This window comes from Rattus rattus, chromosome 5, assembly GCF_011064425.1.
Source record: "Rattus rattus isolate New Zealand chromosome 5, Rrattus_CSIRO_v1, whole genome shotgun sequence".
Lineage (NCBI taxonomy): Eukaryota > Metazoa > Chordata > Mammalia > Rodentia > Muridae > Rattus > Rattus rattus.
This window is the reverse complement of record NC_046158.1, coordinates 50,222,888-50,344,783: the sequence shown is the minus strand read 5'-3', so window position 1 is coordinate 50,344,783 and position 121,896 is coordinate 50,222,888. Positions and strand designations below refer to the sequence as shown.

General features: G+C 41.1%; 2 protein-coding genes and 1 pseudogene across 3 annotated transcripts; 2 read left to right on the top strand and 1 right to left on the bottom strand.

Moving 5' to 3' along the window:
- The first annotated feature begins 17,809 nt into the window (after nucleotides 1–17,809).
- On the top strand, nucleotides 17,810–61,544 carry Sp3 (Sp3 transcription factor). Of its 2 annotated transcripts, XM_032903489.1 has the most exons (7): nucleotides 17,810–17,984; nucleotides 18,572–18,720; nucleotides 19,157–19,282; nucleotides 26,485–27,844; nucleotides 52,015–52,207; nucleotides 57,468–57,664; nucleotides 59,802–61,544. In XM_032903489.1, the coding sequence occupies exons 1-7, from the start codon at nucleotides 17,978–17,980 to the stop codon at nucleotides 60,116–60,118; spliced, it is 2,349 nt and encodes a 782-aa protein (XP_032759380.1). In that variant the 5' UTR covers nucleotides 17,810–17,977; the 3' UTR covers nucleotides 60,119–61,544. The 2 variants fall into 2 exon arrangements, with proteins under 2 accessions (XP_032759380.1, XP_032759379.1); XM_032903488.1 differs by lacking the exon at nucleotides 19,157–19,282.
- A 21,324-nt stretch (nucleotides 61,545–82,868) lies between these two features.
- On the top strand, nucleotides 82,869–102,163 carry LOC116900836 (annotated as a pseudogene).
- A 9,696-nt stretch (nucleotides 102,164–111,859) lies between these two features.
- On the bottom strand, nucleotides 111,860–112,407 carry LOC116900198 (jupiter microtubule associated homolog 1-like). The gene has a single exon (XM_032901958.1). It carries the CDS (start codon nucleotides 112,313–112,315, stop codon nucleotides 111,860–111,862), a length of 456 nt encoding a protein of 151 aa, XP_032757849.1. The 5' UTR covers nucleotides 112,316–112,407.
- Nucleotides 112,408–121,896: the final 9,489 nt, after the last annotated feature.

The window sequence follows — 121,896 nt, the reverse complement described above, 5'->3', positions numbered from 1 at the left end:
TATACTTTATTTTTCTTTATAACCTTTATCAGTAATAAGAGAAAAATAATAATTTCAGTTCGGTAGAGTGAGTTCCAGGGGCAGCCAGGGCTATACCAAAAAGACCTGGCTTAAAAAAAACAAAACAAAACAAAACCAACCAACCAACCTAAAAAAAAACCACTCCTCAAAACAAACAGTTTTATTTACATGATTATAGCTACGGGAATTCGTTTTGTTTCCTGGAACTTTACAATATTGATGTTAGTGGGGCTGCAGAACTAGTGGGGCTGGAGAGATACCTTAGTAGTTAAGAGCACTTGCTAATTTGCAGAGGACCTGGGTGTAGAGAGAATCTCTTATGCGCATCACCTGTTAATAAAAAAAGCCAATGGCCAATGAGCTGAGGCAAGAAATAGGAGATGAACACTGGCAGGAAGAGAGGATTCTGGGAAATAGCTCAGTAATAAAGAAATGCAGAGAGAAAAGAGAGACGGACCAAGGAGATGAACATAAACCAGCAGGTAGATGAACTCAGGGAGACACTGAGAGAAACTGGTAAGGACTGAAGAGAGGTAACTAACCTCATGGTAGACATAAACAAGTCTGAATGGGTTAAATAAGTTAGGAGCTCGTCAGGGAATGAACCAAAGCCATATTATGGCTGAGACATTTTATAATAAATAATTAGTCTCAGAGTGGTCATTCTGGGAGCAGGACAGAGAAGAAAAAAAAGGAAATTTAATACTTTTTAACAGATGGCACCCAACGTGGGGCACCACCTGTGGGCTTAGATTTCTCAAAATCTATTTTAATAAGGGTTCTTAAATGCTTCGGAAAAAAAAAATGCTTTGACCTCCCTTCAACCCCACCAACCAAAGGTAGAGGGGTAGAAAGGTTAAAGAAAACGGTGGATTTGTTTAGAAATAGCTCTTTTTTTTTTTTTTTTTTCGGAGCTGGGGACCGAACCCAAGGCCTTGCGCTTGCTAGGTAAGCGCTCTACCACTGAGCTAAATCCCCAACCCCTAGAAATAGCTCTTTGGAGCAGTTCCAAACCCAAATCAGTAGTGGCAACCCAGTCCGATTGGCAAACAAGTCAGTAGCCGTAGCTTGATCGGGAAGGAGCGGAGAGGCTCTTGCATTGGTTCACCTTGGAATGCTCTGCTGGTCTTTGCTGATCTTCGCCTATTGTGACTCCATAGAACATCGCCAAGAGTCTTCTCATGGTATTCCGGCTGTTGCTTTCCCGTCCACAGACTTTCGCCGATTTGGCAGAGCCTCACGGTTTCTTCTGGATCGACCTGCCATCGCTGATTTATAAACGGTGTCTCGGAGTCCTGCCATGGCTGATTCATGAATGGTGTTTGCGAGTGAATGGAGCTGTCGATACTGACTCACGTGACCTAAACTACTGATATCCTGACAATGAAGATCAGATTTGCTCCAGAGAACTATTTCTAAACAGGTCCACATCCTCCTTTGCTCTGTTAACCTTTCCTTTCCACTGCTTCTGATGGACGAAAGGTTAGAAGGGAGGTTAAAACATTTAAGGACCCTTATTAAAAAAATACACTAAAAAAATCCAAGCCTACACCACTGTCACAAGACGGGACCTTTTTAAAGGTGGTTCATCTTAGTCTACTGAGGCAAAAAATTAAAAATTAAAGGTGGATTTATTTTATGGAGCACTGTTTTTAATTCTAAGGTGCAGGTTTGGCCAGTAACTACTGAAGGTTTCATAGGACCCCACACCAGGACACGTCTTGCTTTAGTCTCCTTGGAGATGATAGGAAAGATGAGCTCAATACAGAGCCCTAGGTAAATAGATGTTTGCTCCTTCCCTTGTCAATGTCAAGCAGCAACTGTTTCTGCTCTGCCCCAAGGCACCTTTGGCTCTTTTGGCCAGTTACAGCCCACACAGTGTGTCACGTGTCTGTTTGAGGGTTTAGTATTATAGAAACACAGTAGACTGAGAAGAAGTCATCAAAGGATACTTCTAGGCCTCTTGTGTGACACTGGCTAGCCCTTGGCATTGCTTGGCTGTTTCCTCAGCTGAGACTTAAGTGGCTTTAAACTAGACCCGCACAGACAACTTTCCTTGTCTCTTAAAGACTTTCCCAATGGCAGCAAGCAGTTGTGGCATACGCCTTTAATCCCGGCACTCAGGGGCAGAGGCAGGGGGCTCTCTGAGCTTGAGGCCGTCCTGGTGTACACAGAGAGTTGCAGGACACAGAATTAAACTGAAAACAAAACAGTAACAACAACAAAAACCCCAAACCAGGGGTTGGGGATTTAGCTCAGTGGTAGAGCGCTTGTCTAGGAAGCGCAAGGCCCTGGGTTCGGTCCCCAGCTCCGGGGGGGGGGAAAAAAAAAAAGAACAAAAAACCCCAAACCAACCAAACAACCAAACAAAACCAATACAATACCTGGAGAAAAGGAGGAGAAAGGTGCCAAGTCTCTCTGGGAGCCTCTGGGAACCAGGAGGGCACCCGCATCTGCTTGTGTTGGATTTTGAACACTGTTTACCTAAATCAGTCTCACTAATGTGAGTTTATACATAGAATGATTACAGTCAGAAATTTCCTACACAAATCTGGAATAGACCAAGTAGGTAGGTAGACTTAAGACAAAACCTTAAACCTCCAGCTGACACCTCTTGCTTATCTAGCCCACAGGCAGCCAATTCCGAAGCTCCCACACTGCTGCCAAGCCACGCCCATCTCTGAGGCTGGGCCGCCTTCAAGTTTGCGCTCTCCTCCAGACAGGTTCAGGCTTCTCTCCCTTTCGGAGTAGAGCTTCGTAATCTGATGCGTTGACTGTCTTGCTTAGTCGCTGTATTAATAGCTGTATTTTAGTCTCTCCCATCTGTCCCAGTCTCTGTCCCATGTAGGTCTGTGCTTTATGAAACACTTCCCTGAGGTGTGTCCATGCCGTGAGACCAGGACACGGCACGGTTGGATCTATGGATCCCTCACAAAAGGAACAGCGGTTTATATCGTTTGGACCCCAACCAAGGGGTTCACAACCAAGTAAAAAGAAGAGAGGGAAATAGTGGCTGGTATTTGCCTAGTATTTACTAACTTGTTAAATTAATAGAGCAGGACACTATCAGTTGTGAGGGATGTATTTTAAGTGCATCACGGTGGTCAGTTGTATTTACAGAGTATGAAAGCCTAGCAGGTCTAAATGATTTATGACTTATCAGTTCCCTTACCTGATAATGAAGAAAATGTATTTATATTGGAAATTGTGAGGTAGGAAGAAGATAGACAAGACAGACTTCCTACTCTCAGAGGCTATAATTAGGAGAGGTGACACGCACATTCCTATCTAAAGCACTAGGTAAAGGTTAGGTGTTACAAGGATCGCTGTGACTTCAGAGACACTGGGTTTTGGCCAGCGAGGAGGCAGAAGAAGCATTTGAACCATGTAACGGGGAGGAGGGACTCATATTTTTCATATAACTAATGTCTTGGCAGGGTAAGGTAAAAGCAAGTCATATTCATGGGAAGTGTTAATCTGGCTAACCTGGCATAGAAATATTTTCATGATCTTACAAAAGTCTATCCACTAACGGTTTTTGGCAGCCCCCAGGGCAGTTGTTAATTGTCATGCTCTCCTTATAACCCAATGAGAGTCCCAGAAAAGGAGACACACACCCTCAGTAGGTCATGTGTTGTTCATAGATGCCTGGTCCTAGTCTTGAACTGCCCAGGGTCCTTGGTCACTATTGGGAAGTCCTAAAGGCAGGCAGTCCCTGAAGAACAAAAGTGTTCACGGAGCAGGCTCAATCCTAGAGCCCTGGAGCTTTTACCATGCCTGTGACGCCTGATGTGTACAAGCCCAAGGGCTGAGTCTGACACTGAAGTGGTATCATTTGCTACTGTGTACCTCTGGGTGGACCGGGATGACAGGGCAGAGAGTGAGAGAGCAAGAGAGTGAGGGCTTTCTAGAAGGAGGGACTTATTCCTGCAGGAAGCCATTGTTTTTCAAAGTTTCCCTGGTGACTCCCCACACCCACTGCCTCAGGAAGTTATTTTCTGTGAGCCTCCTCAATCCCTCCTGCAGAGAAGACTTCTGGCAAGCCCTTCAGGCACGCCCAGACACATTCTGTATCCTGGCCAGGAGCCCAGCTTTAGCCTAGGCCGAATCCCTCCTGTTCCCCTTGCATGCTGCATTAATATTGAAAGTGAATGGCAACCTAAGGTCGCCAGCAAGGGAATGCAGGCAGTTTACATGAGCTCAAGAAAATATGTCTATAACGCAGTTGCACTGAGCGGGATCTGGGCAGGGGCCTTCTGCGATCAGTGGTATGACCTGGGGTTTCTGGAGGAATAGTTGAATTGCTTCTAATTTGTTGGTTTAGAATTAGACCCACTTCTAGGACACTGTGCTAAGTGAAACAAGCCAGGCATAGAAAGATAACTACTATGTAATCTCACACTAAGTGAGGATGCTGGTCAAATAGAAAGGGTAGAATGCTGGTTACTAGGGGCTGAGGAAGGAAGAGGAGGGGTGACATTGGCTAAGATATGCAAAAGTTTGATTAGACGGGATAAGTTAAGGCTCACTGTACAGTATGGTGACTGTAATTAGTCACAACAACTGTATACTTGAAGATTGCCAAGACAGTAGATTTTTTATTACATGAAAAAACCCTATCTTGTGTGTGTGTGTGTGTGTGTGTGTGTGTGCATCCACTCTTCACTTTTTCCTCCATGTGGGCCCTTAGCTCACTAATCTTAGCAACAAGTGCCTTTCTCCACTAAGCCATCTTGCCAGTTCTAAGCCTTAAGATTTTAAGAGTTTTTAATTAATTTTTAAAAAGGATAAATATATAAGGTTACTTTGCTCATACATTAATTTGGTCAATTAATCATTCCATGATATATACATATTTCAAAACATGACAGTATACACCATTAATATATACATTTTCATCAATTTGAATTTCTTTTTAAGTTGTGTGTGTATGTGTGCGCGTGTGCGCTCAAGCACATGCATGCCCTTGCATAAGGAGGTCAGAGGCTGGGTGTTGCCTTCTATTGCTTTCCACACTTTTTTTTTTTTTTTTTTGGTGACAGGATTTCTCAGTGAATCTGGAGTTTGCTGCTTTGACTAAACTGGCTGGTTAGAAACTTCTGGAATTCAGTTGTTTCTGTCATGCTGGGGTTACACTCACACTACCACACTAGTTTTTGTATGAACTCAGGCCTTCATGCTTATAAATCAAGTGCTTAATCTAACCCACTGAGCCATCTCTCCAGGCCCCAGTTTTGATCAAATTATTTTTTAAAAAGCAAACTACATTTACTATCTCTGTTTGTTGTTGTTGTTGTTGGTGGTGGTTTTTCTGGAGGGTGATCAGGTTAACACAAGCTAGTGTTATCTTCCAGAAGGGCACTTCAACTGAGAAAATGCCTCCATAGGATTGGCCTGTGGGCTGGTCTGTTGGGGCATTTCTTGATTGACGTTGAAGGTGCCCGCTCACTGTGGGCAGTGCCATCTCTGGCCAGGTGGTCCTGGGTATGTAAGAAAGCAAAATGAGCAAGTCAATAAACACAGTTCCATTAACGGCTTCTGCTTCAGTTCCTGCTTCCAGGTTCCTGATTGGGCTCCTGCCCTAACTTCCCCTCACGATAGACTCTGAGCTGTGAGATGAATTAAGCTATTTCCTACCCACGTGACCTTTGGAAATGGTGTTTATCAGGCTAGGAGCTGACTAGAGCCGTCTCTAAAGCAGGCTTTCCTTTTGAATCCTTCTGTTGGCTTTCAGTCTTGGCATCTATCCTCAGGTTGTCATTATTATAAATGTCCCAAAAACCAGAAGAGAAACGTTCACTTCCCTGAGCTGGGCTTGAGACTCTGGAATCCATTCCTTGCTGGGAAAGCAGGCCTGGATGTGAGGGAAGGACAGAGCCAGTGGGTTAGGAATCCCTCTGACCATGGCACCAAGACCAAAGCTAGTACAAAGAAGATGGGCTTCCTTATTCAGTTAGTTGTTAGCTTTTTAGTTTTTCAAGGACAGGGTTTCTCTCTGTAGTCCTGGAACTTGCTCTGTAGACCAAGTTGGCCTCCAACTCAGAGATCTGCTTACCTCTGCCTCCGGAATAGCACCACCCAGCTAAAGACAAGCTTTTTAAGGCAGCGGCTGGTGGCTGCGGCGAAGAGTCAACACTGTTACTGTCTTGGTAATGTATTTCCTTGGAGGTAGGATGCAGCCTAGATTTGCCAGTTTCCAAACCAGTGTGCTTTTGAATTTGCCATTTCTCTTTTTCTCTGCTAAAGCTTGGCGCTCTGGTAACCAGGACACGGCCTGGCTTGGGAGGAAAGCACTATAGGTGAGTGAGGATGCAGTGTGTGTGTGTGTGTGTGTGTGTGTGTGGGTGGGGTGGGGTGTGTGTGTGTGTGGGGGGGTAGGATTCAGAACAGACCTCCACACTAAAACCGAAGCACAGGACTGTAGGGTTGGCTCAGTGGGGAATGGTGCTTGTAGCCAAGTACAATGACCAGAGTTTTATACCTGGTACTCACATGAAAGAAGGAAGTTACAAAGAAGACTCCATCAAGGTGTCCTTTGAGTCTGCATGCTCAACCCTCCTGCCATAAAATAAATGTTAAAAAAAAAAAACAAAAAACAAAAAAACAACCAACTTTAAAAAGCAGGATTGGGGTTGGGGATTTAGCTCAGTGGTAGAGCACTTGCCTAGCAAGCGCAAGGCCCTGGGTTGGTCCCCAGCTAAAAAAAAAGAAAAAAAAAAAAAAAAAAAAAAAAAAAAAAAAAAAAAAAAATCAGGATTACCTCCAAACCCAAACTATCAAACTCCCCAAAACTCCTTCCACAGAACAAAAATAAACGAGTCTAGCTCACACTTCCTAAAATTAAGATATCACTGGGAGAGAAAATTCAAGGTCACTTCAAGAAGCAAATGAAGGGGGCTCCACAGTTAAGAACACTGGCTGCCCCTCTGGAGGATCTGGATTCAATTCCTAGCACCCACATGGCAGCTCGCAATTGTCTTTAACTCCTGTTCCAGGAGAACTGGCACTGTCTTCTAACCTACCATCAATAGGCACACATGGAAAAAAAATAATATGTGTGTGTGTGTGTGTGTGTGTGTGTGTGTGTGTGTGTATGCAGCAAAATACTCATACCCATAAAATAGAAATTTTAAATTTAAAAATTTAAAAGTATATTACGTGGAAGGTTATAACATTAAAAAAAAAATGTTCCTTCCACCCAGTAGTCAAAGGAAGTCAACAAAGTGCTTGGCCCATTCAAAACACCCACTATTAGGAGGTGAGGCCTTGTTGGAGGAAGGTGTCACTGTGAGGGTGGGCTCTGAGGTCTCCTCTGCTTAAGCCACGCCCAGTGTGTCACCCAGTGTCCTTCTGCAGCCTGTGGATCAAGATGTAGACCTCTCAGCTCCAGCTCCATCCGTACCTGCACTCTGCCATGCTCCTGCCATAATGTCAATGGACTGAACCTCTGAAACCGTGAGCCAGGCCCAGTTCAGTGGTTTCCTTTATAAGAATTGCCACGGTCATAGTGTCTCCTCACAGCGTTAAAACTAAAACAGGGGGCTATAAATGATAATTAAAAATTAACAGCTAATTAAAATTAGCATGTGCCTACAATCCAGTTTTTACAAAAGAAAACGTATATGTATAGAAGGAAAACTAATGCCTTGCAGCTTCAAGAGGAACTTGGGCAATGAGTGTTGTCATTTTCTAAGTTTAAATAATTTTTTTTTAAACATGAAGTAATTTTGATGTTGCCCTTTTTGAGACAGTAATGTCAGAACTGTATCTCGAATCAGAAGATTCACTCTAATTATATGATCCTGCTCAACTGATTTAATTTAATCCCTTTTACTTAAATGGTGTTCTGTGGAGTTAAAGTCTGTAATGGTTAATGTAACCATGAAAATAAGTGCTGACATTTGCTGACTGTAAAAATAAGTCAGGGCCCAAAACTCATGACATAGTCTGAACATGATGAAAATATCAGATGACTCAAATTTAGGGACATTCTAAAAGGAAAAAAAAAATGCCTGCCTAGGGCTGGGAAGATGGTTTAGTGGTTAAGAGTACCTACTGCTCTTGCACAGGGCCTGAGTTCAGCTCTCTCGACCCATACCAGGCAGTTCACAACCGTCTATAACTCCAGCTCCAGGAGATTCAAAGTCCTCTTCTAGCCTCCGAAGGCACCTGTGCTCACATGCACTTGCACATGTAAACAAAATGCTAGCTGAGCCCTGTGGTACACACTGTTAATTCCAGCACTTAGGAGGCAGAGGCAGGTAGATCTCTTGAGTTCTAGGCCAGCCTGGTTACCACACAAAGAAATAAGTTCCAGCAGTCTAGAGAGATGATAGGTGTAGCAGTTGTTGTTCTTGTGAGAGCATTCGCTGCTCTTGTGAGAGGATCCGGGTTTGTTTCCAAGCATGTACATGGTGGTTTGAGACCATCTGTAACTCCAGTTCCACAGGATCCTATGGGCACCAGGCACTCATAACAAGAAAGAAAGAAATCGTAATAGAAAGAAGGGAAGGGAGGAATAAAAGAAAAGAGAAAGTTCAAACTAAAATCCTAAACAAGCCAGGAGCAGCTGATAGAATAACTGAGCTGAGGAGGTTAAATATCTACTTAATACATTCACTGTGGTCCTGCTGTGTGCAAGGTTTCCTGATTGCAGAAGGACACCAGCTGATGCCCACGATGGGGTACGTCTCCTCTTGCTTTGCTGTCATATTAAAGGAGATGCAAGTGTGTGTGTTTACAGGGAACTCTGTATGTTTAGTCCCTCGGCCTTCCGATGTGTTCACCTTCAATGTGTATTAAACAAGCGTCTTTCCATTCTGTTGTCCTATTTTAATGAGATGGCAGAGTGGCTAAAGGAGCCGCCAGGGCTGGCCACCTGAGTTTGATATCCGGGGCTCACATTTGTGGGACAAAAGGATGGATCAACCTGCGAGGCGTCTTCTGGCTCCCCAGGGGCATGCACTATAATAAATTAAAAAGTAAATGTACTTTTAGAAGTTTCCTGTAGTACAACCAATTTAAGCTCATCCCTGACTAGCTTACAAAAAAAATGAGATTCAGACTATGGTCATTTTATTTGGCTGTGATAATCACCGAGGGTCACCCTAATCTATTCTTGCTGCTGACCTGGATACCTCCCCAGCGCTGTACCCCAGACACTTGCTGTTTCTCCTGGCCACATGCACATGGTCTATTTCCCCTCATAGCAGCTTCCTCTCCTCTAGTTCTTCCTTCTTCCATGGTCTCTCCTCAGTCTCCCAGGTAACTCAAAAGTCACCTACTTCTCCATTAACTGTCTGTAGCCAATTTCATTTAACCAATAGTTCTAAAGCGAGGAAGAGGGTGCACAGCATAAGCTTGTAAATGTGAAGTATTAAGGAACAAGGTTTGCACAACACAGGCTTGTAAATGAGACAATTTGCTGGTAGGCCTAGACATTCTGCGTACGGAATTTAGCATTGTAATACATAGCAACAGGTCAAATCTCAACAGTTTCTACAACGAATAGCCAATGTTATACTCTCTAGGGATCTAGGTCACTCCTCTGCCTGTGTGTGTGTGTGTGTGTGTGTGTGTGTGTGTGTGTGTGTGTGTGTGTGTGTGTTAGTTACATCTCCAGGTCCCCCGGGACATTTTCATAGGGTCTCTTCCTTTCTCTACTCTACTAAACTTCTGTGATGGCTGGAACTTTATAGTTCATCCACTCCAAACTGCTTTGATATCAACATTAATGTTTAATTGACTTAAGTAGTTCCTTCCAACTTTTTTAGCGCTAGGGATGTGCCCAGGGCCTTCTATATGACAGGCAAATGGACGACCATGGAGCAGCCTCTCTAGCCCTTCAGCGGGGCTTTTTAGAGTGAGGGATTTATGAACGTATTTGTCTCATCATAGAAACTGAAGAGATGGCGGAAGGTAGGAGCACTGGCTACTCTTCTGGAGAGCCTTGGATCTGCGCGGCGACTCATATCATCAGTAACTCCAATTCCAATGCTTCACCTTTTACTTCCATGAGCAGCAGGCACACACGCAGACAAAACAGCCGTACACATCAAATTAAAATACATTTTAGAAATCAAAGCATAATTTACTTATAGTAGAACATCCTTTTCTGGGTTACAGCTCCCGAGTTTCACTATTGTAATTCAAATATTTTCTTGATTCTTAATAGATGTTCAGACTCTTCCATAAAGACAAAAGGGGACCTGAAATGTTTTATCTCGTGTCTTTGACAGTTACAATGTATAATGTATAATAGGCAAAACTCTCACTAAAATTCTCTAAATATCCCCCTTCCCCACACCGCGTACAAGGTTTAGAATTACTAAGATTAGTGTCTGTACAGAAGGTATCGGGTTTTTTGTAGGAAATCAACAATTGGAAGCATCAGAAAGTTATGACTTAATTTAAAGGGAGCTCACCTCATCTGCCTCATTGTTATGAAGTAATTGCTGAGTCTGACTGAGGAAGCCAAGAACCAATGACTTAGACTTTGGGTCACAGTACCGAGAAATGATACCGTACGACAACGGATCTCAGTGTCAGCTGAGTACGGCACAGGGATGAACTACTTAAGTCGATGAAACATTGATTTTGATATCAGAGTGTGGAACGGGTTGGATGGATGGACCACGAAGCTCCGGCGATCAATATCAGGACCAATTTTATTCATTATGCCAATGGTTTGGGAGAAGGAACATTTATACAGTAAGCTTTACACAAAACTAGAGGGAGGGTCGCTCAATACAAAGAGGGGACGGAATGCCTTGAGTCACCGAGGAACATAAGCAGATGAGTGGCTCATTCAGTTCAGGGCAGAGGAAATATGAAGTAGAAAGTTTATCTCACAGGAGTGTAAAGTCAGAACAATAAAGGGGAGTGGAGAAGGAAAAGCATAGCAGCAACTGGAATGGTGGAAGCGATAATTCAAGTGCTTTAAGGAAAAGAACTGACTACAGAAATTAAATAAATGTACTTTTTGATAGACTAGATTAAGAAAAACAACTCAATAGAAATATATAATTAAGGGTTGGGGATTTAGCTCAGTGGTAGAGCGCTTGCCTAAAAAGCGCAAGGCCCTGGGTTCGGTCCCCAGCTCAGGAAAAAAAAAAAATTACAATTAAGGTCACTTGTCATCCTGGATGACAGAACCCTTGGGTTCTAGATGGTCTAAAAGCGTAGATGAAATTAGATGACAGAGTCACTTAATTATTTATTATGTGTTAAATTTGTATATAGTACATATTTTAATACTAGATGATATATAAGTACTGCTTTGTAAATTATTTTAATCAGTTTGTTTTATTTGTTAATATGGTAGGATTACAATTTCTGTATATTGTGAAATATTTCTATACACTGAGATGGAGTTTTATAAATATGTATTTGTATATAATTTTATGTATCCTAAAATTTTTGTTTTATCAATGAAATTTGTTCTTTGACAATTTCATAAGTGTATTTAATTTATTCTAATTACTCTCATCCTGTACTCTCCCTTGTCTTCTCCTCAGGCTGGCTGACCCCCTCCTTCTTCCTCAAGGTCCCTCTCCCTTGTTCATGTCTTTTGTTTTGTGACCCACTGACTCACAAGGGCCATCTTTGTGCCCAAGGGTATGGAACTGTGCAGTGGAGCCCAGTGGCTCACTGAAGGGCACACCTCTGAAGGTCATGACTACTGTCTCTAAGAATATATCACGAGTCAGTATAGACACACAGCCCAGCCAGGCCTGGAACTCGCAGGCTGCCTTCTTTGTCCTCAAGGTCTCAGGCTGGATTACAGATAGGGCCTTTATCCAACTTCTTTACCATTTTGGATTGTTTTTCAACTGGTGAGTTCTGTTTAGTTTGTTATTATTATTATTTTTTTAGCTTTTTTGTCCAATCAATAGGTCATATCACTAAATAGTTTTCATTAAAATAAGAAGTTTGAACCATTGATACTAAAACAACAAGTTTGTAGCTTATTGAAATTTATGCCCTGTTCAAAAATGTCGGCATGTGCCTTTAATCCCAGCACTTGGGAGGCAGAGGAAGGCAGAGTTTGAGGCCATCTGGTCTACAGAGAGAGTTGAGGGTACACAGAGACACCTGATGTATTAGTCAGGGCTCACTAGAGTCACAGAACTTATGGAATATCTCTTTATATTAAGGGAATTTATTTCGATGACTTACAGTCTGCAGTCCAACTAAACCGACAATGGGCAGCTGTGGACGGGAAGTCCGAGAATCTAGTAGTTGCTTAGACCTAAGAGCTGGTTGTTTCAGCTGCTCTTCTGTAGAAGTAGATTCCAACAGATGTGCTGGCAAGTAAATGCCAGCAGGCGAAGAAGAGCAAACCTTCCTTCTTCCAATGTCCTTATGCAGGTCTCTAGCAGAAGGTGTGGCCCAGATGTGTATCACCACGCCTGATCTGGGACTTGCTTTGTCCCAGGCTGACCTTGAATTTAGAGATCTCCTCGCCTTAGTCTCCTGGGATTAAAAGAGTATACTACCTTGTCTGGGCCTAAGCTTTTCATGGCCATGGCCTCAAGATCTCCATGCCAAGATCCAGGTCAGAAACTTGTGTCTTGCAGCCTCAAGATCTGGATCGCAGGTGAGCCCTCCAATTCTGGGTTGTAGTTCATTCCAGATAGAGTCAAGGTGACACCCAGGAAGAGCCATCATGCCTGGTATTGAAAAGAACCTCCCCACCAACTCCCTAAACCAAAAACAAATAAAAAACCCAGAGAAGGTAAAATCTGCATTCCAGCAAAATGCCTATGGTAACATTGTAGCTGACAAAGGTAAGTCATGGGTTACAAGAGCTGTTGGAACACTAGAAGTGTAAAGGAAAGCTAAAGACAGGAATTACTGATGACTGGAAGCAGGGCTTTATAGGAAGGCTTGCTTTGAGCTTAAATTCTTGTCTGGGTTGCCAGAAACACAGAGACCAGGAAGGGAAATCCCGATGGCAAGGCCCAAGATGGGTTAACTGTGGGACGGGAAGGGGACTATGAGGGATGTCCTTGCCTAGGATTCACAGAGGTGCTGGAGCTAGGAAAAGGAAGACAGAGCAATAGAGTGGCAGACAGAGCACAAGGGGCAGGAAAGCGTGTAGACCTGGTTGGTGCAAAGCATGCTTTGATCCCTTCCAGGAGTTGCTGCATCAGTCAATGGTTTGAGAGAAACGGGAGAGACCTTCTTTGGCAATACATTTGTTTGTTTTCTTTTGAATCTTTTGTTGTACAGGGAACTGAGTGCAGGACCCTGTGAACACTAGGTGAGTCCTCTGTCCACTGTGTATTAGACTTAGTTTTTTGTTTCTGTGATTTGGATTTGTGTACATTTATATTTTGGAGGGTAAGAGCCTTACTGTGTTTTGCAGAACAGGGGTCAATAAATTTTGTGGTTTTAACAAGCAAGTCATTAAGAGAGATTGTGCAGGAAACCTTGCTAGTACCACATGGCTTCTGCTACTGGGAAGGCTGGGGAGAGGTGTCAAACCTGACTCCTGCCTGGACTTCTGAGAAAATGGTGGCATCGTTGCTGGAGACAGTGTCCAAAGGGAAGCAGAGTTGGGTCTGTGGACGAGGTGGAGTTCAATTCTTCGTATTTGCAGTGTGAGGCTAAGTGAAACATTCTGGAGGAATTTACAGTGTCTACCATTATGGAACAGCAACCCACGTGACGGCAGACTACTAAAGGTAAGGCATGGGCCTGAGCTTAGAGATGATGGCTGGGGTTGCAGGAAGGCTGAGCTTCCCCGGGGAAACCCAAGGAGCCAAGAACACTCTGGACTGGTATTTGCATGTAGTGGTTGGACGCAGGCAGATGCTCAAAGCAGTACTGTCCAATCAATACATTTGCCCTTGGCCATGTGCAGCCATTTATGTTTACATCGTTAAAGTAACTCAATTGCCCAGCCACCTGGATATGTTTCCAGCACTAATGGTTGCATGTGGTTAGTGGATGCTCTGAGGAACAAGCATTTTCACTGCCTAAGATTTAAAAAAAAAAAAGAAAAAATTCAAGTATAACAAAAATGGAGACTTTGAGAGAAAAATCAGAAAGCAGATGAGGTTTAGGGAGGAGAGTGTTCTCAGGAGGAAGTGTTTCAGTGTTGAATGTTGAAATGGTGTCAGGAAGACAAGTTCTGGAGACCTTGCATAAGAAACAGTTCAACCGCTGAGGTACCTGTATCATCCAGTGGAGGACTTACACTCTGGGTTACATGGAGAGTGAACACGGTGTCTCTGACACACTAGATAAGTACTTGACCACTGAGACAACCAGCTAGCCTCTCTACCTTTCATTTTGAGACAGTATCACTGTGTATGTAGCCCAGCATGCCTTGAGTTTGGAATTCTACCTCAACCTGCTAAGTCCTGGGATTACAATGTGCTACCAATGGGGAATTTTTTTAAAGCCAAGGGTCTTGTTCATGTCTAGAAGCAATGGACAGAGGTATGTGAGCATGGCAAAGGCTCCCAAGTCTGTGTACTGCCCCCTTCTTGTTTTAGCGAGACGTCCAAATCCTTCCACCCATGGGCCTGTGGGTGTCCTCTGGCACCCAGAGCCCGAATGCCTTAACTGTCTCCCAGTTGCTCCCAGTCTCATAGTCTTCCATTTCACTCCAGCTTTCCAGTGACTAAGGCTGGAGCACTTAGTCATATGGCGTCACGGACTCTTCCTGGTCAGTCAGGACATGCTTTTTCCATTGTCTCTATAGGTACTCATTTGTTTAAAAGGTTAAAAAGTGATTGCATAGTATTTCAGACAACACAGTATGAAGTATGGTGATACTCTCCACCTAACTTAACGAAAACTTGGACATGTAAGCACAGCACTTAGGAAACATTTAAATCTCATTTTCCTCTCACATTTATTTATTTATTGTTTGTACTTTATGCTATAGCACGTGTCATGGTAAGGTGACAACTTGAGGGACGGTCCCTCCATCATGTGGATTCCTGTGACTGAAGTGTTGTCAGGTTTGGCTACAAGCCCTCCCGATCTGCTAAGCCGACTGGCTGGTCCTCGATTTCCTCCTTACCCATTTAAAACTTAGCATCTTGAAGACTTACAGTGAGTTTCTGTATTAGTATCATTTCTGGTTGCTGTGATATAACACCCTGGGCAAAGAGCAACTTAGAGGAGAAATGTTTATTTCAGTCCTTTCTAGGAGGGAACCCAAGGAAACAGGAACTTCAGTTACATTGGACTTCAGATCACATCAAATCCATACACAAAGAGAATGAATGCTTGCATGTTGACAACTCAGCCTATTGTCTCTGTTCTTATATGGTCCAGGACCCAAATACATCCAGGAAATGGTGCCATCCACAGTGGGCTATGTCTTTCCATATCAGTTAACTTAATGAAGACAGTCCCTCATAGACACAGGTCAGCCTGATCCAGATAACCCCTAGAGAAGATGGTCTTCTCAGCTGATTCTAGATTGTGTTAAATTGACAATTAAGACAGACCCTAACAGTAATTATATCCATATATAGTCAAAACTTGCTATGTTTGAAAACATCCTTCTGTAACTAGTTTTTTTATTCTGTATTTTAAAAGTTCTACATATTCTGAACCAACTCAGCATAGATGAAGAAAATTCAGAGCTCAAATGCCCAACTGCCCAGACAGTACTGACATTTCCAGTTTGATATGGTAAGACTAATTGCTGACCATGATTCCATATAAAGTTTCTAGCTATTCAGTGAGGTACCTTACAGACCTAGCTTGATTTCCTCCTTTTCTTGGAGTTGTAGCTGATGTTATTACCAACTTTGTCCTAGTCTACTGGGGAATAGGGTGATCTGGTTTTGTTTCTTGGCCAGGAATAGCTTGTGAAATCTTGAGAGAAAACATGACAAGAAACTGGGCCAAGCATGGGGACAGGGGAAAACAGACCTTATTGTTTTGAGATTTATTCATGATGTTCCATACTTTTAAATTTTCATTTAATGACTGTTTTGAAACATGTTAATCCATTGTCAATTATACTGTATTAGTTACTATACGTGTGTATTTATCTAAATACAGGTATTATGTTTTGCATAGGAGTGCTTTGAGTGTATCTGCACTAGTTAAGAAAAAAGTATTCTTTCAAGAGACCATTTTGCTTTTGGTCATCTTAAGATAGGCTGTAACATTGACTCAACCCTGGTTGAAGTCTACTGAATCTTACCTTAGTGGTGAGTGATACTTTTGCTAATATGCATTCCTTAAGAGCTTTGCCTCGAAATAGTTTGAGTTATCTGGTTTTTGGCCCAAAAGCATTATTCTTGCTTGCATGCCACAAGAGAAAGAGAACATGTGTCATTGTCAGTATTAAAAAAATACCAGGAAATAGTTGGGGGAGAATTCCAGCACACAGGAGGCAGAGGCAGAGGCAGAGGCAGGTGGATTTCCTGTGGTTCCAGGCTAGCCTGGTCTACAAATCAAGTTTCAGGATAAACAAGGCTACACATGAAACCTTGTTTTTAAAAACAAACCAACCAACCACCCTCTCAAAAGTCCAAAAAGTCCTCTGAAACTGAGATGCATGCCCTCCCCACCCAGTGATTTTTTTTTAAAGGTAGCGCATATTAAGCTAGTTTAAATGCTTCAACTTGCACATATACAAAACATAATTACAATAATTGGGTCGTTTATTCTTGAGATAGATCTCTAATAAAAGTATTAAGGATAGTGTTTCCTCCTCTTAAATTCAACCTTTTTAAAGCAGAAGTATCTAGAGGTAATAGACAATGTTCTCTTGTTTGCAGAACATTTTTTTCTCCTGAATGACTGCAAGACATTAAGGATGTGAAAGGAAGGAGTGTTAACCTAAATCACTAAGTAAAGAAAATGTACCTAAGCACTCCCAGGGGAAGGATATTTGGGGTGAGATTTACCATTTTAATAAATGTTGGCATTGTTGACTTATTTTCTTAGGTTAAGAAGCAGGGAGTTTGTGTGTGCAGCAAACTAATTTTAAAGGGTGACTGTGCCTGACTGAATAAAATATAACTAAGCTTGCTTTGATATCACTGGCCAGAATTAAAACCTTTTTTCCTTATGAAGAGACTTGAGACTTTTTGCTGTCAGTGACTGCCTTCAGGGTCCACAGAAGTAGATGATTGGTAACCAAGGGTGGGGAGGATGAGGTGGGATGGGAAGGCGATGTATCCGACTATGCGACCAAGAGCTGAATGTGTGTGAAAAAGTCCTCCTCCAGCCTCGGAGGGGGTGTCTCCCCCAATACCAGCTCCCTCCCCCAGGGCTCATGGGGCGGGTCCGGTTTGCTCAGTAGCAGCGGCAGCCTTGGGGCTGAGCGGTGGTGGCCTCCTGGCAGCGCTGGCAAGAACCAGCTTCGAGAGCCCAGGCCCTGGGGAGATCCAGTCCAGGCGGCTGCCAGGATGGAGGAAACGTCGAGTGGAGCCGGAGCCACCGGGGACGGACTTCCTCCCCAGTTCAGCTCCCCGACAGCTTGGCGAGGCCTGCACGAAGAGCCAACGAGTGGAAGAGGCTTGCGCCTCGGGCCTGGCAGCCGTAGCCGAGGAACGAGGCTGGCACAGCGGGGTAACGCGCGAGCCGGGGCCGTTCTCAGGAACCTACGGCGCCACGGCCGCTCATTGTCTCTCCCCTTCAACCCGGGGGCAAACAGGAAGCCCGCCGCCTGGCCAAGCGACGGACAGGCGTCCGGACCAATGAACACAGCTGACGGAGAGCCCAGCGGCAAATGAGCGCCGGGAAGAGGGGCGGAACTTCCGGGCGGGCTGTCACCCTCTTCCCCCCTTTTGGGCTGGAGGCTCCACCTTTTGTGTTTCCCGCACAGTCAATCAAAATAGGAAAAAAAAAAATCCCCGGACCGCTCCGGCCGTGTCCGCCGCCGCTTCCCGCATCCTCTCCCGCCGCCGCCGCCTTCGCTTCTCACCATGTGTAAGGCGGCGGGGAGCCCCGCCTGAGGTGTCCTAAACACACTATGACCGGTACGTAAAGCCGAGAGAGAGCAACCCTTGCTGCCTCCGCCGCCGCCACTGCCGCCCACAGCCAGCCCGGGGCCGCCACCGCCGGCTCCCGGCCCCGAGTGCGCGACCGAGTGTCTGTGGAGGCAGAAACCCGCACTCCCCTCCGCCTCCCTTCCCTCCCCGCCAGCCAGCGTCCAGCCCTCCAGCGCCAGCGCCGAGTGCCCGCCGGGCTCGGGGCGGGCGGCCCAGTCCGCCGGGAGCGCATCCCCCTGTGTGCGGGCGCGGGCGGCGGGCGGGCGTGTGTGAGTGACTGACGGTGCGAGAGGAGCGAGCGCCGCGGAGGGAAAGGGGAGGAGAGGAGAGGAGAGAGGAGAGGGGGCAGGGGCAGCGCGGGGAGGAGGAGGAGGGAACGAGGAGGAGGAGGGTTACAGCCGCGGCGGGCGGGGGCAGCAGGAGGGGAGGAGGGAGCGCGCCGCCGCGGCCGCGGCCGGGGGGAGGGGAAGGGGCCGGGGCCGGCTGGCGCTAATGTGGCCGCGGCCCGCGGGCCCCCTCCCTCCCCGCACCCGCCTTCCTCCCCGCCCCACCCCCCCCCCGCGCTGTGCCTGCAGCTCCCGAAAAGCCCGTGAAACAAGAGGAAATGGCTGCCTTGGACGTGGACAGCGGCGGCGGCGGCGGCGGCCACGGCGAGTATCTGCAGCAACAGCAGCAGCAGCAGCAGCAGCACGGAAACGGCGCGGCGGCGGCGGCGGCGGCCCAGGTGAGGAGCGGCTGAGCGCGGCCCGGCTCCCCGCGCGCCGCTTTCTCCTCCCCTCGCCCTCCCTTCCTCTCTCCCTCCCTCCCTCCCGCGCGCGCCCGCCCCTCCCCCGCCCCGGGAGCTGCCCGCCCGAGGCGCCAACGCTCCGACCCCGCCCGCGCGCCCCCGCCCGCCGCCTTTTTTGTGCGTGTGTGAGTGTGCAAGTGTGCGCGCCCTCCCGGGTGGGATCCGGGCGGAGGAAGGCCCGGCGCGCAGCCGTCCGCCGCGGGCCGCCGAGGCGGGCCGAGCGCAGGGAGAGGCGCCGCCGACCCGGAGGAGGAGAGCGCGGGCCCGGCCGGCGAGGCCAGGCGCGGAGCGAGCCGTACTTCCTGTGCGAGCGGGCCCGGCCCTAACCGCCACCCCTCCCTGTCTCCCCTCTGAACCCGCCCATCGCGGGTAGGACACTCAGCCGTCACCGCTCGCTCTGCTGGCCGCTACCTGCAGCAAGATGGGGCCGCCATCGCCGGGCGACGACGACGAGGAGGCGGCCGCCGCCGCCGGGGTCCCCCCGCCGCCGCCGGAGGCGGTAAGTCCCGCGCGCGCGGCCCGCCCCCGCCGAGGCCCCGCGCCCGCCATCCCGGGCCTGCGGCGCGCCCGCCCGCCAACCCAGGCCTCCCGCCGCCGCGGGAGCCCCTCCACGCGCGGGCTGTCCGGCCCGCGCGCTTTCCTGCCAGCTCGCGTCCCGGGTGGGAGCCCAGGCCGGCCCGCGCTTTCCGGAGATTGTCACTGCGGCATCGCGCGCAAAATTCCTCACAAAATGAAGTCTGAGGCGGCGGTGGTGTGGTGTGGGGTGGGGGTGGGCATAGGACTCCAAAATGGATGTTTAAGTAATTTGTATCAGGACTTGAAAACTCATTCGCTCTGCACTACATTTGCAAGCACAGCCTATCGGCCATTGATAGTATCACCTACCGAGGCAGTGGCTGTAGTTTCTAGAGTTTCAGAATCTGGAGCAAGTTTCCAGATCTTGAGTAATTTAGGCAGAAGATCATTTAAGGAGCATGTTCTTTTATACGCAGGGTCGAACATTTTTATCACTGTGTCTTTTTCTAACCTGATCATTTATAATTGTTGACTTTTTGCAGACTACTCCAACTTTGCGCTAGTGTTTTTCTGAGGGTTAAGTGAGACAGTTGGCTATTGAAATTTAGGAGTGAGTAATAACTTCGGCCTTTGAAGGTTTCAGGACTATCAATCTTAAAAAGTAGATGGAAGTCATTTTGTTTACATGCATGTTAGTACACTCCATACTTAAAGTTGAGCTTAGTTGGCAACACTTCATTTTTATTATAACTAGTCTGATAAGGATGTGTTGGGATTCTTTTGTAAGTTTTAGAATGTCTAGGATGTGCAGAGGAGCTGGAAGTCTTATGTGAAGACTCAGTGTAAAATTAGGTGCTGTAGAAAAATGTGAATTTTACATCTGTGTGGACCTTTGCTGCGAAAAGGTGTGTTCACCTGTTAAGATAGTTAAAACACTTCTCAAGACTAAGTTTTTAAGAGTTGGTTTATAGCAGTCGATTTATGTAGTGGCAGTTCAGTTGTTATTGTTAGAAAAGTTAGCAGTTATATACTAGTCATTCAACGTTAATCGTTACACTATATTATTAGTAAATGGATAATTTTAGTCTGAAATTATAGTATGGGCAGTGGGAATGTTTAATGTCTTGTATTTTTTCAAGCAGATTAAAATATCAAAAGCCAAAGTCTGTTTGGGAAAACATATTTAAACAAACTTAGGCAGATTAGTAAACTTTAAAAATAAGTTATATTTCCCTAGTCCCAAAGAGCCAAAATAAGTTTATTGTTTACTTTAATAAACTACCTCAGAAGTAAAATTGAAAAATAAATTATACAGTAAAATTTCTCATGTGACTATCAAAGTTTAGGAGCGTGCTTACAGATGGGGAGGGAGAGTGGTGACAGAAAGCTTAGGGGGAGAACCTTGTGCTTAGACCCACTGGGGATCACCACATGGCTCCAGCGACCTGTGTGTGTCATGTCCTTAGGCTTCTTTAGGCTTCTCTCAACTTTCCTCAGTACTAAGAACATCCATTTCCTGCCTCATGAGCGCGGACAGTCTGATTTATTTGTAAAAGTAATAATATGAAAGTACAGTTTGCTAGAGAAGCCCCTAAACTTAGATTTTGTGCATGTTTATTGCCTGATAAATCTGAGTTCTTCCAAATTTCTCACTATGAGCAAAGTTGAAATAAACTGAGCTGAAAGTTGAATAAGGTGAAAAACATGAGAGCAGTCTTTGTGTGAACACTAATGGGAAAAAAATTAATTTCCAGCTTCAAAGTGATTTAAAGTTTTTCAGAATGTCTAAAAAATGAATTCAGATGAATTTATTAGGATATTTTCAACATTTAAGACTATATTTCAATATATTTTAAGTACTCACAAATTATTGGCAATTACTGTTATTGGAGTGTCTTGAAAGTTGTGGACTGTTTTTAGATGTACAGCGAGCAGGGAATCTAGTGTTAGTTACGTTACCTTTCACCTGGTTTCCCCAGTGCTGTCTATTGTGGCACAGTTTTCAAGTCTGTGCATCACTAACATTAGGAGCTACAGATTTTGAGTTTTGTCAGTTTTTCCATTAAGGTTTATTTTCTGATCTAGGCTCTAGTTCAAGATAGTTAAAGTGTTCTGTCAAGTGCAGAAGTTCAGCCTAATGGCAATTTAGCTTGGTATTTCAAGATGATAAGTACCTTGAGAGGCAGTGTTCACTAGAGAATTGTTTTACCATTCGAGTTTAGAACTTGTAATAGAGAGGATCCTAGCCAAGGGTGTCCAGGGCTAAAACTTAAGACAGTCCCAGTGGTTTCATCTATGATGACCTATAATATGGGCATCCAAAGATGATACAGCAAAGTTCCTTTGTATTTTATTATTAGGAGATGAGATCTCTGTGTATATTGTACAAATTACAGTCATGACCTTGTGGATACTTTATTTTATTTGTGCTTTTGGGCAATAAACTATACAAAAAATATTATAAGAATCACCCATTTAAGTTATAAATTCAATGTCCATTAGTTTTGCAGGTAAATGTTGGCACATTTAAAAAGTGAATACTTTCATTTCAAGAGAGGGAGCTTTACCATTAAGACCTTACAGGGCTAGGATGTAACAGTGACAGACAGTGCTTACCTAGCATTTCAAAGCCTTGGTTTCCATTCCACCCCTACATACTGATTGGGGGCAGGGAAGCCCTTACAGTGCCATTGCCGTCTGAGTTGTGATGAAATTTTATTATCTGCTCCAGAATGTGTGTGCCTCCACCTTAGTTTCACACTTGTTCTGGTTTTCAGTTACACCCTTCTGGCCACTAATAAAGCCACTAGTGGGGTCTAAGAAGTTAACCATTCTTTCAAAATGCAGTGAGAATATCTTTTTCCCTTCCCACTGGTACAGTCTAAGAAGACAGACAGACAGACCATGATCTTTTCTTCTCCTTCAGTCTCCACCCATCATTTTTATGCCTAGTTGCATTGGAGAATGCCCATGTCATGAATTGCTATAACAACACCACTGGGTGTGCCACAATCACCCAAGGCCTAGATTATGGTCCTTTTCACCTTGTTATGTGTATACACCAAGGAAGAATGAACAGTGCCTCCTTACAACTTTACAGCGTCAACTTTGATGTTAGATGATGTTTTTCTTGTTAATTTTCTAATAAGAATATTAGAATTACTGAGACTTAGTTTTATCTGGAAACTTACATAGAGGGTTATCAGGCACCTAAGCCAACCCAAGGTCTTACCAGTTACTGCCTTTGGTATTAGATGACTTTCTAATTTATCCCTTCTCTGTTTGGTATTTAGTGTACTTGATCTTTTCCATTGGTATGTTGGTGGAACTTCTTTTATGAAGGAAAGGGCTTCAAACTTCAGACTTTGTAATGTTTGGACTATCTGGAATTTGCTCATTGAGGAATTACATAAGTAGGTTTAAAATTGATGTTTATAGTTCCTTAGGTGCTCATATCTAAAAGTCAGTTTTACTGATGATTTCTTTCATTCTATATATATCTTTCTGTAATTTTGTTTGAAACTAATATATTTATTCATAACTATACATTGATTTTTGTTTCAGATATCTAATGGGTATTTTTAAAACCTGATGCAGTTTTAGTAATTAATGATAACTTGGACTTAAATGCTTTGCATATAGGTGTACATCTGTGAGCATATATATATATTTATGTGTATGTGGTTTGCTTTCCTTTTTCAGATAAGGACTTCACATATACATGCATTTATGTACATATTGCCTTAGGTTGGCCTCAAATGTGAGGTTCTGCCAAATGTTTGGAATTAGGTATAAATAACTGTACCTGGCCTTAAATATATATTTTTTTTATGCTTTTCACTTTAGGATTATTCACAAAAGTTTTAATATATTTTGCCTTGGATATGCAGATTTCTCCCTTCATTTAACTGCTTATTCTATGGAAGTTGTTGGCACTGTAGTTTATTTAGCTCTGAAGGGGTGACATGGGCAGTGTTTGTGCAGACTTGTACTTGAGTAGCTGTTTACAGTTAAGGAATTTATTAACTAGAAAGATGCTTACTAATGGCTAAATACCTAATTAATTATTACTCTTGTAAAAAATTGCCTATCTATATATCTTTAGGTGTCATACATTTGTCATTTTTAAAAAAAAATGGACAAAATACAGTTTTGTAAAATTAGCTTATGACAAAGTACTATATTCTCTAAATAACCCAAGAATGTTTGTGAATTTAGTGCAAGCTAAAAAATTGTTGATTTTCAGTTGAACAATAACTTAAGATAATGAATGGATTTTGTTCATTTTATGCAGATTTAATTACTGCATAAATATACAATAGATTAAGTAAATATCAATTTACTTAAAATGCCAAAAGACTGAAATAAAACAAATTGTTTATGTTTGGAAAGATTACTTCTGGTTATAATTTCATTTCTAAATTAGAATTGACCAAAACTGACTTCAGTGCCTGATCTTTGATATAAACGTTGAAGTTAAGTTTTTATGTGTATTTGAGTTCAGGCCTGGAGATTTGAGTGGATTCATTTTCTTTATTTATTTCAGTCTCCTTCACTGAACCTTTAGTTTCTTTTTATAAATACAGATGTGATTGCACCATTTACTTGCTTATAAACCCTATAAACCTTGTATAGTTTTCATTTACTCTCTACGGAATAAAAAGTTTGAACAATTTAGCATGGTCTGGAAAGCCATTTACAAGTTTATAGAAGGGTCCCCATTGTTTTTGTCTGAATATAAGACTTGTGGATCCTCTTGGATTCTTTTAAGTTAGTTTTTATCTTGTGGATTTTATCATCTCTACACCTTTATTAATGCCTTTAACTGACCAAAGTGAAAATTTACATTCTAACATGACTTCAGAATTGGTGTGGGTGATCCCACCCCCCATCCTTTCTGTTCCCACATTGTGCTTTGATTGTATGACTAGTGTATGCCACTTTTCACATTGTATTAGCATGTGTCTACACTTGTTTGCATAAAATTGTGACCGTTTGTGGACAAAGATTTTTATTTTGCTTGTACATTCGCTTGTACATTCTTATTTCATCTTCACAAATGCACTTAAATGTTGCATTAAGACAGAAAAGAACTGTGGTTCATTTGTTGAAATACAGACTTTTCAACTGCATGAAAGTTGTGTAGTGAATTTGTTAATGTCTTATATATTCTCAAAGGGGATCTGTGACCATAAAAAAAAGTTAAATACTGTTGTAAAAAATTTTTCCACAGAAGTTAGTGTAAGTTATAAACTAGACTTGCCCTCAAATAGTACTTCATAAGAAATGGATATGCTGTTTTGGTTCATCTAAAGATTCCTTGATTCTCAGTCATATATCTACTTTGACATTGCTGGACAAACTGTTTTTTGTATTTTTCATTGTCCAGTGATATACAGAGTTATTGAAAATCACAAATAAATCTGGAACAAAACGAGGTCATAATGGCTTTATTTTGATGGTAAATAATATATGGTCTTCTTTCCAGTGTCTTTATTTTATAATTGGCCTTAGTATACTTTACTCCTGGTCATTAGAGGGGTGAGCATAACAGTAGTTGAGAGGACTTTGGGTTCTAGAGGTGGGCTTACCCTTAGTATTGTCTGCTGTTTGATAACTGTGTGCCTTGTCTCTCTCATTTCTCATCTATGAAGTATAGATGTTATAATAGTGTCTATCACAGGATTGCTTTAAAAGCATGAACTGTGGTATTTGGCATATAAAAGAAAAGCCCAAATGTCAGATATTGCTATTTTTATTCCCTTAAAGGAATCTATTTGTTGACCTTGCCATGTAGGACTTTTTTTTTAAATGTTGAATCTATAAACTCTAGGGAATGACAGCTCAGATTCTTCTGGGTTACAGATGTAAAACATGTATGCTTCGTATTCTACTGCAGTTTCAGAGTAATAGATACAGTCACATTCTTTATTCTCCAGTACTTACCTGGTAGTAAGACTTCATAGACTTAGCTATTTTTCTGTGTAGTCATGAGGGCAATTCCTTTTTCTCATTAAGTTTTGTTTTTCTTTGAGACAAGGCCTTACTTGATAGCCCAGGCTGGCCTTAGATGATCAGCTTCCCTGTGCTGGGATTATAGATAGGAGGAGCCTTAACATCACCCAGCTGCTAAGTGGGTTTTTGTTTTTTAAAAGTCTTAACCCCTCCCTCCCTCACCACCCTAAAGAAAAAAATATGTTGTTTGGTGGTTTACACATCATAAACTTGAGTGTTTTTAGTTTTATGACATAGCAATAACAATAGATTTGCTCTCCTAATTCACATGACTTGGTAACAGACTTCATGCTGTTTGTGACTCCCTCTTCTCCCTATAGTGCCTGATATCATTTAAAAACTCTTGTTATATAGCCCAGGCTTGCCTTAATAGCCCAAGCTAGTCTTAAATTTGAGGCAGTCCTCTGCTTCTGTCTCCAGAGTGTTGTCATTACAGGTGTTTTCTATCTGATCTGAGTTTATTTAAAGTTTTTTTGTTTTGTTTGTTTTTTGAGACAGGTTTTCTTTTTGTAGCCCTGGTTGTCCTAAAACTTGCATTATAGATTAGACTGGCCTTGAACTAAAGATATTCATTTGCCTCTGCCTCCCAAGAATCAGGATTATTTAAATATTAAAATTTAAATACTAAAGTTGTTTAAATAAGCCAGCTTATTTAAATATTTTTAGCGAGTTGAATAGTCTTTGTACTCTGTCCTGTTTATAATCTTGCTTATGCCCCTCTGTTTTATGCAGTTTAAAGACTGTAGGTGAGTGATTAAAAGATCAGGCATTATTGCCAGGCACTGTAGTGTGCACCTATGTAGTTCCAGTTTATTCAGCAGATTTGGCTGAGATGGGAGAATTATGTGAATATGTGAGTTTTAAGATGAATTTGGGCAACAAACATAGTGAGACCTTGCCCACCTTACCAAAAAGTGTGGCTGTAATGTAATCTAGAATATTCTGATCAAGACATATGCCCATTTAAATAGGATGTATTATGCTTTTAATGACTTACATTAAGAAATGAAAATTATTATGGTATGTCTAATGCTGCTTTTGTGTTAGAACTCTTGTGTTAAGATGGCTTTTATTTTTCACATAGTCGAATTTAAACCAGGTGAGATTTTTGCAAATTGGGTTAAGCTGTCACAAATAATACATCACAACATTTTTGTTTTCTTCATCCAGACAGGTGATTTGGCTTCTGCACAGTTAGGAGGAGCACCAAACCGATGGGAGGTTTTGTCAGCTACACCTACGACTATAAAAGATGAAGCTGGTAATCTAGTACAGATTCCAGGTGCTGCTACTTCAAGTGGGCAGTATGTCCTTCCCCTTCAGAATTTGCAGAATCAACAAATATTTTCAGTTGCACCAGGATCAGATTCATCAAATGGTACAGTGTCCAATGTTCAATATCAAGTAATACCACAGATTCAGTCAACAGACGCTCAGCAGGTTCAGATTGGCTTCACAGGCTCCTCAGATAATGGGGGTATAAATCAAGAAAGCAGCCAAATTCAGATCATTCCTGGCTCTAATCAAACCTTACTTGCCTCTGGAACACCTCCTGCTAATATCCAGAATCTCATACCACAGACTGGTCAAGTCCAGGTTCAGGGAGTTGCAATTGGTGGCTCATCATTTCCTGGCCAAACTCAAGTAGTTGCTAATGTGCCTCTTGGTCTGCCAGGAAATATTACCTTTGTACCAATCAATAGTGTCGATCTAGATTCTTTGGGACTCTCGGGAAGTTCTCAGACAATGACTGCAGGCATTAATGCCGATGGACATTTGATAAACACAGGACAAGCTATGGATAGTTCAGACAATTCAGAAAGGACTGGTGAGCGGGTTTCTCCTGATGTTAATGAAACTAATGCTGATACAGATTTATTTGTGCCAACATCCTCTTCATCACAGTTGCCTGTTACAATAGATAGTACAGGTATATTACAGCAAAACACAAATAGCTTGACTACTACTAGTGGGCAAGTCCATTCTTCAGATCTTCAGGGAAATTATATCCAGTCGCCTGTTTCTGAAGAGACACAGGCTCAGAATATTCAGGTTTCTACAGCACAGCCTGTTGTACAACATCTACAACTTCAAGATTCTCAACAGCCAACCAGTCAAGCCCAAATTGTGCAAGGTATTACACCACAGACAATCCATGGCGTGCAAGCCAGTGGTCAAAATATATCACAACAGGCTTTGCAAAACCTTCAGTTGCAGCTGAATCCTGGAACTTTTTTAATTCAGGCACAGACAGTGACCCCTTCTGGACAGATAACCTGGCAAACATTTCAAGTACAAGGGGTCCAGAACTTGCAGAATTTGCAAATACAGAATACCGCTGCCCAACAAATTACTTTGACGCCTGTTCAGACACTCACGCTTGGTCAAGTTGCAGCAGGTGGAGCCTTGACTTCAACTCCAGTTAGTCTAAGCACTGGTCAGTTGCCAAATCTACAGACAGTTACAGTAAATTCTATAGATTCTACTGGTATACAGCTACACCCAGGAGAGAATGCTGACAGTCCTGCAGGTGAGTCTTAATGATATGTCACTCAGAGTGCAATGGTAATACACAGGAGGACTTTGCTATATCCTTGTGTTTATATATAAGGGGCTTCATAGTATCTTCCAAATTCTTTTTGAAACTTTGTTTATTTGAAGTCAAAGATTTTCTACTGTACTGGTAATAGTTTTTTATAACAGTTATTTGTTTTAACATCTGATTGGTACTATCAAGCATCATACATTTTTATTTCTTTAATTTGGCAGGAGAATGCGTATTGGTCTTGGTATGGTATGAATTTGACTTCTGTTTTATGGAGAGGGAATAAAAGTTAGTCCAAGGCTAGCCTGGAACTTGTTATGTAGACTAAGCAGGCTTTGGACTCAGATATGCCTACTTCTGTCTCCTCAGTGCTGTGATTCAAGGTTTGTGCCACCATGTCTGGCTGAATTAAATGTAGTATATATTTTATTTGGGTGGAGTATCAGGTTGGCATAATAAAGCATGATTCTGGGGCTTGAGAGTACTTAGCTGTCTCAGCCTTTAGGTATGTGATTTTGACTTAGCTGTTTTTCTCTGGAAGATTCTATTTCGTCACTGTGTAAAATGTAGATGTTAGACAGAACAACTATGAACTAGAAATAGAAACTATGTACAACCAACATTCTTTGATTTATTTATTTATTTATTTTTTTGTGATGTGGCCATTAAATTTGGTTGTCAGAGATAGCTATAATATATGATAATTATGTATTCTAGATGTTTCAGGTCTATTCATTGAATGTTTTGCAAGCACAACTAATGAAGCTTAAAAAGTAGCATCATCGTTACTCTATTAATGTTATTTGTTTAGATAACAATGAATATTTTTGTTTTGCACTAATTCCTTTTATAACTTTAATTCTTCTACTTCATATTTAGATATCTGTGGAGGTTATACTGTTTAAACTTTCCAGTCTGCTTCTAAAGTCTTGAATTGGGGCACAGAATTGAATTGAAGTAATTTCTATCATCACTTTTAATGAATGCCTTTTCCCATTCTCTCTCCTTTGTGTTCTTACAAATTTGTTATATATGCCTAGAAAGATGAGTTTGTCTTTGGATTTCAGATTTTCGTTTAGAAATTATTGTATCTGGGTTTTCTGAAACTAGTTAGAATAAAATTTTCCTTTCTCTCTAAAATAAATGTGTGTGTGTATATATGTGTATATATATGTGTGTGTATATGTATATACACATATATGTGTATGTGCGTGTGTGTATACATATATATACATATATATATATGTATATATATAATTTTTTAAAATTTTTTTATTTTTTGACATAAGGTTTTCCTGTAGCATCAGCTGGCCTCAGACTCAGATCTGCCTCCATCTGCTTCCTGAGTGCTAGGATTAAAGGTGTGCACCACCAGTAACAGATTTAGAATAGAGTTTTTCAAAATTTGATCTGTAAACTTCTAGAGAGCCTGAGAATCCATTCAGCAATCCTTTTCCTAATATTAAAAAGTTACTTGGTTTTTCATGTCACACTGACTGATGGTTAAATTTTAAACTCACGACTAGAGGCATCTCAACTCAGTGGTTAAGAGCACTTGTACGTGAGCACTAGTTCTGATCCCAGCTTGTTGGGTGACTCACAACTACCTGTAACTCCAGCTCTTAAAGGCCTGGCATCTTTTCCTGGCTTCTGTAAGCCCTGCACATTCGTGTGAGTGCATATACATGCAGACATAGGTACATATGTATAAAGAAAAAAACCCTTTAAACTGTATAAATGTTTAATGTATTCTTTTTTTTTTTTTTTTTTTTAATTCTTTTTTTCGGAGCTGGGGACCGAACCCTGTTTATTGTATTCTTAAACACTTTAGGTTCTATTCCCCCCCAGCTGGGGACCGAACCCAGGGCCTTGCGCTTCCTAGGCAAGCGCTCTACCACTGAGCTAAATCCCCAACCCCTGTTTATTGTATTCTTAATGACTGTACTTTTTAAAGACAAATTAAGGGTTTCCCTGAAAGCCTACTTGATAACTCAGTAAAAAACGTTTACAAAATTTCCAACTGTTGCATTGCATAACTTTAAAAGGTAATAGCTTTTAAAAAATTATTCTTTGTGTGTTACTGTAGGCGAGTGATGTGCAAACCATTGTGGTGTAAGGCAGGCTGGGCTTTAATTTGCAGCATTGATCCTTCTGCTTCAAACCATGCCTAGCTTGTTTTCTCTTTCCTTACAAGACTTTTGTTTGGCAAGTAGATCTTCCTAAACCGTATGGTGGTTCTAATGTGATGAGTTTATTTACTTGATTCTGGAGATTAAGCCTGGGGCCTGATACATGCATAGGCAGGCACTCTTTTAAGATTTATTTTTCTACTTTTTAAAGGTATTTCTTTGTGATTTTATATACATTGGAATTCTGCCTGTGAATATGTCTGTGAGGATGTCAGGAGGCCTGGGACTGGAATTTCTACAGACAGTTGTAAGCTGTCATGTAGTGCTGGGAATTGAATCTTGGTCTTAACCTCTGAGCCATCTCTCCTATCCTATTTTTCAGTTTTATGTGTCCCCACAACACTGAGTGTGAAGGGGTGGGGAGAGACAGACATGGAAATTCTAATATGAACAAAATGTTTTTGTGAACTGCAGTCCTATTTAAGAAGTTAAAAAGAGAATCCTAGACTGGGGGTGTTGCTCAGTGGTTAGCATACAACAGGTTTTGCATTTAATCCTTTTGTGTAAGAACTACTTGTGACAGACATCTTAAGACACAAGCTGAGGTATTTATAAAGATTCTGAAGTATAATCCACATACACAACTTGTCTTAAAGCATACATACAATTTAGTAGTTTTCAGTGTAGTCATACATCAGTCCTTGTTCTTTAGCCTCTCATGTGTTGGGGTACAGACATGAGCCACCATGCAGGACACATATTTTGGATTTGTGTTGATTATGAAACTAGACTGGGATACATTGAATGCTTCCAAGAAGTTACCTTCAGATGTTATTGAATAGAAACACTGGCTTAAATGCAAGGTAGGATTTATTTTTTGATAGGTAGTCCAGAAGCAAGTGATAAAAGATAGTATAATTTCATTTGGAGAATATTAAGTCTATATGTTTGTAGGTATGGATGTTGTAGATATGAATGCAGAGGTTGGTTGATGTTGAATTTCTTTCTTGATGATAAGGTCCACCTTAACCTATTTTTCTTTGATTTTTGAGACAGTCTGTGGGTCTGGTGCCTACTGCTTGGTTAGAATGGGTGGCTGTGAGCCTCAAAGGATCTTTGTTACTACCCCTTTCCTAAGGTCACAACCACAGGGGACGCTGTCTGGCTCCCCTCACCTCTCCCTGCTTCACTTTTTTCTTTTTGTGTGGGTATTAGGGATCTGAACTTAGGTCCTAATGTTTGTGCTGTGGACCTTTTACTAGCTAAGCTATTTCCCAAGCCCCAGTGAATATTAGGTTATTAGGAAAACCTTTTGTTTACTGTCTTTTTAGGTGGCAAGATGGGGAAGTGAAAGCTGGGTTTAATGGTATATATGGCCCTGATATATATATATACACACACGCACAAGGCCCTGATCCTCAGCATTAAAAGAAGGATGGGTAGGAAGAGAAAGACATTCTCAGAGTAAAAAGGTTTTATCTGTTTAGACATAGATAGTTAGGTGAAAATGCGTAAAAAGTATGTCCTTGTATAACATTTTAGTTTGGGTAGATAAGAATTCAATGTCAGTTTTCTAAATTACTGGAGAAACCCCCAAACCAGTGCTCTGTAATTGTCTAAAAAGTCCTCAAAATCAAAAACCTTTTAACTAAACCTTTATTCCAACCTTTAAAAAAAAAATTATGAGCATACTGTAGCTGTCCTCAGACACACCAGAAGAGGGCCCCATTACAGATGGTTGTGAGCCACCATGTGGTTGCTGGGAATTGAACTCAAAACCCCAGGAAGAGCAGTCGGTGCTCTTAACTGCTCAGCCATCTCTCCAGCCCTGATTTTTTTTTTTTTTTTTTTAAAAGTGAAACTCAAGCCATTGACTCATCAGTTTTAGAGATCAAGGAATCTAATACAACACAGCCTAACTACTAACTTAATACCTACTTAGGAAGTAGTGTAATTACAGGCTAAGGAATTTCCTGTTAGGAAGGTTACTGAAACAGAAGTAGATGGTGGTTAGAAAGGGACTTGTGATGCCAGAAAGAAGGCATAGTGGAACAAGGATGTTTAAGTAGACAAGCAGGATAAATGTAGGATACAGGCATAGGGTTGGATGTTGTAGTGAGATAGTCATATTGTGATTGTTGTGACTGGGGAGGGGTATGGATAGATGTCTTCCCTAACAGATGAGTTGATTAAGAACAATCTGGCCAAAACAAAGCAAAAAAAAAAAAAGACAACTTTTTTTTTTTTTAATAGAAACTAGATGGTAGGAGGACAGATATCACACATTTGGGAAAGAGGGTATGAGATGGTTGCTTGAAGAAATTAGAGCTGTAAAATGAGTAGTTTTAGTATTGGATACTCTTGAGTGATAGTGTATTTTTCTAGTTATTTTTTTTTAATATTTTTTATTCACTTTTTATTTGAGTACAATACTGTAGCTGTCTTCAGACACACCAGAAGAGGGCATCGGATCCCATTACAGATGGTTGTGAGCCACCATGTGGTTGCTGGGAATTGAACTCAGGACCTCTGGAAGAGAAATCAATACTCTTAACCGCTGAGCCATCTCTCCAGCCCATTTTTCTAGTTATTTATAGCTGCTGAGGCGCAGGTACAGCGTTAGTCTTTATTGCTTAGTAGAAACTTTATCCAGGATTTTTGATTGTATGTTGTAAGCTATGCTTCCTCCTCGCTGCTCTCATTTTGTTAGTCTGGCTCGTGGAGTCTGCTATGAAATTGGAAAACACTGTATCTTCCACACTTGACTTTTTCTCTTTCTAGTACTTTTAATTCTTTAGACATACTACTTTTTCTTTCTTTTTGTTTGTTTGGTAGATTTTGTTTTTGTCTTAAGAGTTTATCTATATAGACCAGGTTGGCCTTGAACTCAGAGGTGCTCCCACTTCTGCCTTCTGAGTGGAGGATTAAAGGTGTTTATTACTATCTCTGGCTGACATACTCATATTTTAATAGAAATACTCACATAAAACACAAGTTTACAAGACTACAGAAGAAGTTTAAAAACTATTTTTCTGCAATTCTTTTAAATTTTCCTTTAGAATTGAATAGTATAAATGTACACACACACACACACACACACACACACACACACACACACACACGAGTGTACCCGTGGGTACATATAGCATGAATGAAGAAAATAGAACAAGAAAAGCTCATCAAGGGATGAGGAAGGAGTGAATACAAATAATTGACATGAGTTCTGAAAGAGGATATGAAACTAATTGTTTTTCAGATTCTAATTCTGTCATGGATTTTTTTGTTCTTGGTGGTGATGGATAAAATATTCAGTACTAGAAGTGTAAAATTTAATGTGAAACTTGACAGCTTCTACTTTTTTTTTCTTTTCTTTTTTTGGAGCTGGGGACCGAACCCAGGGCCTTGTGCTTGCTACTGCCACTGAGCTAAATCCCCAACCCCCAGCTTCTATTTTTAACATTATTAATTACATATAAATTCATTGAATTGTATATAGATTTTGGGCCTAGTTAGTTTTGGTGTGTGATATTAAATTTTGGTGTGTGATATTTTATTTATACTTTTTAAATAATAAAGTTTATAAAATAATAAAATTTTAGAAACAGCTCTTTGGTGGTGGTGGTGGTGGTGGTGTATGCCTTTAATACCAACACTTGGGAGACAGAGGCAGGTGACTCTGAGCTTGAGGGCAGCCAGGGCTACAGAGAAACCCTGTCTTCTTGGGTGGGGGAAACAGAAAACAAAACAAAAATAAATCAACAAAAAGATGGAATAAATTGAAAAGTGCCCCACCCACCCCCCCTCCTACCAGGGTTTCCTTGTACCTTTGGCTGTCCTGGAACTTACTCACTTTGTAGACAGGCTGGCCTTGAATCTGCCAGTTGTGCCTACCAAGTGGGATCAAAGGCAAGTGCAACCACTGCCCTGCTGTATCATCTTTATAAAGCAAGGTCTTTTCCTTCCTAGTATTTGACCTTGTTACTACCTATTTTTATACCCATAGGCTCTCTAGTATAAGGGTAAATTCACAGACATTACCATGCCTGCGTGTTCTCTTGACATGTCTGGACATATATCCTCCTTCTGAATTACAACAGATTGTGGTATTACAAGCTATAGCTGTTCCATTATCAGTGGTAGTCTTTTTTTTTTTTTTTTAATGTACAGGAGTGTTTTACTTGCCTGTATGTGTGCACCATGCTCATGCTTGGTGCCTGAAGAGGTTAGAAGGCCTTGGGTTCCGTGAATGTGGAGTGACAAATGGCTGTGAGCCACCATGAGGGTGCTGGGAACCAAATCTCAGTCTTCTAGAAGAGCGGCTATCTTAACTACTGAGGCGTGCCTTCAGCTTTATCTTACCTCATGTGTGAGTAGACATTTTGGGCTATGCAAAAGTTGTTAAAAGATGAGATTTTAATTCTGTTGGGAGAAATCTGTAATGCTCAGGTTAGTGAATTCTGTTCCTAGTAATATCTTGGGCAGTGTGTGACTGAACTTGGCTTAAAAGTGGGAGAATTTTATTACCTGTGAAAATCTTGCCAGATGGATTGTGCCAGTAGACAACTCTGTACTGGTTTGTCTCTTGTATTTTGAAGAAAGTAGTTGTTGAGTTTTGGGTAGAGGTAGTCGTTCATAATAGACTAAAGTTTTGGTTCTTATATCTGAAGGAGAAAGCTCATTTTTATAAAAACCTATGAGTCTTACATTTTGGTTGTCTTATTTGAATAAATACAGAGAAAGGGCTCAACAAACTTGAGGGTGGAAAGGTTTGTTTTAAAAGGATGTTTGGTCAAATAAATAGTTCTTTTTTCATCATCGGGTGATCTGTAAAAGGACTAGGTACATGTTTGTATTCTCTAGTTTGCTGATTTGTGAGCCAGTTATACAGTATGAAGTTGTCCTCAGTAGTGTTGTGTAACTGGCAAGTTACTAAGTTATATGATAAAATGAAGAGGTTTTTTTAGTTGATAGGGAGAAGGCAGAACTTTAATGAGGAAGTCTGTATTCTAAGAGAGATACTATGGCAAGATACCTACTAGTGAGTGAAAAGGTGTGGGAGCCTGTTCAGCAAGCAGGCCTTTTATTTCCTGCATTGTTGGTTGTGAACCTAACCTGTAAAGGCTGAGCCATCTCTCCAGCGTGGGCTTTCTTTTTCCTTATGTTTTGCTTTGGGCGGTTGGTTGGTGTTTTTGAGATAAGATCTCATTGTACTCTTTGTATAACCCAGGTTGGCCTTAAACTATGAATCATCCTGCCTCTGCTTCATGAATGCTAACATTACAGGTATGCCCGCCCTGGAGACAGTTTAATCATTTCTTCCTGTTTTCCACTCCAGCCACCAAATGGTGTGTAAGATGTAATATGCAAATTAAGTTTCTGTGAGAAATCTGGTGCAAGACCTGTTCAAGGAAAAAAATGCAAAAGTATGCTCCTGGGTTAATTTTGTGGGACTTCTTATGACTAGTAACTTGTATTTATTAGCCAGGTGGTGGTGGCACACACCTTTAATCCCAGCAGTTGGAAGGCAGAAAAGCAGGCAGATCTCTTGAGTTCAATGCCAGCCTAGTTTACAGAATGAGTTTGACAGCCAGGACTCTAGAGAGAAACCTTGTTGGGGGAGGGGGATGGTGTTACTATTTTCTGTGTGTGCATGTACTCCACTGCCATGAATGTGATGGTGAGGGCAATCTGTGGAAATCAGTTCTTCATATCTGATACAGAGATGGGCTGCATGAACATAGACCTATTGAGCTGTCTCACAGTAAAATTGGATAGGAGTGGAACACTGAATTTTAGTGGTAAGAAATTTATCTTTTCTGGGGGTAGGGGCAGGGGCAGGGTCTTACTATTTAGTCCTGGCTGTCCTGGAACTTGCTCTATAAACCAGTGCTGGGATTAAAGGCGTGTGACACTACGCCTGACTTAGAAATGTATTATTTTTTAATTTAGGATTGCAACGGTTTGAAGAGGAGTAACATGAGTAATGAATGCTGGAAAACACTTCGGGAATAAATTGGAACTAGAAGAAGCTAGTACTAAAGGTAGAAGGCTGTTTCAGTTACATAGGATAAAGTGATGAAAGGAAGTAAGAGTATTAGGTATTGAAACAGTGAATTTATAGGGTGGGTGAATCCGATATTGTTGACAGTTTAAAGAGTATCTTAATCTGGTTGTGACAAGTAATTTGTTGCCTTGAAATGACTGGTAATAGAAGCGAGGACACTGAGTCTAGAATATAAACAATTAAATAGAAGTTATATTCTTGAAGTCAGGAGAGAAGGTAAGTGACAAAGAAGATAGGGTTGGGTGGAGGTGGAGGTAGAGGTGCGGTAGCGGTGGTTTAGAGTGCTTAGTGCTTTGCAGAGGACCAGAGTTCAGTTCTCAGCACCATATCATATAGCTTACACTTGCCTCTAACTCCAGTTGCAGTGAATCCCAACACCCTCACACAGGTAGTGCACATAAACTTAACACAAATGAACACACAGAATTTTTAAAGATCTTATAAGGATCTAACAAGTTTCTGTTTGAGACAGGGTCTCTCTATGTAATTTGTCTGTCCTGGAACTCACTATGTACACCAGGCTAGCTTCAAAACTCTGCCCTTCAAATTCTTATGCCCTCCCAAGTGCCAGGGTTAAAGGCATGTGAGACCTGGGTGAAGACAATTTTGAGGGTAGACTGGGGAACTTAAGTTAACTGCTGTCAGTATATGAAGGTAATTAAGTACATTTTCTGTAACTTCTCTGATGCTGTGTCAGGATGGTTAGTGTAAGATTCCTCTTTCCTTGGTATCTGTTAATGAGAAGCTTAGTTTAGAACAGTGGTGGAGCGTTTTGGTTTGAGTTGGTTTGTGTATTAGTTTTCTACTACTCTGATAAAACACTATGACCAAGGCAACATAGAGAAGGAAGTGTTTACTTGTGTTTACAGTTCCAGAGCGATAAGGGTCCATTACGGTGGGCTAAGGATGGCAGCATCTAGGCGTGGCCACTGGAACAGCTGAGAGCTCAACTGAAAAGAGAGGATAGGGAATGCTGACAGTCTTTGAAACCTTAAAACCCACCCTCAGTGACTACCTTCAATAAAGCCACCCTTCTTAGTCTCTAAACAGTGCTACCACCGGAGGACCAAGTACTCAAATGCCTAAGAACTCAAGGGGCATCTTATACAAACCATCACAATTGAAATTTGACTTTATCTTTTTTTAAAGCAATTTCATGATTGCCTACTATCATATTTGTGTGTTTTTAAAATTATCTTAGTCTTATAAGTTAGAGCACTCAAAAGTCTGGAAACAAAGATGCTTTATTTAGCAGTGAAGAACATCTACAGCTTTACCAGAGGACTTGAGTGTAGTTCTAGCACTCACATGGCACTTAAAACTGCCTGTAGCTGTAGTTCCAGGGAATACAGGAACACTCTCTACACCTATGCATGTACCAGAGGCAGACGGACACACACACTGTATATGCATACATGCAAGCAAAACACTCACATAAAATAAATAAACCTTTAAACTTTAAGTTTACAAGGAAAAATTAATGGCTGTTTGAAGCGAACACGTCTAAAACAGCATCCTATATATTAATGTCTTAAGATGCTTTTTTTATTGCTTACTACTTACAAGTTTCCCCCCCCACCCCCCCCCGGAGCCGAGGACCGAACCCACACTTAAAAGTTTTTATTCTTAGTATTTCTTGAAAATCAGCCATTACCATGAATCCTCAAATATCTCAATTCTTTTGTAAATGCTTATCTGTAAATGGAACAGAGGGCAAACATTCACTCCTAGGAAAGGGGGAGTTCAGCCTCACTTGTGAGACCAGAGCACTGGCTTTTTAACTTCCTTGAAAATCTCATACTGATCTTTATATTTTGAGTGAGTAGACAATTGATTTTTAGTGTGGAATGTGAGCCGTTGGAAATTGTTAAAAACTGTCTTTAGTGCTACCCCATCTCCTTACTTTGTTTCCTTCTGAGACAAGGTTTGATGTGTAGTCCAGACAGGCCTTGAAATTTTGGCTCTCTTCCTGTGTGCTGTGTTCAGGTGTATATTAATGCTTGACTAATTCTCTATTTTCCTTTTGAGGAATGGATGTAACTTTTCATCTAATTTTCAGAGTCTTGGTAAGAGAAGTTGTGAAGAAAATTGAGGTTTTGTTTGAATAATGTTGGAGCTGTGTTAATATCTTCTTGTGGCTTTGTAAGTCTTCAGATCCTGTGTTAAAAGGAACTACTTTTACCTGGTAAAGAATCTTGCGTGTCTTACTTAGGTCATGGGTCATGTAGTTGGTTGTAAATCAGTTGTTCCATGTAGTATAGAGTGTAACCTCACCTATTGTTTCCCTTTTCTCCTAACTTCCTTCCTCTACTACCCTCTGTACCTCTCTCTCTTCCTCCTCTCTCATCTTGGGGTTAAGTCTTGCTATAATCAAACCTTGTACCACTGAAGTAAAAGTGTATGTGTTGAGGGGGGAAAAGGAAAAGTTGGGATAAAATTCATTGAAAATAGTAAGTTTCAAATTATGACTAAAAAAAAAAAACTGTCTAGTTGGGTAGTGACACATATGCCTTTAATCTCAGCACTCAAGAGGCAGAGGCAGTCAGATCTCTATGAGTTTGAGGCCAGCCTGGTTCTACAGTGTAAGTTCCAGAACAGTCAGGGTGACAAATGTCTTAGAAACAATCAGACAAACAGATGTGAAAAAAAAGTCTCTAAAAAGTGTAGTAGTCGGCAGGACTGCTATCTACTTTGCGTGCTCTTCCCACAGCACACCCAAGCTGAGTACAGTTGTGTAGTATGCTTTGATTATTGAAGTGTACCATCGTCTGTTCCATCATGATTGATTTGTGAGGAAAGCTTGAAATACAACACTAGCTGTTACACGGTAGATTTTTTTTTTAAGATTTATTTATTTATTTATTTTATGTGTATGAGTACACTGCAGCTGTCCTCAGACACATCAGAAGAAAGCATCAGATCCCATTACAGATGGTTGTGAGCCACCATGTGGTTGCTGGGAATTGAACTCAGGACCTCTGGAAGAGCAGTGAGTGCTCTTAACCACTGAGCCATCTCTCCAGCCCTACATGATAGATTTAAGTAAAAATATATCTTTATTTTAAGCCATTGTAGTTTTAGGAATTATTGATCTCTTTGATTTTAAGTGCTTGAAATAAGTGTAGACTAAAATATGAAAAATATAAATTGAATTTAGAAGATTATTAAAATAGAATATAAAAATTTCAGGTTTGTTTTTCATTTTTAGAGTTTTCATGTACCCTGGGCTAGCCTTGAACCCTGTAGGTGAGAATGCCTTGAAGTCCTGTTCCTTTTGTTTCTGTCTACAAAGTGCTTTGGTTACAGGCATGAACTACCTTGCCTGGCTCAAGTTAATAATTTTTGTATTGATCATGGGTTAAGTGGAATAGTGTTAAATTTTACTGCTTTTTACCGACTTGACAATTGGAAATTATATGTGTGACTTTCATTATGTATCTGTTGGGTCCTACTTAAGTTATAGCCTGCTTTATTAAAAATTGATAGAATATATATTCTTATAGAAAACCTTAACTGTAGCATTGGCTCAATGTAAACAACTGTTAAAGGATGGTAATGTGCAAAGGAGAAACATTTGGTAAAACTTAGCTGCAAAAACTTAGGCAGCAAAGACTTGTCTCTGTTTTATCGGATGAGCTTGGGAAACAATAGTTTAGCTGCCACTGGCTCCAGCAATCTCCTGAGAAAGAGGTGAACTAGACAAGAATTGACCAGATTTTTGAATAGGGATGAGATTCCTGCCTCTGAGTAGTGAGATTAAAGGAGTATGACTAGAAACAGCAATGCTACTTAGAGATGAAGTGGAAAAAACATTTTAGGAAATAATTGAGTCAGTCCTTTGGAGAGGATCCACTCAGTTATGACCATCACTCGCTCTCGTTGTTACAACAGGAAAGAGTAAGGTCACTCAGCAGTTTGCCTTGCAGTTCGATTAGGAGAGAGGAAAGGGACACTAAAGGTGTTGCTTGCCAAGTCTGGGGAAGTTTTAAGTTGAGAGATCAGAGAAACCTGATAGACCGAAGGCAAGGCACAGGTTTTGGGAAAGGTGTGGTTTGGGCATTGGCATTTGGAACTCAAGCAGATGTAACTTTTTCAGTTGTGTAGCTGAAGAAACCACAGACCTGGATATAAGTCTGAAAGAGGTGTAATTTCCAGGTTGATGTAGCCTGGCCCTTCTCTTCTGTATTGAGGCACCCCTCAGTAGAAGTGAGGTATGTTGTATGTGGGAAGAGTAAGTTGAATTGAGTTTGGCCTGCAGAGGGACTTGGGAGATAAATTCTTCTTTTTTTAGGCACATGATAGAGTTGCCCTTTCTTGTACTCATTGACATTAGATGTGGCAGCATTCTTTTTTATGACTAGTAAAATGAATGAAAATTAAGACTAGGCTATAATTTGCCATATCCCCTATGTCATCCTTGATAAGGGAATCTCAGAAATATTCTCATTTGGAGCCTTGGTTCTTAACGGACTATTAAGGAACGGCTCTTTGTTACCTTGAATTGATGGTGTATAAAGACTTTTTTTGGGTCAAACCAGCAGGATGTTAGTATTGTTTATTATAGAACTACCTTACTAATACTGACTTGGTGTGATAGAATATAATTGTGAGGAGCTGGAGTGATGTCTCAAGGTTAAAGGCACTTGATCTTGAAGAGAGAACCAGGGTTGAGTTCTCAGCACCCACCCATGTGGTGGCTCACAACTGTCTGTACCACCATCTTCTGGCCTCCTTGTGCACTGCATTCATGTGGTGGTACACAGGCATATATACAGGCAAAACACCCATATATATAAAGTAAGAAATAAATAAGTCTAAGGAAAAAAACCTCAGCAACAACAAAGCTAGAATCTGGAGATTTTTAGTGTTCTAAGTACTTTGTAATAACTATAAGTTAACTTTTAAAGTAGGGGTATTACACAGTAATTAATATCCTGAGCCTTCTGATACAGAAGGTAGATAATATTTAATTGATTTTTTTTGAATCATTTCTGTGCAAAGTATATTACTCAAAATTTCTTAAATCATGCCGTGAGAGTTGAATTTTTTTTTTTTTTTTCCTTTTTTTTTTTTCGGAGCTGGGGACCGAACCCAGGGCCTTGCCCTTCCTAGGCAAGTGCTCTACCACTGAGCTAAATCCCCAACCCCGAGAGTTGAATTTTAAAAGTACTTTAAAATGATAGTTATTTCTTGAAGTAGTAAGTAATACTCTTCCAGTGTTAAATTTAAAAAAAAATTAAGATTTAAAAAAATTTATAATTCATACTTAATGAAAAGAATCCTAGGTTACTTGAGTTTCAGAAAATGGCTTTATATACTGTGCCATTACTGTTGTATTTTAAATTATAAGAATAATATGCAATGCCTAGAGAACACTACTAAATCTAGGTGGTTGGTTTGAGACCAGATCTCAGCCCAGACTGGCCTTAGATTTACAGTCTTCCTCTTAAATGCTGGAATTACAGTAGGAATATGCCAATCAATGTCTGGCTAAAACCTATTATTTTTATGGATATTTTAATTGCTTATTACAAACCATTAAGTTTGAAAAAGAGTTCTTACAATGCAATTGAAATAGAATAATAATAAAATTCTCCTTTTTTTGAGGCAGAGTCTCAAACTTGGAATCCTTTTGCCCCAGCCTTCTGAGTGCTGGGTTTGCAGTTGTGCAAGGAGTACAGGTGTGCACCAGCATGCCCAGTGCTCCATTTTTGTATTCTTGGTGAGTAGCAGAAACACATGGCTAAGAGTCTGGAGGAAGATAGATAGCTACTAAATAGGTGCTACAAAGCATTTGATCATGGTTTGAGAAGTGAACGTTTACAAAACATTGGACAATTTAGGACTGTTTTAATATAAATGACTCATGTTCTTAATAATGGGTGTGGCTTTAAAAAGAATATCCTCAACTACTTACACTAAGAAAGCAGTTTATTTCTGTTATCTTTTGACAAGTGGGTGTTTGAGGAGATGGGAAGAAAGCAAGGTAAATTAGGATTCCATTTCTGCTATAATTTTGAATCACGATCAACTTTTATGTCTTAAGTTGGAATACTTAACCTATATTCCTAATCATTTTCAGATCATTAGTTCCTAAAAATTGAATCTATTCTTTTTTTTTCCTTTTTTCCTCCATCTTTATTAAATTGTGTATTTCTTATTTACATTTCAATTGTTATTCCCTTTCCCAGTTCCCAGGCCAGCATCCACATAACCCCTCCCCTTCCCCTTCTATATGGGTGTTACCCTCCCCATCCTCCCCTCATTACCGCCCTCCTTTTTTTTTTTTTTTTTTAAAAAAGACTTATTTTGAGTACACTGTAGCTATCTTCAGACACACTAGAAGAGGGCATCGGATCCCATTACAGATGGTTGTGAGCCACCATGTGGTTGCTGGGAATTGAACTCAGCACCTCTGGAAGAGCAGTCAGTGCTCTTAACCCCTGAGCCATCTCCAGCCCAATTGAATCTATTCTTAATATGAATGTTTGATACTGTTAGGATTTGAATGGTGTGAGTTATGGTAGTTTCAAATAAATCACTTGTTTTGTTTTGTTTGGGATAGCAATTACGAATTACTGAGACTTTTTAAGTCTAGGGAGAACATTAGAACTTTGGATTAATTTTAAAAATATTTTTTAAACTCTGGAGAAAAGGGGGGAAATTAGTATAGCTTCTGTGGAAAAGGTAGAACCTTAGGGAAGAATATGTAATTCTATAATAGTGCTGAACATCTTTCATTATTATTCTAGACTTCTTTGACATTGATTTTTTTTTTTTTTTTTATCTGTGCGATTTCTAGAACAAGTCCTCTGTAAGTGGGAGACATTTTTAGTTTTTGCTTTGGTTGTGGTTAAAGAAAATGACATTAATTTTATCATCCTTTTTTTAATAGTGTTTGTTTATTTTGCGTGTGGGCACAAGCAAGTACATGTGCAGCGTAGTGGAGTTAGAGAACAGCTTTGAGAGCTGAGACTCCTCCTACCATGCAGGTTCTAGGGATTAAGGCTTGGGTTTGCTGTAGTTTCCATCCAGCCTTATCTGTTAAGCCATCATGTTAGTCCTTAACTGTTTTTTAAGTATTCAGTTAAGTGTGTTCATGTTGAACAACAGAACTACTAAGATTTCTGATACTGCAAAACCACAATTCTGTATGTATTCAGTATCAATTTCCTGTCATTCTTGTCCTTAGACTGTAGCAGTATTCTTTCTACTTTCTGCTTCAGTAATTTTGGCTACTTTTTAGATACTTGATGTTGATGGAATTTGTGTTTTGTTATTTGCATATTTCAATTAGTGTACTGTTTTGAGTCATTTCTACTCTCTAGTGTGTAGCAGGATTTAACAGACTGCATACTACTATGCTGTAGTGTGGGGTATGTAGCCGTGTCATAAGGTTTATCCCAGGTTTAAAATCATTCTATCAGACTGCATGCAGTTAGTGTACATTATACAGTGGGAAGCTAATAATGCTCCTGGTTTTAATGGAAAGATCTAATGTGCTAAGGTGTGTGCACGCGCACGTGCACTCTTGCATACTCGGGTGTGGCATATGGTATGGCTGGTGTGCTTGTGGAGGTCAGTGAGTTCAGAGTTCAATGTTGACTGTCTCACTCAGTTCCCTTCCTCCTTCCACCCTCTCTAACTCCCCCAGGAAGTATCTTAACTATATATTCCTGGCTGGCCTTAAATTCACAGAGCACTGCCTGTCTTTGCTTTTAAAGTGCTTAAAGGGTAGATGACCACATCTGGCCCATACCTTATTTTTGAGGTAGTATTTCTTAAAGAACCTGGAATTCACTGATCACACCAGAACAGATCCCCACCCCTGGTATCCTCAGCATTGGGATTATGGGCATATACCATTAAACCTGGCTCTTTACATGGGGGCTGAGGATTTGAACTCAGTTCTACATGAAGATCGTACCCACCAAGCACATCTCTCAGCCTCAGAAATTTATTCTTAAGGCCTCTAACTATATATTTTTTCAATATTATTGCCTTTGTCCATTTTAACTGTAACGTAAGGTAAACTAGCTTTTTGTTTCTTTTTCCTTTCCTTCCCTTCCCTTTCCCTTTGTGTAACAACTGTGGTTGTAGTTGTCTTGGAACTCAGATCTGTAGATCAGGCTGGCCTCAAACTCACAGAGATCCACCTGCATCTGCCTTCCGAGTGCTGGGACTAAAGGTTTGCATCACCATGTTTGGCAGCTAGGCAACATCTTTAAGGCATCATCTAGAATATTAACATGGCAGTTGGGGCATGCAGTGAGGTATATTAAGTGCTTATGGCGCACAAGTATTAATAAATGTATTAACTATCACTGCCTAATAGGTTAGAACACTGTTCTTTTACCAGGTTAAAGAAAGTGAATCCAGTATTAGTTTGTTAGTTTACTGCATTGATAGCAGGTCACATGATCCCTTTCTCATATTTGGTAAGGTGACAAAGTGGGATCTTTTATAGGATATTTATAAAGCCTGTTATTTACCAGTATATGCCTTGTTTGTCTTTGTGTTTAAATAGGTTGTATTGTCTAAATTTGATAGTAAGAATAATTCGTTCCAGAATAGTCTTTATGTGGATAGAGAAGCTATGGTGGTAATCTGAAAAACTGTGGTTAAAGAAACTATTTAATAAGGGATTAATTTTAATTGAGACAAAGTAAACAGTTATAGAAGAGTAGTGATCCAAATCTAAGAAAGTAGGCTTTGAGGGAATATTGTTTACCCTTAAAATTGAGATAATGCAGCACGTGTATGTATATATTATATATATGTATATATAATAATATATACATACATACACATATAAATACATACATACATACATATATAGAGAGAGTAATATTTGGAAATACCAAAATAAAATTTAGTTTTGAAATCTCTTCTTTAGAATCAAGCACGGTGACTCATGCCTTTAAACCAGCACTTGGGAGGCTGAGACAAGCTCCACAAGTTGAAGGGCAGCTTGGACTACATGGTGAATTTTAGGCCATCCTGGGCTACTGAGACCTTATAAACAAAACAAAAAAACAAAAAATAACAAATTTATCTTGGATTCTTTCTATTAGATTAGGGAAGTTAAGTTTCTAGAATCCACATCTATCTATAATATGAAACTATCCCCTTGAAAGAAAAGTTGGAGAAAAGTTTTTTGATAGCTCTGGAATGTCCATAAGAACCTGAAGTTAGGAAAACCTAAGTAAACAGTGGACAGGGTTTTGTAGGGCATCCTGTAGTTCTGAGTGTGGTTTCTATAGCAGGTGAGAATGATTAAAGGGAAGAGGAAATAAAACTTTAAAAATAAATAAGTATTTTCATCAGTGCTTTTTAAGGGAATTAAAGGCAGAGAATGTGAAAGACTTCGATAAACAATAACCATACACTTGCTAAAGAAGGTCTCATTTTTTTTTTTCTTTTTTTCGGAGCTGGGGACCGAACCCAAGGCCTTGCGCTTGCTAGGCAAGCGCTCTACCACTGAGCTAAATCCCCAACCCCCAAGAAGGTCTCATTTTTATCAACACTGCCTCACTTTGTATTACTCCACTGCTAGCTATTTCTGTTACTATATATGTATATTCCAGACTTAACAAAGTAGTCAAGACTGTAAGTAGTCTATAGCTCTATTGATAAATAGCTCCTGGTTTAGAAAGAGATAGGATGTTTTTTCTGGTAATACTTATAATAGAAATACTTATAATAGAAATCCAGATGTCATTGATATTGAAAATTAGTTTTATCTTGTACTCATATTGTATGCCTCTATATGTGTGTGTCTTCTGCATGTCTCATTACATTTCTATTTTCCTCTTTGACATTTCAGCTCTTACCTGTGCAGGGACTTTTTTAAACATGCATTTTCTACTACCCTTAACAAGCTTGTCTTGCAGTTAGGTCTTAAGAAACAACCACAGTCATAGGACAAATACAGTGTTTGTAATGTTTCAGACCAGAGGGAAACTTAACCATTTTGAGGAAGATAATAGCTCTTAGTTTGTAAAGTTCTTAAATCTGCTATGAAACAACCTTGAATTTCTGTGTCTTAAATTTTTAAATTTAACTTTTTCTTCAACTACTTAATCATTAAATAAGCACATTTACTTTTTAACTTGCTGACATAAATTGTACAGGGATGCTACTCGTGGTATGCTATTTGATATAAAAAGCTAGTTTGTGGTTTTTTTTTTTTTTTTTTACACGTTATATTTACTATTGTGGACCAGCCTGGGGAATGCCCTGACATATATTTATGTGTGTCTGTACCCAAGGAGGTGAGAGAGATGTTGACTTTCTAATGCTAGAGCTCCAGGTAGTTGTGAGCTACCTGATGTGGGTGCTGGGAATTGAACTCAGGTCTGTCCTCTCAAGAACAGTATGAGCCACAGAGTTGTTTCTCCAGCCTGACGTTTTCTAACTCATGTTAGTCAGTTTCTAGTCCATGTACTGCCTACACAGTCAAATTTGAAAAGGTTTGTTTGTTTGCAGTGTAGAGGCCTCAGTCTGAAGAGTTGGTTGGCTTTGCCCTCTTTGGGTGATAGCACATAGTTCTAAGGTGTATCTGGTAGATCTTAGGGGTTCACTGTTTCCTTCAAGCACATGCACACAGTGACCCAAAGGTTTTGTTTGTGAACCCAGGCTAGCCTTGAACTCCCATTTCTCTTAAGTGCTGGGATTACAGGAGTTTATGCTATCCATGCTCAGTTGTCTCCTCTTACTGATTTTATAGTGTCTCAGTTCTTATCTATGCTGCATTCCATGTGTTTGAATATCAACCATGTACATTAATGACAAACATAGGTTGGTGAGCCAGTATTGTACCCTAACTCTGGAACTCTTTGCTATCATTGTCTTCATTTGGTATTTTAAAACTTCCCCTCCTTTCCTACACTTGATACCTAAGTTAATGGCAGTTCTTTTATCTTGTCAGTCACTGAGGACAGACCCTTGAGTGTCGTTGACCTGTTTGTGTTCTTGTAGCCTATTATCAGAACTATGCCCAGTTTTCTTTGGCTTTCCCTTCAAAATATTTCTTGACTGAGTCATTCTGCAACCTCTTTATCAACACCCTAATTTCTTTTTTTTTTTTTTTTTTGGTTCTTTTTTTCGGAGCTGGGGACCGAACCCAAACACCCTAATTTCTGACCCACCCGCCCGCCCTCCCTCCTTTTCTTTCTTGTTTAAAGACCTGATCTCACTGTGTGGATCAGACTGGCTTGAACTTCACTATATAGCCTAGGCAGGCTTTGATCTTGGGATGCTTCTGCAACAGCCTCCTTAGTACTAGGACTGCAGATACGCATCAAGGCCAGTAGACAATGCCATCTTTTGCTGTAGTTTGTTTTTAAGACTGTGTAGCTCTAGCTGTCCAAGAATTCATCACATAGACCAGGCTGGCCTTGAATTCACAGAGATCGCCTGCTGCTGCTTCATAGTGCTGGGCTTAAAGTCTGTGTCACTATATCTGGTAATGCGCAGTAGTAATTTATAATAACTTTCCAATATAATTGCTGTTCCTGTGCTTGTCTGCCATTTTCTTCTAGCAGACTTTATTCATATCCAGGACAATCCTGAGTTTTTAATAAAATCCTGTTTAAATATTGCCACTCCTTTCAGTACTTCTCAGAAGAACATGTGAAGGTCTTAAACTATCCTGCATAATAATGTGTATATATATATATATATATATATATCATATGCGGTTCTCTTCCTTTGCCTGCTCCATTTTTACCTCTTTGATTTATATATTGTTCTCCAAATTGATTATACTCTCCGCATACAGACTGCCCTCCCCTGCACCCCCCTGACCTCATCAGACATATCTAGCTTGTTTTTCTTTGTGCGTTGGCCACACCCGCTCCATTACCATCTTTAGGTCAGATGTCACTAACTGGCAGAAACTGTCTCTCTCCACTGTTAAAAATAGTAATTACTCCCTTCTCTTCACTTCCTGTTCCTCCTTAGCCTTTCTTCTTCCATATCTTAATTGCTACCAAGTGCTGCCGGCTTACTTGTCCTCTCCTAATTAAAAGGTAAACCTGATAAATACATGAATTTAACTTTGGTTATCAATTTTTCTCCTTAGAACCTAGAAGAGTGACTTAACATGTTTGAACTGTTTATGTATTTGTTGAACAAATAAAATTACATTCCAGACTTCAAGTTATGCACATAGCTTTTGAAGATACCCTAAATTTCTGGGTTTCAACTCATATAAGTGGGGGAAAGAACTAGAGATGCAAACACAAAGAAATTGAAGTATAATTTTCAGGGAATATATAAATCATGTACCTTAACTTTATATTTTAAAAGATAAACACATTAAACACAGATCAAGAAAGTAGTTCTTCCAGCAACACATAAATCTTCCTATATCTAGTTATTATCTATTTTGGAAGTATCTTCTGTTTGAGTGGCATATTTGTTATGTTTGGTGACTTCTACATTGACAAATGATTACCAGCCAGTCACACATTCTACATGAGGTGTCTCGGTGGTGCATATTAGATATAGAACAATTAGCTCATTATAATATTGTTTTTACTCCCCTAGAATCCTTCCCTGACATTCGGAACTTAATCCAGGAGAAAATAGAAAATTAATGTGTTACCTTAACTCAATAGATATAATTATATTTTTATTTAGGAACAAAATTTTGGCAGGTCAAATGCAAGTTGACTTAAGAGAAAGAGATGGAAGGGGGCCTAGCGTGCACTACAGGCTTTGGTGCAGTTGATAGTTTGAATAGTTAAGTTATTAATGCCAAGGGGGTAGATGCAAGTTTTGTTTTGGTTGGACAAAATGTGTTGAGTTTGAACTTGACTAAGCTGTGTTTGTCCGTACAGTAAGAAAGAAAACTAGATTGTTAATACCTGTTTTGTGACATTCTTTAAGCATGTTTTGAAGGTTCAGAAAGAGAATTAGCAATAGAAAACAGTAGGAATGTTCTAAAATAGCGGTTCTCAACTTGTGGGTCTAGACCCCTTGGGCATGTCAGACAACCCTCTCACAGGGGTGACATGTTAACCTGTATATCATATTTACATTGTGATTCATAACAGCAAGATTACAGTTATGAAGTAGCAACAAAAATAATTTTATGGTTGGGGGTCACCACAGCATGAGGAACTGTATAAAAGGAGTGCAGCCTTAGGAAGATTGAGACCCACTGCTCTAAAATATCTTCACTCTTTGAGTCAGATTGTTTCCCATTCTTCTCCATGCTTATTTTTGTGTCTTGTTATCTAGCTGGTCTTTAAATCTTAGTAGTTCCTATCCAGATAGATTTTCTTTCTGTCTATCTCTTTGTTTTTTGAGAGATAGGGTGTTATGTATAGTTCTTGTTGGCCTGCAGGTTTATGTAGGCCAGGCTGGTCTTAAGGTCCAAGTAGTCTCCTCCCTCTGGCTCCTAAGTCTTGGAATATAGCACTTGCTTTATTGTACTTCTATCTTTTTAAAAATTCTTTTCTTTTCCTTTTAAAAGATAGATTTTTTTTGGGGTTAGGGTTTAACTCAGTGGCCTGGGTTCTGTCCCAGCTCAAAGAAAAAAAAAAAAAAAAAAAAAAAAAAAAAAAAAAAAAGACAGATTTTTACACTGGAGTTCAAGCTGATCTGGAATTCATTGTACAGTCCATGCTGGCCTTGAACTCAGTCCTGTCTCAACATACATTTTTAAGATATATCCTAATAATGCCCCCCCACCCCGCTTTTTTTTTCTGAGAGTGTAACAAGTGATATTGAATAAACACAAAAGATTGAGACTTAAATGGCATCAGTTTTTAAAAACATCTGATAAAATTCTCATTTTGTGTTTGTGCATATGCTATCTATAAACTGTCTTTATTCAGTGTGTTAGAGTCAATACTGTACAACCACAAAATTTGTGTGATGTCTGTCTTATTACAGTCAGACACTACACAAGGGCACAGACTATGATCTATAATATTTGGAAAGATTTTTATTTCTGATTCTCTGTTAAAAATACAGAAGGAGCAAATTGAATATCCTTTATATTTTAAATTTTCAGCCACCAGATGAAACACACTACATATAAGTTCATACTAGGTAATTATTGAAATACCTGGATTAGTGAATGGTGTTTTTAATCTCTCATCTAACAGGAAAAAGTTGATTGCTCTGACAGCTAAACCTTTTAAGCACTCTCTTGATTATTATCTCTTCCTGGCATTTTGACCCTCCCAACTCCCATACTAGGTCTTTCTCATAAGCAGTGAAACACAGTCATCTTTACTGTCTCTCAGAACAGAGCACTTCTTGTTTAAACTTTCAAACTTCTCTATGTCTCTCAAACACTTTTAAGAAGTTGTTTATACTTTGATAAGAGTCTTTTTTTTTTTTTTTAAATGTAGACCAGGTTGGCTTCAAATTTATGAACCCCCTGCCTTAATCATCCCAGAGATCTGAGACTACATGTGTCTAACATGCACCCAATTATACTTGTTTTTAATGCTTTCCTGCTCACTATTTTACCTTTGGTTATGTGTATGTTTTGATGGTTGGAGAGGTGGCTCAGTGGTTAAGAGCACGTGCTGCTTTTGCAGAGGACTCAAGTTAGATTCTCAGTATCCATGTGAGGTGGCTTATAATTGCCTCCAGGGTTCTAATGTCTTTGACATCAACAGGTGCCTACATTCACGTGTACTTACATAGATACATAATTAAGAAGAATAAAAATAAATTTAAAAGAATAATCACGTGTGAATATTTGTGTGTGTGAGTGCAGGCACCCTTGGAGGTCAGAAGAGGCTGTTGGATACCTTGGAACTGGAACTCTAGGAATTTGGAACTGCTGTGTGGGTTCAGGGAACCAAATCACAGCACTTAGAAGACAAATAGAAGACAAAGGCAGCTGGATCTCTGAGTTCAAGGCCAGTCAGGTTATAGACTAAGCTTCAGGACAGTCAGAGCCACACAGAGAAATCCCTTCTTGGGGAAAAAAAAAGGTAGAGAAAAAGAAAGATGATACATTATTGTATTATTGATATGTAAAGATCTTTATAACACACTTTGCTATATTCATTTTGCTTTCCAGTCTGGTTTATAATAAAGCACAAACTGCCACATACTTCCCATCCCCTCCTAAAGCAGTGTTGTAGCCATTTTAAGTACTTAGTAATCTTGACTTTAAAGCTTGAGTTTGTATGTTAAACTGTAAGAATGAATGCAAGTTACCTCCACCCCCCGTGTGTGTGTGTGGGTGGGTGGGTAAGTAGTCTGATAATTGACCTTGGGTGTCTGCCTCAATTGTATACCTTACTTTCTGAGGCAGAATCTTTTTCTGGATCTGAAGTGTGAATCTTCCTTGGTGCTGCCCTTACCCTCATAAGTTTTATGTGGGTATTGGGGATGTGAACTCAGATTCTCATGCCTTTGAGGCAGGGCACTCTTCCTGGCCCTGTGAATGGATTCCTTTACATTCATATGCTACCTATAGATAGAGTGGCTACAAGTTGTAAGATACTAAAGACATGTGGTATTTCAGACTAAATTGTTCATTAAATTTATTGAGAAGTAGATTGTGCCTGCTGTTTAAGCCCCAGATTTCACCTACTTGGTATGTTGAGTCAGGACAAGCCTGGGAATCTTAATCATAACAATTCTCAAAACAAAAAAATAAAAAGGGCTGTGAGGTTTCAGGATCGGGCGTCCAGTACCGATCCTTCAAATACAGTTGACTAATTGAACAACTGTATTTGAAGTTTCACATTTCTTTTTGGGTCTTTTAAAAAAGTAAGCTCTACTGCCTGCCACATTCCCTCTTCTGCTGAAATTATTGTCAAAAATAAAATATATTAATTTTGAAAGGAAAATGAATATGCTTTACAAATAGTTAATTTTTTTTATGTCATGCTCTAACCTAGAAAAGTTTGAAACTATGGTTGTCTTGTTGAAGCAGTAGGCTACATCTCATGCATGTGTGCCGATCCCCTTTTTATCTTTAGATATTAGGATCAAGGAAGAAGAGCCTGATCCGGAAGAGTGGCAGCTCAGTGGTGATTCTACACTGAATACCAATGACCTAACACACTTACGAGTACAAGTGGTAGATGAAGAAGGGGACCAACAACATCAAGAAGGAAAAAGACTTCGGAGGGTAGCTTGCACCTGTCCCAACTGTAAAGAAGGTGGTGGGAGGTATGCATACATCAGCCATGTGTTGTTGTTCTAAGGAGTGCTAAGATCACCCCGATTTTTAAAATATTGCATGCCATGTCAGTATTTAATGATAAATTAATCATTACATCATCATTTTGGGAGTGTGACTGTATGAGTGGTTGAAGTAAGGAAAAAAAGCGTACAAATTTTAAATTAAATTTGCTTAGTCTTTAAAAGAATATAACATGTAATTTTATAGGCCCCATTTCATTAGCCTGTTTGCTAACCACCAATGAGTTTGACCTAAATACAGAGGAAAAAAATTATAGCTTGAGAAGGTTATATAAAAGTAAGAAATTCACAATTAGTTGATAAGTGTAAATACTATTTTCAACAGAAATGGGGATGAAAGGCCTTAATAATGATGGGGATTTATTGTTCTGAAAGTAACCCAGTAGTATTTTACCTCATTCTTTTTTAAAAGATATATTTCCTAAGACAAAAACACTGATAGGAATGAGCTCAGAGTGGTTGGTAATTACTTAATGTAGCTATAAATAAGCTTATTAAGAGATGGACTTAGATCATAAAAACTACAAACGCCATCCTGATCTTATTATAAGAAACATTTCAAATGATTGATACAGTGTTACTGAAAATGAGATGAAAAAGATCAGTCAAATGTTAGCAAAAACAAAATGGATAACAATGTTGGTATCAAGGAAGAAGGGATTAAGTTGGAAAGTATTAGACAGGCAAGATTATATGTCATGACAACAATGACATTTCTGTTTAGAGTCAATAGTCTTAGTATCTTTGTCCAGTTTTGAATATATGAAGCAAAGACAGAATCAGAAAGTTGTGCTAACAATCTCTAGTCATTACTGTGAAAGGCTACAGTACCTTTCTCCTGCACTACTTTTAAGTATGCAAATGTGCCGAACAGTGTTACTGTGTACGAATGCTCATGGTTATAAACTTGATTATTTTTCAGCTCTCTGGTTGATCCTATTGATTGATACGTACTTTGATCAGTTTGTTTGCAATAATAATAATAATGTCTAGGACAGAGATCTCTCAGGCCCAAAACCACAAAAAGGGGAGGGGACTGATAGCCGCTGACATTTGAAAACTTAAACTATGTTCTTATAAGTGGCACAGATGTATCACACATAGGTGAATTACTTAAATGCACATGTGTAGTCAGTGAGATAGAATTGCCACTAGTTTGAAGCCAGCCTGAGCTGTAGTGTAAGACCACGTCTCAAGAATGGGATGGAAAAAAACACCTAAAACATCGTACAACTGGATTTTTTATCCATATATATACTCCCAATCTTAACCCTTACATTTTGTTGTTAACTCAGAGGATCTGCTTCTGAACCTGGCCTTTAGCTATTTATACTGAATGTTGAATTCTGGGTAGGCAGTGACTGTTCTGAAATTCACACTCTCTTTTAGAGGCACTTTTCAGATACATTATTCATCAAATCTAATTGGGATCAATGTTTGGCCTTGCTTCATTTTTTTAAAGTTAAACATTTTAATTAATTCTAATTAATTTGCTAAACTAACATATCCTCAAAATTCAGATAACAAAACAAAAAAGCCCCACAAGTTATATACTACTTCAAGGTTTAACCACCAAAATATTTTTGTGCAATATTACATAAATTTTAAAGTAGAATCACCTTATTCTCATTGTTTGTGTCTCGTAATTTTTGTGGCCGTATCTGATCTGTGTCATTTTTTAATCTATGTATAGTATTATACTGAATGTGGATAAATAATTTAACTTTCTCCTTTGGGGTTTGTCATAGTCCTCATACATATGTCCTTGCACATCTGTCTGATTGTCTCACTAGTGTATGTTGACAGAAAAGAATTGTTTGGTCAAAAGTAATTGTCTGCTAAATAGCTGTCCTGCTTTCTCCCTAACACTGCAGGGTCTTAGTTACCATGTGTCTCCAATTCTTACTTTTCACTTAAAAGAAAACAAACAAACTTTTAAAGTTTGATAGGCAAGAATAGCTCATTTATTTTAGTGTGTGCTTGTTTTATTGGTGAGGTTGAACATTTCCAGTACTTAATTTTTTAACTTTATTTTGTGAATTGTCTGTCTTGTGGAACTGTTAATTTATGTGAACTTCTCATGTAAAGTGTATTTTCTCAGTTTTTCTCCATCGCTCTGTCAGTGGTGTGCAGAATGCATTATATGATGAGTAAAGGAGCTCACTTACAGATAGCAGACATTCTGAAACAACGAGACAAGCTACTGTTTAGAGTTGGCTACAGGTTATTATGCCAGAAATTGTAGAAAGTAAATCTTATGTATTTATTTATTTTTACTTCATTGTGTTTGTAAGTACTAATTCTAAATAATAAACATTAAGATTCTTAGGTAGTCGTTTCTTAGAGTTGATTTGGACAGAGCTCAGTAAGGACTAATGCACTAGGCCTGCTTGTATAAAGAGAGCATCTAATGATTCAAAGCATTCACATAGTCTAAGAACATTCTGTAACTTAAGATTTTTATTTTAAAGACTAGAATATTGGCCTTTTCCCCCCTTAACCATTTATTTATATATATGGTAAGATAGTACTTTAAGAAAACTAATACCATCCATCCTTATAAAACTATTTTGTTTTATAGCAAGCTATAAAAGGAAATATTTCAGGGGTGGAGAGATGTCTCAGTAATTAAGAACATTGACTCTTTCCTGAGGACCCAGGTTTGTTATCAGCACCCAAATGGCAGCTTACAAACATCTATAAATGGAATCCCAGGGAGTCCAATACCCTTTTCTGGCCTCTGTGGTCACTGCATGCTTGTAGTGTACAGACTTATATGTAGGAAAAGGACTCATACATAGAAAATAAAAGGATAGGTTTAAGTAAAAAATTAAAATTGTTCAGTTAGCCAATCTTTGTATATCAGAACCAGTCTTTAGAGTCTAGTTGAAAAAACAGCTGTAGTAAATGAAAAAATGATCTAAAGGCATTATTGTTACATGGGTTTTGTATGAATTAAGCATCAATCCATTAAATTATTTTGCAAAGTTTATTTTGTCAGCATTTTTCAGCTTGTGTTTCTGCCACCATAAGCAAAACAGGCGGTAGTTCTTAAAACTTTCCTTAACTCTGTCCAGAATTTGGATTGATTTTGTGTTGTCATTGAATTATTGGGGCACAATTTTAAGCAGTCAGAAACAGAAATTTAAAATTGTTTATTACTTGGAATCCCATGGTTATATAATGGACATTAATGTGTTCAGGATGGAACATGCTCTTGAAGACCTCTTCCCCTTCCTTCATAGGATAGGCCGTGCACATGTAATGGGCTATCTAGGCCTTCCCTTGGGTCAGATTTTAAGTACTAACTTGAACATCTGCAAGTTAAGCACTCACCTTAAATTGTGGTACAGAAGTGTGCGACTGGATTATTTTTCCTAGATGCATGTTCCATTTTTAATGGCCAGTCTTCGTTTGGCATACAATGCAACAGAAAAAAACAGGTTCCCTGCCATTTTTCCCAGTCCTCTGAGAACCCACGTTTGTTGCTGTTCATTTGTCAGCCTTGTGTTTTGTTGGTGCTCACAGGCTAAATTTTGTTAAGTTTGGAAATTACACCTTTGAGTTTATAAAATGACACTGTTTCACCCAAGTGGTAGCCTTAGCAGAGGGATGTGAAGTCATGAGTGAACTGAGTTGGGTTTCTTGTGAAATTGCTATGGTGAACGCAATATTTATACCAATAAAGACATTGTTCTTTCTCTTAGGTCTACTTAAGAGTAAAGCAAAATTTAAAAAGCTAACTAACGGAAGGACTTGAGGATTGAAAATGAGCCAGAAAAAAACTGTTTTTCTCAACTCAGCTCTTTAAAGAGACTTAGAAATTGGGGGTGGACTGGAGCAGGAACTAGAATGTGTTAGATTATGACATCCGTGCCCTTGAGACAACAGCATGATTCCTCCTTGTCTTTACTTATGCTATTCCTCTGCCTGGAATGCCTTCCCTCCTTTCTATCTAAATCCTACCCACCTCCTCCACGAAGCCTTCTCTAACTACTGGAGCCCACATTGATGTCTCCCTGTTCAGAACACCTATGGCACCTAACAGCCAGCACTGCACCGTTTAGCACTGTTTGTCCTATGGCAATTTCACATGCTCCTGAGTGTGAGTACATTAAAATATAAATGTGGGGGAATATGCGTTTTTCCAGTGAAGTTTGAAAAACGATAGGGATATTGTGTACAGGAGGATTTAGTAGTTGTGGAAGGTTTACAGGCCACACTTAAGACTGAGTTGAGGGAGGAGGGGAGTTGGGGGAGGGGTTAAAGGTTCCTTTTTTTTCTTTTTGTTTAATCTCAGAGAAACACTGTAAAGTTTGTACGGTGTAGTTTTGATAAGTATGTCCAAAAAGTCATGCTTTAAAAGGAATAATTTAGTAACAATCTAATTTTTGTTTTCAAGAAATGTTTTTGTAGTGTTTAATGCTATTGAAATACATTTTCTGGATTCAGAAAAGTTTCTTCTTGCTTAGACTAGGATGCCTCTGTTCACTCATCTAAGAACGTCTTCCAAACTGTCCTTTGTACCAAATATTTAAAGTGTAATGTAAAATTTTGCACTGTGGAGAAAATGCTATTTTGCTATATCTCTTGTGAATAATTTTGGGTGTCTGCATGGTTTCTGGGGTACATTTTAACAGATGACTTTGGTTTGTATTTGTTGTGCGGGATACTAGGAAAGGTAACTTAGCTTTAGCTAATTTTTAAAATGTGGATCTCCACCTCAGTGTTATGTCAGTGTGTGAGCGTTCTTAAATCATGTTAATTTAAAACCTGCTTAAGCTGTCTATCTACCTTCTAATTGTACCTGTGATGAGTTTTTGTATATTATTCTTTGGATAATAAATTATAAAAATTATATCTGACATCATGACTTTGAATAAAACTAGTTTCCTGTACTATTAATTGAATTGGTTCTGTGCATAGTATTTGCGAGCGATTCTGATGGGATAGTTAATAGCTTTATTGTACATTCTTGGTGTATGAAGTGTCCTTTTAGTTATATTACTTGACTATAGCTACATCAGACAACAATCGGTTCTGGGATAAAATTCACACATTAAATTTGTATGTTTAAAAAACCATTAATTTTCACTTAAATAGACTTAAAATGATTTTGGTTTCTGATATGTTGGTGATATTTCCCGTTTGAAATTCAAGAGGCTATATGACATAAATGGTTTTGAATGCTTTGATATAAATGTGTATTATTCTGTGTGTTTTTTAGAGGTACCAATCTTGGGAAAAAGAAGCAACACATTTGTCATATACCAGGATGTGGTAAAGTCTATGGGAAAACCTCACATCTGAGAGCACATCTGCGTTGGCATTCTGGGGAGCGCCCTTTTATTTGTAACTGGATGTTCTGTGGTAAAAGATTTACACGGAGTGATGAATTACAGAGGCACAGAAGAACACATACAGGTTACTGATCTTTTTATGTTTTCTCCTCTTTCCTTCCTCCGTTCTTGGTTAGGGACTGAACACATGTGTATACTCAGAACACTGAGTTGCATCCCTAATCTCTAATAGTTTTAACAGACAAAATGAAGTGTAGGCTATAGAACATACCAGAAGTTTTTTCAGCATACCTTACTTGATCAAATCTTTTAAATGAGATTAATTAAATCAAACATTCACTCTTAGTAACTAAATTTTAAAGAATAAACCAATATAAATTTATAGTTTTTTTTTTGGTGAAAAGTTCTTTAGTTTATATAGACTTGGGTCGGCTTTCATTGACTGTTGAATGTCTTAAAGCATATTTGTACTGCCACTTGACAAATTTTACAGTATTTGCTGTTGTCTCTTATGCTAGCATGTAGAATCTGCTAAATTCTGACATTTCATCTTTTCTGAGTATGTGATGTAAATAAAAGGCGTCTTGAGACTCGTCACAGTTTTCTTTGTTATGACACAGTTTTCTTATTTATAGTGTCATACGGTGATTGTATGAGATGGGTATAGGGTTGACTCAAACTGAAGTCTAACATAATACAATGTCGTATCTTCTGCTAATATTAAATGATCAGAGTGTCCATCAGTCTATACGCAGTGTTGAAGAATTGAAAACTGACACTGTGAGGAAGTGCTTTAGAAGGAGCATGGCCAAGGGATAGATTCCTTTGGGTTTTCTGTGAGGTGAAGGAAGTAAGTTGTCTCTGCTTCACAACCATTTAACACAGCCTTTAAACAGCATACACGATGACCTCGGAGTATGAGGCAGCATATGCACATTAGGTCTGCTGCTTGTTTTAGTTCTCTCTCTTGTTATTATAAAGATAAAAGATGAGGTGAACTAACCTCTTGGAAACTAACAAAAGAGTATATATACCAGTAGCAAGATTTTCTGTTAATTTGTGCTGAATGTGCTCAGGAGAGAAAGTTAGTAACATTGAGTGATTGGAGTGTAGATCCTAAAATGGCTCCCAACAGAATTTTCCCCAATGGTATTTCCTCAATAGGTTGTGAAAAAGAATAATGTATATGGAGAAGAAAAGTCTGATCAAATAACTGAGTTATTTTACCACCCAATTGAGTATAGATTAAAGAGAAAACCTATAAGATAGCGCTTCTTAAGCCTTTGATACTGAGTGTTCCATGAACACAGTGGTTTGGGTTAGGGTTGTATGTAGATTTCCTGATAGTGTGTGGTGGGACACTCTTCTAATTGGTGTTTCAAGTCAGACTTTAGAAAATACTTCCTTAGAAAAATGGTGATTCATTGGCTGGAAGTGAGAACTGTTATAGGGGTGACACAGGGAAGATTATCATTTTTGCACAGTCCTTGTGTTAAGTAGGACTGAGACATAGAAATCCGTATGAATTAGGAGAAATTTGAAAAGTTACCTGCAAGTCGCCCTTTCACATAAGCATCTGAAGAGAAAAGAAAAAGGGAGTCCTCTTGGTTGGCCGCTTGCCTTTCCTTCTTTGAATAATCTTGAGGTTCAGTGTCTTGTGTGTTTTGTTTCTGAGGATTTATTTAAGCTGGAAAATAAGCTAGAGTTAGCATGTGTTACCGTGAATATTTTAATAAACAATACATGTTGCTGTGTTAGGTTGCCCTTGATTGATGTTCAACTGAAATAGGTCAGCCAGCTACCTCCATTATTCTTGAATTTAATCTCATTGAACACTCAGTCTGCTTTGCTTTGACCTATAACTATTCTGATTTTTATTTGAATTCCTAACTATTGAAGGTTTAATATATGACTTTTTTTAATGATATGACATTAATGTCTTTTAAAATAATACAGTTTAGACTTTAAAGAGGTGACACAGATGGTGGTTTTAGCAAGTATTTAATAGGTTTCAGATCAGATTCTTAGCATGAAGTCTTAAAATATTGTTTGAATATTAAACTGTCCATCATACAGTATGCTTTCATCAAACCATAAAAATGACAAATATTTGAGTAGAGTTATTTCTATAAGGGAAATCTTATAGGGGCAGCTCATGAAACCAGTACAATTTTTAATAGACCTTTTGTTTTAGGAAAGACTACATTAATCTGTAAAAGTGGAATTTTAAAACTAAGCAGTTTAATTGTTCTCCTTTACAGGTGAGAAGAAATTTGTTTGTCCAGAATGTTCAAAACGCTTTATGAGAAGTGACCACCTTGCCAAACATATTAAAACACATCAGAATAAAAAAGTCATTCACTCTAGCAGCACAGTGCTAGCATCTGTGGAAGCTGGGAGAGATGATGCCTTGATTACTGCAGGAGGAACAACACTTATCCTTGCAAATATTCAACAGGGGTCTGTGTCAGGGATAGGAACTGTCAATGCTTCTGCCACCAGCAATCAAGACATCCTTACCAACACTGAAATACCTTTACAGCTTGTCACAGTTTCTGGAAATGAGACAATGGAGTAAATATTACACAAATACTTATTCATTGTGGTTATTTTTATACAGTAGTGAGAAGAATATTGTTCCTAAGTTCTTAGATATCTTTTTATTGATGTGCAAAAATTTTTGGATTGACAGTAACTTGGTTATACATGACACTGAAATGCCTTACTTTGTATGATATTCCATAGTATATTAAAAATGGTAAAATTTGCATGGGTTTTGTAGGTACTTTTGGAATCTAGAAGAAATGAAATTTTACCAAGTTATATAAAGAGAAAATTGAATTTAACAATGCGAATGGTAGTCTAACCAAATGCATCAATCCTGTGTGGTTTAGTGTAAAAATGAGAAACTGTTGGTATTTATCTATTGTAAGATAAAAAAGTTGGTGGGTGAAAGAAATCATGTTATAAATTTTTGTAATTTTCTTGATGACTGGAATTTTTATTATGCATAACTGACAAATCAAGTTTCCAAGCAAATGTTACATAGTGTAGGCTTTACTTAGCTTATCAATTTGTCATTTTGAAGCTAATTATTTTAATTAGGTTAACTGTACAATATTTTAAGCATTACTCTTGTAAGATTTTGAAAACTACATTTTAACATGGACCTTTAGGGATAGTCACCTTTTAAATCCTGTTGAAAAGCCATGTTTAAGATTTAATTTGCCAAAATAATGTCTTGTTAATATTCTTTCAATAATGAAGTTGGGCAATATAACCGATGTTTTTAAAAAGTTTAAAATGTGTAGGTTGAAGCATTTGGGTGGTAAAATGTTCTAGTGAATTACCCCTTTTCCTGAAGTTTGGAGGACCAAAAAATAATAATAAGGTGTATTGCGTCTTAGCAGAGGTTTTTTGTTTTTGTTTTTTTTAAATTTTTATTATTAAATCCAATCTTGTTTCCAAAAAATATGTCTGCCAGGGCCTTAAAAGCCATCGTTGTAAATTACCAATAAAGTATAACATATGCAAACATAACAAAATCACTTCCACAGTGACGATACTCCAACCATATGGATATTAGTCATAGAAACTAGAGACTTTATGATATTTTTTTAAGTTTTTTTTAATCTAGGTAGTCTGCACTTAAATATCTACCATTTTCCTTTTTTTGCTTCTTCCCTTAAAATTTATATGTATCCAATACATTTAATTGAGAAATGTATGTTTTTTATTATGCTGTATTTTCTTTTTATTTTTTAATTATTGTTTATATTTTCAATTAAAAATGTACAAAATAAAATTACATTGCTGGTCTTGTAAGAGCTCTACAATTTTCCTACATGTACCTATACTACAGCAGTTCATCTATTTCAAGAAGTTGGATTCTGTTCATTTGTTATCTTTAAGACCACCTCAGATTTACAGGCTACCTTATTGTACGTTTAAAGTGTATTATAACAGTGTGGTAGTTAATAAAACACTATTTTTTTTTCTTTTGAGTTTGTTGTAGTCCGATGCATTTAAAATACTGCAATGGTATGGATAAGAAAGTCTGGCTTATTTTTCCTTACTTTATTTAGACTTTTATTTTTAGATTCTTGATTTCAGATGCTGGGATTGTAAATAAATATATTTACTTAAAAAGAGGTGTATAGAGGTGCTGGCAATTAATTTTTCACTTAAAATGAATTTATTAAATATAAATTGAAACTTGAAAAATATAACTTGAAAAAGTCTAATTTCTTAGCCTACATTGATTTGTATCAGTTTTGTCAACACTGTTTTGCAAACTACTCTTTGTTTCCCTTTTCAAAGCACTGCAAAGTATTTTGATTTATGAGAGTTCTGAATTTACATAAGTACTCCTTAAAATGGTAATAGACAAGCTGTGGTAATCATGGCAAGTGGAAGCTATTCAGAAGGTTGTTTTGAATATGTGTGAGTCTGAATGGTTATAGAGGAAGGGGAGTAGGAACTGGGAAAAGGCAGCAGAATATTTCTTTCCTTGTGTATACATTGTAAGTGAGATTTACACTTATCCAGGCCCAACTTGACACTCAGTTGTAACTTAACAGTGCATGGGCCAACTCTAGGCACACACAGTAATTGTGGGCACTTTTTCTAAGCGAGGCGTAAATACAGACTGTGAAAAGGGAACTGTTTAAAATAGTTTTCTATTAAGATTACAAGCAGAGGTTGCTTACTTGAACCAAATACTTGAGTCAGGAAGGTAGGTTGTGTGAGGTAGTGGTGGGTATAGGCAGGTTAACCTCAGGAGTGGTTGGTCCCCTTTGTATGTGTGTGTTTGAGTGTTTGAGAGGTTTCTTGCTAGGATCTGGGGCTCCCCAGTTAGGTTAGCATGTCTAGGGGGTCTTCCCCTCCAGTTAGGTTAGCATGTCTAGGGGTCTTCCCCTCCAGTTAGGTTAGCATGTCTAGGGGTCTTCCCCTCCAGTTAGGTTAGCATGTCTAGGGGGTCTTCCCCTTCCAGGACCCTGCCAGGACCACCACGCCTCACTCCTTATATGGGTTTTAGAGACTCAGACTTTGAGTCCTTGTGTTTATGTGGCAAGGTAAGCACTTTGCTGACTTATTCCCAGTGCCAAAATATTCTTAGGTAATTGAAAATTGACAGTAAGTTTCAAAACATTTTGATAAAAGAGTTCCCAAGCATATTTTGGAGACAAAATGCATTGAATTGATGGTCTTGAGAAGTGTGTTTGTGGACTTCAGAGATTTTGTTTAACAAGTGAAAATACTTGACTTCTAGTATAATGGTTGTAAGTTCTTCTGTTTTTATATCGTTTGAATGTTGGACCTGGGGTTGTTCCCCAATTAGGCTGATTGGCCTAACCTAATTTTGGAAAAGGTATTTGAAGAATTGCTCTGAAGCCAAGTTGTTAGTTGTAAAATGTGTATTAGTGGACAGAACTGATTTTTAATGTACACTCTTCAATAGTTTTGTCAGTTTTTATAAATGGCTAGAATTTACATTTTATGTATATACAGGTGCAATTAATCTGCTGAGCTGCATGTCTAGTGTGCCTTAAAGATACCACTCAATGCTTTAAAGGAGTTATGCATATTACAAAGTCAATGCCTTACAACTTTGACCTTTAAAATAGTGAACATGCTTTAATATATTTAAAACAACACGTTAGGTAAATTGGGATGTGTCACAAGTTTTATAGAACATAGTTCTTGGGACCAGCAAGATGACTCAGTTATGTAAATGTGCTTTCTGCACAAGCATGACAACCCGAGTTCAGTCCTGGGCCTGGAACCCATGTACAGGTTGAGGGAGAGAACAGACTCCACGATGCCTCCCGACTTTGACATGCATGCTGTGACGATCGTTGCATGCACCCAAAATACCTAATCATGCAAATATGCTCTAGTAAGTAACAAGAAGATAGTTTCTAACTAGTGTTGTCCATCAGGAAATCCCAGAACTCATTTTTACTTTTTGAGACAGCCTTATTTATTATTTAGCCCAGGCTGCCCTTGAAGTTGTCATAGCTGAAATGACCTTTTCCTGCCTCTGCCTCCAAGTACTGGGATTACACATAACTGGTTTGTCCTAGAAAGCTTTCAGGACAGAAAACATCCATGTGTCAGTGCTCTGTGGCTACAGTAGATGCCAGAGAACAACACTGTTGGTCTCTTACACATAGGCTCTAGGGGTCAAACTCGGGGCTCATGTGAAGAGCATTCTAGCCTCAGAGCCATTTCAGGTCCTGGGAAGAAATTTAATTTTGTTAATGTATGTCGGTATTTTACCTGCTGCACGTACATATGTGTGTCACATACATGCCTGGTCCCAAGGAGGCCAGAAAGAGGGTATTGGATCCCCTGAGACTGTAGTTTACAGTTGTGGGCCAAAGTGTAGGTACTGGGAGTCAAGCCTGGTTCTTCCAGAACAGACAGTGCCACTAACTGCTGCTTTTCAGTGCTCTTAGCTGCTTTTCTCTGTCCACCTGGCCAGCATTTACAAACACTGAGTGCTCTGGCTTCATGCACATCAGAAGGGGGAACATCTCATCACAATGCTTTGTTATGTACCACTCTGGTTACGGGGAACTGAACTCAGGGCCTCTGGAAGAATAGCTAGTGTTTAGAACTTCCGAATCATCTCTTTCGCACCCTGGCAAACTCTTAATACTTGCCTGTAAAGACTGTATGTTTTTTAAGGCTCCCCCAAACAGCAAAATTTAAAAAAGCAAAAGTAGAGACCAAGTAAATAACATTTTGTGGGAAAAATAAGGGCAGTAGGCATTCCCTTCAGATTCTAGTTGTAGTTTAGACTACCTAGAACTTCAATTTCCAAAGTTTTTGTTTCATTATAATGTATTTAATATTGAATTAGAATTTTGGAATTTTGGTTTTAAAGGTTGACATAGAGAATACTACTTAGTTTAAATTTTATGAGGTTGGTAAGAAGTATTTTCTATGTAAACTTACTAATGTGCTTAAAACACTGCTATAAATGAGTAGTAAGCTTTATGTGTCCTGGGAAACAGTTGATACTCTTGGAACAGATGTGGTATTAGTAGCTCATCTTCAGTGTTAAGGTTAAAAAGATTGATTCGTCTCTGTCTTGTTCATGTTTATACATTCTGCCTGTTCATGTTTACACATAACCAAATGTTTACATATGCATTTGTTGCATTTGCAAAGAGCTCTGAGAAAAAAAATCGTGATTTCTTCTACTCTGGGTAGCCATGGGCCCTCTTCCCAGAAAAAATAAATTAGTTTAAGTCCAGAATTTTCAGACACTACTTTTAAGCTAAGGACTAAACCTTGGGAAAGTAGCGTATGCTTGGATGGTGGGGTTGGAATAAAAGGCAAGGAGAAATCTGAGACTACCTACCGAAGGTGGTGGGGTGGCAGGCTTCACAGGCAAAAGTACGGTTCCTGTTGACGGAGTAGTTGGAGACTTGGTAAAGAGACTGGTAGTTGAGGATGTGGGAAGAGAGTAGAGACAAGGACAGGAGAGTCTTAGGTTAGGAGCTGGTTGGTGAATTTCAATCTTGGAGAAAAAAATTAAAACACTTGAGTACTGAACAAGTAATAGAAAAATCAAAATGAAATTAAGCTACCACCCATTATATAATCTTTTAACACCTCTAAGTTTTAAAGACAATTTTGAGTTCAAACTCTCCAGTGTATGTATTTGAAAACATTTCAGGCTGGTTGTGACATGGCTTTACCTCCAGCACCCGGGAGGCAGAGGCAGGCAGAACTGAGTTCAAGGCCAGCCAGGGCTGGACAGTGAGCTCCTGTTTCAAAACAAAGTGTTCATATTTTGTGACTCTTAAGTCAAACTTGGACCTTGAGTGCACTACACCAGTACTTTGCTATTAGGCTACATCTTCAACATTTAAAAATATTAAAGCTAGGTGATCTTTCATAATTTTATTTTTGTTTTATGTATTAACTTTTATTAATAATTTGGCAGTTTTGGTTTTTTAAAAATGTCTTGGGGGAAGGAGAGATGTTAAGAACACTGACTTCTTGCAGAGGATCTTGGTTTGATTCCCAGCATCCACAGCAGCCCACAGCCATCTGTAATTGCAGTTTCAAGGGGTTTGCCCCCCGTAAGGCCTCAGTGTGCTGCCACATATGGTAGACCTACACGCAAGCAAAACTGGATTACACTGGAATGTGTGGATTGGCTTAGGGAATTTGGACCCCATGTTTTATGACCTAGTCCTAGACATGTAGCTCCAGTATCCTAGTCTCCATAGAATTTGTAGGACCAATGAGATTTTTCCCTTCATCTGACATTTGAGCACATGTTCTATGCTCGGCATTTAGAAAAACACAATGATCATATTCTAAGCTTCTGGGTAGAGGCTAATGATAGGAATACAATTACCCTTCTGGTTTTAACCATTCTATGTGGTTTCTCTAGTTTCATGTGCTTGTTTCATTGTAACACTACAGTCCCTTTATTTAAAGTTAGCAAAAGGCTAGTTTTTGTTTCCCTCTCTCCTTGAACATGATCCTTTAAGAATTACAGCATAACCCTGCTAAGTGTCCACAGATGTGGCATCTGGAATGTCTACCCCCAAGCAGGGAGAACTTAAGTGTATCCCCGAGGCTGCTTGCTTGGCAACAGTTCGTATGGACACTCAGTAAACGTTCATGATTCACAGAAGGGACAGAGGGCCTTCCTTGTTTACACCCTGGTGTTGAACTTTGAGGGTTACTTGATAGGCCAAATTCAGGAAGAAACAATACACAAAAATTGCTTTGGGGGTTTGTTGCTGGCTAAAATCTGAATCTACTCTGGGAATCAGTGAGTCAGCCCTGAAAGGTAAACTTAGGGACTCTGAGCTACAGCATAGTCAACAAACCTAGTTTTTAATCAGCTGGTGAAGAGGAAATGGGAATCTATCTTTGAAGATACAGCAGATGCAATATAGAAAGGTCAGTAGGTGTAAATGCCACCCAAACTAAACATGTGTGTCACCTGGGCTCTGTATGGTGGTTCCTTTTCTGAAGGGTTCTAAGACATTGTGCATTTTCCAGAATGAAAGTTTAGGATGGGGAAGGTGTCTGAGAGGGCAGAGGCTGAGAGGGAGGAAAGGTTAACTGCATTGGTAGGCATGGAGGAGGCCAGTGGATAGGATGTGCTGGACACTGGTGTTGGGCTTGATCCTCTACTGGTGTTGCATCTCTTAACCTAGATGTGAAGAATTTGGCCTGCTTCCTGCAGGAAGTTTTTTTTTTTTTTTTTTTTTTTTTTTTTTTTTTTTTTCGAGCTGGGGACTGAACCCAGGGCCTTGGGGTTGCTAGGCAAGTGTTTTTACCACTGAGCCAAATCCCCAACCCCTCTCAGGAAGTCTTAAGCTGACTTCAAGCTGGCCTTTTGGTTTCCTATCTACTGTGGTCATTCTTTTGTTCTTGAAGATTTTCCCAGCAACCCTGAGAGCTATTAGCAAAGCAGTCTGCAAATTTAAATTCCTCTCCTAAATAGCCCCAAAGAGCAGACAGAGTAATTTTTTTTTTTTTTTTTTTTAAAGTCAGCAGCAGCAGGTTGCAAACTCCTTTGTTTTTTAGCAACTCTCCTGCCTTACTCTCCTGTTGATCTACCAGCAGGCAGCTGAGAGGTTTGGCTTGTGATGTTATCACCCATGTCTTAGCCTCATGACCAGCTTTTGAAAATTACCAACACTCTACTTACAGTCATAACAGGTCACTATACCTTCTGGTTTTTGCTCTGTATTCCATTGAAATGCTATTGAAGTCAACAGTGGCCTCTTGTCACTAAACTACAAACCATTTAAACCTTTGAGTCCTTCTGTCATGTAGGGTGTCCGGATCAGGAGGCTTTTCTCCCCATGGAAGTGACCTACTTCCGGTTAAGATGCTCTCCTGAAGTTTCCACAGCTTCCAGAACAGCACTACCAACTGATGACTACACATTCAAAACGTGAGTCTACCAGGGCAGTGGTGGCGCACACCCTTAATCCCAGCACTCAGAAGACGGGCAAGTGGATCTCTATGAGTTCGAGGCTAGCCTGGTCTACCAAGAGAGTTCAAGGATAGCCAAGACTCTGTCCTGGGGGCAGAAGTGGAGAACAAAACATGACATGTAGAGGAGTTTCATACTCAAATTATAATTACTATTTTTTGTTTATCCATTCACCAATTGCTGGACATTTGGGTCGTTTCCATCTTTTTGTCATTGTGAGTATGGCTGCTATGTATATCTATATATTTACTATATATTAAATAAACATCATATTTTATACAAGTATTTATTTGAATTCCTGTTTCAACGCCTTGGAAATACACTTAGGAGTAGAATTGCTGGTTCTGTTGTGCTCTTGGATTATACCCACCCCCAAGACAAGGTTTCTCTGTGTATTCTCTTGCTGTCCTGGAACTCACTCTGTAGACCAGGCTGGCCTTGAATTCAGAGATCCACCTGCCTCTGCCTCCCAAGTACTGAGATTAAAGACATGAACACCCCCACCCCCCAGCTGTGCTCTTGATTTTAAATGAAAAAACATTCCTCTGGATTCTTAGATGTACAGTGGGCTTTGGCAAGTCACCATCTGTGCCTACACTGTATTCTTTTGACCTGTTTCTCTTACCATGAGGAGACAGGAAGCCCTAGTCAGCAACGTGTCCTTTGGCAAGAAGTGAATGTGCTGCGCTTCACAGAGCAGAGGAGAGGTTAGAGTGGATCCGGTGTCAGTTCCCATCTGAGGCAGCACCAGGAATAGATGGTGCTCTCCAGGCTGCACTCAAAGCAAAGAGCTTTCTGTATGTCTACCTAAGCAGCTGGTCCTTGGGCTTGCTAAGCTGGACCAGGAGGTGTGATGCTCATCCGCGCCTCTAGCTTTTGGCTTGCATGAAGGCAGCTAAGGACCCTTGTGTTTCTCATTCATCAGTTACCTTCCTTTGGTGAGCCCGAACTTAGGCAAGGGGGCAGGGGGTTGTGAAACAAAACTTTCTCTTGAAAATAACACTGATGGTGTCACTTAAATTCAACCAAGTTCCAATGATTTAAAAGTTTTTTTTCAAGACCAAGATTATATATACTCTTGGGTTAGTTGGAAAGTCTCAGGTAAAATTTGAGGTTTATAAATTCTGAGTAGAATAAATGACAGTAATGAAGATTTAGATTTCCCCAGCACATTATGTATGTCCTATGGCATTTTTGTAGTGATGTAACCATAGCAGATTCAGGTTTTTTTCGAACAGTAATTTGTCTCTTTATGTTAATGGAAGTCTCTTTAGTATTTGCATGTTAATCCAATTTTTATCAAAGGGGATGAAATATCAAAATTTCCCAGCCTTGGGCTGGAGAGATGGCTCAGTGGTTAAGAGCACTGACTGCTCTTCTCGAGGTCCTGAGTTCAATTCCCAGCAACCACATGGTGGCTCACAACCATCTGTAATGGAATCTGATGCCCTCTTCTGGTGTGTCTGAAGACAGCGACAGTGTACTCACATACATAAAATAAATAAATCTAAAAAAAAAAAAAAAAAAAAATCCCAGCCCTGTTCTAGACTTATCACCACCTTTGTGAGGATCACATTGCAGGTGGTCAGGAGGAGTCCGGACAGATCTGGCTCCTTTCACGCTCCTTGAACTCCTGCTTCCATGCCGACATCTGTAACAGGAGAAGATTACCGTATGGAAAAGGCCCTACCCACTTTTTCTTTTCTTTGCGAAACCCACAATAGTTTCCATTGCCCCTTTTAATTACACTTTCTCTATGGTTTGGGTAAGTGGACCACATCACTTGCTGCCTAAATTATTTTCCAACTACCAAATTGCTACGTCCCTGACAATTTCCCTAAGTCATCGCCTCCATGTTTTTAGGCAAGCTGTCTTTTACGATAGTCTTTATGATGACTTACTACAACATCAGTCTCTCTCTCTCTCTCTCTCTCTCTCTCTCTCTCTCTCTCTCTCTCTCTGTTGTTGTTGTTACAAATACGTGCTGATTGGTTTTGTCGTTTTAATTTACACTGGTGTTGTGCTTCCATGTATGTCTGTATGAAGGTGTCAGAACTCCTGGAACTGGAATTACAGACTGTTGTGAGCTGCCATGTGGGCACTGGGGTTTGAACCGTGGTCCTTTGGAAGAGCAGTCTCTCCCAGCCAACCAATAACTCAGGTTCTATCCTCATGGCTCTTAACTGCTGAGCATCTCTCCAGCCTCTTCCTCTTTTTTCCCCCCTCTGCTTCAAAACAGCTAAAGCTAAATAAAATTAATGAAAAATAAAATAATAAAAAACAAGAAAAGAACTAAAGCTGTTCTTCAGCATTGAAAGAGGTTATGAACAGTAAATACTAAACGTATCTACTTTTGAATTATTTTGTGAAATGGGTAGTTATAAAGTAACTTATTTTTATTGTGTCTTGTCAAAAATCAGCTCTATCTGGAGATGTGCAAATGGCCTTTGCTGTTGGTTATTACTTAGCTGATGATTCACTGCCCTGGAAAAAAAATTTCTCTCTTCTTTGTCAAGAACACGGGTGGCTGGTGGGTATGGGACCTGAGGGCAGGACTATTGGAGGAGGGAGGTGTGTAGAAAAGAGTTTCTGAGTTAATGGTGATCTCACCCAACTCTCTGTATTTCTGACAGGACAGGGCACCTCAGGGTTTTCTTGCCAGGCTGGTGGTTTTCTCTCCCTCTAGTTTCACTGGGTTTTGTACCTTTAGCTGTGATTTATAGGCCTGGTTTTCATTTCAAGTTTTAAACATAGGATCTAGTCCCTTAACAGTCTCAATTCTCAGTGATGGGGTCCACTTACCCAAATCATTCCTAGCTAGTAGCCCAGGAATGTGTAAGAGGACATAGGAAGGAAGAACTGAGTGAGCCATGAGGATAGGACCTGAGCTATTGGTTGGCTGGGAGACACCAGGCCTTTGCCCAGCAGCACTGTCGGTGTAAGCCGATGAAGAGGCAGTGGAGAGACTTTCCTAAGGAAGCTAAGGCACCATCTATCAAGATCTTGCCAGAGCCAGTCTGCTTTCCTCATTATCTGTCATCCCATTCCCTTCTGGGGTTCTTATGGAAACCCTCCTGGGAAGTATCTTATGAACAAATTATGACTGTGGATTATAATGAGTAGACCGAATTCATAGCCCTAAATCAGGAGTAATAAAGACTTTACAGACTGTACTTTACAAGTTTAGACTATTCAGATTCCCCCCGCCCCTGTGTGTGTGTGTGTGTGTGTGTGTGTGTGTGTGTGCGCCTCCCTCCCTCCCTTTTCTCTTCCCCTTTATCTCCCTCTCTCCTCCAACTCTCTCCCACCCTCTCTCTGTAAACCCTTTCCTCTTCCCACACCCTCCAGCGTCTAACATTATAGCCAAGTTGACCCAGGAGTCATTATGAATCCCAGGCTGGTCTTCAGCTGCTGCAATTCTCCCTAAGAACTGAAATTATGAGAATGCACCACCACTAACACAGTGCCAGTTTTCCCCTCCAGATTTTGTTCACTGAATATGCATTTTTCCTTCCTTTCAGTAGAGCTTAAGAATTAAAACACTATATTATTTTATATTTTATATAGTCCATTTTATATAGTCCATTACATCTGACATGAGACTGACACGGATTTTGAGACGTATAAAATAACATTGCACCGCTGAGTTCCTGGGAACCAGAAATTCCCTTTCAGTGAGAAAGGTGCTAAGGGCTCGAACAGGGACTGCTGAAACCAGATCAGGCTCCATAGGCAGCTTCCTGGGTGGGTGGGAGACTTGCTGATGACACTCTGGCTGCTGAAGTAAGAGTTGTTCATATTCTAGGCAAGCATGGTGTCACAGAGTTCAAGGCCATCCTGAAATTTTAGAGGGACCTTGTCAGACAAAAAAATAAAATAGTTTGATGGACAGAGGTAATGTTATCAGAAAAGCTTGCATGTTTATTTTATTTAATACTATTTTCTCAGGCTGTCTTGGTACCTGTTTTGGTACAGGAGGCTGTCAATAAGTACTTGTTGTATGATTGAGGAACGAGTTATGCGGTGGTTTGAATGGGAATGGCCCCTAAAGACTAGTATATCTGAATTCTTAGTCACCAGCAAGTGGAACTGTTTGAGAAGGATTAGAAGGATGAGGAAGTGTGGCCTTGTTGGGAAGGTGAGGCCTTATTGGAGGAAGTGTGTTACTGGGGGTGGGCTTTGAGGTTTCAAAAGCCCATTCGGGCCTGTCTTTCTCTGCCTGCTGCCTTTGGATCAGAATGTGAAGCTCTCGGCTATTGTTCTCCACCATAGTGATAATGGTCTAGCTCTGAAACTGTAAGCAAGCTCCCAATTAAACACATCTTTGTAAGAGTTGCCTTGGTCATGATGTCTCTTTACAGCCTCAGAATGGTAACTAAGATGGACTATTAATGTGTTGTCCTAACAAGGAAATTTGGCATCAGGTCACTTGGAGATGGGTGACACTTAATCCAAGGCAGATATTTTGTGAATATCTGTGTAAATTCAGAGGCCCAAAACTCTTGGCAGCAAGGAGGCGAGGGTGCCCTTCCGTCTCGAGCTTTCTTTCTGAATGACTTTGGGTTGCTGCTGAGAGCATGTGGTGCTTTGTGGAGGCAGCAGCAGTCCTGAGGGACGCTGATGACCGAAGCGAGCCTCAGTTCTGATTCTGAGCTAGGGAGAAAGTTGCTGCAAAGACAGAGGTAAAATGAGTTGTTTCCCTTCATCAGGAGACATCTTTTCTCTGCTTGGTAGGTTTTTCCCCGTATGTCAGTGCGCTAACAGGAGCATGAATGTGTCTGCACTGCTCTAAAGAGAACATACGAATGCTGCCTTCTTAGGCAAGATGTTAGAATTGGCCCTGCAAATTGCTACTGTCCATAGAGTGGTAGAGAGGAAGGCCTGGGAGGTCACGTTGATTTGCCCAATTTTGACTCTATACGTGGCAGAGAAGGGCAGAGACAGGGCCAACTTTGGGAGATTTTCAGTGAGGATTCTCCTAGGATTCCTTCTGCCATGATACATTCCTTTCAGGCACCCCACGTGACGTGACACGTGACGCATCAGTCTGCACCAGGAGCTTTCTTTTCAAGTCCCCTGCCCCTTGGAGCTGAGATTGGAACCCAGGGCCTTGCGTTTGCCTGAGTTAAATCCACACATGAGGAAAGCTCCATGCTGCTTGTGCCTTCTGTCCTTTGCCACCTCCAAGTGTCAGGAGGGTGATGGTAGTCTGGCGGACACAGTTAAGTGGAGGCTACAAGTTCTCCCGTCACGTGTCTTCAAATGGAGGATTATGCAACCAGCAAATATCAATGCTTTCTTGATCATCCGCGGCGAAGAGGGATTAAAAATTATTTCAGTGTAGGGATGCCATGGAAGAACTTTTTTTGGAGTCAGGATCTTATGTATCCCAGAATGCATGTTAGCGTACCTGACAATGACTTTGCACTTCTTTAAAAAAAAAAAAAAAAAAAAACAATCGCAAAGGCACAAAAAAGAGGTTGGTTTATTTTTTGTATTTGAAAAATGACTCTTCCTTTCCCCAAAGCCATAAATTGTCAATAAATAGCTCCTCTGCTAGAGGTGGAAGCCTAGGAGCCCCTCACCCACCCATGCTGGGATTTTGTTTGGCTTGATCTTGGAAAGGTCTTGCAGGCGTAGCTACGGCTGCTCGCTGCTCGTACACAGTGGCACTGTCGGGTCCAGCAACTGTTTTCACCGCAGACATCCACTAAGGCTGGCTTTAACAGTCTTTCCGCTCCTCTCTCCTATGATGATCCTTGAGCTGGGAGGAGTTGAGAGTGATATGGATATTTTATTTAAAGATGAGCCCTCTGTAGCCTCTTATCCTCTCCATGTTGACCCTGTGTGTTTCTGTATTAATCCCCATTTTCTGCAAAAAAGAAGCTTGTTTGATGAGGGCTGAGAGTCGCATTAATCTGTGGACACAAAGATAAAAACTTAGCAGGGTTTCATTACTATGTCCATTTAACAGAATAAAATTATTAGGTTCCCTGCCAGGCCTATGGTCTAGCCAGCCACGGGTTTTTTTGTTTTGTTTTGTTTTTGTTTTTGTTTGTTTTTCTCTTTTTCTCCCAGTTAACAATACTAGGCATGAGTTTTGCCTTGTAGGGCAGGCCTCAAATCTAATTAGACAGTGATTGGTGATTCCGTAAGGTAGTGCCAGTATTGTGAGCCTGTCTTGCCAGGCCAGTGGTTACTGTGGCCTGGAGTCTTTGACAACTGGGGAGCACAGCTCTTTGCCTTTCTGTCCAGGTAGTGTGCATAGAACTTTCCAGCTCTGTGAGAAACAGGGGTTCAGGATGAAGCTTTCAGTTCAGTACGAGCTTGTTTTCTCCATGCCCTGTAACCGGAATATGGGGTGTCATCAGCTATGTGGTTTTGCCATCAAGAGCACTACCCAGTAACCTGTAATTTTGGGGAGAGTCTAATGAGACCCTGCTGACCGACAACTAGAAAGAAGGTAGCAAACGCCTGGCATTGAGCTTTTTATTTGATAGCCCGCAGTGTATGGTTAAGGCATTGGCCCCTTGTTATAGGGTAACTCCACTTAAATTCCTTTTCTATATGTATTTTATGTAGCTTCTACAGTGGTGAGTTTATATATGACTGTTCAGAGTTTATTAGGGTTAGTTATCTCTCCCCATAATCTTCTTCTACCCTGCCCGCCTAACCCCGCCCCCACACTCCCTTTAGTCTTTCTTGTGTTATTTTTAGCTTTCCCCCCCTCATACCACCCACATTGTATTCCACTCCCACTGAGATGCTGCCTCTTACTACGTTACAGACATTGATGAGTACTCCAATTCAAACACACATGTCTAATTATTCAAAGATATGAGAGAAAAATGCAAGATGTCTGTCTTTCTGGGTCTGGGTTATCTCACTCAGAATGATATTGCCAGCTCCATCCAGTTACTTGCAAGTTTAATAATTTTATTTTCTCTTAACATTGAATTCTATTGTTGTGTATAGGTACCACATTTTCATTACGCACTCATCCAGTGGTAGGTTGTTTCTAAGTCTTAGATATTATGAATAGAACAGCAATGAACATGTGTCTTCGGGTTTTATTGCTGCTGTGAAGAGACACCATGACCAAGGCAACTCTTATAAGGACAACATTTAATTGGGGCTACCTTACAGGTTCAGAGGTTCAGTCCATTATTGTCATGGTGAAAAGAATGGCAACATCCAGGCAGACATGGGGCTGGAGAAGTCAAGAGTTCTACATCCTAATGTGATGGCAGCCAGGAGAGGACTGACTCTTCCACAATGGCTGGAGCTTGAGCACGAGGAGCCCTCAAAGCCCGCCTACACAGTGACACACTTCCTCCAACAAGGCCACCTACTCCAACACATGATTCTATGGAGGCCATGCCTATGCAAGCCACCACACTCCTCTTGGCTATCAACTGAACTGCATCTGGAGTCAAGTAAAACACCGCTGCTGGGCACTCCCATGTGCAAGACATTTTCTTCATCAGATTATTTGAAGTAGGATGACCCAGCCTAAATGTGGATGACCCCTTCCTGTGGTAACCCATATAAAAGGACATGGAAGAGGGAAATGATGCTTTTTTGCCTGCTTGTCATCAATCTTGCTGGCAAGCTCATCTATCCTGTTGCTGTGGCATCCTTCACGGTTAGAACCAACTTCTTCAGAATTCCCATGCAGAAGACCAGAAGCTCTCAAGCTTACAGTGCCAGACTGACACCGTTCAGACAGTCAACCTGGACTGAACAAATAGTGGATTCTTGGCTTCTCCAGTGAGAGATAACCACTGTTGGACTACTAGGATCACACACTGTAAGCCAATGTAATAAATCCCATTTGAATACATATATTCTATCAGTTCTATTTCTTTAGAGAACCCTACTAACAGATTTATTCTGATATCTTATTTATAAATGATTTTGAGGCTATTGCGAATGGCAGTTTTTTCTGTGTTTTCTTTCTTGGTATGTTTGTCATTGTGTAATTTTTTTCGTATTGCTTTTATTTCTACACTGGGACTTGTCTATCTGAAGTAGTTCACTCTCGCTCTCGCTCTCGCTCTTGCTCTCGCATCGTGTAGCTTTGGCTGGCCTGGGAACCACAGAGATCTGCCTCTTGACTGCTGGGTTGATAAGGGCTGACATACTTGGCTTCGTCTTAGGACTTTGTGAATTGTACCTTCTTTCGGCACAGGCACCTACGGTGTTTAAGAGATTAAGTTGTAAGAGGTTGAGACCTTTTCTTTTGAGGAGTGGTGTAACAGGAATTCAACGTTCTTGCTACCCCGAATAAAAGATGCCCAGCAAGCCATTTACAAACCGTAAACCCAGACTGGGCGGGTTTGCAGCTATTCTAACTTATTTCCCAGCACACTGTCCCTTGTTACTTGCTGTCTCCCCTGGCCCTGCGCTCATGGTGCATGCCTTCTCATGGCGGGTTGCTCCTTTCTCCTCATCCTTCTCTCTTCTTTCCTTTGGTCCTCGCTCGATTCTCAAGCCCCACCTGTCTCTGTTCCTTTCTCTATTGACCAATCGCAGGCTCCTGCCTTTTATTGGCCAGTTAAACTGGAGAGCAAAGTTACATAGCATCACCTGGTGTATGTGAGGATCTGCTTGTTGGGGGCAACCATGGTGGGGCCAGTACTTAGCATTTGAATACATAGCAGCACCAGACCGACCCACTCCGGGACTGGTTTAAGGCTGAGGGTTCTATCACTGGTCTGTTGTCGTGAGTCTACTATGATCTGTGCGAACAGACATTATCCAAGTCTCGTCATTCCTCTTGCCGGTCCTCTATCTTCTGAAGCAGTTCTTCATATCTGTCTCATCTACCATGTGTAAATTCTGATTACTTGGTGATTGGGTCTAGGAGATCTTGGGAAGCTTTATGTGTCCTCAGGAGGCTCCTAGGGACAGGAAAGACACGGCCTGCCTGGGATCCTAGAGGGAGAAGCTGGGAGGTCTGGTAGTACCTCAGGGAAGGATCCTGGAGGATCTCTGAGGCCTGTGGTACAAGATGGAGAGATGCTTACCCCCTGGCTCAGAGGAGTGATATCACAGAAGAGATGGACGGCTTACAGGGTGGGAAGGAACAGAGCTTATCTGATGGAGGGGGGTAGGAGGCCTCAGAGAAGCCGAGGTATCCTATGGGGTAGGGAGGAACGGAGTTTACCCACTACCTACCAACTCAAGGGAAAGAAGGTCTTGGGGGAGTTGGTTTGCCAGTGATTGCTTTATTCATTACTTACAAGTTTAAGTGACATCATCACAGTCAATTATAATTATAATATAATTACATATTATAAATATATGTTATATATTTATATTATATAAATATAACTATGTGTTATATTTATATTATATAAATATATTATATAATTATAACCCAGTGTTTATTTTGGTGCTGTTGGTTCCATTTGTTTGGATCCTTCTGATTGATGGGTGGTGTGGTTGTAGGCTCTTTTAAACCCATCTTTGTGCTTTTATCCTTTCTCCCCCACTTTTCCTGACTTAGCAGCTTGAGTTACTTCAGATTCTTCTGATGGTCTCTCCACCCACTTCTTAGAAATGTTTACTTCTTTAAGGAGCTGGTTCCCCTTTACCTAAGAATTGGTTATGTGGAACGAAGATCTGGCTGGAAGAGTGCTTGTTGCTACTGGGGTGTTCTCTCTCTCTCTCTCTCTCTCTCTCTCTCTCTCTCTCTCTCTCACACACACACACACACACACACACACACACACACAATCTGACGCTATTACCAGGGACCCTCCACTTCAATCTCAGCCATCACAGTTCCTTCTGTCCTTCATCTTTCCCTATTTAGACTCTTCTTTGATAGTGAGGTGCCTGACTCGTTTTTGCCTATGGTTTAGTTCATATTTTTTCAACCTTAGCATATGTTTACCAAATGCTAGCACAGGCACTCTTAGAGCCTCTGTAGCACTCCGTGCGGTTACCTGCCTTTCTCTCCACGGTGGTCCAGCTGCTCTCTCTAAACTTACATTGCCTTCACCTAACTAACGCTGAAGAAAGGATTCTCCTCTTTCCTTCTCAAGGATGTCCAGAGAAAGTTCCGAGGTGCGTTCTGACTTGATTAATTGGGTTTTGTGCTCAGCCCTGACTCATTCTCTGTAACTAGAGACAGAATCACCTAAATGCATAGACCTGCTTGCCTTAGAGCCTTAGAGGTGGTGGGTGTCCCACCCAAACCACAAGCAAGAGTGTGGCTGAGAGGTGGCTCTCTGAGCAGAAAACAGGATCCTTGTGGCAGCAGGGTCAGAGGTCATTCTGTGAGGTTCAAGCCACAGCGTCCACTGCACCACACGGGGAGTCAGGAGTGAATTCTGCTGGCTGAGGCAGAAGGAAGGACACTGGGGAGGACCGGAGACGAGAGCCAATGTAACATTAGATGCCATAGGTTACTCGTGTCATAATTACGGCACTTAAGAAGCTGAGGCAGGAGGATGCTGAGAGTTTGAGGCAAGCCTAGGAATGTGTAGGGAGTTTGAGGCCAATGTGGACTACCAAGGAAAATCTTGTCCCCAAATCAAAAGGGACAGTTCACATGAAAAATAACATTGCTCCAATTTCACCATTATTGTTACTTATATTAACAATTTTAAATTTAAAAAAATTAAAGATTTATTTTATTTTTAACTGTATGCATTGTGGTACGCATGTGGGAGCATGCGTGTGAGTGCTGGTGCCCACAGATTCAAGGAGAAGGCGTGCTGGATCCCCTTGCAGCTGGAGTTATGGGTGGTTGAGAGTGGCCTGATGTATGTGCTGGGAACTGGATCCGGGTCCTCTGCAAGACCAGTATGAGCTCATCAAGCCATATCCCCAACCCCCAGGCTTGTTGATTTAAGAGATGAAGCTGTAGAAATGATCAGAAGCCTAAAGGTCCACATTCTTCTTACAACCACGATTCTCCCTAGTCACCGAGTTTCCTTCCAGGAAGACCCTGTGCCTACGATTTGGGCAGCTGTCACCTTGTGGCTAGGACTGCCCCATGGGAGGGGAGGGTCCAGTCAGGCTCTTTTGATGTTGCCTGTGGATGCCCAGATCATTCTCCCGTACTGTCCAGCACTAACAAGTGACTGTAGCTTCAGGCTTCTCCATAGTAGAAAAACGTAGAAGCCCAATTTGCTTTCAGAAGTTTTGGAAGCAAGGAGCAGCCTCCCTGTAGTTCCAGCTACTCAGGAGGCTGAGGCTGGAGGATCACCTGAATGAGTCTAGGAGACTCAGCCTTCCTAACGCTGCAACCCTTTAATACAGTTCCTCATGTGGTGGTGACCCCAGCCGTGAAATTATGTCATTGCTACTTCATGACTGTGACTTTGCTACTGTTCTGAATCATAATGTAACTGTCTGGTATGCAGGATATGGGATATGTTTCAATGTATAGCTTAAGCGGACAGGGAACTTGTGATCATCCTGCCCCCTCTCTCCTCCCCTCCCCTTCTGTGCTGTCCTGTCCTCTCCTCCCCCTCTCCCCCTCTCCCTCTCTCTTCCCCTCTCCCTCCACATCTCCCTCTCCCCATCTCTCTTTCCCTCTCCCTCTCCCTTTTCCTCCCCCTCTCCCTCTCTTCTCCTCTCCTTTCAAACTGTAGCACTGATGGGTCAGCAAGATGGCCCAGCAGGTAGAGGAACTTACACTGATCCTGATGTCTTGAGTTAATCCTGAGGGTTAACCAGGACCCAGATGGTCTGAGGAAAACCCATTCTTCTCATTTCCCTGCAGATACTATGGTTGGCATACCTGTCCCCTCCTCAAGTAAATAAATTAAATGTAATGAGAACAGGAAGATGTAGCCTCTGACCGGGGGTGTAGCTTAAAGTGTGCGTTGACTGCTGAGTGCATACAAGGTTCTAGGTTTGATTCTCAGCTCCACAAACAACCTAAAAAGAAGCCCTCTCCATTCTTACTTTTACTACCTGTCTTGAGTTCTGTGAAAGTTTCAGGAACAAAACTGGGTCTCTGCTGGCCTCACGGTCTGGAGGAATAGCATTCCCTTGGCACGCGCAGTAGCCTTGCCACTGGCTGTCGCTCGCCTAAATAATGTCTTACTTATGCAGAGGGAAGTTTCCTTAACTGCCAATGCATCCCATTGATATCACGTTCTGCTAAAGACCGACTTTTAGCAGGACTTTTGTAATTCCCAGCTTCTTTTAAGTCAACTGTGTCTTTAAGTAGGGCTGGCCCTTTCCTCTTCTCTGTTAGAATGTCTCCATAATAGAATACAACAGCCTTAGGCTGCTACCCAGAGGTTTAATCACAATGCAAAAAACAACATCGCTAATCTGAACAATGTACGAGGATGCGGACTCAGTGAAATAACTATCAATTAACAACATAATTGTCAGTTTAAGTTGCCAACGTTAAAATAGGCAATTGTTACTCCAGTGAGGCTTTTGTGATTTTTTTTTTTTAAACTCACTTCTTCATAGGGTGTGGGTACAGGGCAGGGGCCTGAGTTGAAACGTTTAAACTGTAGACCGAGTTAATTGCTGTTTTAATTGCTCAATCAGCCTCTTTTATTGGTCATTCGGAACTGAAAACAGTGGTTCTAGTTATAAAATCCCTCCCCAGGCGTGGCAGGTCACCCTTGTCTGGGTTTTAGAAACCATACAGCATCGTGTGCTATGGCGGGGTCTGTGTTGTCTTTAACCAGGACTGTTGTAGACAGCAGGCCATCTAGTTCTCCTATTTTGTCCGTCAGGATCGTGTCAAACACAAAAAACAGGCTCTATGTAACACCAGAGTCCACTTTTGTTGAAACTAAAAAAAAATCTAACCACTGGTCTCAGGGGCTCACGCTAGCTCGGTATAGGCACCCTTCCCTGCCAGCTGCTATAGGTGAGCGGGCAAGGAAGACTGAGGAAAGCACAGAAGATTCAGGGTTTAGTGAGGGAAGGGCAGCGTGGAAATCCTAAGTGCCAGGACCACCCTCGTGTCTGCCTATCTCTTACTTGGCTCCTTGCTTGTTGAAACTCAACTTCCTGTCCTGCAGGAGCGTGCCAGCGGTTCCTCCTACAACTTCTTCCTGCTTCCTCCTACAGCTTCTTCCTGCTTCCTCCTACAGCTTCTTCCTGCTTCTCGCTTCTTCCCACTTCTAAAGCAGGAAGACACAGTACCCTTCATATTCAAGATTGAGTTCCCCGTGATGACAGAATAGCACCAGTCTTTGGACCAGGGCCAGCAGCTTTGCCCAGCCCCGAGGGGGCACATTTCTGTTTGATGCCCGACCTTGACTTGGAACTTGGAACCAATAGCTCTCATTCTCACTGGGGGCCTGGTACTGGAATCCTGAGAAAGCAGGCTGTCATACTGGAGCCCTGGCATGGAAAGAGAGATGTGAGTCAGTCAAGAGTGTGGTCTGGTTACTTTCTTGGGACTTCAGGGACTGAAGGAATGACTGAGCTGACAAAGGTCGAGGACCTCGTGCCTTGTCACCACCTGTAAATGAATTGCCAGTTGATATCACTTCAGAGCCGTGACAGCTTGATTTTGAAATGTCCCTCACACATTCATTTCTGAATGCTCTTCTCCCCACTGGTGATGCTATCTGGGATGGTCTAGAACTCAGGAGGCATATAACATATGAGTTATATATCCCTCTGCGTCCTGCTTTTCCTCTCAGCTCCCTGGTCTGCTTTGGTTGTGGACAGCCTTGCATGTAGGCTCCACCATGCATGCCTTCCCTGTCCTCGTGGACTAAAGCCTTCTAAAGCTGTGAGCCACACTTTTTTTTTTTTTTTTTTTTTTTTTTTTTTTTTTTTTTCGAGCTGGGGACCGAACCCAGGGCCTTGCGCTTCCTAGGCAAGCGCTCTACCACTGAGCTAAATCCCCAACCCCGACATTTTTATTTATCTAAAATTCTTTGAAAATCGGTACAACTTTGTTTTGCTTTGCTTTTTGGGTCTCCATGAAAGGGGATTTAAGGTTTAATTTTTAAAAAAAATCAAATTAGTGTCAATTAGTGTCATCATTATAAAGTGTATCTTTTAAGTCAGCAGGTTATCACTAAGTACAACAACTTTACTAACCGTTAATTCCCGAATTACACTTTTCTGTGCAACTGGGTTGGTTGGTGTCAGGTGATACAACAGCCAACATCCTTCACGGTTCCCCATAATCATATCAGGTTTTTTTTTTTTTTTTTTTAATGTGGTCACAGTCAGCATCCCAAACGCAGCCAGCACTGTCTATTATCCTAATTTAAACAATCATGTTAACCTTGGCTTAGATAGTGAGTCCACTTTTTAGGCTCACTGAGGAGAGACTCTTCTAGTTGCCAAATGACATGACTTCCAATCAGCTGTCTCGCACATCCCCTTCTTTCAAGGCTCCTGCGACACCAGGCTATTATGCCCCCATATCTCATTTGTGCACCTAGACATCGCATGCTTCTCCAGCTGTGCGGGTGAAGGTCTTCACCTTGTGGTTCAGTCCTCTGAAGGTTACATTTGCTGCTTGGAGGAACCGTTGACTCCGCAGACGCGGAACGTTTCATGGCACCCCCTTTTCCACACCATCTGTCTGACCTGGACCCATTCCAAACACTCGGGCTCTGCCAGCAGAATGGTCTTCCTGCTACAGAAGCTTTGTAATCTGCTAATTGACAGGGTAAGGAAAATTTATATTTGGGTTACAGCTGAAAAGTTGGATGTTTCTTTGATGGGGCTTTAAATGCCGACATATGCTGCCTGGGCTTTTGATTTTAGGCATCTCTGTTTGTGCGCAGTCGCATGCCCTCCCCCTGTGCTCTCTGCCTCATTGAGAACAGGACGACATCTTAGGACAAGAACACCAATCTGACCTACCAGGGAATTAGGCTGTACTTAGTTTACTCATTAGCGATGATTTTATTATTATAATCTCTTTGTAGTAGGAGACAGATGGCAGAGGACTTTGCTTTATTGAATGAGATGCAGGATTGGGCATAGCCTGGCTCACTGAATGGCTAATATCTTCAGCACTCACTCAGGCTAATAAACATCTTTTGCCCTGAAACAGGGCCTGGGCCTACATTAGGTGCTCAACGCATGCGCAAAGCCTCCTCCCCGCCCCCCACCAATGGGTGTCAGGCAGCAGAACCGTAGAGAAGGCAGAATCGTTACAGTCCAGCTGGACAAGCTGACATGTTTGGCTGTTCTCTTCATGAATGATTCTTGAAAACCTGATGTGAACAACTTCTAATACAGTGTGGTCATACGTATTGATCCAGACTCAGGTGCCTAGCGTTCTGCCCGGAAGCCATGAGCATGAATGAGCGTGGTGTCCTAACGTGCCCATGGACTCGGCCGGCTGCTCTTTCCGAGGCAGCCAGCGACCTGCACTAGAGCAATGAGGAAAGATGAGAACGAGGAGGATTTCTCCCTTACCTTTGAAAACTTCAAAGTTGTTCCCAATCTGGTTCTGATGATCCACGTCTCAGCACAAAGCACACATAAAGGTCTGAGATCTGCTCGCTGATCGGAAATAGTTTTTAGAAAGTCAGATTTAATCCCATGAGCCAAGTGATCACTACCAACAGCGATCAGGGAAAACCAAAGTCCACGGCAAACTCTAATTTGGCAAATGCATAAAAGGTTCAAAAGAGCAGAGGTCTCATTTACATTCCTCGCTCTTATATGGGATTTTCTTCTGTATTAGTAATTAAAGGGTGCAGGCTGTGGAGTGCAACTGTATCACATAATAGCCATCGGGAACACACTAACAACTTCCTTGAAGTAACGCACACTAGGGTGTTTATGGTTCGGTGTCTCATGGACTCTCTTTGATCTAAATTAGGATTCATTGGCAAGCTCACAATAGGCCCCACATGTACCCCTCTCAACCTCTTTCTTTTAATCATGGAAATTAGAGATGGAAAATATCCATTAAGTCACTTAGTCCTTTCCCCGCCAGGGTGAAATGGTTGCCTGCGATTCGGGGGTAGTGCTCAGTCCAGCTTAAACGGGAACGTCTCCTGGGATGTGAAAGCTCTTGGTTCTATCATTTTCTTCTTTCCCTTAAAATTCAGAGGGGGAGGGGAATATAAAGCAGAGAAAAGCTTCCTTTCCTCCTTGTGGGTTGGAGGTAGTGAGGGTATGGTGGGCAAGTGTTTGCCTGGTGTTGGCTTTCTGGGAGCCGTTCCTCTGGTGCCTCCGTTTCATTACTTGTCGCCTACACAGACGAAAGCGGCCCTGTCTCCCACTTGTTTTTCTCTTGATGGAATGATCTAGATTCCTGAACTTCCCTGTCAACTTGAGCTGGCAAGCACTCTAGGCTCAGTGAAGGAAGATGAGGCTTGGGCAGTGGGGAGAGGCTACTTATTTTAAGCTCCACAGTGAAGTAGTTATAAACTGCACAGCCCTGGCTGAAGCGTGAGGCCCCTGACGAAGTGTGAGCTAATGACTGGATCGCTGCCTAGCTTGTGAGTGGCCCGTTGCATATTTTTATACTCTGAACACTTGGCATCTGAAAGATAAGAAACGTGTGTCATTACACAATGGACTTCTTCTCTGACTCACGTGCGGCAAATGAAGGAAGATGGTCCCCCAGCAGCTGCCTGCAGCTCCAGCTGTGGGGGTTAGCTCTGTGGGGGTGTCTTGAAACCCACTGACCGCGTCTGTGGAGGGCGCTCTGCCTCCCGAGGTGAGGCTGCTGGGGTGGGTGATGTTCCTCTCTGAGACTTGCATTTTGGGTTTGTTTGATAAGTTCTGATGGCTGATAAGCAGACATTGTCTAAAATCTGATCAGCAGACATGTCAGATTCTGATCCAGGTGTGTAGAGTGTGATTCTTCCCATTACCAGGCAGACATGTTCCCTCCAGAAGTCACCATTAGCTTCAGTAAGTATCTGATTTCCCACAAGCATTTGAAGGGCGATTCGAGATTGCAAATCCTGGTGTGATTAAGGGTGGGGCTTATCTATTAATGTAGAAAGCCACAGCATGTTTGCATTAGAGAATTACGTCCAAACACGTGGCTTCTTTTTTTTTTTAAAGATTTATTTATTTATTAATTATATATAAGTTGCTGTCTTCAGACACACCAGAAGAAGGCATCAGATCTCATTATAGATGGTTATGAGCCACCATGTGGTTGCTGGGATTTGAACTCAGGACCTCTGGAAGAGCAGTCGGTGCTCTTAACCGCTGAGCCATCTCTCCAGCCCAACACGTGGCTTCTATAACACACAACATCTTCCAAGGTAATTCTTATTATAAGTATCCCAAAGGTGCTGAGAGATAATGAACCTTTGAATGCATTAAAACAAAACAAAACAAAACAACACCCCCTCTCCCCCCGAAAAAACACCTCAGGGTTTAAGGAAATAACTTGGGCGATGAGCTTGCTGCCTATTTCCAAAGCATGAAGACCTGAATTCGACCCCCAGACCCCATGTAAACACTAGGCATGGTGGCGGTACACACTTGTAATCCCAGTGCTGGGGAGGCGGAAGCAGGAGGAGTCCCAGTTTGCTGGCCAGACAGTCTAGCTGAGCTGGTTATCTCCAGGTTCAGGATAGACCCTTTATCAGAAAATAGAGTGGTAGGCTGACCGGATGTACAGCACTCACTGCCAACCTCGAGCCCATCCCTGGGACCCGTGTCGATTACTGACTCCCACAAGACCTGTAACCTCCACATACACGTGGTGGCGTGTGAACTCGCACATTCATACAACCGTACAGGTAAGTTTTTGTCAGCTTGGCTCATCTAGAGTCACCAGGGAAGTGAGAACTGCAACTGAGGAACTTCCTACCTCAGGTGGTGTGAGTGAGCCCTTTTCTTGATTGCTAATTGATGTGGGAGGGCCCAGCCCAATGGCAGGTGGGCCAGGGTTGTTTATGAAAGGCAACTGAGCAAGCCAGAAAAAGCAAGCAGCTTCCGGCTTCCGGCTTCCGGCTTCCGTTCAGCCTCTGCGCTTCAGTTCTTGCTTCTGGGTTCCTGCTTGAATCCCTGCATCGGCTTCCCTTCACAACAGATTGTAAGATGAAATAAAATATCCACACTCCAACTTGTTTTTGGTCATTGTTTTATCATAGCAACAAAGATACTAATGAAAACATCCCCCTCCAAAATGAATACATAATTGAATAAATTTAAATAATTTGAGGTGGTATGCAGTTGCAGAAGATAACTGACATCAATCTCCAACATCCATGTACACACACATTCAAGTAATCCACCCCCTCCACATGAACATGAACACACATGAACAGGTAATACACACACACACACACACACACACACACACACACACACACACAAATCAAAGCCAGCTAGAATTAGAATTTACTGATACATTTCTGGTATTGGGTCCCGTACTTGGCCGGACCCTCACTAGTTAAAGCTGAGGTGGTGGAGACGACTTACTACAACGACTGCTCACAGTTTTTAGTACCTGGGTTTTCCATCTACCTGAATGGGGAGCAGTTGTGGTATGGACTATGCCTATGGAGGAGGGGTGGGACTCTCTAAGGTTCAATCCCTTTCCCTCCCCAGTGTGAGGTCACAGGGCTGAGGGTCACATTCTAGGAGTGGTTGGAGGAGGCCTCTGTCTCAGGTAATTTGATGGAGCTTCCAGAGCAGAACCTTCCTCTTTATCTCATGTCTATACAAGAAAGCTGAGGGGACTGTAGCTCACCCAAGCATGACAGACATGGCTTTGGCAGGCCTGGTTCTTCCCCTGTTTCCTCTGCCTTGCTAAAAACTCTTCAGGTTATGTTCCTAAGCTAGCCACAAAGTCTGTTCCCTCCTTTGGCCACTTCCTCCTCCTGAGACTGACTGACAAGGTCCAGCTATCAAAATACTGCAATCTAGCAACCAAAAGGCCTCTTTCGCTCACCTACTTAATAACATGCCCAAACCAACTCATTCTAACATGGGGTTCTCCCTTTTCCCTTTACAAACTGCCACTTTCCTATGGGCCACATCTGTCTCTCCCCTATCCAGAGGCAGTCATTTGTCCTTCTCACTTCCTTCCTCTCCCTTGCTCCCTTCCCCTTCTCCCTCATCTATCTCCCGTCTTTGTCTCTGAGTCCTTGCCCTTTATCCCTCTGTGGCAAATAAATTTTTGTGATGAGACCTTGGTTTTGGGGTGCCTTGTGCTGGTTCTAACCAGTCCTTTCAAAGACAGTGTCTTGAGTCACTTATTCATCACTAATCTTAACCCTGACCGGGTAGATGCTTATGTCTTGTAAAAATCTAAATGTTTCGGTTTTGCTTGATGACCAAGGTTAGCTCACATGTGTTCTTCTGAATGTGATCTTTAAGAGTTGGGCAATACGGGTGCCTGGAAGGACCCCTAAGTTCACAGAGTCTTAAATTAGTGACTGGCTAAGGTAACATGATGGCTAGACAAAGATGGATGCTGGGCTCTGCTCCCCATCCCTGCAAGCGGGGACTTCATTCCGGGCTTTACTGAGACCTCAGCCAAAAGCTTATACGTATTCATTGGATCAAATGTGAGGGTTGGGGGAACCACGAGTCAGAAGGTCCGGGCAGAGATGCGAACAGACACAGTACAGGAAGGTGACTCCCAGAGTAGTGTGTATAGTAAGAAATGGGGTGTGTGAGAAGACACAGGCATCGGTATTCAGACTTCCATTGTGATGCGTGTAGAGTCGTTTTTTCCAGTGAGCAGCGTTAGAGTGACGTCATAATCAACACGCGGATAGCTACGTGTCTCACACTGCTGGCTACCACACTTGTAGAAGCCACAGGGTCCCAGCGCAGGACAGGCGCTCCACACCACAGAGGCCCGCAGCGTACTCCAGCTGCTCTGGCTGCTTTTCAGGTATCATACATTCCATGTGGGTCCAGTTATGTGGGTCTCTGGCTCTGATCCTTCAGTTTAAGCACATCCTCAGGAAAGGCGGGTTAGCAGCTGAGCAACACTCTTGCCAAGAGGTTGCTGGTTTTCCTCCTCACAGTAAGCCATTGTCTTCGGACAAAGCCAACGGTGAAGCCGGTCCTACTCAGAGGGACCCTGTACTGTGTCTGTTTACACCTCTACCTGGTTTCCTGGTTTTCCGCGTTTATTTTGATGATGTAAAGATTAGCTTCAGGCAGCGATCTCAGTAGGTAAAGGTCTGAGCTGTGGCTCAGCAGTGGCCTACTTGCTGGATATTTGTAAGGCCCCCGAGTTGTATCTCTAGTGCCAAAAAGTTAGCAACAGTAACGTATACCCGAAAACCCCCACAAAATTATGAGATAAACACGAGGGTATAATCTAATTCTGTCTACATGACTATGAGAAATTACTAGGAGATACTTTGAAACAGGGTCTTGTATGTACCCTTATGGGTTAAGACTGAACCTTGGCCTCTCTGGGTTATGTTTAACAAGTGATAGTTGAGGAACGCCAATACAATTAATAAATGAAACATTGTAATTCTCTAGAGGAGTGTTCTTAAAATGGTGAAAAAAAATTTCTTTTTAAAGTTTTGAGGCCCCTGGTAAGAATATAAAGACACAAATTTAAATTCCGAGTTTGACTTCTGGATTCCTAATAGTTAAGCGTTTTTAAAATTACATTTCAAAAATTTAGTGTGTGTATGTGTTTGTGACTGTGAGTGTGTGTCCATATGTCTCTTTTATTTATGTGTCTGTGTTTTTGTGTGTATGTGCATGTATTTGTGTGTCTGACATCTTGCCAGTCCCTCTACACAGTTTTTAAACATGAAAGGGAGGGACTTAGATTTTGTGTGTATGTGAGTGTGTTTGTCTCTGTGTGAGTTTGTGTATGAGTGTGTGGGGGGGAGAGGGAGGAGGAGGAAGGAGGGGGGAGGGAGGAGAGAGAGAGAGAGAGAGAGAGAGAGAGAGAGAGAGAGAGAGAGAGACTGTACTGGAGTGAGTTGTGGGGATGGAGTATGGAGTTAGAGGATGACGTTAGGAGTTAATTTTCTTCCCACCATCTGGGTCCTAAGGATGGAACTCAGGTCATCAGCCTTGGTGGCAAGTGTCCTCACCTATTGAGCTATCTTAACCCCTCCAAACAGGTTTTTAAAACATGAAAGGGAGGGAGGGAAGGAGGGAGGAAAACCGATTTGAAAGACTCAACTCTCATGTTCAGAAACTATGAACTTACTGTATTTTCAAGAAAAGGAAAGCTTGTCTTAAGAAAGGAAAAGGGAAATTATGGGATCTGCCCACGTGGACCAGGGCATTGGATGGGGCCATGTCCCTGGCTTTTCTCAGTGGCTGTACTGTAGGAGTTGGGGGTGATTGCTGGGGAGCCGGCCAGTGTGGGCCGCCATTACTCTAAGGGCCTTGCGGATCATTAGCATCTTTGCTTTCAGGTAAATTTACATCCACATGGCTGCGTTCTCACTGTTACACTGTAATGAGTGACAGATGTGAGGGACTTGGCTTCAAATTCCAACCAGGGTCCCTTGTCCTTCTGCCTGGCATAGACATTGCCACCGCATCCTGTCCTTTCCCTCTGCTGTAGTTTCTCCAAATCCATGGCAAATTGTTATGTAATATTGCATAAAAATATCAGTCCATAGATGTCCTTATAACTTAAATTTCAGCTTTTTTTTCTTTTTTTCTGTTTTGGATATCGAGGTTTGTTATTTAGCTCAGGGTAGCCCTGAACTTAAGATCTTCCTGCTTCTGCCTCCCAAGTGCTAGGATCCCAGCCCTGTACCACCATGATCAGTCTATTGATTTAGGCCACGCAAGTGGCAGATTTCTGATTTGCCTTTGCTGCATTCTCCTGCCATTCCTAGTGGGTCTAGTCCTCTCGACTTCTTGTGAGCATCCCCTCCTTCCTCCCTCTCCCTTCCCCAGTCCTCCCCACTTGGTGGCCTTTGCCCCAAAGCAGTGGAAACTAAGACTTTCTTGCCTGGCATTTATTTACTCCTGTTGGTTAGATTTTGGGCAAGTTTTTCCACATATGGGAAATTTGAGATGAAATCAGTAATAGTTTAGGAATTTCTCCCCCTACTACTAGTACTACTGTACTTCCTGGGAAGGGGTGGTGTGCACCAGTCTCCACTCAGGGCCCATGATGGGCTCTGGTGCAGGAAAGGGGAGCTGTGTCTTCAGGGATCAGTTAGTTGGGCTTGTACCTGTGGTCTGATAGAGACTTCTGGAACCTCATTAAGGATAGGTTAAGGAAGGTGCATTTAAAAACATTTAAATCCTAAATCACAAAAACTTTATGCTCTGTAGCCACAGCAGGTTAAACCATGCTGCCCAGCTGTGCACTAAAATGATGGTACTAGCTGTCTGAATGAGGAAATCTGTGTGTTCTCAGGGAACGGCCACCGCCCAAAGCTCCTTACCGTATGTGTTCGGTCCCTGTTCCTCTGGTCTCTGTGGGAACACCTTTCTTTCCTTCACCACCCGAAGAGTGGCACCTACATTAGTCTGGATGGCAAAGTTGATGATTGACATGTGCCACCCTGCTGTGGGTCCTCAAGCCTCCTTTAGTTCTGTCTCTTGGAGTCTGTCTTCTGCACCTCTGGTATCCTTGACCTATCTGGAGGTTTTGAATCCTGAACTGAAAAGTATTTATCTGTCACACGCTGGTGTGATTCTGGGGTCAGTTAACTCACCCTTAGCCTGGAACACCCACTGCAAAATAGGGTTGATGGATAGAGTTAAACAAGGAAATAACCAAGGTAAGCGTGTGCAAACCTCTGTCAATGGTCAGTTCTTATCTCCTCCGCTTTCTCTTCTCTCCCTACCCTCCTCTCCCATACACTGCCTCTAGGGAGTTGAAATATATAACTGAAATATATTGAAATATATAACCTTTGCAAAAAGATGATAAAGATGCCATCAAAGAGATGTGGCTAGAGAGAGGTGGGGGAGGGAAAGAAGCCAGGTAACAGGAAGGAAAGACTGGAAACTCCTCCTTACCTGGGGTTACATATCACACACACACACACACACACACACACACTGCTTTTTTTTTTTTTTTTTTTTTTTTTGAGACAGGGTTTCTCTGTATCTATAGCTGTCCTGGAATTCATTCTGTAGATCAGGCTGGCCTTGAACTCAGAGATCAACCTGCCTCTGCCACATGAGTGCTGGGATTGCCTGGTTAGCAAACATTCTCTCTCTCTCTCTCTCTCTGTCTCTCTCTCTGTCTCTCTCTCTCTCTGTCTCTCTGTCTCTCTCTCTCTCTCTCTCTGTCTCTCTCTCTCTCTCTCTCTCTCTCTCTGTGTGTGTGTGTGTGTGTGTGACTTATAAAGGGCTGTGAGTCTGGTGGTCCAGCGTTACTGGACTGCAAACTTTTTCCTTCAGCTCACTAGCCTTTCTCCCACTGAAAACACAGATTGCTGCCCAACCTCTGGGTTTTCTGGCTCAGAGGGCACGGCAGAGCCTGAGAATTTTCATCATACAGGACATTGCTGCTGGTGATCCGAGGCCCACGAGCTGAGAGGCACTGCCTTAAACATTGCTACTTTCTACTCTCCCCACACTCCTCCACACATCTCCTCACAGCCTCGATTGTTAGAAACTAAAAGTCTTGAGTACCACTTGAGTTCACCTTAAGTTCCCTGCTGAGTCAACCCTTCTAGGGGAGGAACCTGGACACAGCCTCATGGCTGGATGATTCTTATCCTCAGGGGCATTTGGAAAGGATCTCAGAATAATACAAGTGAAAACAGCCCCACAGCTTGCCTTAAAGTAACAAATACTTTAGTTCAGAATTGTTAATGGTTCAGCTGGTAGTTGGGGGGAGGGTGTGAACGAAGACTTAAAAGTGTTCTTTTGACTGAAAATTGTTCTTTTTTCATTACACAGGACATTCCTCTCTTTTTTCAACCCAAATTAGCCTTTAGGACATTAATGCTGGCTTCTTGCTTAGATAATGAGAAGTGAAAGTTTAAACCTCTTAGTGGGCTTTGTTTCAGGCTCTAGAATTGAACAACATGCTCATTCCATAAACTGAGTAAGATAAGCAGGGTTGAGCAAAGCAGAAATTAACAGTACAAAATGGATTGGTCATTTCCTTTTTCCCCCTTTCTTCCTTCCCCCTCTTTTCTTCCCTCTCTCTTGCTTTTCCTTAAGGCCACTTAACAGCTCAGTTATGGTTGGTTGGTTTGATAATGTGAAGCCTTGGCATGAGTGACTCCATTTTGACTTTTAGTCTGGTCTGTTGAACTCTAGTATACAGTGCTCAGTCTTAAACAGCGGCTCCTGAACTGATTAACAAACCAGTACTTTTGAGCTTGCTCTTTTAAAATATGTAAATGATCTCATCTAATTTCTAGCCCTATTAAATAGATTATTTGGGACCTGGAGAAGAATTTAAAATGGAAAAGCTAAATACAGACACCTCAGTATTTTCCAGTTTAAAATAGTGCACGCTCTTATTGATCAATGTTTCAACTATGGGATTTATTTCTTACTCCTTTCTCCAACCAGGTTGATTTCTTCTGTAGAGGGATGGTTAGTGTCAAATCATCTGAGAGAAGGGAACTTCAGTTGAGAAAATGCTTCCATAAGATCAGGCAGTAGGCAAGCATGTTGGGCTGACCAAGACAGCTCAGTCAACTAGGTCTTGAGGGAGGGAGTGAAGATTGAAAAGAGAAAGACAGTTAGACAACATTATAACATGACTTCAGCCAGTGCTGAGGCTGAAGCAGGTTTATTTTATTTTTCTGTCTGCTTTTTATGCCATTCTAAGTACATGCGAAGAATAAGGTCAGTTCTAGGTCAAGGAAGAAACAAGGCAATAAACACAAACAGTCAAGAAACAAGACAATAAACAAAGTCCTGTAGTATTCAGGGACTTGTCAGAACTGGGCTGGAGAGATGGCTCTGGTTAAGAGCACTGACTGCATTTCCAGAGGTCATGAGTACAATTCCCAACATCCACATGGTGGCTCACAACCCTCTGATCTGATACCCTCTTCTGGTGTGCTTGAAGATAGCTATAGTGTACTCATATACATTAAATCAATCAATCAATCAATCAATCAATCAATAATCTATCTATCTTAAAGATATCAAGAACTTGAGCCTACTTCCTTGTCCTAGCCCAAAGTCAAATTCTTGCCTGAGCCTATTTCCTTGTCCTGGCCCAATGTCAAATTCTTGCCAAATTCCTAGAAGGCAGGCCCCAAAAGCTCTCCACATTGGGCATTTTCTTAATTAGTGATTGATGTGGGAGGGCTCAGCCCATTGTGGGTTGTGCCATCCCTGGGCTGGTGGTCATGGGTTCTATAAGAAAGCAGGCTGAGCAAGCCATGGAGAGCAAGCCAGTAAGAGGGAACCCTTCATGATTTCTGCATCAGCTCCTGTTTCTAGATTTCTGCCCTGCTTGAGTTCCTGCCCTGACTTTCTTCGATGATGGAGTATGATATACAAGTGAAAGCCAAATAAACCCTTTCCTCCCCTACTTGCTTTTTGGTCATGGTGTTTATTCACAGCAATAGAAACCCTAACTAAGGAAATTGGGAGAGGAAATATGCATGATTTCAATTCTGAGGATCACCTGCCAATCGTCTTGATGGCCCTGTCCATCTTGTAATTACCCTCTTTTCTTGGAACTACAAGACTTTTTCTCAGGAAGTGGCAAGTTTTATAGTAGGCTGCCATTGTATTCACTTAGAACATGAGACAGATGCATCTGAGTCCTGTAGGAATTGGTTCTGCTGACATAGAGGGAGGACTTGTAGGTACTGGGAGATGTCTGGATTTCCCTGGGTTCAGAAAGAATATCTTACTTATAATAGAACACATTCTGCTTTTTGATGTATGATAGGGATACAATGCAGTTCTTGAATGATAGAGATACAATGTAGTTCTTGAATGATAGAGATATAATACAGTTCTTTGATGATAGAGATACAATACAGTTCTTGAATGACAGAGATATAGTTTAGTTCTTGAATGATAAAGATACAATGTAGTTCTTGGATCAAGTTTGGGGTCCTTAGCTATCTCCAGGTCCTACCCGTATTCCTATGTCCAACACAGCACAGTGTGTTAATACACCCTGGATCAGTATTGCTGTATATATTGAGCTCAGTTTTTCTGGATCCACAAGACAATTTGATATAAAAGTAACTGACAAGGTTGAGCCAAAATCTGTTAGTTTTACATTAAAGTCTGGCAAAGAACTCACTTTCCCAGTCACTGGGAATGTCAACCTGTATCCAGCTTAATGCTGGGTACTGTTGGACAGATAATCTCACAGGCATTTTGGAATCAAATCGCAATGTCAGGTAGTCTTTGATTAAGGTGAAAGTACTGATGTTACAACTGAGAACCAGAACATAAGGTGGCCGTGTTAGAATAGAGGCTTTGTGGATGGAAGGGGTCTTGGGGCCAGAGCTTAGGCTGAGGAAAAAAGCTCTGAGGAGGGACAGAACCTGAAAAAGTCATATGTTCAGCTGTGTAAGTCCCACATACTGCAGTGCTGAGAAGTGTGTCTATTGCCATGAACTGAAGGAAATAGAAAATTCTAGTGTCTTTTTTGGATGTTGTGGTCTTTTACAAGCTGGAGGAATGGACACTTGGAGAATGCAAAAGAAAAGGACACAGAATAAGTGGAACGGTCGAGTTTGATTCTGGACTGCCATTAAGATCTTACATTTCACATTAGTTATCAAGAACAGATGTTGATGTGAATCAAATTGATTTGATATAAAAACACTATGTCTTACTTAAATGTACTGACGTCTTAAAGATTCAAGGAAAGTGGCAATTTTATTGCCTATGGCTTTTTTTTTTTGTGTTTCATGGGTATAGTAATCTTGCTTAAGAAATGCATAATATGAAGTCTCCTTTTCCTCTCATAAAACTTAAGCATGAAGTGTATGAAGGAAGATGACACAGGGAAGAGTTTTAAAGAAATGGTAGTAAATTCAGGTTAACTGCACAGCTGGGTACACTCATTGGCCTGACTCCAAAACATTACATAGGAAGAGGTAGCAAATTCAGCCTTTGTACCTCAGAGTTCATCAGAATCCAAATCTTTTTCAATTCTTTTTATATTGGCCTTAAAATGTTACTTGACTGAAATTATCTTCCCCTCGGTATTAAAGAACATCTCACTATCTACAGATGGATTGATCAACTTGACATTCATGGTTTCCAATAGTTGATAGACCCCCTCCCCCCAATTTCTAGAATGCAAGTCTTGTGGGTGATTTATAGGTAGGAATGATTTAAGGCTCAATTACCTTCCTTTTAACACCCCCTGTAGTGCCTTACTCTGAATTGTACAGCATTGCCCATCCAGCTCTCCACACTTCAAGTAATTTTCCTCCCAATTTTTATGCACTGACTTCTTCCTTGACTTTAAGATTCACCTTGGAAGAAAAATGAACATTTATTGAGGCTTCATGTATGGCGGATACTACATCAGCTTTTGACTTTATCTACGGAAAATAAGAGCTCTTTGAAGGAGGGATTATTTTAGCTCCCACCCACTATCTTCTTTTACAGTGAAAACCAAGCTGGTAAGATAGTTACTTGACCATCAGTACATGTGATAGACATGAACCAAGCCAACTGTGGGGGGCCTCTGTGACTTCCCCATGGGTACCCCATAAGTAGACATTTGACTCTTGTCAGGCTAATTGAGTCATTGCTTAGGGAATCTTCAACAGGACCTGGGGGGGGGGGAGAATGAATCTTCTCTCCTTGGTTACATTGAGAACAGAGACAAGCTCATGGTTTCTTTGTGGATGAAGTGAGAAATAAAAGAAGATTGTGGAGAGATGAAGAGGAAGGAGAATGGAGAAGGCAAAAGAGGCAGGGAGGAGAGAAAGAAACAGACGGGAAGAGGTAAACACATGGTGAGAGTTTGAGTCTCTGATGTCCAGTGGTCTTATGCTCTTCCCAATGGGTTGTGAGCCTTCCAAGGGGTTCTTCACTCTTTTATCCCAAGCTAGATTTGTTTGGATTTCTGTCTTGTAATCAAGAACCCTGGTTTTTCTAGAGAGTAGACAGAGCATCAAGAACACATGCTTTCTCAGGATGCTGTACGGCACTGAGATTTGCCCTCCACTGATCCTGGTTGGTAATCCTAGTCAGTGCATGTGGGCGCTCTTGCCTTCTTCCTACATTTGAGATGACAGGGAAGAGAGTCAAGCATCTGACAGCACAGAAGGGACTTCAAGACAGTGGTTTCTCTCTTCTGTTCATCGTGTTACCTGGGTGTAGAAAACTGTAACTTGGACTTCTTATATATGACTGGAGAACAACCAAGTATAAATGCATTGATGATTTAAAGACTGAATCTAAATGAAGTATTGTAACAAAATGTGGAATTAACATCCCTTCCTTCCTTCCTTCCTTCCTTCCTTCTTCCTTCCTTCCTTCCCTCCTTCCTTCCTTTACACACCTTCAATCCTTCTGGCTGGAATACAGACACACCTTTAATATACAACTTTAACTCCAAACAATGAAGTTTAATTGAAGGGCAGACAAAGTGATGAATCAGAGAAAAGAAAGATTTGAATAAATGAGTCAGTGATAGGATACAACCAGCTCTCACTAGGACAGGAAAGAGAGACTACTTAAGAGCAGTGAGGGGAGAGAGGGGAAGTCAGTGGTGTTTGGTTCAGGTCAGAGCCGTTCAGTTCATGGGGTTCAGAGGCTGTTATTCTAGGCAGAGCAATTAAGCCAGAAGCTGGATAAGCCAGTTTGAATCAGGAAGCTTGAAAAAAGAGTTTGATCCAGGACAGCTGATTTGAGACCGTCAACCAGAAAGTGCTAGAAAGTGTACATTTATTCAGCAATAAGTCTCAGAGGCTGAAACAGGCTAGGCCTAGGTTAGCACACGGAGGCTAGAAGCTGAAGCCTTCAAGGTCCAAGCTTGTAAAAGATTAGATGGTATGGATGTAGGGAGCACTTATAGTGTTAACTTTGAGTGACTTCTTGCTTGTGATTAATTATGAATGAGTCTGCCAACATCTGTATTTGTTTTTTAATTAACATTATACCCTGCCAAGTTCCTTTGCTTACACAAATGTCTTTGAGAGACTCCTAGCCTGAAGGAAATGGCCTAAGTCATTCATAGATACTGTGTACCAAAAACTCACTACATAAGCATTTGTGGTCATTGTTTATCTTCCTGGAATTGGTCATGCTTTGTGTTGCTTGCCTTTAAAAGACACTGAGAAAATATACTTGCTTGCTGGCATGGTATTCACCAGCAGTCCTCCCATATTCTGTCTCTGGCATCATCTTTCTGCCTTTCCTATGATCATCCTCATTCCCCCAGTCCTGGTTTTCCATGACTGTACCAGAAGACTCCAGGAGAGTGGAGCCCAATGTGAGGCTCGTGAGTTCTACTATGGGATATGTAATGAAGGTCTTTGGAAGTAGAGCACTTGGCAAAAGTGAAAGTGTTGGCAGTAGTAAGGAGTAAAAGTCATAGGCAATACAGATAAGGGAGTTCAGAAAAAGTAAAAGACACACATACACACAAAAAACAAGATAAAAGAAAGAAAAAGAAATAGAAAGAAAAATGGCAAATGGAAACCGTGGTATGCCTTCTGTACCAATGCTTAAGAATATGCTTTAGTAAAGTAGGGCAACAGTGATTGGTCCCCTGCCAACCCCATTCCAGGCCCCTCTGCTCTGCGCTCACCACCACAGCAGAGATGGAGCGTAGGAGGGTAATGGATAGAGGAGCCAGCACAGAGCGGGATGCTGAGTCCCGAGCAGCCAGCAGCTAGAAGCTGGAGCTTGCTCCCGCCCCTCCCTTCTTGGACTGGCATAGGTGAGTTATGATCCAATCCAGCAGGTTAAGGTTAAAGATGTTTATGAAAAATGTTTGAGATTGATAAAAGCAAATGATGAAGGTTAGAGGCTATAAAAGAACTTAGATGCTTCAGATAAAAGATGTTTCAAGTTAGTAAATGCAAGTTATAAATGCTGGAGGGTCTAAGAAGATGTTTTAAGGTATATAAGTATAAGTTATAGAGGTTTCCGTGCCTTTTAACCCAAACCTATAGCTTTTATTAGGTTTCAAAGGCATAAGTCTACTCCTGTTGTCTAACAGACACCTGTTAACTACATTTTTCTTTTTCTTTTTTTAAAAGACTTATTTATTTTATGTATATGAGTACACTCAAGAGTCTTAAGATTGGACCTGCCTGTCACAGACCAAATGGACTCCAAATAAGTACACCTGCCTATTTTGATACCAGCAGGTAGCTCCAAATATAAATTATATAAGCTAACATATAACATACAAATTAGAAATTACATACACTGAAGCATATATATATAATAATTACATGCATGTGTATATATAAATAATCCATGTTAAGTATACATTAAATATAAATTTTATAAGTTAAATATAAATTATATACATTGAATATATTTATATACATTTAAACAACAACTTTACAGTAAATACAAATCATATGAATTAAATATTAATTATATGCTTTAAATGAATATTATACATTAAATTGTTGTTGTAAAAATATAAAAAATAGGGGTTGGGGATTTAGCTCAGTGGTATAGAGCTTGCTTCGTAAGTGCAAGGCCCTGGGTTCGGTCCTCAGTTCCGAAAAAAAAAAAAAAATATATATATATATATATATAAATAAAATGCTGTCTTTTATTCCCCACTAGGTCTGGCACCACAGTGCCCCAAGGTATCTGCTAGCTATCTTGGCAGAAACACATCCCAATTCTGTGGCGGCCAGTGTCTCTAGCCGCCACCCACTCTCTTACACTTAAATCGCTACAAGAAAGAACACACAACACAATTTGATCCAATTCATAAGATATAATTGCCCACGTAACATACAAATTCCTATACACATCCATCCCTCAAGAACATTTACAACAGCCTGTAAAGGTACAGAATCTTAACGTCAGCTTCCACGTTGTCCCGTGGCTACTCTGCAGTCTCCTCCTCTCTTCCGTTCCTGTCTCCTCCTCTTCCTTCAAACTTTTCTCCCGCCCATCCTTCCTTCTCATCCAATGACAGGCCTCATTCTATCCTGTACCGACCCTCACCTGTATTCTACAAATTAAATGGGGAGAAGGTTCTGAGGAAGTCACCTGAGTCCTGAGTATGTGACTAGGCAGCCATCCTTGGGGCAGTGGAATTAGCATCAAAATACAGATAACTCAACATTAAATATTATTATATATGATAAAATATGAATTAAATGAGTTAAATATAAAATATAAGTTATAATCTATATAATGTAATCTATATAAAATACATAATTTCACATATACTCAAGGACAAGAAATTATGAAATGAGCCCATGGAGCTCTTAAAAAAAAAAAATCAGTTTCAAAAAATAAAAGAGAGGGAGTTGTATACTCCTTCACCACAAAATTTTAATTTTTGACCTTGGATTCCAAGGGACTTTCTGTTGCTGAGTGTCTACAGCCCCCATCAACTCAGCATACTTATGCTTAGGTGAAATGAAAGGCTCCACTTATTGGCGTATGGCTTGGTCCTGATCCTGTATTAATATGGGGAAGAGGGCATGTTTGTGTTTTTTCTACAGGATGCTGAAGGAGCCAGGTGGCTGCCAGAGTGAATTGTGAGACATGCTGTGTGGAGAGCGTTTTGGTGCTGATTCTAGAAACTTGGTAGTAATTTGTCATTGGGCAAGGCCAAGGAAGTAGGTTTCAGGCAAGAATATGATTTTGGCCTAGGACAGAAGTAGGCTCAGATCTCTTGGTCGTCCTGATAAGCCCTTAGAAACAGTGATAATGGCACTTTGTTTATTGCCTTGCTCGTTCCTTGACTATTTGTGTTTATTGTCTTGCTTGTTGCTTAAACTAGAACTGACCTATTACTTGCATGTAATTAAGTTGGTATATAAGCAGATTGGGAAAAAATAAACCTACCTCAGCCTCAGAACTGGCTGGGGTCATACTACAGTGTTGTCTAATTGTTTGTTTTTTTTTTTTTTTTTCGGAGCTGGGGACCCGAACCCAGGGCCTTGTGCTTCCTAGGCAAGTGCTCTACCACTGAGCTAAATCCCCAACCCCCTAATTGTTTTTTTAATTCCCGCTTCTGCCCTGGAGAACCTGTTGACTGATGTGAGGTTTGGGTTAGACCTCTACCGGGACCACTTGAATGAGATGAAGGTGGTGATTGATGCAAAAATAAGAGGAGTTTTATTGCTCCAGCAGGTTGGGACCACCCCACTTCAAGAGGGTGACAACCCTGAGTAGTCTCTAATGGGATTATATACATTTGATAAGGGCAGAATTCAGGCAATGGTAACTTGGCAAGGTACTATTGGGGGAGTGAAGCGACCTTTAAACTGATTCATGGTCAGTGGACTGTTCAGGACTTTCCAAAAAGGGTTGGTTGAGGGTCACGGATGGCTTTGTCTGACAGTTGGCTTGTAGTTTTTCCAGGAAGGGAGGGGTCTTAGTGCTCAGAGGTTTGTGGTGGAATTTTCCACTGGTCTTAGATTGACCCCAACTCTGGCTCTTTCAACTGACTGAGCTGGCTTGGTCAATGGTGATGCTGGGACAAAGAATGATGCTCACTAAGATTTTGCTTAGTGCCCTGACAATGACAACAGGGAAGCTGTATTGAGCATATGTTCCTGACCCACCTTTGCTACATCTGTCTGTATGGTCAAGGCCAGAAGAACCTTTGACCTCTATAACACTCAGCTGTTAGGATTCCCTTGTTCTAAGGGTAAAAAGTATTTCAAATCAGTGAATTACACTGCTATGGGTCAGGGCTTAACTATTTGTTTTATCAGAAATAGTACCAATGCTGGATGTGTTTCTGTGCACCCTAAAAATTGGAAGAAGAATATCTCTAAGACTGTAGTGCAAACATTAGGATTGGAATGCCATTATCTCAGACTGTACAGGCTGCCCTGCCTCAGGCTTTTAGACTTTGCAGGGCAGGAAACATGGAGACTGTGGAACCTGCCTTCCAAAAATTAATCAAATGGAGAAGTTGGTATAGTCACCCTTCTCTTTCCTTTAATGTGACCAGTTATTCAACTCATTCACGGACTGGTCTAAAAATCTATCCAATATTGGACAAAAGGAAATGACAGCAGACATTTGGAGGGCTAGTGCTGGACATTTTCAGAAACATAATTGAAAACTGGCAGCTGCCTTATATGATGTTATGTTTGCTGTGAATAAAATGGAATAGGTTCTGGGGTTAAGGTAACTGTGACATCCTACATTACCCCACCTAATCCTTTATTAATTGGGAATATTACCTTGTTATTGGCTCTGATAATGAGTTCAATATTTTTTGTTTTAATTGTCTTTTTTAAAATTGTGTTCCTGCACTGTGTGATGTTCAACATGTAATGGTAGTACATCAACCAACTTTTATTAAGATTCCTATAAATTAATCTGAACCGTGGTATTCTGAAAAGGCTTACAAATGTTGGAAGAATTAGATCATGCTCAGGCAAGGAGCAAACACATGGCTGGGCTGATTATTGCTGGTGTTGTTTCTTTCATAAAACTCTTTTTTTTTTTTTTTTTTTTCCGGAGCTGAGGACCGAACCCAGGGCCTTGTGCTTGCTAGGCAAGCGCTCTATCACTGAGCTAAATCCCCAACCCCCCCCTTTTTTTTTTCAGAGCTGGGGATCGAACCCAGGGCCTTGCGCTTCCTAGGCAAGCGCTCTACCACTGAGCTAAATCCCCAACCCCATAAAACTCTTAAACCAGGGCTGCTACAGCTTTAGCACAGAGGTACAAACAGCTAGTTCTGTTAATCATCTTGTAGAAAATGTAACCAATGCCCTGAGCATACAAGAAGATTTGGATGGATAGCTAGAACAAAGAATTGACACATTATATGATATAGTGCAAATCATGGGAGATATGAGGTACAAGGAATGAAAGTCAGAAGCCATTTGGCATGTTATACTCAATATGTCTGTGTTGTAGTAATTTCCAACCCCAATATAAAACCAACCCCCAATAAGCCAGTATAAAAACACACACTTGATCTAGCACTATACTAACTTATTCCACCACTATGAGACCCTTTGTTATTTGTAGTACAAGCAGTAGATAGCTCTGTAAAGACATTCATATGGAATATGTAGGGTGAACAGATCAGTTAAGAAAGATCAATAAAAAAGACAACTGTCGCTCTCTTTGCCCCATCTACTTCGAGAGTGAAGACCATTCTCAGCAATGAGACCGTCGACATTCCAGAAAATGTCGCCATCACTCTGAAGGGGTGTACAGTCGCTGTGAAAGGCCCCAGGGAACTCTGCGGAGAGACTTCAATCACATCAGTGTAGAGCTGAGTCTTCTTGGGAAGAAAAAGAAAAGGCTCCGTGTTGACAAGTGGTGGGGTAACGGAAAGGAACTGGCCACTGTCAGAACCATCTGCAGTCATGTTCAGAACATGATGAAGGGTGTGATACCGGGCTTCCATTACAAGATGAGGTCTGTGTGTGCTTACTTCCCTATCAACGTCGTTATTCAGGAGAACGGGTCTTTGGTTGAAATCCGAAATTTCTTGGGTGAAAAATACATCCGGAGGGTTCAAACGAGGACAGGTGTTGCTTGTTCTGTCTCTCAAGCCCAGAAGGATGAGTTAATCCTTGAAGGAAATGATATAGAACTTGTTTCAAATTCAGCAGCTCTGACTCAGCCACAACAGTTAAGAACAAGGATATCAGGAAGTTTTGGGATGGCATCTGTGTTTCTGAGAAGGGAACTGTGCAACAGCCTGACGAATGAGACCTCACTTTCCCAGCTCCAGAAACAAGATCCTGATCACAAGTATAATTTGGGCTCTATGGGAACAATAAAAGACTTATATATTGAAAAAAAAGAAAAGAAAAGAAAGACAACTGCCTTTCTTAGAGGTTAGTTTGGTCACATAATCAAACTACAATATAAATTTTTATTTATTCCACTGTAAAGGATGGTATGTAATAATAAGTCATGAGAATTTTGTACTCAATAAGAGTTATTGACTTTACATAGACATTTAAGTCTCAGCCAGTCCCAGAGTTGTCTCTGTGTACAGAGACATACATATAACTGCATATATATCACCTATCTTGTTGATCTTGTTAATCTCTTCTTGTCTGTAGTCAAGGTCTTTGTGGGGGGGTCTCCTCCTTCATGTCTGATTTTTATCTACTTGGAATAAACCCATAGCTTTTCTTTTTCTGCGGAAATATAGGCATAATCTCTCCACAGCATAACACATTTCCTGTTTTCCAGTCTTGTAGGTTGATGTCATTATGTAGGTGAGTGCTGGCACAAGTTATGTCAAGGCCATGGTTGGACAGTAAAAGAATAAGGTGGGGACAAAGTTTTTGTAGGGAGGGAGAGAAGGAGAAGGAGAGAGAATCAAGATGGAGACCGAGAAGAATGACCCAGATTTGGGTGTTCCTGAATTGTCAAAGTAGCTGGGAGGGATTTCTATAGGCAAATTTATTTTATCTAGGTGGGCGGTTTAAATCCTTATCAGTTGGTTATAAGTTTTTGTGTAGATGTATTGTGGATTGAGAATTTAACATATAAATCTGATTATTGGGTTACTACGTTGTTGGGAGTGTGAGCAGAGTCCATGACAGGAAGCCGTGCTAGGCTATAGAATGCTTGGGGCTAGCATGGCATGGGGCCACCACGCTAGCACAGCCCGTGGAATACAATGTGTGTGTCAGACATGCTAACAACCTGCCAAGGGAACAATGTGTGAAAGCAGCTGACAGAAAAACAGTTCAAGTACTTGACTTTCGCAGATCCACGTGGAGTGAGAACTTTTGGGAACCATTTCTGTCACTTTTTAAAATTGTACTTAAACATAGTCTGATATTAGAACATCCTTTAATAGGCTGGCCTAGTTCAGCAGTTGTGTTTTTTTTTTTTTTTTAAATAATCTAATGTCTTTTAGCAGCTATAGTTTTTTGCTATTAGTGTTTTTAAAAAGTTAAGGTTAATAAAACACTATGTAATCTATCTCTGGGGTCTTTGTTGTCCCCTTTTGTCTGTTAAGCATCTTTTAGAGTATCTTCACAATTGTTTGTCCTGTAGGACTATGCGATATGTCTGTAACATGTTTTATGCTATAATTTGTAAAAAAAAAAAAAAAAGTGTTTTACCTTATTAGAGACATATGTCAGACTATTGTTCATTTTAATTTGCATGGGCATTTCCATAATAGCTGTGATGGTTTGAATATAGTTGGCTCAGGGAGTGGCACTATTAGGAGTTATGACCTTGTTGGAATATGTGTAGCTTTGTTGGAAGATATGTGTCATCATGGGCTTAAATACCCTCATCCTAGCTGCCTAGAAATCAGTCAGTCTTCTCCTGTTTGTCTTTGTAACAAGTTTTAGAACTCTCAGCTCCTCCAACACTATGCTTGCCTGGACTCTGCCATGCTCCAGTCTTGATGATAATGGACTGTATCTCTGAACCTGTAAGCAGCCCCAAGTAAATGTTGTCTGATAACATCATAAGTATTGTATATAGTTTAGATTTGGGAACTGATTTGTAGGGACTCTCAACCACTAGACTTATATTTTTTGACTTATATCCCACCTTTCTTGATTTATTAGCACTACTGTAAAATGTAGGGGCTCTAGAAATTGGAATTTTTGTAATCATATGAGAGAGAATTCAATTAGTTCTTTTTATGAACTAAAGTCACCTGTTTTTAGGGTATTTGTTGCTGGTCTCGCTCAAGAAATTACAAGGCAATTCTGCACAAGTAAAAGGTTCTATAATTTTAGCTGGACCCATTCCAGCTAATTGTCAAAGTCTCATTTTTTCTTTTGGTATCAATTCAGAAACCTTTTTAAAAAAGGTTTATTTATTTATTAATGTATATGAGTATACTGTAGCTGTCTTCAGACACACCAGAGGAGGGCATCAGATTCCATTACAGATGGTTGTAAACCACCATGTGGTTGCTTGGAATTGAACTCAAAACCTCTGGAAGAGCAGCCAGTGCTTTTAACCACTGAGCCATGTCTCCAGCCCTTACTCTGTTTTTTTTTTTTTTTTTTACTCAGGTTTTTTACTCTGTTTATGTGTTAAAAAAATCTCCATTCTAAGATAAAATCTCCCCCCCACATGAAAATTTCTGTAGGGGAATGAGTATAAGGTAAGATGATTAAGATGGAGGCCATTTTTTTTGGATAAATACGATCTAGATGTGTATCTTGAAATTTCCTTTCTACCAGAGCCAACTCTCTTTTCACTTTGTCTGATAATTTCCTTGTGCTATTTAAATCTTTATCACCTTGTAAGGTTTGAAATAAATTGTTTAGCTCCTTAGTAGTCAAGCTAATTATAGGTCGAAGCCAGTTAACATCTCCTAATAGACTCTGAAAATCATTAAGTGTCCTTAACTGGTTTCTTTTGATTTGTACCTTTTGTGGCCTAACCTTTTGTAGACTTATTCTATATCCTAGATAATTAATAGAATTCCCTCTTTGTATTTTTTCAGAGGTGATCTGCAATGCCCAACAAAGGAAGGTTTTTATTTCTTATCAAACACTCCTCCTAGAATATTTATAATCTGAGTCAGTCAATAGGATATCATCCATATAATGATAAGTAATGGATTGAGGAAATTGTTTATGAATCATCTCTAATAGCTATTGTACAAAATATCGACACAGGTAGGGCTATTTAACATTCCTTGTGGCAGAACTTTCTAATGATATCTTTTTATTGGACAACTTCTATTAAAGGTAGGTACTGAGAAAGCAAACCTTTCCTTATCATGTTCATGTAGAGGAATTGTGAAAAAACAATCTCTTAGATCAACCAGTAGGATAGGCCATTTCTTAAGCAACAAGGAAGTAATGGGATTCTAGGCTGTAGAGAATCCATTGGCTGAATAATCTTATTGTTTTGAGATCTGTCAACATCCTCTATTTGCCAGACTTTTTAAAGAATGACTAATACTAGAGAATTCCAAGGACTTGTGGACTCCTCTATTTGCTGAGCCTCCAGCTGCTCTTGGGACTAGCTGTTCTAGGACCTGTAGTTTTTCTTTTGTCATAGACCACAGATCAATTCAAATGGGTTGGTCAGTCATCCACCTTAGTGGCAAGGCTGTTGGTGTCTTGTCAGCAGTGGCTCCCTGAGTTGTCAGCCCCTGCTGTGTCTTTTTTAAGGACAGCCTGGACATCTGCTACTGGCTTTATGTCGGACCTTCTTGGGTCTCCTGCAGTGTTTGATCCCTTTGTCAGACCCTTCTGTGTCCCTTGCAGTGTTTGACTCCTGTTGAGCCCTGCTGATGCAAGTAGAAGCCTTTTGTTCCTAACAAAGGAATGCCCCGGCCTGGTAGTGACACACCTGGGTGTACACCTGGGCGATGGTCCATTCGTTCCTCCCTTTTGTTCTCAGTCTTTGTTCCTGGAACTTAGACTGGTCTTCGTGGATTTCTCCGCAGTAAATTTGGGGCACATATTTGGTCTTTTGTTACTGAAGCCTTAAGCTAAGTTTTCCCACTGTGCTTCCTGGAATTTTCCACTAGGTTAACTTGGGGTATATATTCGGTGAATAAAGCTACAGAATTGGCATTCTTATGATATGAATGACCCGAGTGTGTGTTTTTAATCCTGCAGGCTTATGCCAGGTTCTCGATGCCATGTCAGTGCGGGCATTGATGCTTTTGATAACGTTCCTTAACTAATTTGATTTTTTGACCAGTTTTGTGGCCAGCCTCTGAAACTAAAGGGATACTAGTTTCCACTGTTGTAGCAGATCTCCCCATAAGTTTATGGCTATATCAGCCATAATTTTCTTTTCTTTTCTTTTTTTCCAGAGCTGAGGACAGAACCCAAGGCCTTGTGCTTGCTAGGCAAGCGCTCTACCACTGAGCTAAATCCCCAATCCAGCCATAATTTTCTGATCTGATTTTAGGCCCTATACATTTAAGCCATCTGGTGCTTTGCTTTATTTGGGATAAACTCCCAACTCCTTGAAACTGGATGTCTGTTTCTTGAAGTGGCCAACCTGCAGGCCAAGATTTTGGAGAGATAATGGTGTCATGTACTCCAGTGTTGATCAGTCTTTCAATTTCAATATTGTTTATTAGTATTCTAATCTTGAACCTTTGGTCCTCTATAGAAGTTTGCCAAAGTATTCTGTTTTGGCCCCTTTATAGGCTTTTTGAATTGTCTACAGAATTTGCCTTGACCTTGATACATAGTCTCACAATGTCTGTTTTCAGAGCAGTGGTGTTTAATTGTCTTGGGGAAGAGAGAACTCTTCTTGTCTGGCATTGGGGCCTGCAAGAGCAGCCCCACAGTTTTTTTTTTTTGTTTTTTTTTTTTTTTGGTAAGGTGTTGCCCCATTTGTCTGTTGTTGCTCTACGGTTCCTAGTCCAATATCGGTGTTTGTCACTTCTTTTACATATTCTAGAAGGCATAGGCTCTCTCTTGGGATTAATTTGGTTTCCCCTGCAGTTTTTTTCTGCAGTGAGCCTGATCATCACATTTGAAATCTGGGGCTGTCTTAAGGCCTCTAATGGCAGCTTTTCCTATTAAGGTCATATCAGGTGAAGGAGGTCTAACGTCAGCTGTATGTCTAATCCATTCATCTGTGGATGCTGCCCTTGCCCTCAATGGTCTGATTACTTCCTTGTATTCAGCATTCACATATTCAAAAGCTAAAGACTCCACTGCTGCTTTTCTTGTTGATGGATCTGATAGACTTCTTTCTTCAGTGGAAGTCAACCTTTGCAAAAAGTCACAGAACGTTTCCTTTGGATCTTGCGTGACTTGAGAAAATGATTAAATCTTTTCCCTGTTTCTGTGACTTTGTTCCAGGCATTTAAGGCTGCAAAGATATACAATGTCAAGGCTTCTTTATCATATATAGCCTGTACCTCTACCTCACTAAAACAACCGTCACTAAGTAGCTGATCTTTAGAAATCTCTCTACCCCTGGCTCTATTTTGTTGTGCTATCTCCACATCTTCTCTCCACCATGAGAACGATTGTAAATGTGACCCAGCTTCTAATACTGCTTTTGCCATATCCTTCTAGTATTGGGGGATTATTCTATTTTTAATAGCCCAAGAAGCCAGGATTTATTTTACAAACAGCGAATGCATTTCAAAATAAGTGATGCTTTCCTTAAGTTTTCTCAGTTATAACACATCTGTGGGTTGCCATTTGAATTCCTGATAACCCTGTGGATGATCTGGAGGTCTTTGTCATATACTAACCAGATAAACTAAAGTCTGTTTTCTAACAACCTTTGGTTTGGCTCTAATTTTATCTTCAATCCCTACCTGAATATTTTCTCTAATTGAGTTCCTCCCTCAAGGTCTGTGTCCATGCTTCATATCTCTCCCTTTTGTTGTTCCTACTGTTTTATAAGTTCCTGTATTCTCTGTTTAAGGTTCTGTTTCCACATTTAAACTTTTTCTTTATATTGTAATTCTGATATTCTGCTGTCTATTTTATTTTGGTTGATTAAAAGGTTCTCCTTCAAGCTTTGCTTCCAATCCTCAGTATATGATGCTAGTCCGTTCTGTGAGTTATTGTATCCTTTGTTCTAGCGCCTCTCCAGCTCCTGTCTCCAGCCTTCATTTTCCTCTCTGTGTTACTTATCTTGACCTCTAAATTCCTGTACCTTTAGTTCCAGCATTTCTTCTAACCCCTTTTCTAAGGCTCATGATTTTCATCTAGGGTCCTGTCTTTTGAGAAGACGTAGTAAACCAAGATACTTAGCATTGTACTAATGATAACTGGCAATTAGCATTGTACTAATGATAACTGGTAAGGTGTCAATTTCCTTAAAGCCCATCCTTGTCAAACCATTCAAAATATCATCTCACAAACCCCAAAAGGTATTACTATGTTTCTCATCTTTAGTATCTAAACACACACACACACACACACACACTTATTTATTATCAATTTATAATTCTTATTACCTGATCGAGAGCTTCTTGTACCTGTGTCTTCCTCTGCTGTTTTACTTGGGACACTGTAGTTTGCTTCTGGGCCCTCCTGCCTTTGGGTTGTGGCCAGCTGATTTCAGGCAGCCTGTAGTGCTGGCAGTTGGTAGAAAAGGCCTGGCTGTCCTGTGTCCTATTTAGATGTGGGGGATATGGGAAAGTGAGCATGGAAAGGCTTGTTTGGGCAGAGAGGCCTGGATCAGCCTACTGTGCCTACAAGAAGGCTTTGGAAAGTTAACTGCTGGTTTTTCAGCAGTGAAAGCTATTTCACAGGCAGTTGTGCCCAAGGGTCCTTCATCCTTCATTAGGCTCAGGGAACCCCCAACAGTGTTGTGGCACTGGTGTTGCCTAAGTCCCAGCTTGAGCTAGGGTTCTATCTCAGATTGCTGCAATTTGCTTGGGAGTTGGAGAGGGAGCTTCTCAGTAGCTCTCTGTAGATCCCTTAGACCCACTCAGCAGTTAAGTTACATATTGCTGCAACTTTAGAGGACAGCCCTAGCTGTTTATATTGTGTGTGTGTGTGCAGAGAGGGGAGTGTATTTTTATCTTAGGTTAGTTGGGTTTTAAGTCCCATATTGGGTGCCAAATGTTGTAGTAATTTCCAGCTCCAATAAGTGGGTATAAAAAAATACACCATCTAGTTACTATATTTATAAGTTACATGTCTAGATTGGGCAGATCTAACACTATACTAACTTATTCCCCTACTCTGAGACCATTTGTTATTTGTAGTTCTTCTTGGCTATGTTTTTTTCCCCATCTTTGCTTCCTCCTTGTCGTCTTCCATCCTCCCTCCTTCCCTTCTTCTTTTCCTCTTTTCTCCAAAACCTCTTGTCCCACCTTTTCCCTTCACTACCTAATCACAGGCTCTATCCTTTATTGACCAGTTAGAATGGGGAGAAGGTTCATACGAGATCATCTGAATACACGATCCACTGCTCATTCAGGGCAACCTCTGTTGAGGAAGCAGAATTAACATCAGAATACAAACAGCATCAGGGCAACCCACATATGTTTGGATCTGTATAACTCCAAAAATGTATAATGAGAGCCAGCATAACTGGACCAGAGTAAAAAGGCACCTTCAGGGTATTTGGCATATAATATTAATATTTCTTTAGTTTTGTTAGCTCTTCATAAGGAGATTGTAAGTTTAAGAAATGCAAACTTTGTCTTTTGAAGCTGATAGCATTGCAAATGATATTCTGAAAAAGTTATAGGCCATTCTTCCTTCATGGTCCTCATTTATATCTGTTTTATTGGGTGTACCAGGACTTGGCTTTATGATTTTATTTATTTATTTTATTTATATGTGAATATACTATAGTTGTCTTCAGACACTTCAGAAGAGAGCATCCTATTACAGATGTGGTTGCTGGGAATTGAACTCAGGAACTCTGGAAGAGCAGTCAGTGCTCTTAACCATTGAGTCATCTCTCCAGCCTTTATGATAATTTTTATGGCACATCTATTACCTTTCTTTTGAGAGGAATCCTCAAGTTTTTATAGATGTCAAAGCAGAGTTACATAAACTCAGTCTCCAACATCTTCCTAGCAGAACTTGGTAATCAGTGATGGGTAAGATCATATTGAAAATCTTCTCAACCTAAGACAGGTCAGAAATTATTTGCATGCCAGTGATGGGTAAGAGCTGTGTTTTCAGATAGCAACCTAAGACAGACACAACTTTCTGCTCTATGATGGGTAAAGTGCCTCTTATAAATAAAAAAGGCAGTTGAGATTCTCTTAGAGGTAGATCAACCAAAGACAGGGCATGAATGCTAGGATTCATATGCCAATGACAGGTAAGGTCTATTCTTCAGTTTCTTTTTTATTTTTCTTTTTTTCTTTTTTTTCGGAGCTGGGGACTGAACCCAGGGTCTTGTGCTTGCTAGGCAAGCGCTCTACCACTGAGCTAAATCCCCAACCCTATTCTTCAGTTTCTTTCCTTCTCTCTCTCTCTCTCTTTCTTTCTTTCTTTCTCTTGCTTTCTTTCTTTTAAAAAAAGATTTATTTATTTTAGTTATATAAGTACATTGTAGCTGTCTTCAGACACACCAGAAGAGGGCATCAGATCCAATTTCAGATGGTTTTGAGCTACCATATGGTTGCTGGGAATTGAACTCAGGACCTCTAGAAGAACAATTAGTGCTCTTAACCACTGAGCCATCTCTCTTGTCCCCAGGTCTATACTTCTTGAGGGGACACCTAAGAAAGGCACAAAGCTTCTATACAGCTTTGACTTGTATAGATTTAAAAAAGGGTACATGTTGGGAGCACTTCTGGAGTTAACTTTGACTGACTTCTTATTTGCTATTAATTATGAATGAGTCTGCCAACATCTGTCTTTGTTTTTAATTAAGATGTGCATTATACCCTGCCAAGTTCCTCCACTTATGCATAGTTCTTGAGAGACTGTTCTAGCCTGAAGGAAATGACCTTAGTTAAACATAGATACAGTGTAGCATAAACTTGCTACAGAAGCATTTATGGTCATTGTTTATCTTCCTGGGAATTGGTCATACTTTCTATTGCTTGCCTTTAAAAGATACTGAGAAAAGGTACTCACCAGCAGCCCTCCAATATCTATCTTTTGCCTCTTCTTTTTGCCTTTCCTATAATCATCTTTACTTACCAGTCATGGTTTTCCCATTGACTATTTCGGCTAGGTCCAGGCATAGACCTAGGGATAGTTAGAAACATTGTGGGCTCAGCCCAAGCCTTGTATTTGTAAATCTTAGGGATGGCTCCCATCTCATCACTTTATCTAAGGGAATAAAAACATTTACATTTATAATTCTTTCCCTCCCTCTCTTCCTTTCCCCATTGCCTTCCTCCTTTCTCTCTTTCTCTCTTTCTTTCCTTCCTTCCTTCCTTCTTTCTGACTTAACAAAATGATCTTCAACAAACTATCTTATTTAGAAGACTATGCTAAAGGCTAGATTTGATTAAGAGAGAGAAAACCAAGCATAAAATATTCGGGAAGGAGGAAACTACACAATTAAGATTGTGTAGAGGAAGGAGGAAAAAAGCAAGAGTTTCTGGGGTTGGGGATTTGGCTCAAGAGCCGCTTACCTAGGGAAGGCCAAGGTCCTGGGTGGGTCCCCAGCCCCGGAAAAAAAAAAAAAAAAAAAAAAAAAAAGAGTTTCTGTCTGTGTCTGTGATGCCTCCTGTTCCCAAGGTCCTGAGGCACAGAACACACAAGGCAGGAGCTGCTCACCAGAAGCAGCTCTCAGTTTATGTAAACGCCAGGGCAGCTGAGACGCTGGACTCAGCAGCTGGAAGGTAAAACTAGGTTCTCATCAAGCTTGGTCAGGGGCTGGAGAAACAGCTCAGTAGTTATGGCCTAAGTTTGATTCCTAGAACTCTTTTTTAAAAAAGTGCTTCTTTTTTAATGAAACAAATCTGAAAGATGTACAGTCAGGCTCACATTGTGCAGCTCACAAGCACGGAAAAAACAAACAAACAGAAGGACAGAGTTCCAACAGAAGAGGTTAACCCAAGACCAGGCTTGCCGCCGGGGGCGGGTTTCTCCTGGATGGCGCTGGTGCCGGAGCCGCTGGGCTGGGCACAGGAGCAGCGGGCACCGGCTTCTCTTCCGTCCGTGCCAGGTTGGCTTGGAAGTCTATGTCCACATTTTCACGCATATCACCTCCTCCCTTGAGGTCTAAGAAATCTCCAGAGCTTGCTTCAGAAGAGTTACTTCTCTGTGTTCCAGGCCACTCCGAATCTTCCCTGCCACCACTAGACTTGGCACCTGCTGACTTGGCCCAAGATGGGGGGTTTTCTTCAGGTGTCCCAAACATGTTAGAAGCCATCTTGTTCTTCCTCACAGGCTGTTCTGTTGGCTCATCAAAGCCTAATGAAAAAATGGGCCCACCACCTGGAGGCCGCAAAACCTGGGAGCTGCTGTTAGGGACCACACCCTTGAAGGTGGTGGTAGTGGTCATGGCGCAAAGGGTCGAGGTAGGCTGGCCCTGAAAACGCTGAGGGGGAACTGGGACCAACCGACGAAGATGACTCTACAAGCTCAAACAGCCAGGCTCCATGTGCTTCTGCCCGATTCCTAGAACTCTAATGGCTGCTCATGACTGTTTTATAATTCCAGTTCCAGGAAATCTGATGCTGTCTTATGGCCTTCCTGGGCACTGCACACATGAGGCGCACAGACACATGCAGGAAAAGACACCCATACACATAAAATAAAAATAAATAAATCTACAAGAAACAAAACAAAACCCCAAACAACAACAACAACAACAACAACAACAACAACAAAAAATCTCAAAGAAAACATCAAGCAGTCACCTCCTTGGCCTGAACCCCTCCCCTCATCCCCAGGCTCTCTGATAACATGAAGATCAACACAGAGATTCCCTTCTGGCCCTGCCCCACCTTCACTCTGCAAGGGTGAATGGCAAAGCAAGAATAGCAAGCATGGCTTCCTGGTGGAACCCTTAGGCAGCTCAGACAAAGTATATCTTCTGGAAAAGACAGTGAAACTTAGTTAGAACCCTTGCTTCTCAGTGAATCATGGTCGGAGGAGGAGATGCTCTGATTGCTTTCAGTGACTGAGTTATATCTGTCATCTGCTTTTAATTAAAAGAATTTTTTATTTCATCTTTGCAAAAACTCCTGTTCCTAGGCATGAGTTCAAATCTAAAAATATCAGAAGGGCCAGCTTAAACCGAAGACACAGAAACCCTGGGGAATGTGGCATGGGTACGTTTTAGGTGGGGGCTTTGCTTGGGACCCGGTGGTATGACACATGAGCTCATCCTTGTAACCCAGGGTGAATTTGAGATCCTAACCTCAGTGGATAGTGGCTGCGTTCTATGGGAGGGGAGAAAGAAAACACAGAAATATCAGCATTTGCGCATGGACAGCAGTAGAGAAAGTAGTGTCTCTGGTGTGTCCCAGGCAGGTCTTGGATTTTTTTTGTCAGTTAATATTTGGAGAGAGCTGGTCCTTGAGCTTCCTGTAGGAAGGGCCTGGAAGCACATCCTGGAGGACTGAGGCTTAACAGCAAGTGTTTTCCAAGATGTCTATGAAGGTGTTTGAAAGAGCAGGAGAGAGCTGCTGAGATGGTTGGAGGTGGCTTGTCTTGACAGGACCAGGCATCTGGGAGGAATTTTGACCTGTTTGACTAGATATGTGTGTCCACCTCCAAGCTGGGAAAGGCTTGCAGGCTGGTGCAGAGGATGCTCTGATGGAAATGCCTGGTTCAGGTAGCTAAGATGCAGAAATAGATGAAGTCCCTAGTTCACTGGGAAACTCCAAAGCAAAAAGCCCCCAACCCAGTGCATTTACACGGCCACTGTCGGATCCTGTGTCCTGCTGCACATATGTGGGCAGGTTCTGCTTCACATTGTCACTTGGAAGAACGTTTCTGAAGAGGTCCCTTGGTCCAGCTTCCTCACAGTCTAGGTGAGCTGGCTTTTGATTACCTTGGATTTCACATGGGCTCTTTTGTGCTTCCCCTTAGGAATGACTCCCTTCCCTGCACAGCTCACTGACCAGAAGACACCAAAAGGCATTGCACGGCTTTGCCCAACCTCCTAGGGTTAAGTTTCACAGTCTTCTGTATGAGTCGGTCAACCAGGCTCATGCAGCAGTGTTGGAGGGGTGGGGGAAAAGGAGAGTTGAGCACATCCTGATATGAAGAAGAGATGTCAGGATAGGGAAGCAACAGAATGGATATCTACAAATCTGTCTCTGGGTGTCACGGGGCAGCTGTGACAGAACTCTGTCCTGAATCCATCAGGTTGAGCTACACAACAGTTGCAGGTCAGAACTCCTTGTGCTGCTGTGGAAGTTGGGGAGAGTCCGCCATCTCTCATGGATAGCATACAGATATTTCTCTAACTCTGACCTTTTCTGTACAAGAAGAAGGAGAAAATAGTCTCAAAAGCTGAGGAAGATTTTCCTCTACAAAGTTCTACAAAAATTTAAAGACTCACATTTCCAGTCAAGACTTGGGTCTCAGCAGTGCTGGGTTCAGGTTTTCCTCATATTAACCCCCAAGTTACCTCAGTATAACTAGGGACAAATGGTCAAGAACTGCCCTTCAAATTGTGTGTAGTCATTAGTTATAAGAAGAGGCCAGCGTGATGGTTGCTTCCTGTAATCCCAACCTTTGGAATCTGAAAGAGAATTGTGAATTTGAGGCCAGTCTGGGCTACATAGCAAATGCTAGGACAGCTTAGGTTACACAGTTGATTTCAACAAACAAACACAGCTAGATGGGTGGGTAGACAGACAGACAGATGGACAGACAGACAGACAGACAGATACAATGAAAATAGTTCAGATGAAATGTGTATACCAAGGCAAATTGGCCGGCTCTTGTCCAAACATTTCCAGTGAAGTTGTTGGCAAGTGGTATCCTGGATAACTGACTCATTAGAGATAATATTTGATAAAGGAGAGGCACATTTTGCTGATTTCGTAGCATTAAATGTCATTTGCTGGCCAACTGAACAAGCTCTGGTTCGAATGGGAGAAAAGTCAGTGAGATGAGTAAAATTATTCCCACCATGAGTGTTTCCTTCAGCACAAAAGGCAGGTTTGCCGGGTTGGGGACACCATTACCATTGCAGTATGGGAAGAGGCCACATCTATTCTAGAGCAGTTCATGACCACCGAGGCAACTGCAGAACTCCAAAAGCTCTTAAGTAAAAATGAGATCACTAAAATAAAAAAATAAACAAAATGATTAAAAACCCCCACAGAAATAAATGTAACTATTAAAATAACACAACCATCCCAAGAGTTCACTGACAGGTCACAAGCTGGAAAGTGGAATGAATCAGTGGTGTGTTTATCTGTGGAAGGGTCAGGAGTCCATGATAGAAATTCCTATGGTAATGTCTTGATGAACACGCCTGGAAGCTTGAGAAGTGAATGTACAGTGTATAGGAAGGATACTTGTCCATGTATAGGCACCCATACCTGTGTGCGCGTGTGTGAGTACAAGCAATGAGGACTTTGTTTTCAGGAAAAACTAAGTTACCTGGGGTTAAGTAATATGGAGTATGGGTTGCATATTTACATAAAGTCAGACCTGGCATCCTGTGTACCAAGTCCCTCTTCCAGAGAGAGAGAGAGAGAGAGAGAGAGAGAGAGAGAGAGAGAATATCTACTAAATAACTCTCAGCGAAATGAAGAACTCAGCATACAATGCACCTTCCCCAGACTATAGTTAGTGTCACGGTATGACTAAGCTCATCATATTCCCAGCTGTGTTTTACCAGGTAGAGAGACCTTTGTTGGTGTCACCACTGTGATTTCTTGTTCATCTGAGGCCTAAAGGAGCAGTGAATGAAAGTTCTTACCATTTTGTTTGAGGTTATTCTGTGAGTCATTAGGGAAATATTGTGTATGTGGGAGCCGGAGAGATGGCTCAGTGGTTGAGAGCATTGGCTGCTCTTGCAGAGGACCTGGATGATTCCCTTCCCCTACAGGACTGCTCACAACCAGCTATCACTGCAGCTATCTACTGGCCTCCTCAGGTACCAGGCATGAGGGTGGGGCAACGTCCCTTTCTTCTCATTGACCCGGAGCATTCATGTTGGGCCAAGATATAGCAAGGCTGGTGCTCAGTGAGGGGATTCTCTTCTTCCTCCAGAAAATATTTTCTGGGCTCCAAATGGAAGCTCACTTGTTCCAAGATGCTTCTTGCCAATTTCTCTAAGGTACAGGAAAGTTGCCAGGCATTTGAAGAGCTGGAGGTAGAGAACACCAGCCTTGACACTGAGTGGCACAAGGTAGGAGGGACTGCGAAGTGTGGCCACTGAAGGCCATGCCCTGGGGGTCCAGGCTGCACTCAAGTCTCATAGGTACACTCATCATTAGGGGGCTTCCAGAGAGGTCAGTGCAAATCCTGATCAGATGTAATTTCTATCACTCACACTTCAAAATATGTCCAGTCTGTGAGAGCAGAAGGGCTGCTGTCACCCTTAGCACACTTGTTCCACAAGTGGCTGTCACCCTTAGCACACTTGTTCCACAAGTGGCCTGAAGACAGCTTCACCAGGGGCTGGGGAGAATCCATATTGGGTGGTTGTTTTGGATCCACCTCTAACCCCAGCTCTACAAACTCCTTTTCACCATCTGTGAAACCATTAAATTGATTTCCTTTGAGACAGGGTCTCTCTGTGTAGCCCTGGCTATCTTGAAATTCACTATGTAGATTAGGATGGCTTTGAACTCAAAGAGCTCTACCTGTCTTTACCTCCAAGTGTTGGGATTAAAGGTGTGTGCTGTCCATTAAGTTGATATTTGAGAGTCCTGGAATGGTGGGATGCATTTACTTTTTGCTTTATTCTTTCTGAAGAGGAGATAGTCTTGTAATTTTCAATAGATTTCACAAAGGTTAGCGTCTTGGTTTATTTTTATTGCGATAACAAACACTAGACCTTATGTACTTCACCAAATAATTTAGTTTACTGTTCTGGAAGCTGGGAAGCCTAAGAGCATGGCACCTGGCTTTTGTTTCCTACGGAATTTCTTGCTACATCATGTTGTGGCAGACATGGGAAGGTAGAAAAGGCATGTCAGAGAAAGCTTGATTTTGTAAAAAAAAAAAAAAAAAAAGCAAAGCACTCCTTCCATAACATTAATCCATCACTCCACTGATATATTAATTCATGCACGAGGAGGGTACTCAACCCAATTATCTCTAACTACCATGAACATAGGAATTTGGACATTAAGTGTTAATGCATGAAATTTGAGGGACACATTCAAGCCACAGAGGTAGATGCAAGTCTGAGATTGAACCAGTGAGTTCTCGTCCACCCACCATCCAAGCCTGGCCTTGTTTGGTGATGACTGGCGCTCCTCCTGGTTGTGCTGGTAAAATTGTAGGCAGGTAGAGGCTCTGCCTGACTGTGTCTGTAGAAGCTGAACGCCAATGGGAATTCACAGAAGATCATTCTCCTCATTCCACATTGTTTAACTTTCCGTATCTCCTACGGTCTCTGGGGAAGATGCTCACCATTGTATCAACCAACTTTCTCTTTGGCTCCATCCAGCATGCCTCAGGGTGAGTGACAGTAAAGCTAAGTAGGGCTTTGCTGTGTCATCCCTGCTGGGGTCATCCCTGCTGGCTGATCATGGGGACAGCTCAGTTCTCTAAGCTTCACCTTACACCTTTGATAAGTGGGGTGATGGTGGGGTCTACTTCATGAGATTGTGGGGAATAAGGGATTAATATGGGAAAGAGATTTAGAATTCTTCTTGATCTCTGGCCAGTCCCATAAAAGTTCTATTGTGTTTAACGGTCTCTTCCCTCATACCTTCAGTTCAGTAAGAAACTATCAATGTTGCCTCCATGACCTTGTGGCCTAATCTATTTCTCTTGTCAATGTTTTATAGAAAGATTTTGACCTCTTTTCTTGGAGACCACATCCTCAAGATCACCATTGGGTTATATGTTGTCTGGTGAGTCTTTTCTATCTTCAAAACCAAGATACCTCAGGCCCTTCTTGGCTCTTCAAGCTATACAGAAGCTTTTCAGTGGCCCAGGGCCCCACTCTCAGGCTCTCCCCTGCTCCCTCCCACTGGTACTGGAGAGCTCTACAAAGCAGGCCTGTGCGGGCCCTGCTCTTGTGCTCCCTCCAGCTGCATGCATTCCCTGTCAACAGGATGGTCTCAGCCTCTTTCTCCAAGCCTGTTGCCCCGTTTCTCCTTTTTTTCTGGAGACATTTTAGGTTCCTTTCGCACCTGGGTTTTGTTTTTTCTTTTGTTTGTTTGTTTGGGTGCAGATGTTTTTCTTCCTTCTAACTTGGCTTCTGTCTAGGTGAGCTGTGGAACTCAACCTGTTTATGCTTGTCCTGAGCAGGTGTCCTCTGGCAGATCATTATCTGAGACTTCCTCAAGTCGTTGCCAGGAAGAACATCCACCTCCTCTTGGGTCCCCTAACTGGTGCTCTCAGGTCCCGCCTAACAGTGCACTTTGGTCTCCTGCTTACACCTGTCTCCCTATGAACCTTAAGTTTTCCTGGCCTCAGGACAAGGAGGGCAAAGGTCATATTCAGTGCACCCTGAAACCCTGCTCGGAAAGAAAATGGCAAGGGCCATAAAATGAGAGGCTGACAGTTTGTTCTTTGGGTCACAGCCAGGGCTCTGATAAGGCAGGAAGTAAGGGCAGGGCCCATGGTGGACTGTGAGCTGGTCGCATAGAAAATGATTCAGTTAATAGGCTACCAAATGAATCTTGTGAGTTGGAAGAGAGAGTAGATAAAGTGACCACTCTCCTGATGGTGTTCGGCCCGTGATGAGCTGATGACCAATCACAATAAAGATTATGCCACGAAGTGTCCCTCCACTTCCCACTGTAAGTCTTACAAAAACCACTGAACTCAGTATCACTCTCAGGAGGTCTTTCCTACTTTACCTTTGAAAACCTATTTCCTCTTGCTAACTCTATGTTTCCATATTATTACTGAGTATGAGACAGTGAACTGGAAAGCCACCGGCTTAAGGTGACTGTTAACCATAGCTGTACCCCAGCTCCCCAAGTTACGTTCATCAAGAGCTGAGAAGGGCTTTTAAGAAGCCAGATATAGCGTACAACAATGCCAAGCAACCAGAGCTTCCAGGGACTAAGCCACTACCTAAAGACTATACATGGACTGACCCTGGACTCCAACCTCATAGGTAGCAATGAATATCCTAGTAAGAGCACCAGTGGAAGGGGAAGCCCTGGGTCCTGCTAAGACTGAACCCCCAGTGAACTAGACTGTTGGGTGGAGGGCGGCAAGGGGGGGAGGATGGGGAGGGGAACACCCATAGAGAAGGGGAGGGGGGAAGGGGATGTTTGCCCGGAAACCGGGAAAGGGAATAACACTCGAAATAAGAAATAAGAAATAAGAAATAAGAAATACTCAAGTTAATACAAAAAAAAAAAAAAAAAAAAAAAAAAAGAAGCCAGATATAGTTAGCATGGGTTGGGGGTGAAGTTACCTAATGTAACCATATATTCCTTTCTTTTCATAGTGCTTTGTTTACTTTTGGTCTTTTGAGAACGGGGTCTTTGTTATGTATACAGCACATACTGTTTGTGAATTGCAGTCCTCCTGCCTCTGCCTCCCAAATGCTTGGGTTACAGGCATGAAACTTCACATCTAGGTTTCTTTTTCTTTGCCTTTTTCATTGGATATTTATGAATTTACATTTCCACATCTAGGTTTCATGTTGTGTTAATGATTCATACAGTGCTTGTTTTATTTGAGGGAGGAGGCCTTTGACACAGAGTCATCTAGGCTACGTTTAGAATCTTAAATGTCAAAGGAGGGAAAACACCTACCTGGTAAGCATTGCAAAGTTATGACTCGTATAAATGGAACAAACATGTCTCACTTAGTTTGCTAAGCATTCTCCTTTCTGAGGCTGTGTTTGGAGAGTGGCTGGCTGAGATGTGATGCAAATGGAGTTGTTTTTATGTATGTATGTATGTATGTATGTATGTGTGTATGTGTGTATATATGCATGTATATGTGTGTATGTATATATGTATTTGTATGTATGCATGCATGTATATATGTATGATGTATGTATGTATATATGTATGTGTGTGTGTATATATGCATGTATATGTGTGTATGTATATATGTATTTGTATGTATGCATGCATGTATATATGTATGATGTATGTATATATGTATGTATATGTATATATCTATGTGTATATATGCATATATATATGTTTATGTGTATGTATATGTTGTATGTATATATGTTTGTGTATGTATATATGTGTATGAATGTTTATATGTATTTGTATGTATATGTGTATATATGCATGCATATTGTATATGTGTGTATGTGTGTGTATGTATGTATTTATCTGTATGTGTGTGTGTATGTATGTATATGTGTGTGTGTGTGTGTGTGTGTGTGTGTGTGTGTGCAGGTGTTCAAATAGGCCAGAAGATAATTTTAGGCATCATTCCTCAAGTACTGTTTGTATTATTATTTTTTAGGGCAGGGTCTCTCACTGGCCTGGAGCTCTCTGAATTCAGGGTCCTGCACTTGCAAGGGCACCTCTTTACCAGTTGCGTCACATCCCTGGTCCAGGAGTTACATTTTAAAGATTCAAATGTGGCATTGTATTTGACATATATCCAACAGTGCCAACTTCATTCCAGGTTGTCTTTAGGGTAGAAATAATGTAATTATGTTGTAATCTCAAAAAATAATTGGAACAGACTTTGTGGCACAAGACTTATAATCCTAGTACACAGGAGGCCAAAGCCAGGAGAAACAGGGCAACCCAGCACTGACCCCCAAAACAGGGAGAAGCAGCACCAAAGAACTGGGCCCCACACCCCTGATATTTCAAACCTTAACAGGAATGAACATGTGTTTAGGAGAGTGAGTCAAATGCGAAGGTAAAGGATAGGAGGACATAGTCCAACTCTGAACTCCGTGCAGCCTTCCCAAAACCAGCAGTGTGCTGGGATAGTTGGTACACGCTCCAGACAAGGTCACTGACAGAGCTCAGGATTAAGCTTCATTGGTTTGGCAAATAGCCGGTTGCTGTTGGGTAGGAATAGGAATGAGGTTTTTGTTCAATTTTGTTTGTTAAGTTTCCATACCACATACATAAGGGACAGCCCCTCAAATATCCCTTAACTTTAGCTATCTCCCCCCATGTTCCCTCCCTCGTTCCTTCTTTTCCCATCCCCTTCCCCTTCCCCCCATGATCCTCCCATTCCAGTCTCATCCATCCCTAACTATTTCTCTTTTCTGGGGAGATCTGTCTGTCCCATCCAGTTCCTTACTTCTTACCTAATCTCTGTGGTTCTAGGCATTGTAGTTTGGTTATAACAGACTTAGCAGCTAATATTCACATATATGCAAATGTGCACCATATTTGTCTTTCTGGGTCTAACTTGCCTCACTTTGGATGATTTCTTTCTAGTTCCATCCATTTACCTGCAAATTTCATGATTTCATTTTGTTTTCTAACAGCTGAGTAATACTCCATTGTATACTTACATCACATTTCCTTAATCCGTTCTTTTGTTGTAGGGACAGCTAGGCTGGTTCCCATCTCTGGTTATAATGACTGTGGAAGCAACTGAACATGGTTGAGCAGGTGTCTGTGTGGTAAGATGAAGCATCCCTTGGGCATATACCTTTGAGTGCTTGCTACGCTGCATCTTGATGTAGATCGAGTCCCATCCTCCCGAGGAACCTCCATTCTGATTCCATTGTGACTGTACCAGTTTACACTCGCACCAGCAATAGAGAAGTGGTCCCCTTATGTCAATCCTCACCAGCATGAGATGTAGCTTGTGTTTTTGATCTTAGCCATTTTAACCGGTACAAGAGATAGAATCTCAGAAAAATTTTCATTTGTTTTTCCCTGATGACTAAGGATATTAAATATTTCTTTATTTCTCACCCACTTGAATTCCCTCTTTTGAGACGTCTCTGTTTAGATCTGCATCACATTTTTAACTGGGTAATTTGTCTTTTTAATATCTGTTTGCGTTGCTGTTATTGTTTTTGTTTTCAACGTA

What these genes read in the sequence shown, in the direction of transcription:
- Sp3 (XM_032903489.1), top strand. An exon ending in CGGCGGCGGCGGCGGCCCAG is followed by an intron (nt 18,721 to 19,156) that starts GTGAGGAGCGGC and finishes CATCGCGGGTAG; the next exon opens with GACACTCAGCCGTCACCGCT. An exon ending in TGTAAAGAAGGTGGTGGGAG is followed by an intron (nt 52,208 to 57,467) that starts GTATGCATACAT and finishes TGTGTTTTTTAG; the next exon opens with AGGTACCAATCTTGGGAAAA.
- LOC116900198 (XM_032901958.1), bottom strand. Translation starts at nt 112,315, where the DNA reads ATGACCACTACCACCACCTTCAAGGGTGTGGTCCCTAACAGCAGCTCC.